At 49.6% G+C, this 127,938-nt stretch overlaps 1 protein-coding gene across 1 annotated transcript; it reads left to right on the top strand.

The window, feature by feature from the left end:
• The first annotated feature begins 10,545 nt into the window (after window positions 1-10,545).
• NOL10 (nucleolar protein 10) lies at window positions 10,546-92,272 on the top strand. Its single transcript, XM_004609411.3, has 21 exons — window positions 10,546-10,686; window positions 13,207-13,252; window positions 14,894-14,992; window positions 17,061-17,138; window positions 18,429-18,466; window positions 20,981-21,117; window positions 21,843-21,908; window positions 23,353-23,413; window positions 24,174-24,259; window positions 26,101-26,179; window positions 27,978-28,127; window positions 32,796-32,862; window positions 42,110-42,162; window positions 65,971-66,097; window positions 68,664-68,743; window positions 68,935-69,033; window positions 70,631-70,720; window positions 77,991-78,164; window positions 78,400-78,647; window positions 87,523-87,625; window positions 91,620-92,272. Exons 1-21 carry the CDS (start codon window positions 10,621-10,623, stop codon window positions 91,737-91,739), a joined length of 2,067 nt encoding a protein of 688 aa, XP_004609468.1. The 5' UTR covers window positions 10,546-10,620; the 3' UTR covers window positions 91,740-92,272.
• The last annotated feature ends 35,666 nt before the right edge of the window (window positions 92,273-127,938 follow it).

Below are 127,938 nucleotides of genomic sequence, written 5' to 3'. Positions count from 1 at the left end.
GAAAGGGTAGACATAGTCCAGCAGACTCTGTGTGTGTGTGTGTGTGTGTGTGTGTGTGAGAGAGAGAGAGAGAGACAGAGAGACAGAGACAGAGACAGAGACAGACAGAGATAGAGACAGACAGAAACATCGGAGATAGAGACAGAGAGACAGAGAGAGAGGGAGAAGACAGAGAGAGAGAAAAGAGAGGAGAGGGATACTGGCACTTTGGCAGTGGGCAGACACAGCAACATTTTATCCCTAAGACCCATAAACATCCACAGTCTTATAGCCCAAGGTTACCCGATTTAAAAAATAAATATGGTAATAAGTACAAGTGAGGAATTTGCCCCCACACTTCTGAAAGGGGTTATTTATTTACCTTGAGGCCACACACGACAATGCTCAGGAGTCTCCTCCTGACACGGCTCTGGGAATCATGTAGTGGTAGGGATGGAACATGGCTGGTCACACGCAAGGTTGGCACCTTGCCCACTTTGCTCTGTCTCCAGGCTCCCAAAGAAGCTTCTAGGTTCACTTTAGAATTTCTGGCTATGCTTGTGAACACGTATGCTGCTCTATATGACCTTTCCTCCCCGCGGGTTTATTCAGTGGGAGTGATGCACCAAGAGGTGAAATAAGGTGAAATCAATGAACTTGGCATCTTTTCTGTAATACACTATTATTTTTGTATATAAAATAATAAAAGCACTGTAGCACTGTCATCCTGTTGTTCATCGATTTGCTCAAGCAGGCACCAGTAACACCTCCATTGTGAGACTTCTTGTTACTATTTTTGGCATATCAAATATACCACGAGTAGCTAGCCAGGCTCTGCCGTGTAGGTGAGATACTCTTGGTAGCTTGCCGGGCTCTCCGAGAGGGACGGAGGAATCAAACCTGGGTCGGCTGCGTGCAAGACAAACGCCCTACCGCTGTGCTATCGCTCCAGTAAAAATAAATAAATAAATAAATAAATAAATAAATAAATAAATAAATAAATAAATAATAAAAAGATATGAACATGTATCTAGTTGGACAATAAGTTTCTTCTAGAATCTGCTCCCTCATTCTCTCCCCATGAAGCCTCCATAAACATAGATTTGGATTTCTCAAATGCCCCCCAGAAGCACAGAACCCCTTTTGACGTCATTCCAGCCTCGGCCTGCTGCTTCCACCAGCTCAGCTGCCACCCAGCACTTCCTCCTTCCTGTCAACACCCCCCAAAAGCTGACCTGTGGCCTCTCCAGACTTTCCACCTGGCCCAACCACCCCCCACCGCCTGGCTGCTGCAGAGCCTGCTGGTTGCCCCCAGCTCCCACCCCTCTCTGCTAACATCAGGTCACTTGGGCCCTTGAGAAATCTTTGAAAATTGCAGCTCTGAGATGATCGCTTCCTGGTTGGGGATCTGATCCTCCGCATGTGCAGCTAAGGTCCTTGCTGAGCCAACATCACCCACCATGGGCGCTCCTCTGTGCCTCCTGCCGCTTGGCCTTCCGGCTCTTCCTACCTCGGGGCCTTCTCACCAGCCAGCCTGGGCCTGGAATGTACTAGCCTCCCGGGTGTCGTGGTTGGCTGCTGGACACCACCCACATCTCTGCTGAAAGGGGCCCTCAGAGATGCCTCTGTGACAGAAGTGTCCCCCACCCCCTTCCCTCCCAGCTGCCTGGGTCCCCTCCACAGTGACCTCCATTGCAGTTACCGGAAATGCCTTCGCTCTCTGCCACGTAACAATACATGGCAAGTGTATCGTTATTAGTTCTCAATCACACCCTTTAGTGGCCACGGCTGCACTCCTGGCTCAGGACCGGGACAAGGGGTGTTCAGGGCTGGCTCCCAGTGATGCCTGGGGAACCGTGCAGAGCCAGGGATGGGACTCGGGGTTCCCACATGCAGAGCGACCTCCCTGGTCCTACAATTATTAGTTGAAGGAGGAAGGTCAACTAGAACTGATTACAAATGTTATGTTTCCATCTTCCATGATTTTTCCCTCTTAGACCCCTCTAGATCTGAGTTTTTTTTTGAGAACCAAAAATGTGATAGCTAGCCAAGTCCCTTGGCTGCCCAGATATCAAGCCCATCAATCTTCCTATTTTTCAGAATCCTCACTTAAGATTCCCATCATCTGTGGAGGAATATCTTTTTTTTTCCCTGATGTTTTGGGTTTTATTTTTACTTTTTAAAAAGTTGTTCACAATACTTTATTACATTCAATATTCCAATGCCAATCCTGACACCATTACACCATCCTACCACTATTATTTCAAATTTTCTCACCATCACCCAAACCTGCCCCCAAAGCATGTACTGATAAGGTATTTTGTGTTGCTTGTTGTTGTGGAGGAATATCTTTGTTTTTCTCTTTTTTTCTCTTTTTGGGTCACACCTGGCAATGCACAAGAGTTACTCCTGGCTCATGCACTCAGGAATTACTCCTAGCAGTGCTTGGGGGATGATATGGGATGCTGGGAATAGAACCCAGGTTGGCTGTGTGCAAGGCAAACGCCCTACCCGCTGTGCTATCGCTCCAGCCCCTGTGGAGAAATGTCTTAAAAGTACCAATTAGCAGAGGCCAGAGAGTGCACAATGGGCTGAACACAGGATGTGCATGTAGGAGACCTGTGTTCGATCTCCAGCACCAACTGGTCCCTCTAAGCACTTCCAGGAAGAACCAAGCACAGAGCCAGAAGAGTACCTCTCCTCACCTTGCACTGCCAGGTGTGGGACCAAAAACAAAGAGAAAAAAGCCATTAGAAATTGAATTTGTTCTCTGCTCACAATTGCCACTGACGAAGTGGGCTCAGAAGAGCGGTCATACTGTTCATTGGCTTGCAGCTGGTTCTGTGAGAGGTAAGAAACCTGGGGAGTAGAGCTGGAGAAATAGTAGAGTGGGTCGGGCATCAGCTGTCCTGCACACAGCTGACCAGGGTTTGATCACCACATCCCATATGGTTCAGTAACCCCTGAGCATTGCTGGGTGTCGCCCCCAAACTAAACAAAAAGACAAGAATCTTTGAGTTGTACTTTCTTTTTTTTTCTTTTGCTTTTTTTGGGGGGGGGGGTGTCACACTCAGCGATGCACAGGGGTTACTCCTGGCTCTCCACTCAGGAATTACCCCCGGCCGTGCTCAGGGGACCATATGGGATGCTGGGAATTGAACTTGGGTTGGCTGCGTACAAGACAAACGCCCTACCCTCTGTGCTATTGCTCCAGCCCGAGTTGTACTTTCAAAGGGTGGAAACTGGGGTGTTGGCTCTGGTGGGGGCAAACTCTTTCCAGGCTGAGAGCTGCTGTCCCTGTGCTCTGGTTTGCTGGCTGCTGGGGCCACTCACGGCTCTGCAGGTGGTTTTCAGGCCTTCTCCGTGGCCTCTACCATTAGCTGGTGGGCCGGATGTCAGCCTTCTCTCAGGCCAGCCGCTGTAGGAATCTCTGACTCCCTTCTCAGCCTCCAGCAGGGAACTCTGCTCTGAGAGGGCTTCTTGGACTTAGGCCCGTTCTCTCTATCAACTGATTTGCCACCTCAGTCTATCATCCTCCTGCACTGGGCCCCTGGTGTGAATTCTCCTCTCTTAGGAGATAAGGATGAGACCACAGGAGAGACTCATTTCTCCACAGGGCAAAACAATCTGGAGTCGTTTGTACCAAAATGAAGTCAGGGACTCTTGGGGGTCAGGCGGGCACATTCAGGTCTGCTTGCAGGCTCAGGCAAGTTCAGTCGGTTGAACTCAAACTTGACCTATGGCAGGGCCCCGGGATTGAGGTTTGGCCAATCAGTACGTGATGAGCTTTCCTTGCGCTGAGCTTTCCCACCAATCAGAACTTCACAGTTTGATTACGTAATCTGCATTAAATGGGCGCCGACTACTAGCCTGCCTTTAATGGATTGATTGAGCGGGCTGCACCTAGCCACAGGCAGCGCAGGCACGCAACTCCAGTATTTCTTGAGTTTTTGTCTCTTCAGCTGCAGTTTTAAGCCTCCGATAATTGTCTTCCTGCGCTGTCCCTCGGCCAGGACCTGAGTTCTGGATCTACTGGTTTAAGGACCTGCTCTCAAGGGAGCAGCTTATAGCTCAGTGGTGGGGCACATGCCGGCATGAGTGAGTGCCCAGGCTCATCCCTATCCCCTGCTCTTTGAGAAGAAAGAAACAACAAGGCCCATGGCTGTGCATCAAGGAAGGACCAGCTCCCTCCTCCGCAGAAGTGCCCCACCTGGTCACTGCTTTCACACCGTCAGGATTCACAGCTCCTGCTCCCCTGGCCCACAGACTCTTCCACACCTCCGTGGGTCACTCTAGAGTTTCAGCTCCTGTGATTGCTCCAGCAAGAACCTCCTCCGAGTGAATCTTTCCCGTGACCATCTGGCTGTACAGCTGACATACGTCCTGTGAGGTTTCTGTTTTGCTTTTGGGGGCCACACCCAGAAGCAACTTCTGGCTCCATGCAGTGCTGGGACCAATCAACCCTGGGTCTTTCTGCATGTTGTTAATACATCCTTTTAATTTATGTCCCTGAGCCCTCCATACTGTAGCTTTCTGTTTAGGTTCCTTTGTCCCCCAGTTGGGAACCAATCTCAAATCACAGTGACCAAAACTCAGAACATTTCTCTGCGAGGTCCTTTCAAAATCCCCTTCAGCCTTGATGGGACCCGGTTAGGACAGCCCTTTGGTTGTGGACCTGGATGAATCACAATGGCTGTTCCCCAGTGACTGCCTTTTGACTCTCTTGCAGCCTAATGATTTCTCAATGGACACAGATTAGCACTTGGGTGGCCCTTTCTAGCACTGCTGAGCTACGGACAGGTGGGCAGGGCAGCTAGATCATCAGGTGCACTCGGTGAGGGTTTTGCTGAAACAAGGGAGAGAAGATTTGTGGAGAGAGTCATCAGGGGAGAATCTCAGGGCCTGAACAGAAGGGAATTCAGTCAGTGGGAGGAAGAAGAGCCAGATCAGGGGGTGGTGGCAAAGGGAGAGCGCAGAGGGGTGTGTACACGGCAGTGGGAGGTAGGCATGAGCGGGAAGTCTGGCAGGCTGTGGCAAGAGATGGGATATTGGTATTTAAGCTCTTGGAGGTGGAGCAGTTTCAGGTGATGACAGGGAGCTGGGCGTGACCGTGTAAGGAGTGGGCAGGTGAAAGGACAACAAAGGGAAGGTGGGGGTTAGAGGCAGGAGTGGCGCCGGCCCCTGAGGTCCCTGAAGCCACCCCTCTTGGGCTGGAGAGAAACACCACTCCAAGGTCAAAAAGTAACACTTCAATGAGGAAGAGAGAGGAGCCAGAGAAGCCTTCGATCACTCATTTCTTCCTTTATTTGTAGGAGGAAGAAATTTGATACAGCACTTTGGGGAAGAATAATGATCTTGACATGGTTATTAAAACCATCTTGGGGAATAACTTTAATAGCCATGGTTATTGAACACACACACACACACCAAGAGACAGGGGAAGTTCTGAAAATTTCTACTTGGTCTCCCCCAGACCCCACCCCGCCCCCCTGCCCCTGGTTTATAGGAGTCACTCCTACTCATTAAAATTTTGTTTTTCCTCCTGCGATTCTGCCTTCATGGCAGGGACCGTCTCAATCAAAAACTTAGAAGAGTAGAGAAAAAAACATCGTGTTTTTTTGTCCACTGTACCTTGGTTTAGATTCATCCTTCTATTATTAGGAAATACTTAATATCCATTAGCTTAACCTCACAGTGACCCAGGTAGATGTCAGCCTCTCCCTGCTGGAGTTGGTCATTCCTGAGCTCCTCTCATTGGAACACACATTTTCTTTAGAGGGAAGTGGAGGAACATCCAAGGGCAGGGAGGCACCTGGGCTGGCAGCCTGTGCCCTCAGGAGTCCCAGGGCAGGGCTCTGCCAGGAAGCCGATGAAGGCCTTTGCCCCCAAAGGGCTCCTTCGAGCCTGATACTGTAGGACATAGCACACTGGAAGGAGCAGAGAAAACTGAGTTTAAGGGAAAAGCAAATGGGTTCGAGTAATAACTACAACAAAAAAAGGAGGTGTCTGGCTGGAGCGAGAGTGCTGCCAGTGAAGCACTTGCCTTGCAGGTGAACCACCTGGCTTTGATCCCTGGCACCACATGTGGCCCCAAGCCCCTCCCAGGAGTAATCCCTGAGCACAGAGCCAGAAGTAAGCCCTGAGCACTTCCATGGGTGGCCTCCAAACAAACACAAAAAGGGGGTCCTCATGAGCTTCTCCAAATTCATGCACAAGTGACATAACACAGTCTCAGCCAACCCAGAGATAACCACAAGCCCGAAACATGCTACTCCTGCATTATTTTAGTAAAAACAGGAATTTCCCCCTCTGCAAATCCATAGATCCCAACAGTTTCACTCTGCTGATTGGCTCCTCAGGGGAACGACTTGGCAGAGTGAAGACCCAGGCCTGGCATCCTTCCTGACTGTCGTGGCCCCCATCCCTGGAGGAACCTGGTGAGAACTGACTGCTCCATAGCAAAATACACACATGTAGGTATTTGACTTCAGCTCGGGGGCTCTAATGCCCTCACCCCACTTCGGGAGCCCTCACCTAGGGACCTGGGGGCAGGTGCTGAAGAAGGATGGCCAGTCAGGCCCCATGACCACAGCTCTGTCAGACAGGAAGCCTGCCATCCTGGCCTGTTCGGCACCAGAATGCCCGGTGAGGTCTGCAGTCCTGGAGCAGAAGCTGGGAAGCTCCATGAGCATGTGGGCCGGCGGCCTGGGCTGGGCAGGTGGGATCTAGGTTGGCTTCCATGCTTGGAGGCTTTCTGAGAAAAAGAAAGAATGGGGTCATGGGCCCAGGAGGCGGCAGCTGCCGGAGAGAGGGGCGTGGGAGTGGGGCAGGAAGCGTCGGTTCCCTGGGCAGTAGACTGTGGTATCCAGGCCCAGGGGGTTGCAGCTGGACAAGCTCCGGCCTCCTTTCATGCCGCTTATGGGGGACAGGTTTCCGGTCTCTGAGGGAGCTTCCACCAGCCCTCTCATACATTTCTTTTCTTCTAAGTGGCTCTGAGTCTGTGACTGTTTGTCACCAAGAAACCCAACAGAACACACTGTCATTCCTGAACAGGGGAGGGTCCAGGGGGAAGGGTTGGGAGGGGCAGGGCCTGAATCAGGCTCTCTCAAGCAACCTGGGACAAATTTGTTGGTCTTTATAAACATCCAACCCTATAGAACAGCCAGAAAATAGGTACCCACAACAATATGCGTGCCTCGTAGGTAAAGCTGTGTTTCGCCACATTTTTGCCTTATTGCTGTTCCCTCAAACTAGGTTTCTTCTCAGGAAAGATCCCCCTTTCCTTCTGGTTGCTCCCCCTCTTCTCCCCGCAGTCTTGTGCAGTACTAAACCCCCATTTACACAATTTTCACCTGAGGTCCCTTGACAGCCCTGGGATTCATATGCCCCCGCCCGCCAGCTGAGAAACACAAATGTACACAATCATTGCCTTCTCTAGTCAAGTTTCTTTATTTTTTAAAAATTATTTTGGTTTTGGACAACATCTGATGGTACTTCTGGAGGTACCCAGGGGACCATATGGGATTCTGGGGATTGAACTCAGGTCGGCCACATACAAGGTAAGTGCCCTACCTATCTCTCTGGCTCTAAGTTTATATGTTACTTTCAAGTGAAACAAAAACATCAAATCAGGAGGGCCCAGAGATGATTCAGAGGTAGAGGGCATGCCTGCAAGCATGGCCCCAGTAGGACCAACAATTCAAACACCGTCATTGTCCCCCATGCCCAAGTGATGCCAGCAACTCTGTTATTTGGGATCCTGGAGCCACAACAAAAAATGTGAAACCTCTGACACACCACAGCCAAGTGTGAGCACTACAGCTAGTGTGTAAAGCCCTCAGCCAAGTGTGTCAACTGCAGCAAGTGCCACAACTCAAGTGTGAGGGGATCACAACCAACGATCACTTCCCATGGTCATTGCAGAAACAATTTTTTTAAAATGGAAAGGAAAAAAACTTCAAATCAACATGACTCAATCTGATGAATGTTTTGATGAAAACTAGTTGTTGATCTGGTGTGGGTTCTTTTGCGTGCTCTACCCCTCCCTAAGAAAGATATAATTATTCACATTCAGGCCCTGACCTCACCAGGCTTTTCACACGGTGCCAAGTTATTCTTGTCATATCACTTCATACTGATCACCTGTCTACCTAATCCCCGAGCCAAGGCAACCTACAAGTGGCATGTGTCACCACTCCTTGAATGTGAACTTGGTGGTGATACCAAGTCAGAGTATTTTTCAGATGATGGTCAACAAGAGAATCATATACATGCTTTTATCAATTGTTGAAGAGCCTCACTGAGAGGAACAAAACCCCCTAGAGGTTAGTTTGAGAATGCAACTGTAAGCCACCCCAGTCCCTTTAAGAAATATTGCAGTGAAGGATTAGATCCAGTGTTCCATGAGCATCTATTTAAGACCTTATGGAGATGAAGGACCAATGGGGGCTGCCATGGTACTTAGAGGCAGTGCAAATGAGGTGAGAGGGAGGTTCACACTTTTCATAAAAATAATGATTCAGTTGTAAAGTCTACGGAGGGAGTGAGAGGCAGAGATGGGAAGAGCCAGGAATGGGAAGCAGCGTCTTGAGCTTTAACTAGGAAAGACACAGGGACTGGCAAAGGTGTTTGCTTGTGTTGTTTTTGTTGCTGCTATTGTTGTAGAAGCCACTTCCAGCAGCACGTGGCAGGGGGCTGGAGGGGGCAAGTAGGGCCACTGCCAGTGTTGCTCAGCCAGAGGTTGCGGGAGGTGGTGGGGGAGGGCACGAAGGGGGAGCATGCAGTACCAGGATTGTACCCAGAGTCTCACAATGCAAGTCACGTTAGAGTGTATTCTTTGCAACTTTCAGAGAACTAGCATTTTGAGTTGGAGTGCACCATACAAGAATTGTTCCTTAAAGACATGATTGTTTTCTCCTGTGGGCAATATTTGAGTCATGGAAATCAGGGAAAGGATTGCAATGAGTCAGGAAGGTAAAGGTAAGGGGGCTGTTTCCACCCCTGGAGCAGTGGGAGTAAATACTTTCTCTGCATCTAATGATATGATCCAATAACTTCTGCCCTTTTTTATTGTAGTACTGTATCACATGAGTTGATCTGGATGTTGAGCCATCCTCGTAACTGTAGGAAGCATCCACTGGGTTATGATGTAGAATGCCTTTAATGTATGTTGAATTACATTTGCTAGTATTTTGCTATGATGCTCTGTAATTTATTCTCCTTCCCTCCTCTGGCCACATCCCAGCAGTGCTCAGGATTTACTCCTATTTTATGCTCATGGTGGCACATAGAATATTCTAGTCCTGGGCCGGAGCAATAGCACAGTGGGTAGGGCGTTTGCCTTGCATGCGGCCGACCTGGGTTCGATCCCCGGCATCCCATATGGTCCCCCAAGCACCGCCAGGAGTAATTCCTGAGTGCAAAGCCAGGAATAACCCCTGAGCATTGCTGGGTGTGACCCAAAAAGCAAAAAAAAAAAAAAAAAAAAAGAATATTCTAGTCCTCCTAGTGGTGTTCAGGAGGACTAGATATGTTGCCTGGATCGAGCTGGATTGACGGTATGCAAGGCAAGTGCATTAGGGCCCCTACTATCTTTCCAGCCCCCTTTCTATTTCTTGTGTGTCGTTCTTGCCGAGTTCGGTCATCAGAATGTATGCTCTCTAGAACGTGTTTGGGTGTAACTCTCTCTTCTTCACGTTTCGAGTTTGAGACAAGACTCATGTTGTTTATTTGCTCTGGCCCCACACCTAGCAGGGCTCAGAGGCTACTCCCAAGCATCTGGCGGAAGGAGAGCGCTGACACCGGGCTACTGGGAACAGAAACTGGAGGACCCGGCGAGCGCAGAGGGCCTGACTCCGCTGGGCACACACTCAGCCTGGAGCTCAAGACGCCGCCGGGAGGGAATCGAGGGCTGCTCCCATCTTAGGCCACAGTCAACATACCCCTTGCCCTGTCGGCTAAGTCGCAGGGGGGGGGGGGGGGGAATCTAAAACTCTCAGAGTTAGGCAATAAGGCAAGTTGGTTCTATCGGTAACCGGGGCGGATCAAGCTCAGGAACTTTGAAAAAAGTGTGCCCACGACGGGCGGTGTGTATGCCATCTCAAAGGCCTCCCCTCTCCCCTCCCCGGACCATCCTTCCCCATCCGCACCGGATCTTCTGTCTTACTATTTTTTTTCGGACCGTTTGCTCTATTAAGTTGGCTTTGCCTTCCTTCCTAAGTGGATGATGCCAACCGTCCCGGAGACATCCGGACGAAAACCTCCCTTAGCTTTCAGACGGTTAGCGCGCGTTTCTCGAGGGCTGCTGCACGGCAGGAGAGACAATTCCCCAGGCCCCGAGCCGGCCGGCGCAGCGCGGGGCAGGCGCTAGCGTTGCGCAGAGAGGATGGAGAAACGGCTCCGGGGAGGGGCTCGCAGCCGCGGGTGGCGGCTGGTCCGGGTCGCCTCGCTGCACACCTGCCTCGCTGGACACCTACGCCCGCTCCGGGAGCTCCGGGAAGTCCCCTCTTCCGGGAGGGACGCGCACTTCCGGCGCGCGGAAGCGCGTCATCAGCCCGCGCCGGCGCGCACGGGGCCGGGGATTCCTGATGCTCATGTGCACGGCTGGGACCGGGCTCTTCGCCGGCTACAGGAGTCGCCGCTATGCAGGTCTCCAGCCTCAACGAGGTGAAGATCTACAGCCTCAGCTGCGGCAAGTCCCTCCCCGAGGTGAGTGCCGTCCCGGTGGCGCGATGCTGGCCCCTCTGGGAGTGGGGGCTCCTCTCCCCCCTCCGACTGGGTGGGCTGCAGAGGCTGGGGGTGCGGGGGAGGCGGAATCCGGGGCAGCTGCTTGGCCGTCGTAGGCGCTGAGTGATGCGCGCGCCCCGATTGCTAGAGGACAGCTTCGTTTTCATTTTCGTGCCTCTGCGTCCGCAGTCGGAGTTCTTGCTGTGTATGGTCCAGGTTCCAGGAGGACAGCGTGAGCAAGAGGGATGCTAACAGGTCATCTACCGGAGAGTAGTTTTTAAATTTAGTTTAATTTTATTATTTATTTTAAAGCCGCGCAGAACTTACCCTGATGTCCTTGTCTTTGAACATCAGAGTTGGAACGCACTCAGAGTATCAGTGGCTCTCCTGTGCGTTGCTTGTATTAAAAACACAACTGAGACCCGGTGCAGGGAAGGCGCCTTATCCAGATCACTTCTGCAGGCTCTGAGGCTCGCCTATTGTTTCTTAGAAGTGCTCTCCTTACAGACGAGGCTCAAGGGTAGCTGTGTTGGGCCAGTGGGGCGAGAAAAGACTTTGCTTAAGTGCATTCCCTTTTAGGGACTACTCGTTAGAAAGGGTTTTTAAAACATGCCAGTTAGGGGCTGAAGAGACAGGACTGTGGGTAAGACCAGCCGACTGGGGTCAGCCTGCCAAGAATGAACCCGGAGCGCAGAGCCAGGTGTGGTCCCCAACCAACCAAACAGAAGACACATGCCACTTAATTTAGTTTTGGCCTTTGGGCTCCTCCCCCCTCAGTGCGTGAAAGTTGCCTCCTGGCAGTTGTACAGAGGCAGGACTGGAACCTGGGTCTCCCTGACTGCAAGCATGCAGCCTTTTGAACCTTTTGAGTTATATCCCTGGGCCAAAACATGCTACCTCAGTGAATGCTGTTGCCAGTGTGAGTCCTGTCCCTGGAAACTGGTATAATAATTTTAAGGTAATCTCTTCTTTTGTGGGTTTGCCCCTGACAGAGTCAGAGCTAACAACAGCCTTCTTCCTTCCTTCTCAGAGTTCAGGTTAAGGAGCTCCTGCTCTTCCCAGCAGTTTTCCACACAGCATGATTTTGCTCGTTCATTTTGTGCATTTGTTGAGAAGGGACTGTGCAGTGGTGACGATGTGAGATAAGGGCCTTGGTGGAGAGAAGTGTCAGACGCGAGCAGGTTTGGAGTCTTGCAGATCGGGGGAGGAACTTGGGTGAGTGAGTGACTAGAAGGGAGCCCCTGGGGACTGAGTGTTCAGAGGTGTGATTTGGATGCTGGTTCAGAGAGGGCCTTTGCAGAGGCGCAGAATCTTGGCTGACTGGGAGGCGTCAGCAAGGGAAGCTGTGCTGGAGAAGTTCTCAGTGCCCAGAAAGTGGTAAGTGTCCGTGGTGCACGCGGCACGTTGGAGGAACAGACACAGGGAGCTGGGCGTGGCCAGTGAGGCGAGAACCTGGGGGCTGGAGAGACGGCCCTCGTGGGCTAACGTAAGAAATCAGGGTCTGTTCTTGGTGCAGCTCAAAGGAGACGGGAAGCCCAAGTGGGGTTCAGGAGGCATCTGGGGGGAAGGCTCATGACATTTGCTAACGGGCTGGATAGTGGTCAGGAGAAGTCGGAGTGCAGGAAGGGAGGAAAGCCAGAGAGAAGTTGGCAGTTTGGGAGCCGAGTGGCTGAAGGCATGAATGCAGAGTGGAGGGGCACTTTAAGGTGAGGAGGAAGAAGGGAGAGAGCCAAAAGAATCAGAAGGTTATTTTGGTTTGGGGGAATCATACTTGGCTGGGCTCAGGGCTTACTCCTGGCTCTGCGCTCAGGGATCACTCCTGGCAGGGCTCGGGAGACCATATGGGGGTGCCAGGGATCAAACCTGGGTTGGCAGTGTGCAAGGCAAATGCCCTGCCCACTGTACTATTGCTGCAGCCTCCTCCCACCCCCAATTTTGTTGGTAGCTAAGGTTGGGAGCCACTTTTCTGTGCCCTCAACTGAAAATGTATGGGCCAGGGATATGGCTCAGCAGAAGGGGATTCCCCTTCTGCCTTGAATGTGTGAGAGTCTGGGTTGATTTCTGGCACTACATAAGTCACTGTCATCCCATTGCTCATCGATTTGTTTGAGTGGGCACCAGTAATGTCTCTCATTGAGAGACTTACTGTTACTGTGTTTGTCATATCCAATACGCCACGGGTAGCTTGTCAGGCTCTGCCGTGCGGGCGCGATACTCTCGGTAGCTTGCTGGGCTCTCCAAGAGGGACGGAGGAATCGAATACGGGTCGGCCGCATGAAAGGCGAAAGCCCTACCGCTGTGCTGTCGCTCCAGCCCACTACATAAACCAACAAGGAAATGCATCTGTTTTAGAACAAGTCTTCAAGGGCACTCGATTCTGTGGTCACTTGCTTCCTAGCTCGGAGCTTGGAGCTTGTGATTTCTTGATTGGATTCTCTCTCTCTTCCCTCGTAATAAAACAGAATTGTTTTACATCAACATAAGTTTTTTTTTTTCTCCTAGTGGCTTTCTGACAGGAAGAAAAGGGCCCTACAGAAGAAAGATGTTGGTGAGTATTGTTTGCCTCCACGTCGCCTGCACTGTTCGTGGCAGTAACAATGCAGCGTTGTCAGGCTTGTCTGATCATACACAGCAAAGCAGTGGAAATGAACTCTTTACCCTTTTCTTCTGAGACCTTCCCCGTGAGGAGGTTTGATTTTACTTGCTTAGAAGCAAACAGATTAGCATGCTACTGTTTCGTGGATAATCTCAGAAAATGCAGACTCCTAGGTGGTCCCCAGGTGGGCACATTGGCCTGGGCTGCCTCGCCCTCCCCCAGCTGGACTACTCAGTGGGTCCCAGATGATGTCACATGCAGCGAGAGACCTCTCCTGGGGATGCCCACTGCTGCTGGTGTCGGCAGTAAGCCAGCCAGCTCTGTTCTGTTCTCTCCCCTCCCCTCCCCTCCCCTCCTCTTCTCTTCTCTTGCTTTTTGGGTCACAGCCGGCCATGCTCAGGGGTTACTCCTGGCTCTGTACTCAGGAATTACTCCTGGGAGGTGCTGGGCGGACCCTATGGGATGCCGGGGATCGAACCTGGGTCGGTTGCATGCGAGGCAAACGCCCTACCCGCTGCACGGTCACTCCGGCCCTGAGCCTGCTGTGTCCACAGACACAGGCTGCTTCTCCGCCCGGGTTCTTGGCCACATAAGTACCCCTGAGAAATGATTCAGGTGCCAGGGCATGGCACTGCCTTCCTGACACGTCCGGCAAGATGTGGAGGGATTCTAGAGGCCCAAAGGGGATCGTCTCTCCCGCAGGTGTTCTGTTCTCAAATCTAACTTCTTCTCCAGCAAAGTTTTTTTCCAGGAGAATTGATTCTCGTTTGCTCCCTGCCTTCCCTTTGCTAATGTCTTGTGGTGATCAGAGTCCCACACTTGCTTGGTTGTGGGACTTTTGCCTGCTTGCTTGGGGTCTGACAATAAGTCATGTCGAAATAGTATTTTACACAATTACTGTAGCACTGTCGTCCAGGGGGCACCAGTAACGTCTCCATTGTGAGTCTTGTTGTTACTGTTTTTGGCATATCGAATATACCACAGGTAGCTTGCCAGGCTTTGCCGTGTGGGCGGGATACTTTTGGTAGCTTGCCAGGCTCTGCGAGAGGGATGGAGGAATCGAACTCGGGTCGGCCGCGTGCAAGGCAAATGCCCTACCTGCTGTGCTATCGCTCCAGTACTTGTTTCGGCAGCACAGATACTAAAATTTGAATCATACAGAGGAGATTAGCCCAATTACTACTATTATTATTATTATTTTCTTTATCTTCTTGGGTTACACCTGGTGATGCTCAGGGGTTACTCCTGGCTCTGCACTCAGGAATTACTCCTGGCATTGCTCAGGGACCCTATGGGATGTGGGGATAAAACCCCACCTTTGCCGCAAAACGTTGGCATAAAATCTGGGACGGTTTGCAGTGAAGTGCAGTTAACTGGATGTTTGACCATTGCAACCACTTTGTAAAATGTTAAAGTTGTTGAGCAAAATGATGTCAAGCTCCAAGCTCACCTCTGCACTCCCTCCCTCCCCCCGCCCCCCACCAGCCCCAGACTTGGAGACGCTGGGCCAGAGACTGCCCGGCGTGCTCTGTCTTCCCTCCCTGCAGAGTAAGCACAGGGCATTAACCGCTCACTCGTGTCCTCTCTTTGTAGACGTCCGTCGGAGAATTGAACTTATTCAGGATTTTGAAATGCCTACTGTTTGTACCACCATTAAAGTATCAAAAGATGGACAGTATATCTTAGCTACTGGTAAGTATGTTTTTGGTCATGATTTATATCTGCCCATAGCAGTTGTAGACCCTAAGGCATGCCTCTTAATTGTGTTAACATTTTATTTTAACAAAATCTCAGACAGAATTATTGAGAAAATGGTCCCGTATGTGTCCATCTGTCCACCCCTGGCTTCTGTGCTGGTGTTTTAGGATTCGCTTTATCTCTATCTCCGCCCCTCTTTCTGTGTATCAGTTCACAACTATATTTTTGATGCATTTCAGAAGAAGTTGCAGGCATCGGCACGTGCCCCTGAGTGCCTCAGCCTCTGTGCTGTGAGCTGGAGTTCAGGCTTTAAGAGTTTGGGCGAAGGGAGGTTTGCCTCAGTGAAATAGCCAGCTCTCGTGTATTCCGTTGGATAAGTTTTGACAACTGGCATGTACCAGTGTGGCCCAGGCCCCTTGATCAGCTTTGGGGAACTTTCATGCTGCCAAGGACCATTTGGACTTTGTCACATAGTTGCCGGGACGTTGCAAGGAGGTGTGCTGTGGGCAGTGGACAACGACGGCAGTGAAGGTTGCATCTGTCCTGTCAGGGGCAGGACCTGGTCACGGGAATCCATGGACCTTAAGTGTCCTGGGCAGGGCATCCTCCACCCTGCATTGTTTCACCCAGAAACTTTTTTTATTTTCATTTTTTTTTTCTTAAAAAAAATGAGTCACCGTGAAATACACAGTCACAAAGTTGTTCTCAGTGATACAATGTTCCAACACCTGTTCCTTCACCAGTGTGCATTTCCTGCCACCAATGCCCAGGAATTCTAAAATTTTAATATAGCTGAGGTTAATTAATTAATTTTGTTTTAACTGGATGGTGACTCTGTGGTCCACAGGCATCTCTGTGGCATAGTGCTCTCTTCTGAGAGAGGTTTATTTCTGGCTCATGGTCGTTAATGAGCTTACCTGGCGCCAGAGGCAGTTCATGGGGGTGACTGCCAGGCACACGGAGATGGGGGTGGGGGTCCATTCCCAGCTCCATGCAAGCCTGGAGACTTTGGTCCTGCATACCTGGGTTCTTCAGCAGATTCACTCATGGGTGAGGCTTGTCAGAGCCTGTGGAAGTTAGCCGTGAGCATGGTAGTGATTGAGTCCTGTAGGTTTTTGGCTGCTGGGGCTCTTTTGTGGCAGGTTGGGGGCTCACCCTCCCCTCCGGGTTGCCTCGGATTCGACAGCCTGGTGTGGGGTCTAGAGGCATCTCTGCAGCGTGTTGTTCACTCTTCTTTCAAATGTTCTTGAATTTATCTCTTCTCCTTTTTAATTAATTAATTTATATTTGGTGCCACACCTGGTGGTGCTCAGGGCTTACTCCTGGCTCTGTACTCAGGAATCACTACTGGCAGGGCCCTGGGGACCATATGGGGTGCTGGGGGTCAAGCCCAGGCTGACCACGTGCAAGGCCAGTGCCCCACCTGCTGCACTGTCTCTCCGACCCTTGTCTTTGCAGTTTTGATGATTAGCAGCAGCTTGTTTTATTCAGCTTTGTTAGACCTTTTGTCATGTTCATTAGTTACTTATTATTTTCATTTTTTGATTCATATATCATTTTTCATAATTTCAAAACCTCCAGTCTCTCACGTTCATATAATATGAATACCTTGAGCTACCTGTTTTTATTTTAAGAAAAATATATTTGAGGGGGATTATTTTTCATTTATTGTTACTTGCTGTTTATACTCTTTGCTCTTTTCTCTTTGGGCTTTTGGGAGAACTGTGTGTGTGTGTGTGTGTGTGTGTGTGTGTGTGTGTGTGTGTGTGTGTGTGGCTTTTGAGATGTTCTCAATGCCCTACTCCTGGCTCTGTACACAAGGGCGGCTGCCAGTAATGCTGGGGGGAGACCACGATGTGCCAGGGATTGAACCCGAGCCTCCTGCCTGTAACGCTCAGTGTCCTGAATTCCCTCTGGCTCTGCTTTTAATTTGTTCTCATCCAGTGTGGTTATAATTAAACCCTACCTACCTTTGAACAAAAGTGTATTTCACACATCTGCAGGGCACTGATGATGGAAAGTTTGTCCTTCGGTTTTATAGCACATTAATTTTTCATTTTAGGGACATACAAACCTCGAGTTCGATGTTACGACACCTACCAGTTATCCTTGAAGTTTGAAAGGTGTTTAGATTCAGAAGGTGAGTAAAGGTGAGGTTGGAGTCCTGGAGGGGCCCCTGAGACTCAGCTGCTCCTCTGCCTTTTACTTTAGAAGTGGCTCCTGTTTCCTTTCTTTCCGGCTAACACATGACCTCCGGGGGGCTGCTTATACCGTGAGCTCATAGCGCTGGGTGGAGGTTGGCCAGGCTGTGCTGTGGGCGGCACTCAGGGTGCCAGAGGGCACTCGGTTCTAGAGGTGCTGGGCAGAACCCTGCTTCAGAAGGTCTGGGGAGGTGGGCGGGCTGGAGTCTGTCATGGTGGCATCTTGTTGCTTGCAGCCCTCGGCGTCCTTGTGCTCCTCGTCCAGTGCTCTCCCGGTCCTTTGCGCACTGGGAGTCTCTCCTTCCCCTGCAAAAGCTGGACTGCTGGGCGGCGGTGCCCACAGCGCTGGCACGCCCCCTAGTGCCTGTCCCAAAGGGCGGCTCTCTCCTCCAGTCACTTGAGCTGGGGAAGGGCAGGTAGCGGGCTGCTTTCTGACCAGCGCCATCCTCTTCTGAGTCAGTGCCCTCCGCTGCTGACAGTAGCCATTCTCACACTCTGCTCCAGTGCAGGACTGTGGCTGAGCGAAGAGTTACTGTTGCCTTGTTGTTCTTTTGTGGACCTGCAGAGCTGTACTGGGGGCTACTTGCTCCTGGCTGTGCTCAGGGGCCACAGGGAGCTGGGGATGAAACCTGGGCTCCTCCCCCTCCACATGCCAGGCACACACACCGGCCCTTGGAGCCTTCTCCCCAGCTCTGGAGTTTTGTTTTTTGATTTTTTTTCTTTTGGGGTCACACCTGGCGATGCTCAGAGGTTACTCCTGGCTCTGCACTACGCAGGAATCACTCCTGGTGGTGCTCAGGGAACCATGTGGGATGCCAAAGATCGAACTTGGGTCGGCTGTATGCAAGGCAAACGCCCTCCCTGCTGGACTATCGCTACGGTCCTGGCTCTGTTGTTTTTAAAGTAATGCTTTTGGAATATCCATTAATATCCTTTGCTCTGAACATCTCAGAACAGCTGTGGTGGATCGTTCCTGTGAGTTTCCTTAATTTTTAAAAATTTTATCCTTTATACAGAAAATCTAGCCACTCTATTGAGAAATTATGGTCTTAATGTACAGTTTGGTACTTTGAGGATGATAGAACTACGGCAAGAGCTTTGTTCTTTTACGTGGGGGCAGCTGAAATGGAAAGAGACTTGGTGTTGGATTAGAATCTTTGCGTCGTTTGTCTTTCATTTAGAATGTGGATTGATGGTGACAGTTCTCTCTCCCATTTCTTGTTTTTCAGTCGTCACCTTTGAAATGCTGTCTGACGACTATTCCAAGGTATGCCCAGGAGCAGTGGTTTATACCGATGTTCTCAGAAAATGAATGAGTTGGTATTTATGATGTGTTCTTATATTCCATTGTTAAACCGGAAATGACTGGACGGTAAACATCATTTCTGGTAACATATTTGTAGTTGGTCACATATGTGGTAGATTTTATCTTTTAAAAAATAATAGTGATGGAGCTAGTCTTTGATTAGTCTGGTATCAAAATGGGTTTTCCATGCCACGTATGAAACCTTATCTATATTGTAAAGAATTGATAGCTGTCAGTTTTTTAGATTGTGTTATTTTGTATTTGTGATTTAAAAAAAAAAATTGGGGGTCATACCCAGCATTGCTCAGGAACCACTCTGGGGAACGATGTGTGCAGGGCGTCAAACCCTGGGCCTCCTGCTCCCGCCCTCTGCACTTTCTGCCCTGATCACTGCATTTTGACGACAGTGTTACTTGTCAGGCGGCTTTTATTTGCTTACTCACAGGTGAAGAGTAAAATAGCATTGTTGTATGTTTAATTTTTCTTAGCCGTCTAACATTGGTTGCCTTCTACTTTAAATCCCATCAAATATGCCCCCTCATCCGTTTTGGTCCCCCGAGCACCGCCAGGAATAATTCCTGACCATGGAGCCAGGAGTAACCCCAGAGCATCACCAGGAGTGTCCCAAAAGGCAAAAGCCAAAAAAAGAAAAAAGAAGAAGAAGAAATATTCTGCATACAATATTTGTTTTCTTAGTTGGTACAATGGACTAGAGCGATAGCACATGCAGCCAACCCAGGTTCAATTCCTCCATCCCTCCCGGAGAGCCCAGCAAGCTACCGAGAGTATCCCTCCCGCACGGCAGAGCCTGGCAAGCTACCCGTTTCGTATTCGATATGCCAAAAACAGTAACAACAAGTCTCAGAATGGAGACGTTACTGGTGCCCGCTCGAGCAAATCGATGAGCAACGGGGTGACAGTGCTACAGTGCAGTGCTAACCCTGCAAGTCAAGTATTCTGAAATACTATAAAACAAATTTTTTTTTATTGAAGATCTTTTTCAGTTCCACAAGTCCATCTTTCACTTGTCATTTTGAACAGTTAAAAGAGTTAGTGAAGTGGGGCTGGAGCAACAGGATGATGGTAGGGAGCTCACCTGCCAAGCATCTGAGTCAGACTTGATTCCTTGCATCCCATTCCCCTCAGCACTGTCAGAATTGATCCCTGAGCACAGAATCAGGAGTAGGCCCTAGCACCGTTGGGTCTGGCCAAAATTCTTCTTTTTTTTTTTTTTAAATTGCTCTTTTGGTTCATACCCAGCGATGGTGAATGACACTCTGCACTCAGGAATTACTCATGGCAGTGCATGGGGGACCATATGGGATTCCGGGGATTGAACCCAGGTGCACCGTGTGCAAGGGAAACGCCCTCCCTACTGTACTATTGCTCTGGCCCCTGGCCAAAAATCTTAAAACAAACCCCCCCCCAAATAGTAAAGTGCCTTCTTTTACTTAAAATAATTCTATTTATTTATTTATTTATTTATTTACTTACTTTTTAAGTACCATCAGAGGAAGCTATAATTTTTCACTTAGAGGAAAGTTGAATTTTCCGAGCTGCCATGAACTGTGAAGTCGTTTATGCTCTGCGGAGCGGCTGTCGTAGCAAGGAGCCCAGGCCTTTCTGGGGCAGCAGGGGCTCTGCTGCTGACCCGCCCTCCATCCTACTCTGTCCTTTTGCCCCGATAGCTGTTTAGCTTCTGGTTTTGGATATGTAATTTTATAACGGATTTTCACCATATATTGATAAATTTGCTTTTAAGTATCAGCTCGGGGTGGTGGTGATAGCTCAGAGGCATGGGGTGCATTCTTGTGAGAGGGCCCAGGTTTGAGCCCCAGCACCGCCTGGCCCTCGAGACACCAGTGTCAGTCCCGAGGAGCACTGGATCACCAGCTCTGAGCATCGCCAGGCCGGAAGCACTGGGTGGGCCCCCAGGTTCCCGGGGGATCTCTGCGGAGGTCTCTATAAAGTTCATAGTGAACACACTACCTGCGGGGTTTTAAAGATGACTTTTGTCATATAGTAGTGTTAAACCCACGCAGAGAGTTTATCAGACCCTGAGTGTGAGTGTGAAGTAACTGTTCTTAAGGGAAAAAGGAAATTACGCGCCAAGGGTCACTCACCAAGGGCCACTGAGCCAGGTCGTTGAAGGACATTTCTTTGAAATAGTAGTTGCAAGTTAGAAGTTCAGATTTGCCGTAAAACTGTTTAGCATACAGCTGGGTACTGAGAAACCAGTGGGAATGCCTGGCTCCTACTCCCAAGTCTGTTGTACTTACTTCCGTGGTGCTGTGGAATAGACCCCGGGCCACTCGCTCAGCCACGTGGGCTCGATCCTGGCCGCTTTGTCCTGATTCTCCCTCACAGTGGTGTGTGGACAGGAGGAGGCGGAGTATTCTTTGCCAGTTAGTGATGGTCAAATGACCGGCTTATGAGCCTAAGCAACCTAATTTTTTTCTTCTGTTTCATTTTCAGATTGTCTTCTTACATAATGATCGATACATTGAATTCCATTCACAGTCGGGCTTTTATTATAAAACCAGAATACCAAAGTTTGGGAGAGACTTCTCTTACCACTATCCGTCCTGTGACTTGTACTTTGTTGGCGCAAGGTAACTTGGTCCGCCCCCCCGGTGGTCTCCTCCTGTCCGATGCCTGCTGACTGCTGCCCTTGAAATTGAACTTGGGGGTTTAAGGAATAAGACATGATTGTTGGCTTTCATTTGCTCAGAGGGTGTAGTTCTGAAATGGCCGATAGATTTACAAATCGCTTCTTGACCTCACTAGCGTGGTGTCTGCATCGAGAGGGATGGGGTAACCTAGCCAGGTGATACTCACGATGACGTTCATTTCTTTACCCCGTTCTAGAGCATTTGCACACTTACCTAAAATGCTACTCTAGGATGAGGGTAATAATACCCGTTTTAGGATGTTTTGGAAAATATGAAAAAGTGTCTGTAAGAAAGTCATCATATTTAATTATGTAATCCAGAGGAACCCTTACTAGCATTTCATTGTGTTTTTTTCCCTTTAGTCTTGTATTATATACAGATATGTATGTTGGGATCCTTTATTCTCTATGTAATTTGTAAGTCAGCTGCTGCTTAATGACTTCAGCTCATCTCCTGGCACACAGTTTCATTTCCTTTTACACATGACTAGACTCACACAGAAGAAAATATTTTTTTTTAGGGTGGAACATATTTTTGTATCAGTTTATAGGGCATTTATGAGTGGTGTGTATATATATATGGGATATATCCTGAATTTTTTACTTACATAAATAAAAATTTCATTGCACTTAATTAGACATTTAACTTTACTTGTTGCTTTGCAGCTCTGAAGTTTATAGATTAAATTTAGAACAAGGGCGCTACCTGAACCCCCTACAAACGGATGCTGCGTGAGTATTCCCGGAATGTGGCTGCTATACTTATTCTGACCAGGGGGTGGCGCCAGAGGTTCAAGCTGGTATCTAACGTTCCCTTTAAAGCAGAGTTCGGGTTAGAAGAGGGCAGTATCAGGTTGAACTACCACTTTATTTTCATCATCAACATCCAAGAAACAATAAAGCCATATAGACAAAGTTAAAAAACAAAAGTTCCATTAAATATTTCTTTAAAAATCACTGGAGTTTCTCTTAAAAATTTAAATATTTAAAAACATACTCAAATTACTGTCACTGTCATCCCGTTGCTCATTGATTTGCTCGAGCGGGCACCAGTAACATCTTCATTGTGAGACTTGTTACTGTTTTTGTCATATCAAATACACCATGGGTAGCTTGCCAGGCTCTGCCGTGCGGGCGAGATACTCTCGGTAGCTTGTCGGGCTCTCCAAGAGGGGCGGAGGAATCAAACCCGGGTCGGCCGCATGCAAGGAAAACACCCTAACGCTGTGCTATCACTCTAGCCCAAATTACAAAAAAAAAAAAAAAAAAAGCAGTATTTTTTTGCAATGTTCCTTAAATTTTTGCTGATAATTTTGTGTTTTGGATCTTCTGTGGATCTTCAGTTAATTTGGAGTACTATTTAAAGTTACTTGTTCATAGCTTTCTGCTAGCAGACATTTAAGGTTTTCCTACTTAGCATATGGATAGTCTGCACTTTAGTTTTTGGCAGCTCAGTAAAATATTTTACCTGTATTTGTTTCAAAGAGAAATCCTTTATAAATTAGCTTTTCATAATAATGATACCAAGTAATAACTAATAGTGAATGCCTCTGTGTGGCATTATTCAGTATTTTATATATATTATTTTAAATTAAAAAAAATTTTTAAGTTTAAATTTTTGGAGTTTTTTTTAACTTTTGTAGTTTTAAAAAACAGTTTTGGAGTTATTTCAATTTTTGGAGTTTTCTTGTGGATTTGGAGTTTTTAAGTTTTGTTGATTGTTTCGGGGATGCTGCGGGGTATCCCTGGAGCTCTTAGGAGTTCAGGGCTGGCCCTTCGCCCCGAGGACCCAGTTTGGGGGATTGTTTGGGCCACGACCATCTGGTATAAGCTGTTTTTAACCACCACATCTGCAAACTGTTCCACACGAAACTGGGCAAAGCCCCACTTGGAGACGTGGATCTGCCGGGGTCACCAGGGAACTTGGACCCGGTCCAGCAGGCTTTTTCCCGGCTCCAGCACCTCGAAGTTGCCAGCGTGTCAGGCCAGAACGCCATCCTGGGAGTGAGAAACGCCGGTGGCCACGTGCCTCTCGGAGCACCCCCTCTTGCGGATACTGTTGAGCGTGTCTGCGTCTTTTCCCAGAACGGGGGTCCCCTGGCTAGAAAGGGCAGCATGTCCTTCCCCACCTCGGCTGACACTAACCCTGCCTCCTTACACTGCTTTCCCGTTCCAGGGAGAATAACGTGTGTGACATAAATACAGTACATGGCTTGTTTGCCACCGGAACCATCGAGGTAAGTGTTGGTTGGCTCCTGTGGGAGTTCCTTCTTTTCCTTTTTTTGGGTGGGGTGGGGCGTGGGGGTCCATACCCAGTGACTCAGGGGTTCCCCCTGGCTCCACACTCAGGGATCACTCCTGGTGGTTCACCAGGGGACCATGTGGGATGCCGGGTATCGAACTTGAGTCAGCCACGTATAAAGCAAATGTCCCACCTGCCGTATTCTCGCTCCAGCCCCCTCCCCATCTCCTGTCCTTGACCAGAGGCCTGAGCCCTGGTGTCCGGTGCCCAGTGCCACTGCCCCTTAAGCTAGGTTCCCCATTGGTGGGTTTTTTTTGCTTTTTGGGTCACACCTGGTGATGCACAAGGGTTATTCCTGGCTCTGCACTCAGGAATTACCCCTGGCGGTGCTCAGGGGACCATATGGGATGCTGGGAATAGAACCCGGGTCAGCCACGTGCAAAGCAAACACCCTACCTGCTGTGCTATCGCTCCAGCCCCCCGCCATTGGTGGTTTGGCGCTCCTCTTTACCCGGCTGACTTGCTGGAGGTTCAGCTGAGAAGCCTGAGCGAGCCTTTGACACCTAAGTCATAGACACGGGGTGGCAGTGCCAGAGCCAAACCAGCGTGGAAGGTCGGAAAAAGCAAACTTGTATCTCCACGGGATACTAAGTGTTAATGTAGACAGTTTGGGGACAAGAAAGGATGCTCCTCTATGATTTGCCTAGTTGCAGCTATTACTGAAAAATGCTGATCTTTTTGTTGTTGTTGTTTAGGGCCGTGTGGAATGCTGGGACCCACGAACGCGAAGTAGAGTGGGCCTCTTAGATTGTGCCTTAAGTAGCGTCACAGCCGATACAGAGTAAGTGGAAGCTAATTCGCAATTCAAATATCTGTCATTTTTCGATGCAAACTGGTGTATCAGTTCCAGGCTACCACGAATTGCTAGCAGGATGAAACCTGAGGTTGTAATTTGTATGATTGTTTGACAGAAAAATCGTTTCCTAAAAAGATAGCTCTTGGGACTGTAGCAATAGCACAGTGGGTAGGGCGTTTGCCTTGCATGCGGCCGACCCGGGTTCCATTCCCAGCGTCCCATATGGTCCCCCAAGCACCGCCAGGAGTAATTCCTGAGTGCAGAGCCAGGAGTAACCCCTGAGCATCGCTGGGTGTGACCCAAAAAGAAAAAGAAAAGATAGCTCACTAAATGGCAACATAGAATTCCCTTGTGGAGTGCTCCTTAGTACATAGAATTGCCTTATTTATTTATTCGGTTGCCATGGAGTTTTGCCAACAGAAATACACTGTAGGAATTTATGCTTCTGGATCTGGTGACAGACTCAGGGGCCTCTCTGTGAATCGAGATGGCAAAGGTGTGGGGATGCCTGTGTTTTTGGTATGTGTTCTCGTGTTTCAGTTCTACATTTAAAATAAATAGAAAAGTAATCCACACTTGTAGGATGAAAAAGCTTGAATTAAGTAAGAAGCACCCCCCCTCCATTTTTGTTTTTAAAAATTTGAGGGCTGGGGAGTGTTCAGGGGTGAAGGCATTTACTTGCCTCGCGTGCAGCTAAGCCAGGTTTGATGCCCAGCTCCACGTAATGGGCCCAGGAGTGAGCCCTGAGCGCCTCCTGGTGTGGTCCAAAGACCCAAGTAATAATAAATAAGGCCTGAGTGAAAATTAACGTGTCTGCACTGAAGAACAATGCCAGCGTTGCATTTGCAGCAGGCCTTGAAACAGGCTGGTGTTCTGCAGTCACAGATAACGGTATGGACAGAGGTCTCCGGTTCCTGGGGACTGCGTGTAGTTCCACGCCGTGGCTTCAGGGGGCGGGAGAGCCCTGCGGGTCTCAGCTCAGGAGCCGCTCCCTGGGTCTGGGGTCCTGGGCGTAGGCAGTGCCGAGGCCGGTCAGCCTGTCACTGACCGTGCGTTCTCTCGTTCCCCCCTGCCTCAGAGCGCTGTTCTCCTGCGGCCACACTGGCTGCAGAGTGAGAAACTCATAGTGGCCATGATCACTGTCACTTTCTCCTTTCCGAGGCTCTCCGTCCCCATGTGGGAATTAGATCCTGTTCGGTCTGTGTAGCTGGGTGGGGTCAAGACCCGGGTGTGTCACACACGGCTAATGCTCGGCCACTGACCACAGCCCTGTCCCTGGCCTGAGCCGTAGTTTTTATTCTAGTTCAGCATGAGTGCTCAGGGCTCACTCCTGAGCCCATTATGTGGAGCTGGGCATCAAACCTGGCTTAGCTGCACTCGAGGCAAGTAAATGCCTTCACCCCTGAACACTCCCCAGCCCTCAAATGTAGAATGAAAGTAGAAACGAACATCTCCATGCTTGAGCATGTGCCATTGTTTCCTCTGAAGCAGAAAACACGATGTTTCTATAAATGCCTTGTCCTGGCTTACTAGAATGAACGATACTGTCATGTATCCTTTTCAGTTGATTTGAAATTTTCCAGACGCTTTTTCGATTAGCTTTAAAATAGAAACATCTTGGAAATGTTCCTCAGTCTTTCAGTGGTCTGTTTAAAGACATCAGTTGCACGTAGGCATCTGGTTTTGATGAGAGTTCTTACAATTAATGTTTTAGGTGTGAAGGGGCATGTAAGACCTTCCCTATTAAATTCCAGATTCTTGGTGAATTTGTTAGAAGAAGGAGGCCTGGCCCAACCGACGTGAAGCTCAGATACTTTGTCTTTCAGGATTGACAGTTTACCAACAATCTCGGCTCTGAAATTTCACGGTGCCTTGACCATGGCGGTTGGAACATCTACAGGGCAGGTATGTGTCTCGCTTGGCAGTTGTACACTGAAGTCAGTGTCTCAGACGCTCGCTTGTGTCACGGGCGTGTCCTTTTATCTGCTCATTGTGGGAAGGGAAAGCGAGCCGTGGATGTGTGGTCGTAGTAGAGCGAGCACCCCTGATGCCCCATCTCCGGGTACCTGGAGACATTCCCTGATGCCACGTCTGTCTCTCCGACCTGGAGACATTAACTGATGCTGCATTCTCCCGGTACCTGGAGACTTCCTCCATGCTGCATCCTCCCTGCACCCGGAGACATTACCCGATGCCTCATTTTCCCTGGTGCCCGGAGACGTTCCCGGGTGCCCCGTCTCCCGGGCATTCTGGTTCTGCCCTGACCTGCACGGGAGTGGAGTCCGCCTCGGTGTCCCTACTGTGGGTCAGGGTGGTGCTCCTCAGCCTCATTCCCACTCCGGCCCCCTCTGACCTTGTTTCCTCCCCGTGCCCCCAACCCTCCTGTCGCACCAGTTGGTTTCTGATTTATGTGATCTTTTTTTTTTTTTTTTCGCTTGAAATAAATTGGGCACCATCTCGTGCCTGGCTTAGAAATGCTGATTTCGTCTAGTTTCTGCAGAGTGTGTTGTCCAGATTTCTCTGCCAGGAAGGTTTCGAATTCTGCCAGATCCACCATGCCTTTACGTAGATCTGAGGACTGTGGAATCCCTGCAGATAAGAAATGTCCTCATTTGGAGCTGGAGCGATAAGTATAGCGGGTAGGGGGCTTGCCTTGCACGTGTCCGAGCCAGGTTTAATCCCTGGCACCCCGTAGGGTCCCCTGAGCACCACTATGAGTGACCCCTGAACCCAGAGCTAGGAGTAAGCCTTGAGCACTGTTGGATGTGACACAGTAACAAAACCTCAAAATCTAAAATGTGTTCATTTGACCAGGAAGCCTGACTTTCACCTCATCTCATGAGCCACGCGCTGGGCAGCGAGGGTCAGCGGAACATCCCTCTGCACAAGTCAACAGGCTGCGTTCCCAGGTCCCCCTTTTCTCAGAGCCCATCAGTGCGTCAGGTTGTCCTTCCTTTGGGACAGGTCCGGTAGACTGACCAGTCTCTTCCCAGCTTTCCCAGGCGCTACCTCCCGTGCCAGGGCCTGAGCGAGCTCCCCCAGGCCTAAACCCTGCTGCCACCCTTGTCTTGACTTGGCCAGGCCTGTCCTCACTGCCTTTTGGTTCTCCTTTCTGCGCGTCACAGAGGCCCTCAGTGAGCCTGTTGAATTTACGGAGGAAATAATCGCTTAGGGATTGCCCTTTGATTCCTTTCGAAGTTCAGCTCAGTAAGTAGCTCCCACTCTCAGTGTGCCCTGAAATGATTCTTGGTATGACTCGGTAAAGCCATGTAAGACTCCAGAGTGTCTCTTTCTAGGGCCTGGAGCGATAGTCCAGTGGGGAAGGCGCTCGCCTGACATGTGGCCGACCTGGGTTCAATCCCCATCACCTTGAGCCCCTCCAGGAGTGACCCCTGAATATGAGGTCGGGGGTAAACCCGGAGCATAGCTGGGTGTGGCCAACAACAACAACAAAAACACAAAAAAGATTTTCCTACAATATTTTTTATGACTGATTTGAGATTGGGGCAGGGGGCACACAGAATGGCACATTTCTTGGTACATTTCTTGGCGGCCACCCGCTGTGGCCCTCAGGGTACTCCATGGTCCCACAGCATGGACACAATCCTTTGAGCCATATCCGAGCCCCATCTTAACTCTGAAATGTTGCTTCTTGAAAGGAAATAACTTGTTGGGATCTTTTTCTCTCTCTTTTCTCTTAAAGGTTTTATTATATGATCTTCGTTCCGATAAGCCACTGCTAGTTAAGGATCACCAGTATGGACTGCCCATTAAGTCAATTTACTTTCAGGATTCATTAGATTTGATTTTGTCTGCAGACTCGCGAATTATCAAAATGTGGAATAAGAACTCGGTATGTATATTGTCGTTGTTGTTGGAACTGTTTTCTTTCTTTTTTTAAAATTTTATTTATTTATTTATTATTATTTTTTAAAATTCTTTTATTGATTCACCATGTGGAAAGTTACAAAGCTTTCAGGTTAAAGTCTCAGTTATACAGTGCTCAAACACCCATCCCCTCACCAGTGCACATATTCCACCACCAAGAATCACGATACACCTCCCCCCTTCCCCCCACCTCCCCAGCCCCCCACCCCGCATGTGTAACTGGTAAATTTCACTTTACTTTCACTTTACTTTGATTACATTCAATATTTAAACAAAAAAAAATTCACTATTATTGATTTGGAGTTTCTCCCCCCTAAAGTCGATCTGCTGAAAAGAAAGCATTTGGTAATTTGTTTTCCATTGCTGAGAATGAAGAGATATGAGGTCAGGAGGCCGCACTAGCAGCAGCATAGTTTTGGATTTCTGTATTTTAGTATATTAGTAACTAAGTCCAGAGAAATGTCTGCCAGGAATCGCAACATTGTAAGCTTGTACCTCTCAGCTACTTTATATTCCACATATGAGTGCGATCTTTCTATGTCTGTCTCTTTCTTTTTTCTTTTTTTTTTTTTCTTTTTGGGTCACACCCAGCGATGCTCAGGGGTTACTCCTGGCTTTGCACTCAGGAATTACTCCTGGCGGTGCTTGGGGGACCATATGGGATGCCGGGGATCGAACCCGGGTCGGCCGCGTGCAAGGCAAACGCCCTAACCGCTGTGCTATTGCTCCGGCCCCATATGTCTGTCTCTTTCTTTCTGACTCATTTCACTCAGCATGATGCTTTCCATGTTGATCCACTTACATGCAAATTTCATGAGGAACTGTTTTCTTATCTTCACATTTCTCTAATGCTCTCGAACTTTTTTCTTGACCTTTTTTGAGTTATGTGGGTCCTTAAGATAGACATTGAGTACCCACTGGAGTTTTTAGTAAGGAGCCAGTTATTTCAGGACAGTGTTGGTATTTATATAAGACCAGCAGAATGGCTTTCTGGTAAGCAGCTTCCCTGAGGTGGGGGAGGGGAGGACAGTGCTCTCTGCTGAGTGCAGCGGGAGCGTCGGGAGACCTTAGCGTCCCCTCGGCACCCCCAGGCGCGAGCCCTGAGCACCAGTGCCTGTGGCCAGAAAGGGAGAACGTTTCCTGATTGGCCACTGTTGGTGTGGCTGGGGTGGAGACAGGATTCTCTTCAGCACTGTGGGGGAGACTGTTTCTGCACCTGTGGGAAACAGGACCGGGACTGCTTTAAAAATCCTGGGGCTAGAACTTGCGTATAACTCAGCCGTCCCCTTTCTTGGCATTGATTCAGAATGATGCCCGCACCCCTCTGTAGACTCCGTGCAGCAGCGAGGGCATAGCCGGGAAATAACCCCCGTGTCCGAGAACAGGCGAATGGGTGAGCTCCAGCAGGGGCACACGGGAATATTGTGCAGCCGGAAGAGAAGATGAACTCTGGCATTTCACTGCAGCGTGGGTGGAATTTGCGGGTTTCTTGTTAAGTCAGTCAGAGGAAGGACAAATACCAGGTGATCTCACTCATCTGTGGTACCCGGGAAAGCAAAACAAAGGAAGAAACAATGCTGCATGATGACAGGGCCTTGGTCTTGGATTATAAAACAGGGATTACCAAGCAGGAAGAAATGAGGGGTGGGGGGCTGGAGGTGGGTGGGGACAGTGCTAGAATGTAACCCCATGCTTTACTCATGGTGAAGTGCGGTAACTTTCTGTCAACACCTCTGCCCGGACCATTGTCGTAAACATGGTATAACGGTTGCTTTACTCACGGTGAAGTGCAGTAACTTTCCATCAACACCGTGCACAGACCTTTGTCGTAAACATGGTATAACGGTTGCTTTACTCACGGTGAAGTGCAGGAACTTTCCATCAACACCGTGTACGGACCACTGTTGTAAAAGCGTTACCTAAGCTGTTGCAATAAAAATGTAAAAGGGAAAAAGAACTGGACCCATGAACGCCCTTTCCTCAGTCTTGAGGGATTCTCAGAACCCTTTGAAAGCCTTTATGAGCCAATTATCCTTCCGTATCGTTATTATGCATCTCCCTTTTATACCTGCTTCCCACCTCAATCAGAGCAAAACAACCTCCCCTTTCTGCCACTCTTCCCCGTCTTCTTAAACATATCTGGAGAGTCTTCGATACCATCTTTCCTCATTTTCAGGGATCATCCATGGCATAGCAAAGCTTACTGATTTCAATTTGTCCTTTTTTGAGTTTAGCTTTCCTTTCCCCTCTGCACCTGTTGTCTTCAGAGCAGTGTGCTCCCCTCGGGGGCCCCGGGTTCCTGGAACTCGGTTCATGGCAGGGGAAGATGAGGCGCTTCCAGCTCCTGGAGGTTCTTGGAAGGAGAGCCCAAATGACGCCTCCCAGAACCGACGGGGCTGCTGGCCGTGAGCACCAAACTGGACAAGTCTTAGGAAGAGCACCGCCCCCCCTCCAGGCCAAAATCCCTTTACTTTTATTCTGGCTGTCCAAGTTCTGATTTATTTTTAATAGAAGACCATCATTACCATGAGACACTCTAAGTGCTTACTTTCTGATTTTAAGAAATGTATCGAATGCCGGTAGGGTAGAAGCCACCCTTCCCCTGCCTCCTGTTGTCCTAAAGGTGGTGCCTGTTAGCAGTGTGGGGGTAGGCCCCCACCCCGCCCCCTCCGCCTCCCCCTCCAGGTTCAGGGGGTTCTCACTTGGGCTGGTCACCTGCAAGGCAAGTGCCCCGCCCACTGCCCTATCTCCAGAGGCATCTGCCCTTTGTTTTGTTCTGCGCTATGAGTCTGACCCCCCCCTTTTCTTTCCTCCCTGTTTCATTCGGGATCTTGGGAATAAGGGGGAGGGTTGTGTCAATTTTATTTTATTTATGCTTTTGAATTAGGACTTGACTTTTTTTTTTTTAATTAATTTATTTATTTGCTTTTTGGATCACACCTGGCAATGCACAGGGGTTATTCCTGGTTCATGCACTCAGGCATTACTCCTGGCAGTGCTCAGGGGACCATATGGGGTGCTGGGAATCGAACCCGGGTCTGCCGCGTGCAAGACAAACGCCCTAGCCGCTGTGCTATCGCTCCAGCCCCAGGACTTGACTTTTTTTAGGAAGTGTAAAAACAGCCACCTTCCCTATGCTTTAACTGTAACCATGTAACCACCCCCACTCCCCCTACCCTCCTCTTCCCCCTCCCCCCAACTTTTGCCATTGGGGCTTCTGCTAATGAGTTAATAGAGGCAAGATCTGGCAGGGATTTTCAGTATCAGTTTTTGAAAGCATCACGCGTTAGTTTTTACAATAATTGTATTTCAGCATTGTTGTTTCTTATGACTAAAAACTGTCGACCAACACCCAGATTACTTAGTTTTGCTTGACTTGCTTTCTGTGTTCATGCTTCTCATGGTCTTTTTCCATTCCCATCTTCTGTCTTTTTTCTTCTTAAGCTTCTCTTTAGTGTTTATGCACAGATCGCTTGGGAGGGAACCGCACTTGTCCTGCGTGGGCCTGACCCGGGCTTGAGTCCGGGTATCCCCAAACTCCTAAAAAAAAAAGTAAAGACTACAGCCTGCCCCGCTCCCACATGTAAAATTGAAATATGGCTGGAGCGAGAGCACAACGGGTAGGGCATTTGCCTTGCACGAGGATGACCCGGGTTCGATTCCTCTGCCCCTCTTGGAGAGCCCAGCAAACTACCGGGATTATCTCATCCGAATGGCAGAGCCTGGCAAGTTCCCCGTTGCATATTTGATATGCCAAAAACAGTAACAAGTCTCACAATGGAGACGTTACTGGTGCCCGCCCAGGCAAATCAGTGAGCAATGGGATGACAGTGATACAGTGATTGTTAGACTATATAATAATGCATGCTTGATATGTTTATAGGATTTCCTTTCACAAGGTATTTTATTTAGGTTTTGGGACTACAATTGGCTGTGCTTAATGCTTCCTCCTGGGCTCTGTGCTTAGGGGGTTCCCTGGACCCAGGGAACCATACCTCGTGCTTGGGGGGTGTCAAACCCAGCGTGGCCATACGCAAGGCAGTTGCTTGCCCACTGTACTAGGTCTCTGGTCCTGTAAGATATTTTATTGCCATTGTTGTATTTGATCTTCCTCAGGACCTCAGTTTGGCACGCAATCGTCCTCGCTGTACCATGCTGACCCCTGGCCACGTCCCCGGTCCTTTCTTTTAGTTTCTTTGATTCCAGGTTTAACTAGATTATGAGACTTTCCCCCTTGCTGTTCTTGCCCTGCTTTATCTTCTTTAGCTTGGTGTCAGGGCTTGAAGCCTGGGCCTTGTACATTTTTCTACCGAGTAACAACCCCCAGCCTTAATTGTAAAGGGTTAGAAATATTAGACCTTACTATTTTCGTACTGTGTCGACATAACCCTTAACACTTTGTATTTCTTTTCTGGATGAAGGCGTCTTGCCCGTGGTCCTCATTTCTAAAGTGGGAGCACTTGGTGCGCTGATTAAACTCTCCACGATTGTTTTATGAAGGAATTTTGTGGTTTGGTACTTGGCGTTATGTAACTGCATTGCATCGCTTCCCGTGTGTTTTCTTTTGCGTGACATTGCCCGCCAGGTCTTCCTTTAACTATATCAGTCATTTCTTTTTGGTTAACTCTTTTAGGGAAAAATATTCACTTCCTTGGAGCCCGAACACGACATTAATGATGTCTGCCTCTACCCCAACTCAGGTATGTAGCGACATGTTGTTCAAGGATATGCTTTCTTGGGCTTTACTACTTCAGTCAAGATTGGGCTCGCTCAGGGCAATTCTTGGCTGTTGTCCTTATTTGAATCAGGGACAGGAAGTGGTGTGGATGATTCAGAAAGTGGCCGAGGCAGTGACTCAGTCCGAGCAAGTCGCGGTGTTTAGATGGGTAGCAGGTGCGATGCTATTTTCGTGTGCTCTTTAGCTCTTTACGTGATTAGTAAGAGTATGTGGAAATCAGGGTTCGGGATCGGGAGAAGACCAGAATTGCCTCATAATAACAACAGAGCCGGCTGCCGCAGCTGTGGGTCTTGGTAGCTCCCCTGTCGCTGGCTGCTGGGTCAGGGAGCTGAGCGATTTCAAGGTCCAGCCTCGGGGGCCCCTCTGTAGGGAACACTCAGCACCCATCAGTCAAACAGTGGGGCCCAGGGCAGGACAGGAAAGTTCTGGTGGGTCTGGACAGATGATCCTTGAACAGCATGAGGGGCAGAGTGGATGCTGACGGTCAGAGAAGAGTGAAATTCCGTAGCTGGGGTTGAGGGTCCTTCAGCAGGAGAGTGAGAGGGCCGGATAGGAGATTTGGTTACCTCCGACCTTGCTTGGGGCAGGGAGGGGTCTCCTGTGTCGGGGTGGGTGGGTGGGAGGGGGCCCTCTCCCCAGGCCCCGCTGAGTGGTCGGTCCGGCTGGCTTGTAGATGAGACTGTGCAGAGTGTGTCTGGAGGGTGTGTCTAGCCATCAAGGAAAGTGGACAAGGTCCCCCTGGGGGCCTTAGTAGCCTCAGGTACAATTGGGAGGCGCTTTCTGTTTGCTTACAAAAAGGTCCGTTTGCAGGGGGTGCTGAGTGCCTTATTTGTTCGTCCATTTGTTTTCTGAAGAGGGCACAGTAGGCCAGTAATTTTGGAAGCCCCTAATGGATTAGAATTGAAAGGATTGAGATGTAATACCGAGAACGGAGACCAGGGAGAGAGGTCGAACATAGAAGGATGGTTTTTTTGAACATTTCAGTATTAGGAAGCAATGGGATGGCGGTGGGGGGATGGTCGAGGGTCACCAACCTGGTTTCCCAACAGAGTCCCCTGAGGGGAGCTTTTATTTTATTTTATTTTATTTTATTTTATTTTATTTTTTTGGCTACTCTGGGCTCAGTGCTCCGGGCAGTGCTGGGGGGACCGTACAGGCAAGCACCTGGGGTGTCATCTATTTCATAGTCTCATCTGCAGTCCTGACACAGAAATGCATGTGGCTAACGGGCGCCCTGCGTGAGCCCTGGCCCCCTCTTCCCTGCCGCCCCCCGGGTCTGGGGCTTGAGCACGGGGTTCAGGGCACAGTAGAAACTGGAGTCTCTCTCTGGACAAGTGAATCTGCGCAGATGAGTTCTGAGATGTGTGTATCAGAGGGAGGGCTTGAAATTACCAGTAGCCGAGGTGTCGAGTGGCTAGGACAGAAACTGCCATTTGAAGGGGAGCCAAAGCTAAGGCGGACCGTCCAGCAAGCACTGAGGATCGGAGCAGTGGCGGTGGGAAGGAGCGAGCGGAGAGTTCCTGGTGCCCTCGCCAGTCTCGGTGACGGGTGCTGTAGTGGAGTCGATCACTTAACCTTTGTGTGAGACTGGAGTCATTGGCCCACACTTTCGTCTTTCTTACATCTCGAGGAAGGAGAGAACGTGGCTTCCCTTCCTGGGGCTGGTCACCGAGCAGGGTGGGGTAGGACAGGCCTTTCCTGAGCCCGGAGCCCAGACCCGCCTTAGGAGCGCTCTGCCCTTCAGGAGAGGTGGGAAACGCTGGGTCTTGGTCATGAGTTTTCACCTCTGGCAGCTGAGCGGGTTTTTATCATCCTAGCGGGGGCAAGGGTGTCAGCCGGGATTCTGGTGAATCTGGGAACAACCTGCAGGACGCTGGGGTCCTTGTGAGTGTCCAGTGATCTGACCTGGGTGCCAGGCTCTGTAGGACGATGCGTGAAGCCCCTGGGCTGAGGGCGCTGCGTGGGGGGAGTTGGAAGGACGGGGGCAGCATTGAGAGAGGTTCTCACCCCTGCTGTCTAGGGGGCTGGCCCCACGTGGCCACTGAGCACTGCAGCGTTTCAAATGGGAGTGTGCTCCAGGTAGAAAACTCAAACCCTGGGGCTGGAACGATAGCACAGCGGGTAGGGCGTTTGCCTTGCACGCGGCCGACCCGGGTTCGATTCCCAGCATCCCATATGGTCCCTGAGCACCGCCAGATGGGTAATTCCTGAGTGCAGAGCCAGGGGTAACCCCTGTGCATCGCCGGGTGTGACCCAAAAAGCAAAAAAAAGAAAACTCAAACCCATATCATATTATGGAAAAGGGTGTGATGTCAATTGTTAATTTCAAATACTGACCGTGTGTTGAAAATATTGGGGGTCTACTAGGTTAATAAGATCTATTAAAATTAATTTTTTCTTGGGATTTTTATTCCTTGGAGGGGGGATGTTGGGCCATAGGCCGGAGTGCTTAGGGGTCACCCCCAGCAGTGCCCAGGGCCCTGCAGCCTGGTGGACCCCGGCCCTCCTGCCTGCAGAGGCTGCACTCAGCCTGTTGGGGTGTCTCTCAGCCCATACCTATTTATTGTCTTTCTTGATGTGCCTGCTAGATGATTTCAAAAACACACGGCTCGCATAATGTTTCTGTTAACCACTGCTGGCCTCGACTGAGATCGTGTATTTTGCGAGAAGGTGCAGGATAGGTATAGCAGCACCTGTGGGTTAGTCAGTGGCACGGGGGCTGCTGAGGCCAGGAGCTGCTCCTGGCTTTCCCGTCGCAGCCGAGAATGGAAGGCAGAGGCCCCTGGGGCTGCCCGCCGGAGCCTGTGCCGCGCCTGGGCTGCCGGGGAGGCCTGGTCCGCGCCCTTCTGTGGTCAGGCCCTTGGAGGCCGGTTCTTGTGCTTGACCCCCGCTCCCTCTCTGTGTTGCCCGGAAGGGCCGGTTAACCCGCAGCGGTGCGACCACTTAGGGAGGAAGCCCTCTTCGAAAAAGACCCAGCCTCATCTCAGACTGCGCAGAAACCCATTCTTCAGACGCCCGCTGGAGTGGGCCACCGTGTAGTGGATGGGGCTGGGGAGAGAGGCCAGCCAGCCTGGAGGGTGGAGGACAGCCTGCCTTGGTGTGTGTGAGTGGAGCAGAGAACGGATGCAAGTTTGGGGTTTCTTTACCCCCCAGCCGCACGGGGCCCACATCAAGTTCTAGGTGTTTTAGCTTTATCCTCTCATGATAAATGTGTGTGTGTGTGTGTGTGTGTGTGTGTGTGTGTGTGTGTGTGTGTGATGCTGGGGATTGAACCCAGGTCTTATGCATGCCTCTGCTGAGCCCTATTAAAAAGCCAGTGTACGCTTTTTAATGAAAATCAGAAGGGTGTCTCTGGGAAATATTTCTAGAACATTTATGTGATGAAGAAAATAACATTTAATGTTGTTTTAATTGTTCGTAGTATAATTTCAAAATTAAACACAGATGCAGAAAGTTCCTCGTAAAGGAAGAGTTGGCAGTCTGTACGGAAGGCATTGTCGCACTGAGAAGTGCCTGGAAGAAACTGCCCTTAGTAGGAAGCATGCCACAGTGGGGGCTGGAGGGCTCGGCAGGGAAGGGGCCACCGTGACAGTGAGTGACAGTGACAGAGGGCAGTGGCCACTCTGGATGAGGACTGGGAGCTGAGTGGAGGTAGAGTGACATGCGCAACAGTGCTGCAAACCACAGTGCCTAGAAGGAATAAAGGGGAAAAAAGTGCCTGGCATAGAGGCAGGCTGGGGACAGTGGTAAGGGAAGTGGACGCTGGTGAAGGGACAGGTACCAGAACATTGGGTACTTGAAAGTCAATTGTGAATAACTTTGTAACTTTGTAATTCATGGTGGTTCAACAAATAGTAGCTTTTTAAAAGTCTGGGTTCATAGAGAGCTCCGAGGGCTGGCGGGCGGGCTAGGCATGATCCTGGCACCACGTGGCTCCTTAGCACCGCCCAGAGAGACCCCCGAGCACTGCTGTAGATGCGTCTCCCCTCCGCAGCCTCCCCCAGGAACAATTACCAAAATCCTAGACTAAAAAATGTCTGTGTCAGAGATTGGCAAGTTGTGTTTTGTTTTGTTTTTTTCCAGCCTGAGTTAAGAATGATTGTCACACTTTTAAGTGTTTAAAGAAAACAAAAACAAAAGAACCATGTGTGACAGGTGGCACGTACGTGGAATTCAAAGCTGGAATTCAAAGTGAGGGTCTTGGGGCGGAAGGAGTTGTCCGGGAGCACAGCCGCACCCCTGCTTGGCTGGGTGGGGCCCTGCGGCTTGGCACCACGGCCGCTGGCAAAGTCGCCGTAAGACGGACCATCTGGCCGCCAGGCTGAAATGCCACCCAGGCGTCACGGGAACCGCGAGGAGCCCCTGGTCCGCATTATTCCCAGTTCCCAGGAAAGAAAGGTCGCTCCCCTCCAGTGTTGCGCCGTGAAGCGTTTCCAACACGGCCACGTGGGGAATGGGGTCAGGTGTGCCTCTGTTTCCCCGAGAGAGCCGCTGAGCATCCTTGGCCCTGGGGCTGAGGGTGGAGCGTCGAGGCTTCTGGAGTCACGACGCCTGCCCCCCGGCACAGTTCTGCGGCGCGCTGGGGAGCAGAGTGGGGTCTGGGGGAGGCCTGGGCTCCCGGGGGGCGAGTCTGTCCTGAATCCGCTCTCGCAGCCAGACCATCTTCAGCTTGCCCGAGTTGCCCCTAAAATGCCTTTCTTGGCCTTTTTTTGCGTGTGCGGGGGGTGGGGTGGGCATGGGGGTTGCTGAGGTTTCTCAGGCAAACCCGTATTGACTGTGTAGGGTCCTTGAGTTTCTTTGCCCGTGGCATCAGTCCCCAGGGTCAGGCCAGGCGTCTTCCCGGCGGATTCTCTCTGGCTATCTGCGGCTAATCTTCATGGTGTCCTTTAGCCTTCTCTGCCAGCTCCAGGCGCCTTTCCTACGACACCGGTGGAGATGTTGTCCCTAGGGCTACTTGGCAGAGTGTGGGGTCTGCGAGGGTGACCCCAGGCCACGGCTTGCCGGAGCCGTGGCTTGTGGAGAGCCAGGCTTGTTGCTGAGAGCTCGCTTCTTAGAAGTTAACCGAGCCCAGAAATGAGGCAGGTGACGCGCCTCACGAGGTCGCCGGCAGCGGGGGAGGAGGCCTCGCCTGCCTGTCCAGGCCCTGCCGGGAGCGCGGCTGACTCACGGGCCGCGCCGTCTTCCCCCGGCCTTACCACACCTCACCCCTTGCACACCCTCCGTGTTCTGTGCTTAATCCTCGTCCACATTCTGGAAAAGCTGAAAGCTCCTTCCTTTATCTTCCCGCTTACTCATTTCGGCGTAATTAAAGCCGAATCACAATTACTGTTTGGTAACGTGGGTCTAACGCTCAGGCGACTCGGAGCACTGAGACATGGTTTCGCTGTCCCTCCTCTCCTGCTCCTCCCGCTGTCTCGCCCGCGTCCCCCGTGTCCTGGCCGCTGTGTGGGCCAAGGGGGCTGCAGCCCTGGTGGATTCAGCCCACGCCCAGACCACGCCCCCCTGTGGAATCAGGCTCACGGGGTCCCACTGCGCCGGTGGCAGGAAGAGACCGATGAGTTTCCCACTCGGGAAGGTTGATTTCAGGCCGAGTGCTCTGATCAGTTGCCCGGCCCTCCTTTTCTCCCCCACCACCAGGGCTTCTGGGGGCTTCTGGGGAGTCCCTAGGCCCAGGGCCAAGTGGCTCCGTCTGTCACGGTGCAGAGCAAAGAACCGGGGGGAGCGTCCGCGTCCAGGCCTGCCCTTGACCCCCGCGTCCCACCCCGTGTGCTGTGACCTTGTGTTTGTGAGAGCTTTCTCAGAGGCTGGCCCGGGGAGGGAGCGCCCGGGATTCTCCCCTGCGCCCGGTCAGCGCTTGCCTGTTCCGAGCTGTCCTGCTGTCCCGTGTGTCTGACCCGTCTGGGGAAGGACCAGAGCTTTGTGTGTTTCCACCATGCCCGTGAATGGATAGTTTTGTAAAATGCAGCAGGAACGAGTTGCTGGAGGAAGGAGCGTGCACAGTTGCATCTCGGGACGCCGGGAAGGCGCCATGCTGTCGTTGCCCGGGTTCCTGAGTTCTTCTTTCAGTGTCTGCACTCAGCCTGGCGTATTGCTGCCTTACACGCTGCTGGGAGCACACGCTGATGGTACAGGCGTTACGTGCTGTTCCAGGAGCCTTAAGGTACATGTGGGCATGCGTTGCACCTGTTTTGGGGGTCGTATGTGCCGGGCAGGTCAGTGCTGGGGTCCGGGAGGGCTGCCCTTGGTGGTGCTCAGTGGTACTGGGACTGGAACTTGGGTCTACTGTATGCTGTGGACGTGCTCCAGCTCTCTGAGCTGTTCCCCCCACACCCCACACGTGGACCACTGTCCCCTCTGTGGATCTGCTTTCCCCAGCTCTCACCTAGGTTCCCCTCGGGTTCTGGACTGACTCCTGGTCCGGTGTCGTTGTCTGCTTCTCGTTAGGGACTTCCTGTCCGCCCTGGGCTCTGTGGGGCCGTGTGCCTTTGCCATCTGAGATTGGTTTTGGGCGCGGTGGCTGGTTGGCCTGTACCATTGCCCATATATGGACAGGCGCGCTTCCAGCCCGGATGCCTTTGCGGATGGGATTAGCTCGGCTCTGTGGCTGGCCAGGTGGGTGTGGCTCTGCCCCCCTGAGGAATGTTCCCTGCCGGGCGGGCACGCCAGCATCGGGCCAGGCTCAGGGGCCCAGCAGGAGCCACGTTTTTAGCTTTTTTGGTTGGGAAGTCTCTTCCATCCCCGGAACTTCCGCAGCATGTTGAAAGCGTCGGGGAAATGGACCTGGGACACAGCGGGAGTGAGTCTCGCCCCGCTGGCCTGAGTGCTCGCTTCCATTCGCAGCAGGAGCGCCGGAGTGAAAGGCTTCATTGGGGCCACGAGCTAGGAACAGCCCTGTTTTGTTGTCGTTGTTGTTTTTTTCTTTTTCTTTTGGCTTAATTTAGATGAGCATTATGATTTTTGTTTGTTCACGTCACACCTGGTGGTACCAGGGCTTAACCAGTACTGCTGGGGATGGAGGCGGGGGGAGCCGTACGTGGTGCCGGGGATTAAATCAGGTTGGCTGTGTGCAAGGCCTTACCCACTGTGCTATCCAGCCCCTACATACACATTCTTGCTTAGTTGTATAGTAGATGTACATTCCTAGACTTACTTTCCTTTTGTTTTGTTTTTGGGTCACACCCAGCAGAGCTCAGGGGTTACTCCTGGCTCTGTACTCAGGAATTAATCCTGGCACTGGGGGACCATGTGGGATGCTGGGGATTGAACCTGGGTCGGCTGCATGGAAGTCAAATGCCCTCCCCACTGTAATATCACTCCAGCCCCATAGATGTACATTCTTGACTTAGTCCTTTTGAATGTTTTCATCTGTGTGTGTGTGTGTGTGTGTGTGTGTGTGTGTGTGTGTTTGTGTCTGTCTGTGTCTGTGTGTCTGTCTTGGTCCTAGTTCAGGACTTGCTTGCACTTTGGAATTACCTGTGAGATGTGGTCCTGGGGCCACAGAGGTAGTTCACTGTGCTCAGTGCACATGCTTTGCATATGTGGGAGGGCTGGGTTTGAACCCTGGCATTGCTTGGACCCCCCAAGCACTGCTGGAGTGACCCCTGAGCACAGATCCTGGAGTAGCCAAATGTGGTTCTCCCCACAGCACATGCTGTGGGTCGCGGGGTTACGGCACACTGTATGAAACAAGGGGTCACAGCACACTGTGTAGGATGCGGAGTCACAGCTCAGAATGTGGGACACCGGGTCACAGCACAAAGTGTGTAGCCCCCTATAAAAGCAAAATTATTACCACTCTCTTGCATGAATGTCTTAAAATTCCCTTGTACATTCAGTTACCATCGTAAGGGCTGTGACATCCCCAGGGCCTTTAATGTCACAGCTACATTAGAGCACGTCCCTTAAGTCACTTGGTTTTCGTGTCAGACATGAAGTTTTATTTTTTTGTTTTAAAATTTATTTTTATAAAGTTGTTCACAATATTTGGTTACACTTAATACTCCGAACGCCAGCCCCACCACCATTACACCCTCCCACCACCATAATTCAGATAGTTCTATCTCGAACCCCAAACTCAGCCCCCAAGGAAATAATTTATTTTGTATTGCTTGTTATGAATAATCTGCTAAAAATGATCCAAGAAAGGTTTCCTAGAGGAAAGTATGTGAAAATTGTTGTATTTCACCCAGGAGCCATTTAGCCCTTCTTTAAGAGATTAATAACATGTTGTTAAAGGTTGAGCCTTGTGTGCTTTTATCGGTATCTGTATACATGTATTTCCCCCTAAGTTTGGTTGCCTTCTGCTTTAAACCCCATCACCTGTGGTGTGCTGCTCATGCTATATTGGTGGTGTCTGAGCATGGGAGAGCGGCCGTGGGCTTGGCGGCGGTTGAGTTTTGGAGGTTTTCGCCTGCCGGGGCTGGGTCCCTTGGGGAGGGGAGGAGAACTCACCCACTCCCCTCTGGGTAGGCATGACATTTTTTTTGTTATTGTTTTTAATTCTTTTTCTTCTTTTGCTTTTTGGGTCACACCTGGCTCTGCACAGGGGTTACTCCTGGCTCTGCACTGGAGAATTACTCCTGGCGGTGCTTGGAGGGCCATGTGAGATGTCGGGGATTGAACCCGGGTTAGCTGCATGCAGGGCAAACGCCCTCCCCGCTGTACTGCCACTCCAGCCTCAGCATGAAGTTTTAAAACTGAAACTAGGAGCTACTTTGCTGTGAAACTTTGTGGAAATAATTTACTTTGGTGGGAAAGGGGTGGTGGTGCCAGGGCGCAGACCCAGGAACCTCAACACTGGCACGGCAGGCGCCCTGGGCCTGGCTGTCCGATCCCCGGGTGGTGGAAGCAGCGGCCTGTACGCCCTGATGCTGATCGTGGCGACGTGCTGGCGCGGCCTGCTGCTGCCTCGGAGCCGGGCACTTCCGCTCTCCCCTGGGAAAACAGCGCCGTGCTTGTGTCGATCTGAGCCCTCTCTGGTTGGAGCTTCTCTGGAACTCAGAGCCTGAGCAGCCGCAGCCAGGAAGGGCGTTCTTCCCGAGGTCTGATGGTGCCCTGCCCAGATACCAGCCTCGCCACCACCCGCATTCCCCGTGCCCGGCTTCTGCCATCCGTCTAGTTCTGCTCACGTCAGGCCTCTCAGAATGTGTGATGAAAGGGTTCTTTCCTTCCCCCCACGTGCTCACCTTTCTGATTGTGTTTATTTCCAGGAATGCTTCTCACTGCCAACGAAGCCCCCAAGATGGGCATCTACTACATTCCAGTAAGTGGGGCACCCGGGAGCTGTGATTAAGAATAGGCCAGGCCCAGAGCTGGAAGCCTTCCTCACGGCGGGGTGGGGGGGGTTGGGGAGGGAGGAAAGGCAGCTGGAATAGAGAAGGGATCCCTAAGACAGTGATGGCTGGAGGAATCAGTCGGGATGGGAGATGTGTGCTGGAAGTGAAGGACCAAACGTGATAGCCTCTTAGTGTCTGTGTTGCAAACCATAATGCCCCAAAGTAGAGAGAGAGTATGGGGAATGATGTCTGCCATGGAGGCAGGAGGAGGGTGGGGAAGGGGGGGTATACTGGGATCATTGGTGGTGGGGAATGTGCACTGGTGGAGGGATGGGTGTTTGATCATTGTATGATCGAAACTCAACTGTGAACGCTTGTAACTGTATCTCACTGTGATTCAATTAAAAAAAGGGGGGGGGGCAGGCATAGACACTTTAAACCGGACGCACATTTGTATGATCTCAGAATTGCCGGAGACCCAGTTTTCTCTTCTGTTTCTCCGGGTCCCTTTTTCTGTGTGGGATTTTATTTTTTTTCCTTTAGTCCCAAGTCCTGGCAACTTTAGGTTAACACAAGCCAGAGGCATCAGGACCGCCAGTTGCTGAGAACCTGCTTTCTCGGGGAATGTTAGCATCTTCGGCCTCTTTGGTTTCCCCAGAGAGCTGCTGAGAAAAACCCAGAGGGACCACTCCCAGGTCCTGGCATGTGGGGACAGTGAAACATGAGCTATTCTGGCTCAGCTGAGCCTGGTGCTGAAACTTGTACTGAAGTGCTCCTTCCTGATCTGCCTTCATGCCCTGCTCCCTTGAGTTTTTTCTTTTTTTTTCCAAATAATGCCACTTGTCTTTGCTTGGAACTTTCTCTTTGTAATACTTCTTCAAAGTCAGCAGAGAGCCCAGGGGTCTGAAAGCCTGCCCGTTTTCATAAGATTTTATCGAACTTAACCCGGTTGATATTTGGCACAGAGCTTTGTTTGAGGCCTCAGGAACCAGAGAAGCATGTGTGTTTAGTGTGTGATTCATGCCAGACGCAGGAGGTTTGGGCTGTGATTTGTAGCAATATCTTATAAATCAGGCATAAAAGCTCTTTCCTCGCCTTTGGCCCTGTGCTCGAAATGAAGACAGCTTAATGTTCTCTCGCTTGTTAATTTCTGCCTCTTTGTCTGATACCATCTTGGCTGAGTGCTTACAGTCTTGATAGATTTAAGTGCAGTTCCCGATTTCACATCCCCACAACTAAGTCTTTCATGGCCCAGTGGTGTTCTCCAGACATCAGCACCTTCCTTTTCCCATCAGAAACCAACGCCTGTTAGGAGCTTTGCTTGCCTGTTCTTTCCGTGTTAGGATCTTCAGCTGCACCCCTTATGCTGATGCTGGGAATTGGTTTTCAAGGGTGTGTGTGTGTGTTCGTGTCCTGTAATGTAATCTTAGTTTCGTTCTTTTTTTTTTTTTTTTTTTGCTATTTTCTTTTTGCTTTTTGGGTCACACCCGGTGATGCACAGGGTTTTACTCCTGCTCTGCACTTAAGAATTACTCCTGGCGGTGCTTGGAGGACCATATGGGATGCTGGGAATCGAACCCAGGTCAGCCACGTGCAAGGCAAATGCCTTACCCGTTGTGTTATTGCTCCAGCCGCGTCGCGTTCTCTAGCATGAACTTCTATGTAGACTGTAGAGCGAATCCAAGCCTTTTCCGGTGACATGCATCCCAGATCCTGTGTGTGTGTGTGTGTGTGTGTGTGTGTGTGTGTGTGTGTGTGTGTGTGTGTGTTCTCTCGTGTGTTCATGTTCTGTAATGTAATCTTAGTTGCATTCTTTAGAATGAACTTCTATGTAGACTCTAGAGTGAATTCAAGCCTTTCCCAGTGACATGCGTCCCAGATCCTCTGTGTGTATGTGTGTGTCTGTGTCTGTGTGTTTGTGTTCTGTAATGCGTTCTTTAGAATGAACTCCTATGTAGACTCTAGAGCGAATCCAGGCCTTTCCTGGTCACACGCATCCCAGATCCTGGTCACCGTTGCTGAGAGTTTCTGGGTTCCCAGCAGGCGCTGAAGCCTCTCCTCACAGGGAGCAGGATATTCATGCGTGCTTTCTAAGACACAGAGTGGTCTAAGCTCAGGGTATGTTGCTTGTTTGGGAAGTAACTTGTTGGATTTTAAAAGAATAAAAGTCAGTATATGCTTTGAGGGACTCTAAAGATTCTATGCAGTGTCACAGAACTCAACCTTTTCCTTTGGGGGGGGGCATTGCCGAGGGGTCCTCCCAGGGATGCTCGACCAGCCCTGCTGGGGGCTTCCGTGCTGTGGGCCCAGCTGCTTGGGCACTGGTACCGGGGATGCCTCGAGTGGTGCTCAGGGCTGTCCAGGGCGCCGTGCTCGTGGGCCTGTGGTGTGCTGGGTTAAACGTAGTTGCTTCCGTGTGCAAGGCAGCCCTACACTCCCGACCCCCGAGCCCAACTTTTATAGGGGTGTATTTTAAGACATTTTAGAAAATAATTGCCTATCTTGACTCTTATTGCAACGTTTTAGTATTCATAAAGCAACAGAATTTACTAAGTATTTTAACATTTCCGACTCAGTTGAAAACTCTGTACTCAGTTTAGAAAGCAGTTCGGGAGCCTAGTCTCCTGCAGCTGGGGCGAGGTTCGAGAAATAGCTGATACATGACCCATACTAGGATGTCTATCTCTTTTTTATTTTTTTCTTTTTGGGTCACACTTGGCTCTGCACTCAGGAATTACTCCTGGCAGTGCTCAGGGGACCATATGGGATGTTGGGAATCGAACCCGGGTTGGCTGCGTGCAAGGCAAACGCCCTCCCTGCTGTGCTATTGCTCCAGCCCCCAGGACTTCTATCTCTTTTTTATTTTGCTGTTTTCCTTTTTTAATTGAGGTACTGGACTTATAATTGTCTCGTGCACACGTCGTTGCAGCCCCTGCTCGACACCAGAGTGCTCGCTTCCCTCCACCGGTGCCCCAGCCCCCCCCCCATCTCTCAGGAAGCCGTTCTGTAGACCAGCTCTCCCGTTCTATGGCCCGTGGCCACTTTTGCTCCTGTCCCCCCCCCACTTTCCCTCTCCTTCCGCTTTCCCTTCTTTCCCTCCTTCCTGCGCTTCTCTCAGTCCCTCCCCTTCCTCCTCCCTCCCTTCTTGCCTACCTTCCTTCTTTTGGTGATTATAACCATCGTTTGTTTCTTTACTCAGGAAATCCCTTTTGATTTAGTACCTCCTGTTTCTGCTAGGAAATGGCACCTGAGCTTTCCTAGCATAACTCATGAGCTCCACAAACAGAGATGACTAGGTATTAAGAAATATAAAACCTTAATGCATTTTTAACAAAAGTGTGACAGAGGACATATTAACTGTAAACTTGTGTACGTGTCCTCACGGGGGCATGAAAAGGCAGAGGAAATGCAAGTTTTTAATAGCTAAATTTTTATGAAATTTAATAGCTAAATTTTTATGAAATTTATTTCAAAGTGAAGTCTGATGAATGTCTTTTAAGTCTCTTGAGTTGCAACACTCAAAACCCAAAAAAGGTTCATAGAAGGGCCAGAGGATTATATAGGATGTCGGGGATTGAACCCAGGTCGGCCATGTGCACGGCCAATGCCCCACCCACTGTGCTCTCTCTCCAGCCCTGTTCCTGTATTTTATCTTTTTCCTTTTTTTGGAGGGGGGAGGTCACACCTGGCTTTCCACAGGGGTTACTCCTGGCTCTGCACTCAGGAATCACTCCTGGCGGTGCTCAGGGGAACATATGGGATGCTGGAAATCGAACCTGGGTCGGCCATGTGCAAGACAGACGCCCTACCCACTGTGTTTTCGCTCTAGCCCCAGTGTTTCTGTATTTTAAAAGTAAAGAGACCAACAGATGCTTTCATTGACTCCAGGCTCAGAGCTGGGAATGCGATTATGAGTGAAACTGTCTTACCTCTGTTTTGTGAGTTTACAGTCCAGGGAGCAGAAGCAAGGATAGACAGGTGTATACTGTGAAGCGCTGTGAAAGAAAGGAAGTCAGAGACTGCGGTAAATATGTGGATGCTGGCACATGCTACCAGTGGCTCATACCTGAATATGGGTTCATGCAGTCTGCAGCTCCGGTGTAATTGTGTTATGAAGGTTGCCCAGGCATTGGCTCTCCGTTGTCAGTCTCTTGTATATCCTCCTTTTATTAGGATAAATATCAGAGTCTTCCTTCTGCGTTACAGATCCAGAGCAAAATGGTGAATGACAAGTGTGTTCCCCACTGCGTGGGCTCTGTTTTCTCTCACCCTCACAGGAGTATAGATTTCTCTGAACCGTTAATCCATTTGCCGAGCTGAGCAGATGGTCAGAGCATAGAACCAATCTGTGATGGTTGGTGTCACCAAGAAGGGACAACTCGTCAGCTGTCAGTCGGACACAGAGTGGTCAGAGAGAAGTTAAAAGTTAGAAGACAAGAGTCTGCACAGCCCTGGCCCCCCCACTCTGTGAGCCGAGAGGGGTTGCTCCTGCCTGGGGCGGCCCCTGGGCCTGGGGGGGCAGGGGGACTTCTGAAACGGTTCCAGGGTAATTTTCCCCAGAGGGTGAAATTATGACTCCTGTCAAATCAGTCTGTGTTCAAACTATTCTCTAACCATTAAGTGAGGGCATCAAGCACATTTCTCTTGGATCAAGGGTCCAGTGTTAAAACACAAATGTCTGTGGGTAAAATTCTGGGGAGTGGGAAACAGGCACCCACCTCACTCCAGCGGGCCCGGGGCATGGCCACTTTCTGGCCAGTGCCTGGCTATTGGCCAGTCTCTGGATGTTTTTAGTCACCCACTGTTTGTACGGTTTGTAAACTAGGCACTCTGGAATTGGAATCAGATTTTTTTTTTTTTTGGTTTTCTTTTTTGGGTCACACCTGGCGATGCACAGGGGTTACTCCTGGCTCTGCACTCAGGAATTACTCCTGGCGGTGCCCAGGGGACCATATGGGATGCTGGGATTTGAACCCGGGTCGGCCGCGTGCAAGGCAAACGCCTTACCCGCTATACTATCACTCCAGCCCCCGGAATCAGAGATTTTGAGGGTGGGTCCGCACCCAGGTGTCCGGCGCTCCAAACTCCTGGTCAGCTGTCCAGTTGTGTATATGAAGTGCTGTGGGCACACGGTGTTCATCTCCGCAGCTTTCCGACTCTGTGCCAGGGCAGCTAGGTGACAGGGACCGAGTGGTCCCCCAACCCTGAAATCCTTACCTAGCCATTTTGGAAAACATTGTTGACCTCTTTGCCGAAGGAGGCAGAGCTTCCCATTGAAGTGCAAAATCGGTCCTGCACTTACCTACTTACTTCCTTATGAGTCTTTCCCTGTTGTAAGTCATAATGTAAAACACAGAGTGTCACGGCTTTGTCTTTCCCGCTGTTACACCACCTGTACCTACAGCAGTGCCCGTTACACTGTAGATTCTCAGTCAGTGTGTGTTGGAACGTTAATAAAACAAATTTCTGTGGGAGTAATTAAAATTTCTCTCCGGTAAATCTTAGATAACGATTATTTATTTGCACAGTGACTGATTTGCAATGCTGTGATAGCTCTTCTTATGCAGTATTCAAAAATGAGCGTTTGCCTTTTTGCTGCCGCCACTGTGGAAATACAGAGGTGGAGAAGATGGCTCATGTGTGCCAGGATGCTGTGTTTATCCAGGGGGATAAGGATCAGTCCCCGTGCCCTGACAGTTCGTTCTAATCAGCCAGATCAGAGACGCTCAGTGCGACGCAGGCCTGTGTAAGAGTGCCAGCAGATCTCTAAAGTTAAGCCTCCCGACTTGGACTTGCTGACTTGGGAAAATCACTGTTTACAGGGGAAGGCTGAGCCTTGTTGTTCCGAGTGGCATCTGATGGGCACCCTGGAACAAAGCAGGCTCATGGAGAAGAGCGTTGGGATCACTGCTCCCCAACCCCCGCCATGCCAGTCTCTGGGTACCAGCGTGATGCCGGGCCGCTTTCAAGGGAAGGTGGACCTTATAGCGGCAATTGGAAGGAATGGCGCTTGCGTTCCGCAAGGGCAGATGTCATTCCTCAAACTCTGGCTGAACCCCCAAAAGTGTAATTTTATCTCAGATGCTGTGCTAAGTGTGTGCACTTAGAAATTCGGACTCCAAGCCCATTCGTAAAATCGTGGGTGTGGCTGGGTGCTCGGCTCTGATCCCCCACTGCTCCCGCCCCTCTCGTCCTGCTCTGGTGGCCGCTGGAAGGGAGGTGGGCCGGAACGGCTGCGGCTGCGTCCGTTGAGTCATATTGATGCAAATGGGACATCTGTTTAATTTGGTTCTCCAAGAAAAGTATCTTAAAGGTAAAGTCAGTCTTACGCAGAAGAGCTCAGAAGGGAAGGTACCTCAAGGAAGGTGAAGGGGAGAAGGAAATTGACTTTTCTGGGCAGACGGGGGGAGAGTGAGAATCTATGCTGTTCATCACGGTTCCCAGTCACCGAAAGGAGCCGGGTACCAAGCAGATGGAGTTGTTTTCTTTTCTTTTCTTTCTTTTTTTTTTTTTTTTAAAGTGAGTTTCCTCTCTAACCCAGGCTCATGGCAAGTTTTTATCTTGCACCTGAGATTACTTTATAAGGTATGGCGGCGTTCTGCTTGTAATTTTTCAGTTACATATTTATAACTCCGAAGTGGGGAAGTAAGGCGTGAGGGTCAGGTGGCTAATGAAGTGTTCTGCGCCAATACAAACAAGTTGTTTGCGCCTTTACAAAGGGGGAAATGTGGGTTTCCTATTTTAATCTAAACATTTGGAGGCAGGAACGTAGTATCTGTGGCCTTTTTCTCAACAAGGGAAATCCTGTCTGTTTCCCATCTCGATTTATTGGAGCGCAAGAATAGCATGGATGTGTGGCACTTAGGAAGTCATTCTCTCCGCATCCTGTCACATTTTCAGGAGCTTATCTCAGCTCCGGGTAGGTAAGCCTGCACGTGGTTTCCATGTAGGAGTCTTTGAGGCACACATCACAGGCACTGATTCTTATGCTGGTCTGTCAGATGGTGCTTGATTTTGCTTACAGAGTTACCCCTCAGAAATGCCCCAGCTTCCAGGAAATAAACTTCGCTTCAGGCGATTGACTGAATCAAATACTAACCAAAGGTCCTAACTCCTCCCTCTTCTCCATACTCGGCAAGTCAATCTCTTTCCCCTCCTCGTTTGGACAAGAAAGAAGTGGAGATAATTCCGTGTTCTCCTGTTCCCTGCCAGCGAGGAAGTGCTGTGGGCACATTTGCAAGTGGGCGCAGTAGAACAACCCCAGGATTGGTTTGAGTGCCTGACTGTTACAGTTGTGTGGCCGTTTGCCTGATGGGCTCTTTCTCAGCTGAGTCTTTTGGGAGAGGGGGCTGGGGAAGGGGGGATGCGCCTAGGCAGTGCTCAGGAAACCAGGAGCTCGGTCTTGTCCTGACGGTGCGGGCCAGATAGTTCAGTGCTGGGGTCCAGCAGTGCTGGAGGGCGCCGGGGCTACCCGGTGATGCGCAGGGGCCCCGGGCTGTAGTGGGCATTGAACTTGGGGCCTCGTGCACCTCGTGCATTCCAGGCACACGCTCCTGCATTTCGAGCTATCTCCCTGGCTCCCTACTCTGTGTGTGTGCATGCATGCGTGCGCGTGTGTGCGCGCGCGTGTGTGTGTGTGTGTTCTTAATGTTTTTTTTTCTTTTATCTTTAAAAATAGGAAGCAGGGGAAACCCTGCATTGATTGTTAATACTTCAAGTGAAGATTAAAAGTGGAGAGAAATTAGGTGAACTCTCATCTACCTGCCTTTTCTCCTTTGTATTTTCAGCTTAGCCATAAGAGTTTCTTGTCTTGTGAACACTTTGCAATCCTGCAGGGAGATAGCATTGCCAGTAACGCGCTAACCTTGCACTCGATGGCCCAGCTTCAGTCCCAGACTCTTTCTGTGGTCCCCTGAGCCCTGCCAGGAGTAAGCCCTGTGCACCTGCCGGCTGAGTCCCCAAAATTAAAAGCAAACAATCCTTCAGGAGGTAGTTGTTGAACCGTATTAAAATGTATTAAAATGAGGGTCAGTGGGAGGCTTTCACATCAGCAGCATTATTCTTAGAAACAATATGTAAATAATTGTGGGGCATATTGAAAGAAAGAGTCGCTCTACCGGTTTCTAACCTGGCTGCCCATAGTAAGTTGTATCATTTTGTTTTTGTTTTTGTTTTTTTGTTTCTTTTTTTTTTTTTAAAGAGTAACTGGAGGTTCACAGCAAAATTAAGTGGAAAGCACAGGATGTTCCTGTATGCTGTTTCTAGACATGCACTTGTGCACACAAACTGTAGTGACAGTGATGTAGGCGAGGATATGTCCATACGGGCACACAGCCTTTGTCCCACTGCCCGCCTTCCGTGTCAGACTGGCACATTTGTTACCGTCTGTGAAGTTACATGGGCACATCACTCTCAGGAGTCAGTAGGACTCACTCCTGATGGTATATGTTGTGTGGCTTTTGACCAATGTATAATGACATGTATCTGCCATTATGTACCATCCAGAATTGTTGGCTGCCCACCAAGGTTTTCTGTGTGCCACCCATGGACCCCCTCCCTCAAGCCCCTGGCAGCCACTGGACTTAAAAAAAATTACTCACTTATTTATGTAAAGTTGTTCATGATTTATTACATTCAGTATTCCAACACTAATCCCGTCACCAGTGCACCTTCCCACCACCATTTTTTCCAATTTTCCCAACAACCCCTCAGGCCTGCCCCTAACCTTGGGATTTTTATTGTCTCTGAAGATTTGCCTTTTGCAGAATATCATAAAGTTGGAATCAGACCATGTGTAGCCATTTCTTGACGAACGCTTAGCTCCTTTCCCTTGGCGATTCCTCCCTACCAAGCAAGCTTTAGAGCTCATTTCTTTCTACCACCAAGCACAGTTTCATTGTATGGCTGTAGGACTGTAGTTTGTGGGAGTTTGGGCAGTTTACATAAAACTGCCTTAAACATTCTTGGGCATAATTTTGTTTTTGAGGCCTTTGGGTAAATAACAGCGATTCCCCTTTCTGTGGGAAGAGTATGTTTAGTTCTCTAAGGGATACCAAAGTGTCTGTGCATTTTGGATTTCTGTCAGTAATAATCAGAAATCCTCTTGCCCCATGTCCTTCCCAATTTTGGCATTTTGAATTTTAGGTATTCTGGGAGCTGTGTAGTGATATCTCACTGTTTCAGTTTACAAGTATCACTTACCGTATTAGCCATGATGAGAACATCGCCCTGGTGTTTGGTCTTTGGGGCTTAGTGAAATTGAATGTTTGGAGAGAGGGGTCATTGGTGGAACAAACCCTTAGTAGATAATTTTCATGAACCTGTCCTCAACCTCAAACATGAAAGACACTTTAACACCTGGGCCTTCCTAACTCCAAGCTTTTCTGAAAGGAGCGACAGTAAGGCTGCTAAGGGACTTGTATATACAAGATGTTAAAGGTGCCCTAGAAATTACCTTCCCATAGGTGGGAGGGTCAGTGAGAGTCCTGGTGTCCGAATTTTGAAGCCATGAAGGGCCCTTCCATTGAAGATGTGGGGAAAAGGATAGTGAGGTCAGGAGCATACCTCTTCACACCAGAGTCTTGATCCGTTCTGTCTGAGAAGGTGCAGGGCCACAGAGGAGGAGGGAACCCAGAGCAGCATCAGCACCTGACCGAGGATGGGATGGGATTGGGTCATGGCTGGTGGTGCTCATGGCTCTGTGCTCAGGGATCAGTCCTGGCGGGGCTTGGGGTATGATATGGGGTGCTGGGGATCGAGCAGGTTTGCTGTGTGCAGGGCAAGCACCCGACCCCCTGGAATGTCACTTCAGCTCCCGTTTATGAGTCTGTACTTTTGGCTCTAAGTTGAACCCGTGTCTTTGCTTCTTTGGCAGGCTGGAAACTTTTAGTGTGTCTGTTTTGTTTCTTGGGTTGCTGTGTTGTGTTTTGTGTTCTTACCTCTTTTGTAAAGCTATTTTTTCTTTTTGAAAATGCTTAGGCTTTAGGGGCCGGAGCAGATAGGGTGTTTGTCTTGCACATATCCAACCCGTGTTCAGTCCCCAGCATCTTGTATGGTCCCTCGAGCACTGCCAGGAGTAATTCCTGCGTGCAGAGCCAGGAGTAAGCCCTGAGCATTGCCGGGTATGGCCCCCAAACCAAAGATATATTTAAAACAGACACAAAAAGAATACTTAGGATTTCCACGAAGTTTGGACTCTTTCCCAAGATCTCACTAAAACATGGTTTGCTGTTCTGGATACCCTGCTTCCCTCCACAGCCCGACACACACTTGCCACGAATTTTGCAGTAGAAAGTCGGGTGTTGGTGGGAGTGTGAAATCTGCTCATCATCTCCGGGAGGAACACGCGCATACTTAAAACTTTGAGCTGGGGGCTGGAGCGATAGCACAGTGGGTAGGGCGATTGCCTTGCGCGCCGCCGACCTGGGTTCGATTCCCAGCATCCCATATGGTCCCCTGAGCACCACCAGGAGTAATTTCGGAGTGCATGGGCAATAGTATAGCAGGTAGGGCATTTACCTTACACACCGCCAACCCAGTTTTGAGCCCCAGCATCACATATGATCCCCTGAGCACTGCCAGGAGTAATTACTGAGTGCATGAGCCAGGAGTAACCCGTGTGCATTGCCGGGTGTGACCTGAAAAGCAAAAAATAAAATAAAACTTGGAGCTGGGGATTTTAGAAAGTTACGTTGAGTACTTCATGGCTCACCACATTTATTTTGTGAGAAATTACAGTTGGATTCTTTGCCATCTTTTTTTGCTTTGCCTGTGGACTTTCTTTGGGCTCTCTGCTTGAATTTGAAGTGCTCAGGACTTCCTGGCCACGTGTGTAATGCTCTCTAGATAAGCACTGCGAAGTGCTGGTAAGACCTTTTGGATGCTCCTAGAATAGAATCTGTAGCTGTGTGCCCTTGAGGAAGCAGCGGTACTTATCATTTTAAAACACTGAACTCTTCCTTTGTTTCAGCGAGGCTTCCATCCCCAGATATATTTAAACACAAGTGCTACTCCCACTCCCCCGCCCCCTTTTTTTTTTAATGTAGCTTCAGAATGAAGACTTGGAAGGCCTTAGAATATGCTGGAAAGTTATTAATAAATTCCTTTGCCTGCACGGAAATAGGATTGAACCAGGAAACTACTGATGTGGTGGTAACCGGGATAACACACCAGGACCATCTGTGGAATTCTTGGCAGGAGTAAAGTGGCAAAACAAGGTCTTGGAGAGTGCTTATTGCCAGGTGCGTGATCAAAAGGACACATGCATTTTCCTATGACAAAATTGGCCGGGCGCCTCCAGCACCCAGGGGTGTGTGTGGATGTATGTGCGTAGCCGTTGCGGCTGGGCATTTTTAGCACATGTAGGAAACCGGGAGAGGAAGGGCTGGAAGTCAGGTCTGGTCCGTGGCCGGAGTCCCTGGAAGAGCAGAGGCTTATGGGAAATGCAGAGAAGGGCGCGGGGGCCCAAGTGTCGGGCTGTGAGGAGCCCTCAGTGGGGTGTGCGGTGCAGGGCGAGAGAGCGTGAGTGGGAAACAGTCGCAGAATCATCTGCTGTTCCTATTTGAAGATACTCTTCTCTTTAAAAAAAAAAGTGGGGAAGAATTAAAGGAAAATAGAAGCTGAGGGGGTTTTTTTCATGCGATTTAATACATTTGTAATTTTTGTGGAAAGCCAGCAGCAGTCTAAAGCTTTTTTTTTCCACCGCAAGTTGGAATTAGCTAGACTAAATATAGTGCAGCTTTGAGTACTCGAGAATTTGAAGCGATTTATTTTATCAGAAATTTTAATGGCTTTGGATAAAATTTTTGCTTACTTTAACTGCAGTGGTTCCTTGGAGAGTAATTTTATTTCCCCTGTCCCTAAGCTGATTTTCACTCAGCTTACGTGTTCTGGATGTTGCTCAAAGTCAGTGGATCTCTAGTGCATGTACGTGTTTCGTTTCCCATGGACTGCTACACTTTGGTGTCCCGGAAGCTTCCTTGCCGTTCCAGCACCTCAAGTCAATGCTAAAGTGCGTTAGAGGAGGAATGGTGTGGCTTTGTGTGTAGTTCCACTTGGTGGAATAGACAGAATAGTCTCTCTCTAGGCATGGTCTTTGCAGTAAATCTGCCCAGGGGTGATTTCACAACACCCGAGCAGGGTCCCTGGCCCCAATCCTCCCATGTTCCCACCTTACACAAATAAGACAGAGTGAGATTAAGTACGTTTTGCATCTTTCTGGACGCTCCTTCTAAAACTTAACCAGGAATTTATAACCTTATTGATACGTCAGAGACCTCACCCAGCACAGACAGAGAGACAGAGAGTAAAGTGTAGAAACAGAGAAGTTTTTTGGGGTTGCAGTCCCGGGAGGACCCCACTAGCCCCTGGTGAGGCTGGGGTAGAGCCGAGCCCCAGGAGGCTAAGTGGGATTTTGAGCTGTCTTGGGCGGGAAAGGGGAATAGAGATGGGTGGGCCTCCCGTTATCTGTAGGGGTGGATGTGAGGAAGCTCGGAATGTGGCCTGGTGGCTTCCTGTCTCCGGACGGGCCATAAGTCCCTGTCATCCGCACTGGGGGGGGGGGGCACAGTGATCTTACATTCCCGGAATGTCACTCTGTCATCAGCCAGGCGCCATTTGGTCCCGAGCAAACCTTACACTTACCGGCTCTTGGAACATGGTTCCAAGGCAGATCTTCATGGAGCCCCCTTTTCGGGAAGCTCTTGATATAATGGAATGCCTGAACGTGAAACGCGGTAGGCGTACAACCGCACGCAGATGCTTAGTGCTCCTTCTGCACGTCGCCAGTACGTTCTCGCCAGAAATGTGTCAGCATCCGAGACAGTCTGCACGGGAAGCTCGTGGGACCTCTGCAAGTGGCTGGTCTAACCAGAAAATACTGTCAGGTTCTGAAACTGGGAAGAAACTCCTGTAGACTGAAGGAAGCGGACACAATTAGTCTGGTGAAATGCGTGATCCTTAATAGATTTTTTAAAAATGTACAGCAGATAATTAAGCTGGAATTCCTAAGCATAAAGTCAACGCCTTTACTTACAGAGCTCAAGGGGACGCTCGCCCTGGCAAGAGGAGGCCCCATGGTAGTTTTTCCCCCATTCCCACCATTCCCCTCAACCATTGATGAAGCTGCTTTCTAGAGAGTGGGTTACCTATTCTAGGTATTTCACCTAAATGAAAACATAGGGCACGTGGCCTTCTCTGACTCCTTTCACTTTTAAAAAAGGAACAGCACCTATATATATATATATACATATATATATATGTATATATGTATGTATGTATTTTTGTCTTTTTGGATCACACCCAGCGATGCTCAGAGATTACTTCTAGCTCTGCACTCAGGAGTTATTCCTGAGTGGTGCTTGGGGGACCCTATTGGGTGCTGGGGATCGAACCCGGGTTGGCGGGGGGTAAGGCAAACACCCTACCAGCTGTACTATCACTTTAGCCCCCTGAACAGCACTTTTAAAAAATAAAACATGCTTGTCCTGCTTTATTACCTAACCAGCATTGCTGACAGGCATTCCATCGTATGGATACGCGACATTTTGTGACTCCATTCATCATTGAGATGCATTGGGTTTCTTCTGTTTGGGGCCGTTGTAAATAATGTTGCTATCAGGGCTCATCCAGGTGTTCTTGTGGACATGTTTTCAATTCTTTTTTGTATGGGTCTACACCAAAGAGTAGAATTGCTGGATCCTATGATGACTTGATGCTTTACTTTGTTCTTATTTGTTTTGGAGGAGGTAGGGGGTGAGGGGCTGGGGGGCTGTCAAACTCAGGGCATCGTACATGAAGTCTGAAGTCGCGTCCTAGCACTGAGCTGCATTCCCAGGCGCTGACATCTGTTTTTCACAGCTGTCTCCCACTCCACATTCCTACCCACTGTGGGCGAAGATTTCTCCAGATCCCCATCAACGCTTGTTGTTTTCCCTTGTTTTGACAGCCCGGTTGCTCATTGCGGTTTTGATTTGCATTACCCTAACGACCTGTGGCAAGCATCTTTTCATATGCTTATTGGCCAATTTTATAACTATTAGGGGGAAATAATCTATTCAGATTCTCTCTCTCCCTTCTCTCTCTCTCTCTCTCTCTCTCTCTCACTCACTCGGGGGGGGGGGGGCTCCAGTTTTGTGACTATTTGGGGGAAATAATCTGTTCAGATTCTGTGTGCGTGTACGTGTGTGTGTGTACGTGTTTGGGCCACTCCAGTATGTGCCCATGGTTTTCTCCTGGCTCTGCACTCAGTACTTCTGGCAGTACTCAGAGGACTGTGTACAGTGTCGGGGAACCCCGTTCAGCTGCATGCCAGGCTCGCATCTCACTTGCTCTGCTATCTGCTATCTCTCCAGGGGCCTTCTTTGTTTACTTTTAAATTCTTGTCTTTTTTTTTTTTTTGCTAGCCGTACCGTTTATTTCTATATTGTAGGTGATAGATACTAAATGCATATATTTAAATGTGTTGGGTGTCCTCTGGGACACCTTGAGAATTGGTGTTCCTTAATCTTGCTTATTTGGACTTATAGACCCTCCCATAGACTGTCTATAGGTTTGATCTCAGAGTATTTGCTGATGGTACAGGCAGTTTTACTTTTTTTTTTTTTAACTTGGTCTTATTTTAGTGTCCAAACTACTTTTTCAGTGTCCAAGCTACTTTTTCAAAAATGAAAAATGAAATTCTGCAAGATTTTTTTTCTCCCTTTTTTAAGACAAATCTTTTAAAATCTTGAAATTAAATTGCTCCTTTGGTAATCTGATTTTTAGGAACAAGAGAACAAAGCACTACAAGTAGAGTACCTTTAAATGACTCATAATTACTCACTAAATGCATGTAAACTTGGGTGTGCAATTAGGCAGCTCATTATGTTGCAAATGCAATTACATGCTTAAATGCAAGGCCACTCCCTCAGCTCACCCAGCTGTCTCCTCTGTCTGGGGCTTATGATCAGTTATTATTAAGCCCCGGCTGTCAGAATTCAAAAGTACATGCCAGAGCTCGCGGTGCCTCTCAGCCAATAATGGGGGAAATGTTTGAAAGGAAATTTGTCTTTGAGTCTTTGCATTGTAGGACTGTCTTTTTCTTTTTTTTCTTTTTCTTCTTCTTCATCTTCTTCTTTTTTTTTTTCAAACCGAAGCTCATTCTTCCTCTTGAGAAGGTTCTGTCTAACGAGGTACTTAAAATGTAGTTAACCTCTATCCCCTCTGAGGGTCTGCAGTTCTGAAATCACAACACCGGGAAAAGTGTGTGTGTGTGATACACGAGTGGCAAAAGCTCACCAGAGTTGCTTCATGTGGCCTCAGAGCCTGACGTGAGGCTCTTGCTCCTTCTTCCTCGCACCCGAACCCGAATCACCGGTATAGATTAGGTGTCGATTTTGCTGCAGAGACAAATGCTTTCATGCTCGACCACTCCCCAACTCCCCACTACAGGGTTTTTTTTTGTTTGTTTGTTTGGTTTTTTTTTTTTGCTTTTTGGGTCACACCCAGCAACGCACAGGGGTTACTCCTGGTCTGCACTCAGGAATTACCCTTGGCGGTGCTCAGGGAACCATATGGGATGCTGGAAATCGAACCTGGGTCAGCCTGGGTCGGCCGCATGCAAGGCAAATGCCCTACCCGCTGTGCTATTGCTTCAGCCCCCCCGCTACAGGTTTTATGTGAGATACAGTATAATGCTGTGTTACCTTTTTTATTTTATTTTATTTTATTTTATTTTATTTTATTTTTTAATTTTTGTGTTACCTTTTTTAAATGCAAGAAATTCCATTTCAGGCTGGAGTGATAGTTATAGCAGGTGGGGTGCTTGCTTTGCATGCACTTGGCCCACGTTTGTTCCTGGCACTGCATCTGGTCCCCAGAGCCCCTCCAGGAGTGATCCCTGAGCCAGGGGTCAGCTCTGTGCAGAGCCCGGAGTAGCCCCAAAACCAAAACCAACAACCACCAAAACAATTCTGAGTTCGAACCCTTTCTAGTCCCTTAATGTTTCCGAAAAAGGATAATGGTCAGAGGTAATTTCACTAAGAATGAAATATTTCTAGTGTGGGTCAGGGATTAAAAACCCCTGCCTCTGAGAGTTGGGGTTGCTACTGCCGTTATTATTTTGTTATTTTTTAAAATTGTTCTTTCTAGTTGCAGAGCTAATATTTATCTGCTTAAGATCCTCCCCCCCACCAATAGTTCTTTTCTCTCTTTCTCTCTCTCTCTCTCTCTCTCTCTCTCTCTCTCTCTTTTTCTCTCTCTCTTTATTTGGCTTTTGGCCGCACCAGGCTGTGCTCAGAGCTGACTCCTAACTCTTTCTGTACTCCAGAATCACTCCTGGCAGGGCTCAGGGGACTACATGGTGCCGGGAATCAAATCCAAGTTGCCTGCGTGCAAAGCAGGCCCCAGACCCTCTGTACTGTCTTTCCTCACCCCCCCCACCCCTTTTGGTTCAAAATTAGTTCTATAAGAACTAGTTTCTATGATCTAGAAAGTAAAATTATTTTATATTTGTACTGTCTTGTTGCTTGTAGGTATAATGAACTGTTAGCTCATGTTGTTATAACATCAATATGTATTACAAACATTATAAATAATGTTTAAGTTAAGAATTCTAAGATTGTAGTATAAGCTGAATGGTAAAATAATTATTCTAACCATGTATTTTTGGTATAATTAGTGAATAAACAATTAGTTTTACATAGCATTGGCTTCTAACTAGTACAACATTAAGTCTTAATGTAAAATTACAGCCTTGATCAGGGCTGAGGTCAGCCGTTGCCTTCAGCGCTATCTTCATCCCTTGCCTCTCAGATAAAGTCCCCCAGAGCCATCTAAAATTGTTCTGCTATGGCGTTCACTACATTAAATTGTACTTGATTGTCTCTTAACTTTGTTTTACTTGTGTTTGACATCGAACTAACTGTCAGTGCTCAGTTTACCTTTCTAATGGAGTTGAGGCATCTAGTCCACCAACCAAGAGTGCTGTCTGTGAAACAGCTCTCCTCTGCGTGGTTCTTCGGCTGGGACTTCAGTGAGTGAGTGTACCAGGGAGTGCAGTCAGCTTCAGAGGGCTCTGCGAGCAGGAAGCCTGGGTTCAGGCCTCAGTACCCCCCGCCCCCCGGACTCCTTCTAAAAGAGTAGGCGACAATGGAATCAGAATGAGTATGTGACTCAGTAAATATGTGACCAGTGAGAACGGAATCAAAATCTACCACCTAGCATTGAATGGGCCTAGTTTTAATTTGTGAACTTAACTTTTACTTAAATATTTTACTTCTTTTTCCCATTGAGGTTGGACTCTTAGACTGTCGTCATTCTTTCTAGTTATCATTCGGAGATATGTATTGCATCATGCCACAATGCATTCTGAGTAACTTATAGAAGATGGGTTTTCTGGAAAAGCCGACTGGAGTGAGAGCACAGCGGGTAGGGCGTTTGCTTTGCACGCAGCCGACATGGGTTTGATTCCTCTGTCCCTTTCGGAGAGCCCGGCAAGCTACCGAGAGTATTCTGCCCACACAGCAGAGCCTGGCAAGCTACCCGTGGTGTATTCAATATGCCAAAACCAGTAACAAGTCTCACAATGGAGACATTACTGGTGCCCACTCGAGCAAATTGATGAACAATGGGACAACAGTGCTACAGTGATCTGTGTGTGTGTGTATGTGTGTGTGTGTCTCTCTCACCTCCCCCTCATGTCTCTCTAAATTTCTTTAATATTTTTTATAAGAAATATTTTATTGAATCACCGTGAAAAAAAAAATTACAAAGCTTTCAGGTTAAGTCTCAGTCAAATACTGATTAAACCCCCATCCCTTCACCAGTGCACATGTTCCACCACCAAGAACCCCAATACAGCCCCCTCCCACCCCACCCCCCATCTAAGTAGTTAATGATATTCCCATTATTCTCTATATATATTGAGTACATTCCATATTTCCATACAGAACTCACTATTATTGTTTGGAAATTTTCCCCAACAATCAGGCCTGCTGAATAGGCATCATCTAATAATTTCTCTTCATTGCTGAGAGTGAAGACTTTGAGTCCGCGCGGCCGTAATTGCGGCCGCGCGGTTTTGGGTTTCTAATATTTTAGCTCAGTTCACAGTCAAAATGGATGGCTGCAGGAATCCGCTCTGGTGCCAAAATGGGTTAGGAGACCTCAGGATCACAGTCTTTAGGCGAGGAGGGTGTGCTTCTCGTGCCTCGGCTCCGGATCTTCTTTAGTATTTTGCCTTAAAAAAAACAAAAACAAAAAAAGCAATTCTACTGCATGTACAGGTTTTCCTGATCCAAAAGTAGGATTGTCTTATTTCTTTGTTGGGGGTTTTCACCTGCTGGTGTCTGAGGCTCCCTCCTATCATAGCTTTGCTGGGGGGACCAGAATTTGATAGTGGGGCTCCCCATGCGAAGTGTCCTTGAGCCGTTGCTCTGGCCGCTGGAAAGCTTTTCAGTGTTGCAGTGTTTGGTAGCAGGGGAAGCCTGAGCTTAGCGGTGCCATACACCGGGTGTTCTGCTGCAGCCGTAGATCAGTTGAAGTTTCCCATGCATTTGTCCATTTTGGTTTAAAGTTTTACGTCTATTGATACAGATCTAATGAATGAGATTTTCTTCATTACAGATTTTTTTTTTTTGCTAGCTAAAAGTTGAAAGTAACTCGGATTTAGTTCCAGTTTTATGTTCATTTCTCATTCTTCAAATTATAATGACATGAAAATATCAAAATTATCTTTTCTTCAGTCAGGTGCGGGGGGGAGAAGAATCACACCTAGCTGTGCGCTCAGGGCTTCCTCCTGGCTCTGTACTCAGGAATCGCTCTTGGCGGGCTCGGGGACCAGATAGGGTGCCAGGGATCAAACCTGGCTTGGCCACGTGCAAGGCAAGTGCCCTACCCATGGTACTATTGCTCCGGCCCCCGAAATTATGCTTTCCTACTCAGTAGCATCGTAAGATGGAAATACATTGACATTATTCTGGATTAGTACAGTTCGCCTCTTTGTCTCTATTAATGCTAACAAGTCTTTGCTGTTGTTTTAATCATCCTGGATCTGTCCAAACCGTCCTTCTAATAATCTTCAGTCTTTATTTCTGCCTCAGCCAAGCTCTTGGGGTGTGGTGGAGTGACTTCTCAGCGTGGGGGAGGGACTTCCCTCGCCTGTGAGCTCCCGTACAGTGCTGACGCTCTGGCTCTGTCCACCTCTTCACGCTTCCTCCTCTGTGCCCCACTCCAGAATAGATGGGAGTTTGGGTTTGAAAATTAAGCTCATGTAATTACCATCTTAAAGACAGTCGTAACCCTCGAGGCGGGATCGTGGGCACGTGGCGTGTATTTTCATGTACTTCTGCCCACATGGATTAGAGCGAGCACATACTTGACTGCCTGAACGGAGGCCTCCCCACCGCCTGTTGGTAAAGGAGCCCGATTTTGAAAGACAGAGTATTTCTTTTTTGATTCTGTGATGTGCTTGTCATTAAAGTTGCTGCGGGACCTGCCTCGTCCATTCTTAGAGCAGATTGATGAGTCACTTTCCATGTCGCTGCCTGTCCTGGGACTTTAGGAGGCGCTTATACGTTAAGTGAAAGGTCAATAATCGACAGTAGAACTTTATTTATTCCCCTGTCTTTTGTAATTGGATCACCGTGAGATACACAGTCACAAAGTTGTTCATGATTGGATTTCAGTCATACAATGTTCCAACACCCGTCCCTTCACCAATGTACATTTCCCACCACCAGTTTCTCTGTGGCAGACACTTCTTGCTCTCTCTCACTCTCTGTCTCTCTGTCGCTGTCTCTGTCTCTCTCTCTCTCTCTGTCTCTGTTTCTCTCTCTCTCTCTCTCTCTCTCTCTCTCTCTCTCTCCCTCCCTCCCTCCCTCCTTCCCTCCCACTCTCTTTTAGACAGGCAGGAGAACATTAAAATAGGGCCGGAGCAATAGTACAGTAGGGAGGGCATTTGCTTTGCACGCATCTGACCCAAATTCAGTCCCAGCATCCCATGTGTCCCCAAAAACAATAACAACAAAAAGAAAAAGAGCATTCAGATAGAGCAGCCTTCATCAGCACTCTGAAACCAAGCCCTCGAGCTGAGCTGGGAAGCAGGCATCAGCCGCAGGGGCGAACCGAGCCCTGTGACGGTGACCCGGATTCCCTGGGTCCCTGGACATGGGCAGGGCCGATCCGAACCAAGGTTTTCCTCGAGCTCCAGAGCCGGACTGCCTGCTCTTTGTCTGTTTGTTTGTTGTTGTCGGTTTGATTTTTTGGGTGCCAGTCGAGTGGCCTCTGAGCCACATCCCCAGCCCAAGCCTCAAACTTTGGGAACTTGGTTAGTTTGAAGGAGTAGCCGGTGTTTGACTCTGAAGAGAGCAGGGAGTGTGCCGACCTTGGCAGATCAGTATGGCGGGTGCTCAGGAGGGGTGTGTGTGTGTGTGTGTGTGTGTGTGTGTGTGTGTGTGTGTGTGTGTGTGTGTTTGCCTCTTGGGTCAGACCGACCACTTGTTTTTTGCCCCTTACTGGCAGACCTTGGAGCAGGCCTCGAATGTGGATAAATCTTGCCGTTGAAACCCATTAAATCGGTCATTTTAACTATGCAGCTGTTAGAAAAAATGAAGTCATGAACTTTGCATATAAGTGGATCAACATGGAAAGTATCATGCTAAGTGAAATGAGCCAGAAAGAGAGGGACAGACATAGAAAGATTGCACTCATCTGTGGAATATAAAATGGCAGAGTAGGAGACTAATACCCAAGAATAGTAGTTTATAATACCAGGAGGTTGGCTCCATGGCTTGGAAGCTGGCCTCACACGCTGGGGGAAAGTCATCCCAGATAGAGAGGGGAACACCAAGTAAAATGTGATTGGAAATCCCGAACAGGGAGGGAGATGCACGCTGAAAGTAGACTAGAGACTGTACATGATGGGCACTCAATACCCCTATTGCAAAGCACAACACCCAAAAGGAGAGAGAGAGAGAGAACAAATTGGAATGCTCTGCTACAGAGGCGGAGTAGGGTGGGGGGATGGGATAGTGGGGTGGGAGGGATACTGGGTTCATAAGTGGTGGAGAATGGACACTGGTAGAGGGATGGGCTCTCGAACATTGCATGAGGGTAAAAGAAGCACAAAAATGTGTGAATCTGTAATTGTACCTTCACTGTGACTCACTAATTAAAAAATCAATGATTAAAAAAAAATCGGTCATTTTAACTTACAATTATTTTCACTTTCTGTTTTGTTTCTGCCCTCCCCCCAAAAAAATGAAGAAACATATTTAATAAGATCATGACACCAGTCTTAATATGGGGTTTGATGGAAATAGTTTCTCTCACAAAATTCAGTGACTGTAGACTGGAGACGGTACGAGGATAAGGCATGTGGCTGAACGTGTCTAATCTCCAGCACCACGCATGGATACCTGAGCACAGAGGAAGGAGTTTGCCCTGAGCACTGCCAAGTGTGGCCCTCAAACCAAAACAAAAACGTAATGGGCGTGAGTGTGTTGTAAAGATTATTTACCATAACCAGACCTGTCCCTATGAGGCATCTGAATAGTTCCTTTAGGATCCAGCTAACATCCAAAAGAGGATTGCAGAACATTACTGAGTATGACTCTGAGAAAGTGGGTTTCGAACTGAGCTGATATTTTCTTTATTCCTGCCCTTTTTGCTAAAGTCAGATGGGGGTGATGTGACCCAGTGGCAGAGCTTTTGTCTTACTCGTATGTGGCCCTGAGTTTATCTCCAGCACCAGAAAATTATAAGGGAAAAAAAGGAAGTCATAAATGCTATCTAATTTTCATGTTTTTAACTGATTGAAGGTTTAAATGCTTTAAACTACTTCAAGGTTTAAATACTTGAAAAAAAAAATCTTTCTGGGGCCAGAGAGATAGTACAATGGGGTAGAGCGCTTACTTTGCGGGTGACCCACCCGGATTTGATCCCCAGTGTCTCATATGGTCCCCAAGCACCACCAGGTGTAATTCCTGAGTACAGAGCCAGGAGTAAGAACTGAGCATTGCTGGTGTGATCCCAAGACAAAAATGAGCCAATTGATTAAAAAATACCTTTTTATAGGGACTTTGGTAACCAGTGCCCCCAATACCTTGGAGAAAATATAATTTTTTTTTTCTTTTTGGGTCACACCCGGCAATGCACAGGGGTTACTCCTGGTTCTGCACTCAGGAATTACCCCTGGCAGTGCTCAGGGGACCATATGGGATGCTGGGAATCGAACCTGGGTCGGCCGCGTGCAAGGCAAACGCCCTACCCGCTGTGCTATTGCTCCAGCCCCTATAATTTTCTATAGTGTGTGTATGTTTGTGTATGTGCGTGTCTGTGTGTCTGTGTGTTTGCTGGGGTGAGGACGATGCACTAGGGCCACATTGGTAGTGCTGGGGGCTACTCCGGGCTCTGTGCACCAACAAAATGTGTTCTTACATCCAATAGTTCTTTGTGTTGAAGGGTTTGAATGTTTTTAATCTAAATAAGGAAAAGTTAGATTGTCGGGGCTGGAGCAATAACACAGCATGTAGGGCATTTACCTTGCATGTGGCCCACCTGGGTTCGATTCCTTCATCCCTCTCGGAGAGCCTGGCAAGCTGCTGAGAGTATCCTACCCACACGGCAGAGCCTGGCAAGCTACCCGTGGTGTATTTGATTCGCCAAAAACAGTAACAAGTCTCACAATGGAGACGTTACTGGTATTAGAGCTTTTTTTTTTTTTTGCCACAACTTTAATTCTATGTGTCCATCTCTAAAAAGTTTGAACTAGATTTAATCGTTTCCATTCTTGCTTTCTCTTTTTTTCCCTCCCCTATTAAATTGGTTGCTACCAGATAAATAGGCCACTGTCACTGGAAGGTCCATTTGGCCAACGTATAGCATTTTGGCCGCCTCTGTGTAAAGAGGATTGCAGTAGCTCTCTTTCTACAAGGCAGGCATCTCTTGGAGATAAGCTTCGACCTGAGTGAGACATGCTAAAGGCAGAGATTTGTATCAACAGCAGAAGTGAAACTACCATCACAGAACTCTGTGGAAGTCGGTAGACTCCAAAAAATATATTCATATCCTGTTAGTTGGTTATGAACAAGGCTTCCGTCTTTAGGTCCTCAGTTATTCATAGGGACTGACTTGATGGCCTGGTGGCCCCGTTTAGATCAAGTCTGAGAAGTTCTGTGTACCAAATTTTAATGAATTAAAACAAAGCAAGAAGCCCATATAAGATTGAATATAATTCATCAGGTTATTTTTTGATGAAGGTAGCTCTCATTTGGGACCTTGTCATTTGAAAATGTAGAATATCTGTGTGCCTCTGTAGATTCCAGTACTGGTATGGTTTCTGTTTGTATTCGCTTTTTTTTATTTTGGACCACACACAAGAGCTACACCCAGGGCTCGAACCCGCACCCCTGCAGTGCAGAGCGTGCACCGCAGCCCTTTGCGCTGTTCCCAGACTGCTAGTCCTGTTCCTGAATGAAAGAGCTGATAGATAAATGCAGGGGATGTGGTTCTAAGTGCCCGAATTGTTTATTTTGCAAGTTCTAGTGTAAGAATATTCATTCATGCTCATCAGTGGACTTGTATCCTGGATTAAGCGAAACTTCCCCCTTCTGTGCTTATTTGTAAGTTTACAAACCTGCTTTGCTCGTTCTCTTCCATTGTGTACGTGTTGGTTATTTACTTGTAGTTCTTTTCCAGCACTTCTGACAGAGATGAGGCTTTTAGAATTGTATGTGAGGAAATCTGGCCCAGGGCGCCGCCCCTTAGCTGACAGGTGGAGACTGTGCGCTGGCTCTGACCTTCTGGTGCCCCCGCAGGTTCTGGGGCCCGCGCCCAGGTGGTGCTCCTTCTTGGACAACCTGACAGAAGAGCTAGAAGAGAATCCAGAAAGCACCGTCTACGATGATTACAAATTCGTCACCAAGAAAGACCTGGAAAACTTAGGTAAAAGAAAAAGAAAAACCTGACAAAATGGTTATGAGCTCGCTTCCTTTCTATCTGTGTGTTTTTCTGTTTGAGCACTGTGTGGTGGTTTATCTGGTAGCCGTATGGTCATGTATGTAATCTCTGCTTCCGGAAAGGCTCAGCCTATTGAAATGTTTTGTATCTTAATGAGGGATCGTTTTTAAAAGCATCGATTATCATTTTTCAACAGATTGTGTGTGTGTGTGTGTGTGTGTGTGTGTGTGTGTGTGTGTGTGTGTGTGTGTATCTGTGTGTCTGTCTGTCTACACCTGGTGCTACTCAGGCTTATTTTTGGCTCTGCCTCTGGGATCACTCCTGGCCATGCTCAGGTGACCCTAGGCAGTCCATGGAATCGAACCCATGTCCACAATATGCACAGCAAGTGCCTTCCTTGCCATCCTCTCTCTGGCCCCTATATAAAATCTTGTAAATAATTTATTTAAAAGGCAGCTCTGCAGTGAACCCCACTTATTTCCTAAGACCATTAACCCTGAACAGCACTTGCACATTCTGAATGTTCCTCGCAGCCGTCTTCAGCGTAGTGTTTCTCAGACCGTGCCCCATGGACCAGCGTTTCTGCAGGACGGGGAGGGGGGTGACTGATAACGGACACTGGGGCTGGCAGGCTTCCGCCATGGCGCCTGAATGTCACTTCAGGCCTGTATGGTGGGGTCAGTGTGTGACCCTCCTTAGGCTTAGCTTCTCTTCTCCGTACACTGGGAATAATGGTGATGCTTTTACCCGTGGGGCTACTTGGAGAATGAACCAGACGGTGCCTGAAAAGTACGTCGGCCCGGCATCTAACTGTAATCAGTGAATGTTAACTATTATCTTGAGGATTGTGGTAAAATAATAAGTTTGGGAAATGCTAGGTTAAGGAGAGTTCAAGCCGCTCCTCTGCTTGTGGGCGCCTTTGAACCTTTACTATTATCACACACTGTAAATCTCCAGGAGGGGGAAGAAAGTGTGAAACATGTTCCAGGCTTCGTGGATCAAAGAGCCTTCTCTTCCTCAGAAGGTTTCTTGGGACTGATGTTCTGTGGAGTGAATAGTGGGAAACGATGCTTTGGAATGGTCTCAGTTCCAAAGCGTGAAGGGAAAAGCGTTCTTCTGGGTTTTATTTATGCCCGTCTTGGGATGGAAATGATTCTGTGATGCCAAAAGAAATTGTATGTACTTAATAGAAGTGGATTCTAGAAACTCGCAGGTACCTGAGTGCAGATTGTAGTGCATTCGGTACATTTTATTTTATTTTACTTTTTGTTTTGTTTCATTTTGTTTGGGGGTCCACACCCAGCAGTACTCAGTTTTACTCCTGACTCTGTGCTCAGGAGTCATCGTGGGGAAGGTCAGGGGAGCATTTCCCCTGTCCCCATATTCCTTGGCTCCATTCCTGGTATTGGTACATTTTATTAAAATCATTAACCACCCCCCTTTTTGTTGTTTTAAGATTCATTGTGAAAATCCACACTCTGTAGCTCTTATTAGCCTAAAAAATTGTAAGAAAATAATTTTTCCCTATCAAGTCTTTCAAATATTCAAGTCTACCCAAAGTTTAATTTCTTTTTTTAATGTTCTGTAAAGTATGCTTAGTACTACTACATAATTTCTGCCTGGTACCTAATTTTCAGATCTGGAATGAGCTTATTCCTTCCACTTGGAAATTAGGGTTATTTTTCTTTGGAAGGGCAATTAGTTTTATGCTAGTAAAACTGCTTTTTGCGAAGATGTTTCACTTATGCACTTTTATGTTTGTTTTTGTTTGGGCGCCACCCCCGGCTGTGCTCATGGTTTATTCCCAGCTCTGTGCTCAGGGATCACAGAGTGGTGCTGGGGATCAAAGCTGAGCTGACCACTTATCTTGAAGATATTTTAATAAGTTTCCTAGATAAATTTTTGCAATCAGTTAGGTAATTTCTGTGGCATCAGCAGAATAGCATTTGTCAACACCAGATCTAGAAATTTCTATAAATGATAATGCTCAAGGCAGAGTTTCTGATTAATTAGCAGTGAAATTATGAAATGTGTGTACACGTGTACATGTGCATAATACATATAGTAGTGTGCATACATATGCTTGCACACATTAGTATGAATTTTTCAGTTGTTCCTTCTTGGGACCAGTCAGACATCCTTTCCGTTTTGATAGTTGCCTTTTGTGTTTGCAAGCAGTGGGGGGTAACTGCCCGAGCTGATTCCCGAGTGTGGAGCTAGGAGTCACCCCTGAGCATGACGAGGTGTGGTCCCAAACCTCTCCCTCTCCTCAAGATTCGCAGCTTGTCAATCTCGTTATTTAAAAATTAGACTAGATTGTGGAATTGAAAAATTTGATAATTAAATAAGGGACCTTTCTGTACCAGTCTGTCTTGAAGTTACAAAGATTTCTGTTCCTTTTTGTGTTCAGAAATATGTTCTAAATTAGTAAGGATGATATTGCTGGGGTAGATTAACATTTTCTCCATAGTTACTGAAAATTGGTCATGTGAATCCTTCAACATTTAATCAAGATTTCATGAGGTCCTGTCTCCTGATTACCTCTCCCCAGGGCTCACACATCTCATTGGCTCACCGTTCCTGCGGGCATATATGCATGGATTTTTCATGGATATCAGACTCTATCACAAGGTAAATAAATACACAACGACAGTGAGTTTGGGAGACACATGAGCAGTCTGTCACTGGGGCCTTTTCTTGAAGCATCGTAAAATATCCTTATTAATTATAAGATTGTCTATAATAGCTATTCTTTAGCATAATCGTGATTCTTAAAACCTGCCGCCAGCTCTGACTCTGGTGTTGCCTTTCTCTTTGAAAAGGTGAAACTGATGGTGAATCCATTTGCTTACGAAGAGTACAGGAAAGACAAGATCCGGCAGAAGATAGAAGAAGCTCGTGCCCAGAGAGTGCAGTTAAAGGTAAGTATTGCGCACATCCAGATTAGGTGTGTGATTTAGGAGGAGAGGCTGGGGTCCCGACGTCCAGGGGGCCCCGGCGGTGTGAGGAGGGCTGGGGCGGGCGCTGGGCTCCCGGGGGACTGCTTGAGGGTGATCCGCCTCTGTCCTCTCCCGCAGCCTGCTAGACCCACCCGTAGCCATGCTGCCAGGGTAAAGAACTGTGGGTGGGTGACACCAGCCCCAGAGCAGGCAGACAGGGGGAGGCGGCTCTCCGCCCTCCCCTGTGTCCCCTTCTCTCAAGCAACCCTTCTTGGTTAAGGTTAACCCGCAAAGGGCGCAATCATTATCTTACTGAACGGTGGTAAGAAAGTAAACGTGAATGCTTAAATATGAATTTTTTTTTTTTTTTTTTTTTTTTTTGCTTTTTGGGTCACACCCAGCAATGCTCAGGGGTCACTCCTGGCTCTGCACTCAGGAATTACCCCTGGCCGTGCTCAGGGGACCATATGGGATGCTGGGAATCAAACCCGGGTCGGCCGCATGCCCGCTGTGCTATCACTCCAGCCCCTTAAATATGGAATTTTTTTCACTTGAAAGTCTGGTGATTCTTTCTCCACTCCGTCCCCTCCCCCCCAGTCACCAGTTGTAAGAACAAGGACTGTTCTCATGGAGAGACTGGACTGTGAGGGACTAGAGCCCTAGATCTCTGCAATACTTTTCAAGTGATATTTACCTCACAGAGAGAAAGTGGAAAAGATAATAAACGACTTCTCCTGAGAGCTTTCAGACTCACGTCTAGGAGTCCCCCTAGAGATTTGCCATTTTAGAAAGAGGAAATAACACAGCAAGCTTTACTAGTAGCCTTTCAGGGGAGCCCTGTAACTGCATCCAGAGGTTACGGTGACCAGCCTACTTCCTGCCCCACCCCTACCCCTAAGCAGTGTGGTACCCGGACCATCTGAGGTAACCATCTAATGCACCTTCAGCCACCCGCTCCTTCGTGCCTCGGCAGGAAGGCACTGGGTGCTGGGGGGCTCTCGGCGCCCAGCAGTGAGGTACTGGTTTCTTGTACTAGGTGCCCACCTGGCAGCTCTGTGTTCATGTTATTTCCTAGTCTGGGGATAATGAAACTCTCAAAATAAATATTAGGTAGCTCATTAGGCATCTTCTGGGGCCAGAGCGGTGGTACCGTGGATAGGGACTTGCCTTGCATACAGGTGACCCGGGTATGATCTCCAGAATCCCATGTGGTTCCCCGAGCTCTGCCAGCAGTGATTCCTGAGTGCAGAGCCAGGAATAAGCCCTGAACTTCGCTGGATGTGCGTCCCCCTCTCCCCGCCAAAGAAATGTTAGACATCTTCCACTTAGGAAATGATACTCGGGGGAACTGTTAACCGTTTATATTGAATACTCTGTGTTGCAGGTAGGGCACTTGCGTATACATGGCTGAGCCCCGTTTGCTCCCTGCTACCGCACATGATTCCCCAAGCCCCACCAAGAGTAATCCTGAGTGGCCCTCCGGGAATCAGCACTGAGCATTGCCATGGTGGCCCCTAAACCAAATAAATAAGATAAGCACTGTCTTTTAATACAGCTTTATTTTTCATTCCTCAACCAGAAATTGCCAAAAGTTAATAAGGAACTGGCACTTAAATTAATTGAGGAAGAGGAAGAGAAGCAAAAAGCTACATGGAAAAAAAAAGTTAAGGTAAGATTTTGGAAAGTAGAGAAAAATCATTGATGATAGTTTTTTTTTTAAACTGTCTTTTTATTTTCTTTTCTTTTTTACTTAAAACCTACTTGCAGTTGTTTGCTCTTTTGTTTTGCATTGTTTTCCTTGTTGTAAGATAAACATATACTCAACGAAAAAGTTGTAGAACAAAATTAGCCATAGAATTATATTCAGAAAAAGTCATCATTAATATGTTGATGAATTTCCTTTCTGTCTTATTTCTTAAAATCATGAACTAACTGATAGCAAGATAATATATTTATTTGGGGTCTATAACATAGCATAAGTGGTTTCCCATGTAAAACAGTTTCCCATGCAACTGTTTTTGATAGCTCTGTGTTCTGCATTAAAGATGTTTAATTTATTTGAACCTATCATTGCTGAATACTTAGATTATTCATAGTTTCTTTCTGTTAACTAAGTTTATTCGTGATTCCAGAAGAAACCATTTCATTAAACTTGACACTTGGGCTGTGCATGCTTATTTATGACTCCTGCTCTTTCTTCTAATGTAAAATATACAGAGTTCACGAGTGGGATAAACAAGGACAGGAAGTGACCCCTCATCCTCCTGGATGCGCAAAGGCCCTCTTGTCTTGTCCTGTCCCGATCCACCCCCTACCCCTGCCTCACCTGTGTTCTGACTGATTCACGCTCACTGCTCCCTGGTTATTCTCTGCTTTCTGACCCTTTCTGCGCCCTCTTATCTTGCTCTGTGGTGTTCTTTGATCATGTGGTTTAAGTCCAAAGCCTTAGGAATCTTCCTTGCGTATGTGATGGCTTGTCCTTACATGAGCATTCTGTAAGAGTGTCGCAACCGTCCTGTCTATCTACAATGGCTCTGCCCTTCCTGATTTCCGTCAGCCTACGGCAGACCTGCTGACATCCCCGTTTTGTCCAGCGTCATTTCATTCCAGCTTGATTAGGAATAAAGGCCCTCGGTGTCTGGCCAGTGCCCCGGGTGGTGTTTCCACATTGCCCGCATATCTGCATGGACTTTCTCTGGGATCTACAGTCCCTGCCCGCATCCCAGGGCTATGCCCACGAGGCTCACAGGGGTGACACACTTGTCGGAGAGGGAGTGCGCAAAGGCGTTGAGTACACAACAGGGGCTTGCCCTGCCCTCCCCTCCCCCCCCCCCCCCCCCCCCCCCGTTGCCAGCATAGCTTTGGCCACCTGTGAACCTGAACTGGCGTGAGTGTTAGAAAATGAATGAACGGAGGCCGGCACAGTAGCACAGCGGGTAGGGCGCTTGTCTGGCACGTAGCCAAGCGGGGGTCGGTCTCTGGTACCCCAAATGGTTCTTCCCACGCCGGAATCCCAGAATACCCCCCACCTCCAAATGACTGCATGGAAGAATAAAAATGATTGTTTTATAGAAGTATTTGGATCTCTAGAAGATTGGTAATGACTGTGACCAAAAATATGCAGGGTGACCGCAACTCTTGTTTATGTCCATTAGCCTATGGCAGAATCAGTGGCCTCCGCATGCAACTGTGTTTTCCAGGGCCTGCCCTATTTCCATGAGGACAGAGCTGTATTCAAGTCTATGAGTGCTCCCTGCTGCGTGGGCCTTCTCCGAGAACTTGCAGTGACCTTCTGTTGGGCAGGCTTTGGCTCATTAAACAAACTTTCCAGCTTCCTGGTGTCATTTTGGATATGATTTTTGGATTGACCCTGCCTTAGCACCTCAGCAGAAAGAGTGGCTCATGGGCCATAGATGCCTTCATTTTTATGTTTCCTGCTCTGAGCTCTTACAGACATTTGCTGTTAGAGAGGGTAGGACCTGAGAGTTTGCTTCTTTATTTTGGCTTTGGGGCTGTAACTGGTGGTCTCAGTGCTTGAGATAGTCTCAGTGGTGTCCCAGGGGGCCAGGCCTCCTGTAAGGCAGGACCTGTGAGTGATCTGCCAGACCCCAAGTATCATCTTGATCCTGTGTGTAGCGTAGGGTACCAAGCTCAGGAATCTTTGTAAGACCCATGTACAGAGATGTGGACGAATCCTCTCTCCTCACCTGCCTTGCACTGCTCCTTCTGCAGAGACTTTTGATGAGATTGGGCGTCGCCAGAGAAAGATTGGAAAGGGTAGTGCTAAATGGTAAAAATGACCTCACGCCCTGAAAGAAATGCCAAGTGATGTGGTCAGTGCAGAACGTTGTGATGGCTCTGTGCCTTTACACTCTGGGGCCAAAGCTTTAATAGGGTTGGCCTGTGGGGAGCCGAGTGTGCCTTGTTTCTGCCGCAAGGAGAGGTACCGTAGAAATTCTTCCCTTCCTCCATCAGACAGAGGTTTCTTTCAACCTGGAGGTGTCTGTCTTTGTAGCCAGGTCAGCTGAGAAAAATTCTGCAGGAAAGTGGTTATTGGTAGTATTGTTCTAACTTTGATTTTTGGAGATTCGCTGGCTAAAGTCCGGCCCCTATATCAGAACTTAATTTTGTTCTGTCCGGCCCCTATATCAGAACTTAATTTTGTTCTGCAAATACTTAAATATAGTCCTCTAAAAATCGAAGACTGTTATTACACCAAATTTATATGATTTGTTGTTTATAACACTTTTGCCTAATTAAAATGAAGACTTTAAAAATCATTCAGGAGTTTAAGGAAAGAATCCTTCATTATAATTGTAAAGAATACTTGAAAGAATTGTCCAATCCATCAGCAGTTCATTAGTCTTGCCTTTGAACTCGTCTCTTCAAAACCCCCAGAGCTTTAATAGCTCTGATAACTCCTGATTTGAAAGTCCCTATGGGGTAGTTTTGGCTCTGAGTGGAATTTCAGAGGTAGACAGCGAAGAGGGTTCCCAAATACCGCTGCCACTGACAACATAATTAAAGTCTCAGAGCTGTTTGCCCTACAGCCGACGGGGAACGGGCGTGGAAAGTGACCCTCTCTGTGATGTCAGGAAGCATAATTTAGACCGGGTTTCAACTGAAGAAGTTCGTTAACCCTAATTACGAATTCATTTATTCTTCCAACACGTATGTATGGCACACTAGTGGCTGGCAGGCACGACCTGAGGGAGCCCCGGGTTTGCCAGGATCGGGGTGTCGTTATTCCGTTGTAGTTTTCCACAAGCGGGATTTCCTGCCTGATAGTCTTACGCCCACAGCTTTGCCATGCGGCCTGAGGAGCTGGTACAGAGACAGGACCTCGTCTTGGGTGTCGCAGAAGCTCAGCTTGTCACCCGTGATGTCTCGAGGGGCTGCCTGCGGGAATTACTAGAGAGCTTAGGAAAGTCATCTCTCGGGGGAGAAGGTTCTATCACGCGTCCCCAGTCTGCTTTAGGTCAGGCTGGCTTTAATGTTCAAAATGTTATTACTATGTTGTGTGTGTTGGTTCTGAGGGGTCAAGTCCAGGGCTTCGTACATGCTTGTTTGTTTGCTTTTTGAGTTTTTGCTTTAGGTGGGTTTTAGCAGACACTGGGGGGGATGCTGCTGTCTTCAGACCCCCGTATTCATTCCGATAATCTGCATCAACTTAATGTCATGGATTCCTTAGCCCTGAAAGAATTCATTTGTATTCAGTGCTAAGCATTCCGTCTGTATGTGAGCTAGCTATATTGGGGCAGATATTAGCAATGCTCATCTTAATCAGACCGACAAATAAATTTCTTGGTGATGGGCACAACACTTTAAGATGTTCTCTGAATTTGAGTGCACGTGTTGGGCACACTTATCAGTGTATATAGGGCAGATCCCTAGCCAGGCACCTGCGACCCATTGAGAAGTCATTGCTGCATCTCATCCTCCCTCCACCTCCCACTTTCTCTTCAGAATTGAGCAGTATCCGTTGTCTGTTTGCTTCTCCATTCACCCACTAAAGGCCATCTTGGTTTCCTGGAGCATTTCTTGCCCCATGCTGCTTCTCTTTCAGATGGTCTTTATTATTATTATTATTATTATTATTATTATTGCCCCATGCTGCTTCTCTTTCAGATGGTCTTTATTATTATTATTATTATTATTATTATTATTATTATTGCTCCAGGCTGCTTCTCTTTCAGATGATCTTTATTATTATTATTATTATTATTATTATTATTATTATTATTATTGCTCCAGGCTGCTTCTCTTTCAGATGATCTTTATTATTATTATTATCATTATCATCATCATTATTTGGGGCCACACTTGGAGGTGCTCAGGGCTTACTCCTGGTTCTGCACTCAGGGATCACTCCTGGCAGTGCTCAGGGGACCATCTGGGATATCGGTGATTGAACCCAGGTTGGCTGCGTGCCAGGCAAGCACCCTCCCCGCTGTACTAGTGCTCTGGCCCCTTAGATGATTTTTGGTGACTCCTCCCCATTCAGCATGCCAGCAGCCTTCCTGAGCTAAACCTTTAAATTGTTTTTGTTTGGGGCCAGATACCAAATAAAAAACTTTCTGATGTATTGAATTCAACTCTTGAATTTTTGTTGTTTTCTTGAGCCACACCCAGTGGTGCTCAGGGCTTATTCCCGGGTCTGCACCCAGGGATCGCTCCTGCTGCCCTCGGGAACTCACTGGGTGCTGAGGATCAAACTGGGATCAGCTGCGTGCCAGGCCAGCACGCTGTCCTCCAGCTATTGCTCCACCCCCTCAAGTCTTGAATTTACCTGTCTGTCTGTCTGTCTGTCTCTCTCTCTCTCTATCTCATCAAACATTCAGGAGAAATTCTAACCGTATTTTTCACTCTTAATCCTGCCATCTCCTCCATGGCTATGTTGATGCTCAGCCCGAAATGTATCTCACACTCACCCTTCCTGAAGCAACTCCTTCCCGTCCTTGCTGTCCCCCTTGCCCGGGTCAGGCGCTGCCTCTGCCCCCAGCTCCCTCGTGTGCTGCTGTCTTCCTGGCGGTCCCCCCCTCGGCAGCCGAGTCTCCTGCACCATGCTCCCTGCCGAAGCATCTTGACGTGCCAGTTCCCGTTGGCATCTGAGATTCTCCAGGCACACTTCCGTTTCTCATCTATTCCACTCTTCCTTCTCTACTTTGCAGGCCGTTCACTCTCTGCTTCTGAGTAAAAGAAACACCTTGCTACTTCAGAGTCCTTTACAGTCCGGTCTGACTTGAGTGCTTTTTCAGCTTTCCCGTAATTCTCACACCATCCGTCTCTGCATGGGGCTGAAATGCACCCAGCTGGCCAGCTTCCTGCCACATGCCACACCCCCGTGAGCCCTGTGAGCCATCTCCAGTCGGAATTCCCTCTACCTCTGCACTCCCAGCACACTTTCAGTTCTGCTTAGTAGCATTTCTAAGGTGCCCAGAGCACACCAGGGTATTCTCTGCTTGTGTTTTTATTTTTTCCTTTTTCCAGTAGATTGTGAGTTTGCATCTTGGATCAGAAGCTAAAAGTGTTTATTTTTAAAAGCTTTTCCTCTGCTATTTTATTTTTTCATGATGGGGGAGTGTGTTTGGGGCACACTTGGCCGTGCTCAGCGCTTATTCCTGGCTCTGTGTTCAGGAATCACTCCTGGTGAGGCTCGGGGCACCCTATGGCGTGCCAGGAACTGCTGCATGCGAGGCAAGCTCCTTAGCTGCTGTTGTCTCCTGACCCCTCAGGAGCTAGACGTTTTCTCTCTTTGTTTCTTCCTTAAGCCTAAATCTGTCCTGGGAGTGATGTGTAAGTAATTGAAACTTAACGTTATATCTTGCATCTGCCAAGTAGATCCAGGTACGTGAGGGACTGGAGCGATGGTACGTGGTGGGTAGGGTACTTACCTTGCAAACGGTTCCTGGCACCCAGTAGGGCCCCGAGAGCCCTCCAGGAGTAAACGCCAAGACCACTAGGTGTGGCCCCAAAACAAAATAACAGTCAAAAAAAAAAAATCACAAGTTGAGTTCAGCATGTCATAGAATTTTAGTGATACTAGGCAGTTTGTCACTGTCGCTTGTTCTGCCGGGAGTCACGTGCCCCCTCCTCTCCACTCAGTTGCTGCCTCGCTCTGTCGCTCTCAGCCCCAGCAGAGTTCGTCTTTCAACCTGTTCTCAGACTGTTGACAGATGATTTTAATTGATTTCTTTGCTCACATAAGCCGTTGAGTTTATTTATCTGGCCGTCTATAGCAGAGAAGGAATATAATGAAATCCCTCAGGGTGTAAAACTCTCCTCTGTTTAGGTGACGAGATAACTTTCTAGTACAACAAAAATAACTGAAGATGGGACTAATAAAAGGAATTTCGTGTCAGCCTTGAGCTATCTAAATGGGTCTCAGCAAAATTTTATTGTGTCAGAATTTTGAGAATATGTCCTTTGGCAGGGAAATGCTGAATGCCCAGGCCGTCAGACTAGCACAAGGTCATCTTACCGGCACAGGGCCCTCAGACCAGCACAAGGCCATCAGACTAGCACAGGGCCATCAGACCAGCACAGGGCCATCAACCAACACAGGGCCATCAGACCAGCACAAGGTCATTAGACTAGTACAGGGCCGTCAGACCAGCACAAGGTCATCAGACTAGCACAGGTCTGTCAGACCAGCACAGGGCCATCACACCAGTGTAGGGCCATCAGACTAGCACAGGGCCATCAGACCAGCACAAGGTCATCAGACTAACACAGGGCTGTCAGACCAGCATAAGGCCATCAGACTAGCACAGAGCCATCAGATCAGCACAAGGCCGTCAGACTAGCACAGGGCCGTCAGACCAGCACAGGGCCATAAGACCCAGTACAAGGCCATCAGACCAGTACAGGGCCATCAGACTAGCACAGGGCCATCAGACTAGCACAGGGCCATCAGACTAGCACAGGGCCATCAGACTAGCACAGGGCCATCAGACCAGCACAGGGCCATCAGACTAACACAGGGCTTTCAGACCAGCACAGGGCTGGCAGACTAGCTGTGCTTTCTCTCCAGGCCCTGGTATCAGATTTCAGGGCACATACCCAGGGGAGGTCCCCCCATTTTTTTTAAGTTTTATTCCAATACAGTAACAGTGCTTTAAAAGTCATATTTCCAAAACAATAATTTCCTTGAAATGTGTTTTTTAAAAAGTCAGTTGAAGAAAATTTAAGCTATGAAGCATCAAGTTAGCCAGAAAGTTGTGTGACATGCAGATCACTGGCATACTAGATTAATCTAATTTGCCTCTTGGGTGGGAGATGAAGCCCAGAGCCAATTAGAAAGTTAGGAAAATTAGTCACAAAGACCTTTCCTGATGATTCCAGAAAGTCTGCCTTCCTCAGCTTGTTAGTTTATAGTCGAGTGAACTGTCTCAGGCTTTCTCTTCAGTTTATTCAGTGTTTTGTGCTTTTTCCTGCAGAGCCTCCCTAATATTCTCACCGATGATCGATTTAAAGTTATGTTTGAGAATCCTGACTTCCAAGTGGACGAACAAAGTGAAGAATTCAGACTTTTGAATCCACTTGTTTCAAAGATTAGTGAAAAAAGGAAGAAGAAACTCCGACTCCTGGAGCAGCAAGAACTCCGTGATAAAGTAACATGCTTTTCCTTCTCATGCTCTGTAACACAGATTTCCCCAAGCTAGAATAATCTTTGAGTGTGGCCTTCAGCGTAGGAGTGTATTTTATTTAATTATAAGTATGTGTGTGCGTGCGTGCGCGCACGTGTCTCCATGTCCCGTGCAAACAGTGTGAGGTACTCTGGGGTACACTAATGGGTCAGTGTTGGGCCTGGGGGAAGGGAGCTGCTTCTTACTATTTCTGTTTTAGGAAGAGGAGGAAGAACCGGAAGGAAAAGCGAGCGATGCAGAAAGCTCTGAGAGTTCCGATGATGAAAAGGACTGGGTGGAAGAGGTCAGGAAACAGCGCAGACTCCTCCAGCAGGAGGAAAGAGCGAAGCGGCAGGAGCAGCGCAGGGAGGACCAGCAGACAGTCCTCAAGCCGCAGTTCTACGAGATCAAAGAGGGAGAAGAGTTCAGAAGCTTCAAAGATTCTGCCACAAAGCAGAAGCTGATGAAGTGAGTACCCCGCACTCCGGGGCGGCGGGAGGGGCCTGCCCAGCCTCACTCCCTGGAGACTGGCTTCTGGTGGGGAGCTGGTGTGAGGGCCCAGGCGCAGGCTACTGTTGCGGCACAGGGCCTGGACTGGGCTCCTGGTCACCGCGTGGTCAGCTGTCCTCTGCGCACTGTGCAGTACTGGCTGTAGCCCTTGAGCAGTGCCAGATTGACACTGGCACTCTTTCAAGCTGCAGAATTTTGGCTCTTTTGTTCTTGTTTCCTTCCCGTCAGTTTTGTGGTCTTAACTGTCTGCCCTCTGGATCAGGAATTTTTTGCAGGGGATACTGGGGGGTGGGCGTGGAGGTGGGGTGCAGAGGTAATTAGGAAGCAACATTCCTTGCTTCTTAACAAAAAGTTGTTCTTCATGTGGGAGCCGGGGGCCTCCCCAGCTGTGCTCAGGAGGCCCCAGGGGCCCTTCCGGGGATGCTCGGGCTCCCTGGCGGACCAGGATGCTGTGCCGGACACCTCCAGGGCTCGGGACCTGAGCCCCCGTATCTCTCCAGCCCCCAGAGGCTGTTTCTGAGAACCAGGATTTCAGTTCTGTCTGCCTCCTCTCGCTTCCCCTCCTGATTGAAAGGGTCCCCTGGAGAACCGCTCGAAACCTTTAGGCCTTTTGCAGGAAAATTGAGCGAGGAGAAGGAATGATATTCAAGCACAGTCAGATGTGGTCAGACAAGGAAGTAGGTTGTTGGTTGCCGGGGCCAGAAGAGAAGGGAGAGAGTGAACAAGAATGTAGCCCGTCAGTCTGGGAAGACGTGAGAGCCCCAGAGAGCTGGGGAGCGGGGAGTGTCCTTCATGCACGGCACCCTGCACTCAGGGGCTTAAGGTCGGGCTGAGAGCGGGGCTGCGGGCTGGGGGCTGGAGCACACGCTCTGCCTGATGGAGGCCCGGGTTGGATCCCCAGTTCTACACGGTTCCCTGAGTGCAGAGCCAGGAGTACTCTGGCCCCAAAATGCAGGGTTGAATGTATTTTCTTTTTTAAATCATCCCCTCTCCCCACCGCCTCTCTCCTGGATCTTGGTGTTTCCGTTGTTGCTGTGAGCGAGGGTCACACTCAGGCCCAGCGGGGTCTCCTCGAGGCTCACCGAGGCCCACACTCCCTTATTCCTCTCTTTCGACCGGGACCGCACCTGGCTGTGTTTGGGGCTGCTCCTCACTCTGTGCTCGGGGGCGCCCGCGTGGTGCTGGGGACCCGCCCCGGGGCGAGTCTGTGGGTCTTCTCTCTGGCGTGGCGCTGGCACCGTGGTTTGGCTGTGCCGTTCTCTCGGAGGCTCTGCCTCCCCCGCGCCCCTCTCCCGTCCGTCTGCGGGAGCCCCGACTGGCAGATGCCTCAGGAGGGAGCAGCCGAGTCTCAGCTCGTTTCCCACCTCAGTGTAAAGTCTGAGTTGCTTCCAGGGTGGGGGGCGGGGGGACAGACGTGTGTAAACCCACTCCTCACGGATAGCCCAGAACCCCGGCCGGCCACTGAGCCCTTCCGTCCAGAACCCGGGACGCCCTCCAAATTCTGATTCCCACTCACAGCCGATGCCGGTGAGCAGAGAGGCAAATCCTAAATGTCTTTGATGTCTCGATCGCTCTGGGGAATATCTCCTTCAAAAGGAAAAAAGAAACCTTGCTTTCTTTCCCCACCCCACCCCCTCGCCTCCTTTAGATCCCTTGAGATCTAATTTGCATAGCCCATAACTACAAATCGCCTAAGAGTGTATAAGTCATTACCTTTTCGTGTATTCAGAGTGTGGGACCTTGCCACAGTCCCTTCCAGAACATTCTCATCACCCAGAGCCAGGCCTTATATATCCTGTTAGTGTTGGCCTCCAGCCCCCACCTTCACCCACTGCACCCCAGCTCACCGCTTACCCACTCTCTGCCCGTCAGCCTGTTCCAACAACCCTTACCAGTGACAGCAGTACGTGGGCCCTCGTCTGACTTCTTTCATTCACCCTAATGCTGCCAGTCCGGGGCCTGGCATGGCGCGTCTTGGCACCCTGGACCCTTCAGTTGTTGTTCTGTTGCCGGATCCGAGTCTGGTTTTCGGCTGTGCCTCATTGCGTGGAGTGGCTCCTCGGTGAAGAGGTGTTGGAATCACTCCTGCTTTCCGGCTGTGCTGAGTGGCACTGCCTGTGAACCCTGGTCTTGTGGACTGACACCGATACCGCGTGGACATGTATTTTGTTTCCGCTGTCTCTGTCCCCAGGATCAGGGGAGCTGACCCAGTGTTAAACTTTTGAGAAGCCTCCAGACTCTTTCCCAGAGTCTGTGCCCGTTTGTATTCCCGCCAGCTGTGTGTGCAGACACACAGCTGTGTGTGGTTTCACAGGTGACCCCCCCCCCCCCGTGGTACTGGGGGCGTGGGGCCACTCCCCACAATGCTCCATCCAGCGGAGTGGGCCTGAGGGCTCACCTACTGGGGCTCCCCGGACAGTGCTGGGCAGCCCAGGCCCACGTCCAAACGGTTCTCAGGGGGGCTGTGCTGTGCTGTGCCAGGGATCACCCCCAATGCTGGGCTTGTGCTCTGCCTCTCCACCCATCTCCCCGGCGCTCGCTCACGCGTGTTCGACTTCGCTGTTTCACGTGGAGTCTGACCTCCAAGTAGAGAGAAGCTTGGTTGTTATGAATATTCAGGTTCTATAGAGTGAACAGCTTTGTCAGATGATCCACTGTTTCTGTCTTGCTTTACTCACTATTTTTTGGGGGGGCAGGGAGGGGGGACACTTGGCTGTGCCCGGAACTTACTCCTGGCTCTGCACTCAGGGATCACTCCTGGTAGGGCTCCAGGAATCATACGGGGTGCCAGGGGTCAAATCTGTGTCAGCTGCGTGCTGCCCTGACTCTGGCACCATTGCTTTTTTTTTTTTTTCACTTACCCCTTGCTCTTGAGTTTAGTACCTGGAACCAAAACGGCTCCGGATAAACCCTTGTTGAAAGGGTGAATCTGGGGCACCCTCATAGTTACGCCCTAACCAGATCTCTCTCTCTCTCTCTCTCTCTCTCTCTCTCACACACACACACACACACACACACACACACACACACACACGCATGCACAAGTCCCAAGTCCCCTCACACCTTTTCTTTTTCAGAATTCTGTTCATGGAGTGTCCCTAGGAGAGGCTGGGCCCCGGGGCCAGCTAGAGGCCAGCTACCCGACTGTCTGTAGACACACGTAGACACATGTGATGGATGCAGTGAGATCCACGGAGTAGAGGTGGAAAAAAGGCCGTTAGGCAGATTGTCTTCATGAGACTAGTTTCTCAGGCCCTCGGGCCATATGTCTTCTTGCAGTGGATTGATGAGTGGGTGAGAGGTGGGTTTTGTCTTGGTTTTTGATTTAAGTGCCAGGAAATATGAGTATAGATTAGTTACTCTTTAGAGAGTTTTACACACACACACTTCTCAGAGAGCCCAGCAAGCTACCAAGAGTATCCTGTCCACACGGGCAGAGCCTGGCAAGCTACCCGTGGTGTATTCGATATGCCAAAAATGGTAACAACAGGTCTCATTCCCCTGACCCTGAAAGAGCCTCCAGTTGTTGGGAAAGACAAGTAAGGAGAGGCTGCTAAAATCTCAGGGCTGGGACAAATGGAGACGTTACTGGTGCCCGCTCGAGTAAATCGACGAACAACAGGATGACAGTGACTCTTTAACTAATAGTATCACCCGTTCATGTCAGGAAGTAAAGTGAAAACTAGACAGATTTGAGAATGTGCATGCATTTTCTAGACGTGCAGGAAGCTGAGTATAAGTAATTCATGTTCTGAACCCGGGGATCCCCGATTCTTCCAAGAATTAGAGGTGCAGGAGGTCCAAGTCATAACTTGACGGGAAAGATTTTTTTCGCCTCGAGAGACTTTTAGGATTGTTAGGAGCGGGAGAGGAATCAACACTGGGAAAGGGACAGGAAAGGAGCAGGTCTGCTCCGGCGACAGGGCGGGGTTGAGTCAGGCGTCCAGAGGACACGGGGCCAGGAGCACGGGCGGAGGAGATGACACCAAGCCAGGGACACGGGGTGGGTGTCGGGCACTCAGGAGCGGAAATCCCTGTTTCTAGGTGGGAAGATGGAGAGGGTCGTGCTGGCCGGCCCCGGCAGCCTCTCCTGTCTGACGCAGGTGTCGGAGTGTCTGCGGGAGACTAGGGTAGCGGAGGGGCTCTCTTCCCTGCGGTAACAAGCACGACCTGCTGGGTGGCCCCTCCGGTTCATCTATAAAAGCATTCTTTGAAGTGCCTGCCCTGTGGTAGGTCCTAGAAACGCAGAGATTTTCAGAACCTTCCCTGCCTTTAAGGAACGCTGTCTTCTTTGGGGTAGCTTCAAAGCTCCTCACCCCCTCCCCGGCACCTCCCCTCCGGGAGTTAGCCGAGCTGCGGAGGGCCGGGGCGAGGGTGGCCGAGAGCAGCTCTCCTCAGTGATGGAGGGTAAGAGCTGAGAGAATACAGTCTGGTTTCAGTAGAAGTGTTCTTTACATTTTGTCTTGAAAGCAATATAGTTCCAAGCTAACACATCAAGAAGAATCTTTTATTATTCCTAGGAGTACGTACTATTGTATGTTTTCACACCAGTACTTCAGAATTGAGAATAAGAGGTGTAAATGTGGAGCTGGAGAAATAGTACAGCAGGTAGGGTCCTTGCCTTGCCTGCAGCCAACCCAGGTTTGATCCCTGGCACCTCCTGTGGTCCCCTGAGTCTGCCAAAAGTAATTCCTTAGTGCAAAGCCAGGAGAAACTCCTCAGCATCACTGAGTGTGACCCCACCCCCCCAAAAAAAATAGAATTCGGGGGGGAAAAAAAAAGCTTAAGGTGTAAATCTCTTCTGTGCTCTCAGATTCCCTCTCTGGGGTCCTGGTGTGTGTTATTTTAGAATCTAGTCACCCTATATATGTACACACTCACACATGTATGGTGTTTGCTTTTCTTCCTTTGCTCTGAATGGTTGATATTATGGGTGTCATGTTATGTTGTGGGTGATGTTAGTCCTGTTGCCGAGTAACTTGCTCCTTGAATTTCACAGTGACTTTGGAAACGTTTTCTCTCGAGTGTACGTATACAAGGTCTCCCTTTTGGCTGCAGGATTTCGATAGTTCACAGGATGGGTGGACCCGAATGTGATATCCTCGACTTTGGACTAAGTTGTCCTTAGTTTTCTCTAACCTTCTTTGCAGTGTTAAAATATGCCCACATGCGAAAGAACTACAGGCTGTCCTGGGATAGAGGCGGCTGTAAGCGGTCCCACACTCCGTGCTCCATCTCGAGTGCTCACTTTGGCCGGGGCTACTAGCAGTCACGTAGAAGGCTCTTATTTGGGGTTTTGCCTTGGGGGCCATGCCCAGAGGTCCTCAGGAATACTCCAAACTTCATCCTTGGGGGTCACTCCCTTTTGAGCACTCCCTGGTGCGGAAAGCTGACAGATGAGGCAGCTGTCTGTATGTCCTGCGGCCCGAGTTTTAAGGCAGCATCAGTGGTGCCAGGAGTGTGGCCTTTGATAGAACACTTGCCTTGATGTGTGAGCCCCTGGGTTGTGTCCCTGGCACCCTCCCCCCCCAAAAAAAAAAACCCTATATAAATAAGCCAACATAACCACTGAAAACATTGAAATTACTGCAAGATTTCATCTAATAGCGTGTGAATAGTCCGTTACTTACACGCCGCAGCTTCTTTTTCCATTCATCTACCCTTGGGCATCTGGGCTGCTTTCATATCCCGCTTGTCATATTTAGCATTGCTGTGAACATATATCGTTTTGAGTTAATATTTTTTGTGTCATTTGAATTGATTAAAGGCCTTGTTCTTCATCCAAGAAATACTAATATGCATCCATGGGCACAGAAAATGTCATTCAGCTGTCCTGGGCCATCAACTAAATATCAGGATTGATTTTTTTCTTTTTTTAATGTTCTTCTTTTCTTTCAAAGATAACCCAGCGATCATTTATGTTCTTTCCCTTCCAGCCCTCGCCGGCTTGTAAAAGTAATTCCACCCTATCTCAAACCCTCACCTGTCTTTCTAGTGATTTCTCTGCAAGGCAGGTTTTTACATGTTCATCCTTGTGACAAGCTTTCTTTTTTTTTCCTCAAGATTTTTATCTTTCTGTCAACTTGAGAGTGCAGGAAACTGGCAGACCCTGATGAGACTGAGACCATGTGTGTGTGTGTGTGTGTGTGTGTGTGTGTGTGTGTGTGTGTGTGTGTGTGTGTGTGTGTGTGTGTGTGTGTGTGTGTGTGTGTGTGTGTGTGTGTGTGTGTGTGTGTGTGTGTGTGTGTGTGTGTGATCAGGGGAGGGAGAGAGAGAGAGAGAGAGAGAGAGAGAGAGAGAGAGAGAGTGTGTGTGTGTGTGTGTGTGTCTGAGATCAGGGGAGGGAGAGAGTGTGCGTGCGTGTGTCTGTGTGTATATGGGTGCACCCACGTGTGCCTGTGTGAGAGCAGAGGGGCACCACAGAGTCGGCTGCAGTGCGGCGCTCTGCAGTCTGTCCTTCCAGCCGCCGGAGTCCTTAGGTGTCTGTCTCCTTAAATCCTCCCGGGCTGAATCCGAACTCCAAGGCAAGCAGCTTCGGAAGGTCTGGTTAGCAGCCACATTCTGTAAACTGACTTTCAAAGGGAGGGAAGTGGAACTGGCTTTAATGTAGAAATCTCCACACTCAGTCCCTGTGTCTGATCTTCTGCCACGGCTCGTTCTCAAACTCTGGCTTGTCTCTCCAGGCCGCCTAGACAGAACAAGTTTTTACAGGCGCGCATCGAAAGCACCTTGAGCGAAAACCAGAACTTATATCATGGAGGAAATAAGGTCATTCTTGAAAGACTAGTAATTTCCCACAATTTGCTGGAAAAGTCTTTTTCCTTCCCAAAGGAGTGTTCTCCGAGCACCACTGTGCCGCGCCGACTCCCAAGCGACTTAGCCAACTTCCCGACCTCGGGCGGCGATAGCTATAAAAGGAGAGGCCAGGAGCGGACTGGGGGGAGGAATTTGCTTAGGCTCGCAAAATCCATCTGTCCGTTTCCGCTTCACGTCTGACTTCTTGCCTGACAGGGAGCAGCTCGGCCAGGTCGTCATTGCATTCTGTCTGTCGTGTAAAAGCCTGTCGCTGCCGGCCCTTCCTGGACACGTTTTCTGAATAAAAACTTTATAAACCGAGTCTGATGTGAACAGGAGCCTGGAAACCAGAGATTCCGACATGGGATCTTGGTTGTAGACCTGAATCCGTACGTGGCCCGAGGCATGTCATTTAACATCTTGCCTCCCTTTTTGCCATCTATAAAGGATAAATACTTCTGTCTCAGCTATGTTGAAAGGATTAATTAGTTAGTCTGTAAAGAACTTTGAAGATGAAAAGTACTTTAAAAGTGCTTCTTAATAACGTTATTGCTTAGAAAAGAGTGCCACTTTTATGCTAACCACTTTATGTCTCAAATTATATAAAGAAGGTATGTTTAGTAAGTTACTGAGAGTCATAAACTAGAGATAAATGTCTCATGGTGAGAACATCAAACATTGGCTTCAGAATTTCAAAGGAGCCGTCACTTTGTCTTATAGATGATTTAGGGGCTGTATTCCACCCAATAATTAGCTTCGAAGATCTTATTTCAGGAAAATAAGAAGACCCTTTGCACAGGTCACCCAAACCCTCTTTTTTACTTAGTAAAGTTTTTTTGTGTGTGTGGGGGGAGGCTATTTAGTCAACTTTTAACAGGTACATTGAGGTATTCCGGAGACTGGGGCCGTGGCAGTGTGTCTGCCTGTGCTCAGGGCTTATTCCTGGTTCTGTTCTCGGGGACCGTCTGTGGTTCTGGGGATCACACTGGGGTTAACCTCATGCAAAGCAAGTTCTTTAACCCCTGTGCGCCCTTTCCAGCCCAGCGTTCAGTCTAGTTGGCACAGGGTTGAAAGAGAAATGTGTATCTCCTTTGGTTTTTAACGCAGACGGGTGAAAATCTTCTTTCCCCTCTCGGTTTTATTGCAGGAGGTATGAGAAGATTGGGTTAGCCTTTTCTAGAGGGGCTAGAGCTAATGTCAAAACTTAGGGAAAGTGTATCTCTTTAGACTCAATTCCACCTTTTTTCCCTTTTGCCCAAATTCATGAAAAAGACCAAAGTTCTTAGAACAAAACTTCATTGTAACAGCATGCAGTGAAGTTTTAGGTAAGTAGTACAAATTTCCAATTTAGCATCCCGGTTGTAAAGCAGAGACGAAGGGTTGGGGTGTTATTTAGGCAGGTGACAGTGAATTGCAAGGGCAACGGACCGTAACTGGGACACAGTGATAAAGAAATCCTAGAAAAGTGTGGGAAACATCATTTTAAAGCAAGTTAGATCTAAACCACTGGGTAAGTGTGCCAGAAAAGAAAATAATTCGAGTAAGAAATTGAAGGGAAGGCTACTTAGAAATGACAGTGAAGGGGCGGGGTCAGAACTTCCTTCCGGGGTTGCTTTTCTCTCTGTGGAAGCAGACGGAGTCACGCTGCTGGTTGTTCGTGCTGTGTGGTGAGTGGTCCAGAGAGCCGACACCTGCGGGGAAGAGCAATCTTTCTCACAGCCCTGCCCCGTTGCAGAAGTACCTGATCTGTGCATGGCTTAAATATCAAATGCCACGGATGCCTTCGTGCCACTGACGGTTGCCGATTCTTTAAGGTTAAGTGAGCAGACACGGGAATACTTGCTGTTGCTGCCTAGGGTAATAAGCTGGCAGCTGTTTGGGCGTTCTTTGCACTGTGTGTAGACAAGCGAGTGCCGTTGTCTGTCTTCCTCAGATACGTCAGGTGCTTCTTCAGGTGCTCAGTCCTGATCGGAGCTTCCCAGATGGTCAGTCACAACACAGTCCTAATCATTGTATCACTGTCTTCGTTTTCCTACAGCAAAACCCTTGAAGACCGTTTGAAACGGGAAGCCAAAAACGGGCCCTTGAGTGTGGCAGACACCACAGTCGGCAGCAAACAGTTGACGTTTACATTAAAGAAGGTACGTGTTGGTCGCTGTGTTGTATTCCAGTCTGTCCCAGAAGAAAGGTGCTTCTGGCCGTGTTATGTGCGCCTCCGACCCCAGAGCTTTCCCTGCGGGGAAGCTGCACTCCTGTTCCAGCAGTTCCCGGCAGCCAGTGCTGGGCTTCAGCGGAGCCAGGCGTATTTCCAGGCCCAGAGAAGGGGAGTGCTGGCGAGGCCCCAGCCGGGTGGCTCCAGGGCGCAGGGCAGATTGTGGCTCAGGTGTGCAGAGCCAACGTCCCGGCCCTCTCCCTGTCTGTCCACATGCTGCCGTGGGTCTGCAGGGCGGGGGCAGGTGGAATAAGCACTGGTTAGTGGCTGTCATCCAGATAAAATTTCTCCGGAAAGGTTTGCTGAGTTCTCCTCCATCCATCACGGAACTGTGTTACTCTGGAGGGATTCGCTTCTCTTCCCAGCTGTAGCAGTGCCTGGCACGTCTGCTGGCTTCCCTGGCAGCTGTGGTGCTTTCTGCCGGGCTGCAGACTTGGCGCGGTGGCACACTCGTGTTCCCAGCAGCGGCCGGGGACCTGGGCGCCACTTCCCCACGTTATCGTCCATCAGCCCGTTATCGTCCGTCTTTTTCTTAGAGCCAGCCTGGTGGGCGTGGAGAGGTGGCTCGTGGTGGGCGTTTCTCCATGACCAATGTGTTCTGGGTTTTTGCTGCTTATGGTCCCTTGTGGATTTTTCCCTGGAGACTCCGTCTCCTGCCCCTTCGCCTCTGGTCTTCAGGAGACGGGTCAGGGTATCCGGGAGGCTCACCAGAATGCGGGTTTTTTAATTCTCCTTGCGAGTGGCTTTTCAGTGAGACCACCTCTTTTCAGAGCACGTTTGCCCTTTCACTCGTTCCGTTTAATGAGCTAAGCCTCTGCATGCCCGTGTCTCCGTGGGGCCTGTTCCTAATTTCTCACCAGTTCTCTGCATCGTCCCAGTGATTGAAACACCTCGGAATAGGCCGGTGGGAGCTATGCAGCCCAGGGGGCTCTTCCGGGGATTGAGACCCTCTCCCCCAGCCCCCCAGCCCCGCACTGGGGCCCGTGCCTGCCCCACTGTTTCAGTCAGAGAAACTAATGATCTTTTTTTTTTTTTTTTTTAAATGTGTGGGGTGGGGTAAGGAGATGGAGGGCCTGGGGGTCCCCTGCTGCAGATGACCGAATGGCCCTCTTGGCTGCGCCAGGTGAAGGCAGGGCAGCTGGCTTTGGGAATGCCTGATCAATGCTTGACTTGTGCCTGTTGCATCCTTCGGCTAACAGAGCTCTGAACTGCAACTCTGTTTTCTTCACGACCATCTGCTTGCGTGTTCCTTTCCGTGACCCCTGTGCGGCCTGCTCTGTTGTGTTCAAGTTGAGTTTTCTGACTTTTCCGCACGTTCTGAAGTGTGATGAGCTGGAAGGGCTGTTGTGCTCAGTTATTCCGTGAAATTGTCTCTTGACAAAGCTGGGTTGATCCCGAAGCCAGAATGACATTTTCTTTTTTCTGGCCCAGAATCTAGCACCGTGGAGTGCTGTCTGGTTTGACCCCCAGAACCCCAGGTATCCCCTCCCCCGACCCACGAAGTATCACCAGGCATGATCCCTGAGCTCAGGGCCAGGAGTAAACCCTGAGCACCACCAGGAATGACTCAAAAAGGAAAAAAATAACTAAATGTTATTTCCTACAACGCCTCGCCTGATGGTTAAGCCTGTGGGCAGGACTCGGGCCTGTTTCCCCGACCCCCACCCTGTCTCCGTGGAGGGGCAGCAGGCGAGGAGCTGGGTGGGACTGGGGCAAGAGGAGAAGGAAGAGCAAACTCAAAGGATGCCCATGGCCCGGGGCTGGACCAGGCCACTGTAGAGTGGTGACGTCCAGAGAGAGGCTGGGGAGATGGGGAGAGTCAGTCAGTCAGTCTGTCTGTGTGTCTGTCTGTGTGTCTGTCTGTCTCTCTCTCTCTCTCTCTCTCTCTCTCTCTCTCTCTCTCTCTCTCTCTCTCTCTCTCTATGCTTTTCTGTCCCTCTGTCCCCCTCTCTCCTGCATTCCTTCCTTCCACCTCCAAATAATATGTTCCTGGGAGGTTGCTTTGCCCACAAAAGAACGTTTTCATATTGGAGATGCTTGAAAGCTCCCACACCGTTACTGTTTTGCTTTATTATCAAGGCGCACATCTTTTCCCGAGATTATTTGAATAAGACATACTATGGTGGGGGGCAGTTTGGTTTTTGGTTCACACCTGGAAGTGCTCAAGGATCACTCCTTGCTTTTTCGGGGGACTGTAGGGAAAGATCCCATCAGCAGACAACTGACAGGGATCGAACCCAGGTCAGCTCCATGCAAGGCAGGGACCCTCCCTTGGTTTTCGGGATACTTTTTGCAGAGACAGCTGTGAGGACCCAGTGCCGGTTGACCTCACCAGGGCCCTCATGAATCCGTTGCTTGGTTTGCTGGCAGGCACAGCCTTCCCTCGGCTCAGAGCTCCTGATGTGCATGGCTGGGTGTCAGGGGCACACGGACAGGCCAGCCGCGGTCCATGGTGTTGGCAGATGGGGCTGGGGCAGCCCATCACCTCACCTGGGAGCTCATTGCCGGGAAAGGGCCGGCAGGGGTCAGGACAGGTGGCCAGGCTGAGGTGTCCTTGAGGAGTTAGGAACGTTCGTGTGGAACCCCCATGGCCTGCCAGAGAGACAGAGCCTTGGAAACCTGCAATTGGACCCTGATTCCACAGCACAGTCAGAAGTTGTTGCACAGTTCCGGTTAGCAGAAAACTGACATCTCACTTTAAAAAATAACAGTACAGTGGCTAGGAGCCGGGGTGCAGCTGGGGCGCAGACCTAGGGTGGGCCCGGCCCGGGTTAAATCCCCAGCATCTCTGGGGATAGCCCTGCAGGCCCCGCACCCGGGCACCCCCCGCAAGGTGGGGTGTTGACGGAGACTCCCCTGGGGGGGCCCCCGGGCGCACTGAGCACCGTTTGGGAGCTCTCCCTGGGCCGGGTGCTCACGGTGTCTCAGGCTGCAGCAGAGACGGAGCCCCAAGTCAGGGCCCCACTTGGCGAGCTCCCCAGAGCGCCCCGGGGGGAGGCGGACACGGAGACTCTCTCAGAGAGTGACTGTGGTCGGGGTGGGGCTGCTGGGAGAGCGCTGGGCCCGGCACAGAGAGTGGGGTGAAGGGAGCAGCCGTGGCTGCGCCAGGCACAGAGCACGCCGGGTGCTGGCTTTGAGCACCCCAGACTTGGCTTCTTCGGGCCCCGGGGGAGCGTGCGGGATTAGGGCACTGGCCTCGCAGGCCGCTGACCCTCTTCAGTCCCTGCTACCATGCGTGGTCCTCTGAGCACAAGGCCAGGAGTAAGAGACCCCTGAGCACCACTGGGTATGGCCCAAAGACCAAAACAGCGATATATTTAGTTCTTTATTGCTGCCTCAGTTTACCTTCTTTGTAATAGTTGCTGCAGCCAAGAATTTTTTTTTCTCATTCTGACTCACACACACACCCATCCATGTGCTTTTTCAGTGCCACACCTCCTTCCTGTGCAGCTGCGTGTCCTGGGGCTGCTGGGGGTGGGCAGGAGGGTGTGCAGGGGCCCCTGCGGGCCGGTGCCCATGGCCGCTGCCCTGTCATCTGTGTTTCCCAGGCTCGGGCTCTCTGGCTGGCATCTGAAGGGAATGCGAATTTGGGGGGAGCAGCCCCAGATCTTCGGAGCCAGTTCTGGGGGGCGGCCGCCTCGTGCGGCCAGGCTGGGAGCGCCCGGGGCCGACTGCGGGAGCAGACTGCTGACCGTCTGACTGGCACAGTGTCAGCACGGGAGCGCCTGCCCCGCAAGACCCTCCCCGGGGTGCCGGCCTCGGGGCCAGAGCCGCGCGTCTCTCGGAGCTGGCCTGGTCCTGCTCTCCCGGCAGAGCCCTGTCCCTGGGCCGTGGCCTGGCCAGGGGTGGTGCCGGCAGCCACCGCGGGAGGCGGGTGCGGGACTCTCCTCTCCTCGCCCGCTCACGTCTCCGCCTCTCTCCAGTCTGAGCAGCAGAAGCAGCAGCAGGAGGCCGAGAAACGGCACCGCCAGGAGCGGAAGACGCTCCGCCGCTCGGCCAGTCACCTGAAGTCCAGGTCCCGGCGGGGGCGGCCGCTTCGCTGACCCAGCAGGAGCCGCGCCCCGGACAGCCAGCGCACCCCACGCTGACCCTGGAGAACATCTGCAAAGGGCAGGCAGAGGCGGAACACGGGGCCCCTGTCAGCGCCTCCGTCCCCCCACCGGCCCCGGCCCTGTGTCCCGGGCTGTGAACCGCGTTTCCTCTCGTGAAGCCTGTGGCCCGGAACAGAACGTTCATTCAGGCTCAGGTGCAGGCGACCGTGTCCCGTCCAGCCAGGGGGTCCCCGCCCGGAGACCAGAGACCGAGACCCCTCCCTGCCCGCCACGCATGGCGACTCCGCGCAGCGCGTTCGTGTGTACACGTGTCCCCCTGAGATTTTTGTAATCAATATTTTTCTACCTGGAGAATATAATTTAAGAGTAATAACCACCTAACGCAGGAACTGGAAGCTGCTGACTGTTGGAACTTGGCACAGGATTAAATGCCGTTCCCTCCCCCACCCCCTCTGTTTCTGATGCAGTTACAGGCAAAGTTGCTGCAGAAAACATGTATTAAAAAATAAAACCTTGCTTTTGAACTACGTCTTTGCGTGAGTTCCGTGAGTGAATTTGGAAGTGGGTTTTGGTTTCGTTAGGTTTTCCGGTACGGGATGATTTGGGAGGCACCTGACGGCTTTTCCGTGTTTCTTTTGCGTGCGGCCGGATTGGTGGCTCGGGGCTGTGGCTCTGGGAGCTGCTAGCATGGTGCACGGAGGGAGTGTAGAGCCAAAGAGTCAGGGTGGGCCTGGTATGGGCCCCGGCCCCCGACTCCGAGCTTGGCCTCACGCCCCTTCCTCGGCTCCTCCTGCCTCAGCCCTGTTCCCGCCTCTCTTTCTGACCCCGCACCCCACTCCGTCTCTGTCGACTGGCCCACGCCGAGGCCAGGAGGCGTGATTCCTGAGTGTCTGCCTGTGGTTGGCAAAGGTGGGACTTATTTTGGGGAACAGGTAGACCTGGGGAGATGGGGGGTGCTGTGGGGTAGACAGAGCCGCAGAGCCAGGCCCTTGTTCCCTGGGCAGCACACCCACGTGGCCTCGTCCTGGCCCAGCCCACTTCCCTGCCACTTCCCTCTTTCATCCTCCAGTCGAGACCCTCGTTCCGGAGCCTCCCCTACCTAAAGGGGCGGCTGCTCTCCCAGGACTGTCTTGGCCCTTTCCCACGCTTCGTCCTGGGGTCAGTTTTCCAATTTCAAGGACTGCTGAGTAATTCTTCCGACCCCGCTCTAGTGACGGACGCGTCCACTCCGTGCCTGGCTTCCCCGGCCTCTGCTCCTTCTTCGGAATGACATCCCATGGCGGAGGCACCCGGCGATGCCAGCGTCAAACTCCAGAGCCCCAGAGGATGTGGGTTTGGTTCTGGCACTGATGCTGGCCACAGGGTCGGCCTGAGCCAGGCTTGATTACCTGCCTATCGGCTATTTATGTGGCACCTTTGAGTCCTGTTTCCTCCTGAATAAAGAGCTGAGAAACATCTAGAAGATCCCAGGCACCACAGGGAACCGCTCTCAGGGCCTTGGCTCATTCTCCCTCTCTCTCCCTCTCTCCCTCTCTCTGTCTCTCCGTCTCTCTGTCTCTCTCCCTCTCCCTCCCTCTCTTCTCTCTCTCTCCCTCTCCCTCCCTCTCTTCTCTCTCCCTCTCCCTCCCTCTCTTCTCTCTCTCTCCCTCTCCCTCCCTCTCTTCTCTCTCTCTCTCCCTCTCCCTCCCTCTCTTCTCTCTGTCTCTCTCCCTCTCCCCCCCCTCCCACACACACACCCTCTGAATTCCACAGTTTACTTCTGCAGCATTCTCTGGAGCCAAGTGTCCCTCTGCTTTTGTTCTGACGAGGCCAGAGGAGAGGACCCCGGTGCAGGTTCTTGGTGAATTGGGGACAGTCAAGACAAATGTGCTGACCAAACGGTGCCCAGGCGCTGTCCAGACGCCTTACTTCCTGCTTCCTACAGACAGAGACTGGGTGGAGCCCAAGATCCCTGGGCCTCCTGAAGTCTCCCAGTCTAAAGCTTCATCTGCTTGGGATAAAACGCACCTTCCAGGACCCAGCGATAGTCCAGCCAGTAGGGCGCTTGCCTCGAATGCTGCCAACCCGGATTCAGTCCCGGCACCCACAGTCTCCCGAGCTTGCTAGCAGTGATCCCCGAGCACAGAGCCAGGAGAAGGCCCTGAGCACCACCAGGTGTGACCCAGCACCCCATCCCCCCGCAAAAGTGCTTTCAGCAGTTGGGGCAGTGGTGACTGGGCAGACAGAGAGGACAGCTGGGACCTCCTGGGCCCTGTTTCTACATCAGGCAAAGCGCACCCCACTTGTCACCTTCCACAGCACCCCCTTCACAGCAGTGGTTCCCGCCTAGCCCCCCGGATAATTCATCACAGGATCCATATTTTGGTTTTTTTTTTTTTTTTCAAAGAGGCAGTTGCACCAATACTTGTAAGCATCTAAGATTATGCTATTTATGATGTTTCTTCTGCTTCGAGCAGACTGCCTTGGTCACAGATAAGGCAGACGTTTCCCGAGTCTGTACGTAGAGAGAGCTCTCCTTCAATCTTCTGTGTAAACTCAAGAGCATTTTATTATATGACTGATCCGCCGTGTACTAAACTCTTCTATTGAGGTTTATGCCAGAAATGAAAAGCAGAGCACTCTTCACAGATCCTCTGTGGGGGCTCGCCCTTCAAGCCCGTGTTCTCCCTCCAACACGTCGTCTCTCACCTATTTGTCTCTTGTGTTTTGCTTGCCTGTGTCACTCCGGAGAAGCCCGTGTTCTCTCTTGAACACACACTTCTCCCTTTCCGTCCCCTCACAGCCTTTCAAATAAGCTTCAGTAGAAACAATCGTGCTTTGCAGAAGCCAAAACCAATCCTTTCGTAGGGGCTGTGAGATGGGCCAGTGCTCAGAGCACGTGCGTGGCATGCACTGGTCTGAGTCCGAGTCCCAGCACTGCGTGGCCCCCTAACCACTGCTGGTGGTGGCCCTTGAGGCACCCAGCACTGCAGGGTGCCCCAGGTAATCCCCACGCCCAGGGCCCAAGAGGCACTCAATCCTTGGGCCTTTGAACTGAACCATCAGCCTGTTGGCAGCGAATCACTGGGGAATGCCCAGGCCTCCTAAACACTGCTTGGGAAATACCAAAAAAAAAGGTCATTTGTACAAGTGTGAAAATCCTGGACATTTGGGGTGGCTTTTTTGGCCATGCCCCAGCAGTGCTCAAGGGTCAGTCCTGGAGGGGGTTGGGGATCACACATGGTGCTAGAGATGGAACCTGGGACAGCCGTGTGCAAGGCAGGCGCCTTTTCTTTCTTTCTTTCTTTCTTTCTTTCTTTCTTTCTTTCTTTCTTTCTTTCTTTCTTTCTTTCTTTCTTTCTTTCTTTCTTTCTTTCTTTCTTTCTTTCTTTCTTTCTCTTTTTTTTTTTTTTTTTGCTTTTTGGATCACACCCAGCAATGCACAGGGGTTACTCCTGGCTCTGCACTCAGGAATCACCCCTGGCGGTGCTCAGAGGACCACATGGGATGCTGGGAATCAAACCCGGGTCAGCTGTGTGCAAAGCAAACGCCCTACCCGCTGTGCTATCGCTCCAGCCCCTCTTTTTTTTTTTTTTGATGTGAGTACTATAATTCATACTTGCATGGATGACAAGTATTTGGAATATTTTTCTATATTATTCTACTTATGGGCGATGGAAAGGTTTTAAGACTTAGGGCATGAGAATATATTAGTTTTAAACATTAGGTTGGATTTATAGTGCCTCTTGCATAATCCATTGCAAATTTTCAACCAGTATTGAATGCATAAAGATGAAGATGGGGCCCAGGGAACTGGTGCAAAGGGCTGGAACAAATGACTGGCATACGTAGTGGCAGGCGCCTTTTCTCCTGCGCCACCTCTCCACCCCACTGGGCTGTGATCTTTTAAATGAACCCAGTCACTTGATGAAACAAGATTTCACTTCTGTTTCTTACTCTGTGGAATGGGAGGGAATGTCACTACCAGTGAGGCCCCAGGGTGAGTATTTTGAGCCATGTGAATCCACCGTTTGTCCCCAGAACAGAAGCGAAGAGTGTAAGGTCACGGGGCTTGTTTTGGTGACAGTCTTTCAGGAACGGTGCGTGGGGCCAGTGTGCCTGCCACAGAAAGCGTTGGGGTTCCCAGGGGCCTTCCATCACCTGGGAGAGGCCTGCCGAGTCCTCCAGCTGCTGAGAGGAAAGTCCTGTGAGTCAGGTCAGAGCACTGGGGTCTCAGGGGGCCTGGGGGGGGTTGTGGGGAGGGGGCGGTGACAGGGCCAGGCCTGAGATGCTGAAAGGTCTCAGGATCCCAGGCTGGAGTCAGGGAGTCGGAGACGGGTCTGTGTCTTCCTCGGAGGTGTGGGGAGGGAGGGGATGGGTGGCCTTGCACCAGGGCCGGTTTGGAGGTGCCTTCTTGATCTCAGACATTTCAGCTCCTCCAAGTCCCTCCAGTGGCTCACTCAGAGGTGAGGCAGGTGAGACCCCACCCCTGCGCCCCCCACCACCACACACACACACACACACACACACACACCCAAGCTATTTCTGGAACCTGATGTTGCCTCTCCAGCCTCTGCCCATCTCCGTGTCCTTGTTCCCGGCCTCGCCGTGTCGACCCCTACACCCAGGCCGTGACCGCCCCGTTTCACACGGACACACCCCCGCTCCCAGCTCTCCCAGCACCTTTATTGCAAACGGCACCCAACATAATGTGCTTTTAAAAAAACTTTACTACGGAAAATTTCAAGCATCGCCCAAAGTAGAGAACACTTTAATGAGCTCCCAGGTACCCGTCACCCACTGGCATAATTAACAACAAACGCTCCTCCCGTTTCATCTCTCCTACCCTTGACCTTGTTATTTTGCAATATTTTGATCCCAGACATCATATTTTGTCCACAGATATTCACAGCACTTTCCTGGTTTATGTTCATTGTCTTTCCCACCCCGCCCCCATCCCCCTGCCCCCATCCCCACCCCCCCCAAACTAGGAAGCCCTTCAGGGAGTGAATTTTGGGGTCTGTTTTCTTCACTGCTGAATATCTGACCTCGGCTACCATGCCAGGCACCTCGTTGTTAATATTTATTAAATGCTCATCTTTGACACAACAGACATGGGGACAGTAGACTGAACTTTGGATTTCATACTAAAGAGTTGATTTTCACTGTGGGAGGAGAACGGAAGAGGAATTGGAGCGAGCCTTCCGGGGCAGTGTCAGGAAGGGGAATTAAAGGTCTGAGCGGGAGAGAGTCGAGTGCAAGTACAAGCTCCCCGGAATAAGCAGACATGGAAGAGATGCCAAGACGAGAGAGGGGACAGTGATTGGGCTGGTGGCCACAGTAGGTTATGTAGTTCCCTAAGCTGTGTAACAAATCATTCCAAAGCATAGTGGTTTAAAATAGCAAATTGGGGGGCTAGAGAAATAGTACGGGGTACTATTAATTAAGATACATGCATTGGCGCCATAGAGATTATACGTTTGCCTTGCAGGCAGCATCCCATAGGGCTCCCCCGGAGTAATTCCTGAGTTCAGAGCCAGGAGTAAACCCTGAGGACCTCCGGGTGTGACTCAAAACACCAAAAAAAAAAAAAAAAAGAACACCCGCCTTGCACATAGCTTACTGGGTTCGATCCCTAGCATCTTATATTGGTCCTCCATGCACCAGCAGGAGTGACTCCTGGGTGTGGCCTGACACCGAGTGACACCCACACATGCCAATAAATAACAACATTCAGGCCAGAGAGAACTCAGGGGGTAGGCACATGCTCTGCAAGCAAGAGTCTTTTGTTCCACACGGCTCCTTAAGCACCTACAGAACCCAACTTCCAGCACCGAGTTGGCAGGAGCCCCCAAGCACCACCTAGTATGGCCCCAAAATTAAAAATAAAAATAATCAAGAGTTTCAGAGGGTCAGGTCAGGAGCAACCTAGCTGGTGGTTCTGACCCAGCTGATCTCCCGATGCCAACCAAGGGTCCCACCATCCAGGATCGGCCGGCCAGAGCATCCCAGACCTGCTCATGCCGCACCTTACCATGCAGCCGCACAGGAGGCCACTAGACAGTCTCTTCTCCAGAGAGTGGAAAATAAGCTGGAGGAGCCATAGTGCTGCCAAAGACTTAATTTCAGGGGGCTGGAGAGATAGTTCACAGGATAAGGCACTCGCCCTGCACACAGCCCACCCATAAGCCCTGAGCTCCACCAGGTGGGGCCCCCAAATTCGGGGGGGCAATAAAAATCAGGTTCCTTTGAGAGGTTGCACTGCAGCCTTTCCCCTTTCTCTAATTTAGTTAGAAGAGGTCGTTACGTATAGCTGCCATCAGTGGGAGAGGAATTAGGTACCAGCTGGTGCCAGTATAAGCAGAGTTGCCAGTTACCTAGAATCCAGAGAAACAAATTGCTTGAGTCTAGGTCTGGCTCTAATATTGCATGTGTTCTTATATGCAAAAAAAAAAAAAAAAAAAAGTCCATGGCTATCTGAAATTCAAATGTATTTTTATTGCTATATTTGGCAATCCGAGGAAATTTGTGGGCGTGATGTAGAACCACACTAGACAAAGGTGGTAGAGATAGAGCGGGCACTGACCTCAGACCCGGGCAGGTCCTAACGAGAGACACGGCAGGTGGACATTCTCTTCTAATTGCTTCCGCTTTCTCTGAGAGTCGGAAACAAGGTCGGGGGCCCAGGTGTGCCTCCGGGCTCCAACCCACCCCATCTGCTTCCCGCTCTCATCCTGAGCTCCTCTTGCCTCACAGCCTTTGTTCTGCTTCAATCTCTTGATCCTCAGCGACTGTTTGTCCCGTAATTTTCCCTCCCTGCTGCCCCGGCCCATCACCTTCAGAAAACACCTTTGCTTCCTTAGAGCAGTAGAGGGCCAAGAACCTGCCTGATCGCCATGTCCTGGGTCCTATCACTATTCTGGGTCTTCAGAATTATTGGTCATTATGACCAGGGATATATGTAGACCAGAGAGTTACAAGAGTGTGCCGTGCCGGCCACCTGCTCCCACACTTCAAAATCACCACCTGGACTCCACTCACGGGGTGAACCTCACCGAGAAATTAGCCTGCTGAAAATTTAGGTATGCAGGTTTTGTAACTGAAATTTGTGGATTTTGAGGCTGTCTCAGAGTCAGGATGGACTGCCTCCCCCTACCTCTATGTTCTTTCACACCCCAAAGCCGCCACTCAGTTAAAAATTTAACTCTTGCTGTTAAATTTTTTAATTTAAAAATTAATTTTAAAGTTAAATTTAACCCCATTAAAAATTCTGAACTTCCTGGAGTGTACTTCATGGTCACTTGACACCTCAAACTCTACAACACTGATAATCCAGTGATAGGACACCAGATTGGTTGGGATGTAATATAGAAGGCAACCAGTCTCAATGAACAGAACATAAATACTGAGGCTTTTCCTGTATCAACATCTTAGTAACTCTCACACCAGGGCTTAATATCTCCATGGTGAGATACAACAATTTACACTAAATTTCTTCTAAGGAAACATTTTTTGATCATTCTTTTAGCAAATTATTGGTAACAAGCAATATAAAATAAATTATTCTGGACCTGATATGTGGGCAGGCTTGAAGGGTGTTTGGGAAAATTGGAGACAATGGTGGAGGAGAGGTGGAATGGTGGTGGAATTTGGTGTTGGAATATTGAATGCCTGTAACAAATCATCATGAACAACTTTTTGGGTTTGTTTTTTTTTTTGCTTTTTGGGTCACATTCCTGGCTGTGCACTCAGGAATTACCCCTGACAGTACTCAGGGTACCATGTGGGATGCTGGGAATCGAACCCAGGTTGGCCGCATGCAAGGCAAACACCCTACCCGCTGTGCTACCGCTCCAGCCCCAGAACAACTTTATAAACCACAGTGTTTACATAAAGTGTAGAGGGGAAATTTATACATGTGTGCCTTACGTATTTCATGTAAACACAATATACTAACAGAATTGATTTAAAAGTTTTGCTGATGACACGTGAGATATGATTATTGCCATGACAAGATCCAAGTGTAAAATAAAACTTTGTGTAATATACTTTAGATTCCAGAGTTGAAAACATACTGTAAATGAGAACAGATACTTCATTATATTGCGTTAAATGATTTTAATTTTCTTATTTACATAGGTCAAAATCATACAGTAATCACAAATTGGCTCTTAATGAACTATTTTCTGATCATTTTATTTACCATTTCTTTTTTTTTTTAATTTTCATTTTATTTATTTATTTGCTTTTTGGGTCACACCTGGCGATGCACAGGGGTTACTCCTGGCTCATGCACTCAGGAATCACCCCTGGCGGTGCTCAGGGGACCATATGGGATGCTGGGATTCGAACCCGGGTCAGCTGCGTGCAAGGCAAACGCCCTACCCTCTGTGCTATTGCTCCAGCCCCTATTTACCATTTCTTAAAGTTTTGCTGGAATAATCAATATAAAGTAAATTTATTATGTACCTAAGGGGGCAGGTTGGGATTGGGAAGGAAAAGTGGGGATATTAGAGGAGAGAGGGTCACACTGGTAGTGTTGGAACACTAAGTGCTTGAAACAGCTGTATAATGAGCAACTTTGTAAATCACGGTGTTTATAATAAAACTTGGGGGAAAAAAATCCCTGTGCCTTGCAGCATTGAAAGGATCCCTGGTGTTTATTCTGAACTCTTTCCTGTCCTCCACAGAACAATAGCTCGGAACCTGTAACCGGCTGTCAGGGGCCCTCCCCTACCTGAGCTGATGGATTGTGGTCTTGTGCCCGGGAGCTTGTTGCAGCACCCCCTGATATGTGTGCCCCCAAATGTAGGATGTTCACTTTTTCCTTAGAATCCTGGTCAGTTGTGTAGTGAGATGCTTTGCTAGAACTTTGTTGAGGTTTTTACTTGTCTTTGCTTTGGGGTCTATGCCTGCCAGTGCTTTAGGGACTGTTCCTGTGTCTGCTCAGACATGACCCCAGGCGCTCAGGATACCATCCGGCAGAGCCACGGATTCAGCCAGGGTCCACTGCACCCTACACATGCAAGGCAGAAGCCTTACCTCCCGGGATAGCTCTCCAGCTCCTCTTGAGAATCACTGTCACTGTCATCCCGTTGCTCATCGATTTGCTCGAGCAGGCACCAGTAATGTCTCCATTTGAGACTTCTTGTTGAATACGCCATGGGTAGCTTGCCAGGCGCTGCTGTGCTGGCGAGATTACTCTTGGTAGCTTGCCGGGTTCTTTGAGAGGGGCGGCGGAATCGAACCCAGGTCAACTGTGTGCAAGGCAAATACCCTACCGCTGTGCTATGGCTCCAGCCCCCTCTTGAGAATACTTTGACTAAATGCAAATGATGGTTATTGTTCTAATCTGGGGGCAGGGCGGTAGGGGTGGGGCCAGACCCAGCAGTGCTCAGAAGCTAATTCTGAGTTCTGACTGCACTCAGGAATCACATCTGACAGGGCTCCGAGCGCTATAGGCCGTGTCTGAGCCCGGATAGTCACGCGAGATTGAAGACCTCTTTCATTGTACTATCTCTCCAGCCCTTCTGTTTTTTTCTTTAAAGCATAATTGATCCTCAGCATAAATTAAATGCAAAATGATTTTTATAGAAGAACAGTTGTAAATTTATAAGAAAGTTGAGGGTTTGCGATTTTTCAGTAAGCTCTCGATGCATTAGGAAATACAGGGGTTTTATTTGCTCGATTTGGTTTTCAAATTCTTTTCAAACTTTGCTTTATATGTGCAGCCATGAGGTTGAAGCAAGATCCTGATTTGGGTTTTACTTGGTTGGTTTTGGGTCCATACCCAGCTTGATACTTGAGGGGTGTCTCCTGGAGATGGATTATTTTTAAGCCTCTATAGGTGATAACAGGTATATAATCTCATTTTATTCTCTGTCCAAGACCTGTTTCATCGTTCCAAGTGCAAAAACCACTCAATTTTCTTCTTCTGTCCATTCTCAAAGCAATCAATTTTAGTTCCAATAAGACCAAATTACCAGGTATGTGGGACCTATGACTGAGATCTCCAAACTTGCTCAGAATGGGACTGGGCCTCCTCCCCGCCCCACCCCCCCAGCTCTCTAGTTTTCCAGTAGCTTGGCAGTTACACCCACAAACTGCCTCCGGCACCATATAATCTCATCAACGGCCAAGATCCAGAGACTATGAAATAAAGCTCCTGGAAGAGAGCAACACAGATTCGCTGCGCAACCTCTTAAAACTCTAGCCCACTGATGTACCAAAAGTAGCACACATTTGTTTGGGTTTAACATGCATGCTTGTAATCTCTTATACAAGGGCTTAAATGGCTCCAGGATGAAATACAACAATCTTCACACACTTTCCTCTTATGGTGGTGGGAAGGTGCACGACAGTGGGGTTGGTGTTTGAATATTATCTATAAAGATCAAATTTATAAAACTTTGTGAACAAGTTTATAAAAATTAAATTAAAAGCTTTTTTAAAAAAATCAAATAAATTCATGTGTTGGTTCTGAGATAAATTGAATTGTGCTCCAGACTTTGAAAGAGGACAGCAAGGCATTACTGTAATTGATTTTTTAAATGTATATGTAAATAAATACTGAGTAGGTACCATGAGTATCTCTTCAATTCCCTTTAAAAATTTGTATAACCAGGCTGGAGAGATAGCACAGCGAGTAGGGCGTTTGCCTTGCACGCAGCCGAGCTGGGTTCGATTCCCAGCATCCCGTATGGTCCCCTGAGCACCGCTGGGAGTAATTCCTGAGTGCATGAGCCAGGAGTAACACCTGTGCATCGCCAGGTGTGACCCAAAAAAAAGCAAAAAAAAATTTGTATACCCAAGTTGGCATATATTATTTTTCTTCTTGAAAAAAAATATGGAGTGGCTATAGACTCTCTGTATTGGAGTATATAGAAAAGCTTCATTTAGGGTACCACACAGACACTGAGCATCAAGGGGGTCAAAGAGGAAAATCAAAAGATTTCTGGAAACAAGAATGAAGATTCAAGCTACCAGAATGTAAGGAATACAGCAAAAGTGGTGTTGACAGGAACATTCATAGCAACGAAAGCATCTCTTAGGAAGCAAGAAGAGGCCCACAGAGGCAAGAGGAATAGTCCAGCAGGTAAGGTGCTTTTCCTGCATGCAGCCAACCCAGGTTAGATCCCCAGACCGCCATATGGTCCCCTTATCACCTCCTGGAGTGATCCCAGTGCTCCAAGCCAGGATTAAGTGCTGAACACTGCCAGCTATGGTACAAAAAATGGTGTGTGTGGCGGGGGGGGGGGGGGGAGGCAGTGGAAGGGGTGTTGGGGGATAAGGGGAGTTGAGGAAGAAGACAAAAGAAAGACCCGTACAAATAACGTAATTGCACGGCTAAATCAGCTAGATAAAAGACCAACCACAAGTAACCCAAAGCAAGCAGAAGGAAGGAAATAAACCTTAGAGCAGAAATGAATGAACTGGAAATTAAAACAACAATTTAAAAGATCAATAAAAGTAAGAACTTATTCTTTTAAAAAATAAATAAGATTGACAAGCCATTAGCAAGGCCCACAAAGAGAAAGCCCTAGCAAACCACGTCAGAATACTATGCATCTTTTTTTTATAAAACAGGTGCAGAAGCAACGAGCCCCTAATTATTTTTATTCCAGAAATTCGTTTTTAATACCCATGTAAATTTACCCAGTCACTTTTGCAACAAACATTCTCAGAGAGATTTCTAAATGAGCTGATGGAGGGTACCGAGGCATCTGCCCCATCCTCAGGCATGAAACCTTCGTCCTGAGTGTGACGGGACCAGTGGAAACTTCCCAGGCAGCGTCCGGCCTGTGCCCTTCAGGACCCAGTTACCAGGGTGGGGTAGCGAGGTCCAAACTCCTGCTGCTTGTGTGCCGTTTCCTATAGGAGGTGGGAAGCCCCCCGGTGTGTACGCCAACTCCTGCTTTCCTGCCTCTGAGCCCAGCACACGCTTCCGGAGAGGCAGAAGCTGTTTGTTGACTGTTTCATAAGGCCACGTGTCGCGTCCCAGTGACGCAAACACTTCTCAGTGGGGTGGGATCGAGGCAGATTCCCCCTAGCCTGAAGTTTTTCCCTGATTTAGGACAGGATCTCGGGTCCTGGATGGTTAGGATTCAGTGAGGGGGGTAGCTGGCTGCCTCCCCCCATCCTGTGTAGCCCAGGGGTATGGAGGCCACCCGGCCATTGCACATGCCTGAGCTGGGTATTTGCATTTGGGTGTTTAACCTGTCCTCCCCCTCCCCCTTCCTCCCTCCTCCCGGGCTGCTGCTTCTGCCCCCACCTCCCTTTCCTCCCCTGCATCGTCTGTCCCTGCAGGTTCCCTCTGTCCCTGCTCTCACCTTCAATGTTGCCTGATCCAAGACAATTGTCCCCTGCCTCCCCCTCTAAGCTGCTCTGTGGCCACGGCAATGTCCGTTTCCCCTTTGGCTCCAGGGTCTCAGCTGTGTCCAGGCCAGAAGGTCCCCCCAGGGCGTCCTCCCCAGCCACCTGGCCTCTTGCACCTCTTTCGGGAGCCCACTGGTGCCTCAAGGTCAACCGGCCCCAAATAAAAATGCCTGACTCCCCAGAAGTGTCCTCCACATCCGTGGCAGTGACCCCAGGCCCAAAACGGGGTTGGCCTGAGAGATAGGAAAGGGGGTAGGGGACTTGCCTTGCACATGGCTGACCGGGTTCGATCCCTGATACCACATAGGGTCTGCTGCACCCGCCCGGAGTGATCCTTGAGCTCAAAGCCATGAGTAAGCCAGGTGTGCCAGCCCCCAACCCACACACACACACCCCAAGAAAAGAAAAGAAATGGGGGTTCCTTCCCCGCACCGTTCCTGGGTAACTAAGTAAGGAAGACATGTTCTCTGGAGCCCCCTCCCCTTGGTGAGGACACAGCGTCCACCACACTGACCCACGGTGGCGAGGAGGAGGATGAGGAAGGGCTGGCGGAGTCAGAGTTGGGAGTGGAGCCCCAGAGGGGTCTTGTTGGCAAGTTGACTGTGATCTCTGGGGTAGGAACTTTCTAGAAGCCTCCAAGGTCATGTGACTACGATGTTTCTGAGCTGGCCCTGATGCTGCTGCCTTTCCCGGGCCCCACTTTGGAGCACCGAGAGCATCAGCCCCTGCAGAGCCGGGCCCGGAGCAGCCTGCACAGGAGACCCTGGGAGCGACTCCATCCTCGCAGCACTGCCTCTAGCCCCTCAGCCTTTCCTGGACCCGGAAGGCAGCATATCCCTCTGTTCTGGGCCACGCTGTGGGAAACTCTCGCCTTTGAGGACCAAAGGGCCGGCAGAGCCCAGGACAGTGGGCAGAAACAACAGCAGAGTCAAGGAACCCGGGCCTGGCCTGGACTTGCTGCTGCTAAGCTGGCAGCCAACGGCCAAGTCACTTACCGAGCCGTTCGTGCCTCAGTGTCTGCGTCTGTGAAATGGGTTTATAGTATCTGTCCCCCCCCCTAAAGACTTCAGAGGGTGTTTGTGGAGCTTAATGAGTGAGGTCCATTAAATGCCTCAGAAGAAAGGTTTAACTGAATGTAAAGTACTATTGTAATTAGCTTCAGGTTCTTTAAACCAGGTCGAATCTTGTTTTAAGAGGGTATCCATGACGACAAGTTTGTTTGAAAAACACATGTAAAAAAGGTGTGGCCATATATCCCACAATAAGAAGTAAAATTTATTTTCGCCGGTTTGTGCTGTGAGGAAGAAGAACGTAGGTTCTGGCCGTTGGACTTGCGCGGACAGCATGTCTGTGCGGCCACTGCTGTCCTCTGCGGCTGGGCGCCATGGAGACGGGCTGCCTCAGTGTTCCCGAGCATCCAGCACACACACACACACACACACACACACACACACACACACACACACACACACATACTAGGCAAGTGATCTTTGTTAATCATCGGTTCACCCGTGCTGTCTGGCACCCCATCATCTACGGAGAGTGGAGAGAGTAATAGTGTTGATAACACAGACTGGACCAGGCTTCTCCAGAAAGCAGAACCAGGAGACTAGAGAGAGACATATCTAGATGAGACGATGGAGAGGTGGGGACAGGATGATTGGCAGAGTGAGGGCTAGCTGGATGGCTGCATGGTGCACAGATCGCTAGAACGATGTAAGGAGAGATGATGGCTATGACGGGATGACGTGGAGAAGGATCGTGGGAATGGAACGATGCAATACAGGGGATAGATACTAGACTGCTTTGCCACGGGGACTGATGTGATCACGGAGACTGACCCCTCCCAAGACCAGTGGTCTCTGAGCTCCACCCTCCAAAGGCCAATGGGATACGCTCTGATCAGAAAGTTGACGATCCCAGGGCGTCCGAGAGCTAGGACAGAGGGTCAGGAGCCTGTCTTGGATGAGGCTGATCCTGGTTCCCTCCCTAGCCCCACATCCAGTCCCCTGAGCACTGCAGGGGTCACTCCTGAGCACAGACCCCAAGGAGCCTCTGAGCGCCACCAGTGGGGGCCCACCCCACCAAGGAGAAGTTGGAAATCCTAGAGCCAGGAAGAGCCGATGCTTCCACCCAAAGCTAGCGAAGAGAATGCCCTGGTGTCAGCTCAGCAGTGGGGCAGGTGGAGCCACCTCTCACCCAGCCTCTCTGTTCTATCCCCTTCTCCAACTGAACGTCCGTGGCTCACCCACACAGGGAGGAAATCTGCTTAACTCAGTCTACAGATATTTGGCTGGGGGGGGGGAGGAGGGGGCAGGGAACAGCTTGGAGCCTCCCCAGCCGTGCTCAAACTTACTCCTGCCTCTGTGCTCAGGAGCGACCCCTGGCTGTGCTGAGATCAAACCAGGGTTACTGGAATCTAAGACAAAAGCCTAAACTCTCTGCACACCCCACGTATTTTGCACTAGACTTCTCCAGGGGAGTGAGACCGTACCTAAGTGTACTCAGGGGTCACTCCAGGCAGTCTCAGGACACAAGCGCCCCAAGTTCACAGGACACAGGCAGAAGTGACAGGGCTGGAAGCCACTTTCTATTTGCTACTTCTGGAAACTCAAAAATGTTACCAGAACTGCCTGGGTTTCCTCATCAGTCAAGGCGCATCATTATTTCTACTCCAGAGGCTGGGGTGCATTCCTCAGCCACGTGTGTGAGAGGGTGTTGGAGAGCCAGGTGCTGGGGCTGTGAAGGAACCCCCTTGCTCCAGCCCTTCCAGCCTCTTCTGTGCTTGCCTCAGGCTTTTGCTCCCCTTCATTCTAGGGTCCCTGGCAGTTCCTCCTGCCCCGTGACAGGCCCAGCTCTAGGAAGCAGGGTGTTTGGGCTTCCCCTCCTGTCTGCTGCCCTATTGGCACCCCCAGCATTTTGATTGGTGTAGAATGTCCTGCAGGGAAAGAGCCCCTGCTGCTTGCCCTCATGGCTCTGAGTGGGCCAGTAAGAGACGTCCCAGGGGCTTCTGCAGCCTTCCCATCCTCTCCCTTCTCCTTGGACTGCAGAATTTCAGTCTTTCAGGTGGCCGACATCTAAGTCTCCCCCAAAGCACATCTGTGGTCTAACAGTGTAAACAAACAGCATCATCAAACCACTAGCAAGAGTCACAAATAAAGAGAACCCTAATACGCCGAGTCAGAAATGGAGATGGGAAGTCACAACAGATACCACAGAAATTCAAAGGGTCATCAGAGATTATGTTGAGAATTTTTATGCCATGAAATGAGACAACATAGAAAAATGGATAAACTTGTGGACTCTTAAAACTTCTCAAGGCTGAATCAAGATGATTTGGAATACATGAACAGACTTATCACTAGCAAAGAAATTGAGATAGTAATTAAAAGTCTTCTAAAAAACAAAGGCCCAGGCCCAGATGGTTTCACTAGTGAATCCTTTCAAATCTTTAAGAAGGACCTGCTGCAAATTATTTTCTGGACATCACCCTAATACCAAAAGCAGACAGAGATATCACTAAAAAGGAGAGTTACAGGCTGATATTCTTGATGAACACAGATGTAAAGATCATCAACAAAACACTAACAAATAGAATCCAATAATTTATCAAAAAGGTCATATACCATGACCAAGTAGGATTCATCCTGGGGATGCAGAGACAGTTTAACATACACAAGTCAATCAACGTAATACAACATGCCAGTCAAAGAAAAGATAAAAACTATATGATTGTATCAATAGATGCAGAGAAAGCATTTGACAATATCCTACAGTCATTCATACTCAACAAAATGGGAATTGAAGGAACTTTCCTCAACATAGTCAAAGCCATCTACCACAAACCCACAGCAATTATACTCATTTCAAAAACTGAAAGTCTTCCCTCTAAGATCAGACAGGCACAAGACAAGGTTGCTCACTCTCACCATTTCTATTAAATGTAGTACTGGAAGTACTTGCCACAGCAATTAGGCAAGAAAAAGATATTAAGGGCATCAAGATAGGAAAGGAAAAAGTCAAGCTTTCACCGTTTGTGATGACATGATACTATACTTAAAAAATCCTAAAGATTCTGGGCTGGAGCAGTAGCACAGCGGGTAGGGTGTTTGCCTTGCACGAGGCTGACCCAAATTCGATTCCCAGCTTCCCATATGGTCCCCTGAGCACCACCAGGAGTAATTGAGTAATTCCTGAGTGCAGAGCCAGGAATAACCCCTGAGCATTGCCGGGTGTGACCCAAAAAGAAAAAAAAAGAAGAAAGAAAATTCTAAAGATTCTACAAAAAACAATAAATTTGTTGTGTTTTGTTTTATTTTTGGGTCACACCCAGAGATACTTAGGGGTTACTCCTGGTGGCTCTATGCTCAGGAATCACTCCTGGTAAACTTGGGGGACTATATGGGATGCCAGTGATCAAACCTGGGTTAACTGCAGCCAGGTAAATGCCCTCCTCACTGTATTATGGCTCCAATCCTGAAAACATAGATTTGTATAGTAAAGTGGCAGCCTACAAAAGTAATACACAAAAGTCCATGGATTTCCCATGTACAAATAATGTAATAGAAGAAAGAGATATTTTTAAAAAAATCATGTTTGCAATTGTGCCTCAGAAAATTAAGTACCTCAGAATCCACTTAATTAAAGAAGTGACACACTTACAAAATACTACTTCAAGAAATAAAAGAGAAAACAAGGAAGTGGAAACACAGCCTCTGCTCATGGATTGGGAGCGTTAATATCAAAATGGCACATCTCTCCAAAACATTGTATAAATTCAATGCAGTCCCTATAAGGGTACACATTTTCAAAGAAATAGACCAAACACTCCTGAAATCCATATGGAACAATAAACCTCCCTGAATAGCTAAAGCAATCCTTGGGAAAAAGAGGGTGGGAGGCATCACTTTCCCCAACTTCAAAGTGTACTACACAGCAGTAGTAATTTAAACGCATGATATTGGAATAAAGACAAACTCTCAGATCAGTGGAACAGAGTTGAATATCCTGGGACAGGCCCTCAGATATATGATCAGTTAATCTTCAATAAAGAAGCAAAAAAACATGAAATGAAGAAAGGAAAGCCTCTTCAACAAGTGGTGGTGGAAAAACTGATCAGCTTCATGCAAAAAATAAACTCAGACTTCTTTCTAATGCCATGCACAAAAGTCAAATAAAAAGTGAAATACTTTAAAAGTCAAAGTAAAGACTTTGATATCAGACCTGAATTCATAGGGTACATAGAGGAAAACATAGGCAGAACTCTCCATAACATTGAAGCATCTTCAAGGGTGAAATACCACTGACTAAGCAAGTGGAAGCAAAGATAAACAAATGGGACTACATTAAACTAAGAGGCTTCTGCATCTCAAAGGAAACAATAAACCAGATACAAAACCCATGGAATGGAAAAAATTATTTTCCAACACCTATCTGGTAAGGGGTTAACATCAAAGATGCATAAAGCACTAGTAGAACTTCACAAGAAAAAAAGTCCAACCCTATCAAAAAATGAGAAGAAATGAACAGAAACTTCCTCAAGGAAGAGATAACAAATGGCCAAAAGGCACATGAAAAAATGCTCTATACCACTAATCATCAGGGAGATGTAAATTAACATAGCAATGATATACATCTCACATCACAGAAACAGGTATACATCAAGAAGAACAAGAACAACTAGTATTGGCATGAAGCATGGAGAAAGGGATTCTCATTCAGTGCTGGTGGGAAGGCCAACTGGTCCAGCCTTTTTGAATAACAATATGGCCATTCCTCAAAAAACTAAAAATTGAGCTTCTGTATGACTCAGCAATAGTGCTCTTGGAAATATACTTGGAAATATACTTTTTTATATATAAAAAAACATAATGCAGAAAAATCATCTGCACTCCTATGTTCATTGCAGCACTATTCACACTAACAAAAATCTGGAAACTGCCCAAGAATAGAAGAGTGGATAAAGAAACTATGGTGCTGGGGATTGAACCCAGGACTCTGGCATGCAAAGATTCGCTCAGCCCATTGAACTAGCTCAATCCTTGTTTGGATTGTCTTAAGCCATCTTGTGGATGGCAGCTCTAGGGAATTCACACATTAGCCATCACCCTTTCACGGTAAGTTCATAACGCTCTCTGTTATCGGAAGTGATGGTTTATGTCTAACTTCCTCCACTAGAAAAATAACTGCACATGTGCCAGGATCTTGTTGGTCTGACTCATTTCTGCACTCCCCGTGGCTGGAAGAGCTTGGTCTGTGACCAAGTGAGAGCAGCACTGCGACGGGAAGGAAGGACCCCAACGTGGCTCCCTGGGCTGGCTGTCACAAAGGAACACGTGCTGGGCCGTGTGCAACAGAAACGGATCAGCCTGGTCTGGTTTTTTGTTTGTTTGGTTGGTTGGTTGGTTGGGGGCCACATCTGGCTGTGCTCAGGGATTAACTCCTGGGTCTGCTCTCAGGAATCACTTCTGGAGGGTAGGGGTCGGGAGTGCCTATATATGTGGAACCGGGGTCGGCCACATGGAAGGCAAGCACACAGTTCTCTGTACGATTATTGCTCCAGCCCCAGAAATCTCAGTCTGGAGTGCAGAAGCCTGACACCAGAGTCTCTAGAGGAATTTCCCTCCTTGTCTCCTCCTGCTTCTGCCGGTGCTTAGGACCCTTGTTCAGAAGCTCAAGCAGCCTCACGCCCTGGCTTCCCTCCTACCCCATGCGTCGGTGGCTCAGCCCACATTTCCCTCTTCCTAGGAAGCCACCGGTCATACTGAATTTAACTGCCTGTTGGATTTTGCCTGTTCTTTTCTGGGGGTTCTGCTGTTCTGCTGTTCTTTGGGGGCAAAGTTGGAGGACTCTCTCAAGCTGTTTCAGAAGCCTGGGGGTTGTTTCCTGTGATACTCAACCAACTGGACCAGAAAGTTAAGGCCAAGGATGCGGTGCTGCTCAGGCCTTGTGGTCCCGGAGACCCCCAGGCCCAAGCCCCTAAGACTATAGCCGGGGGTGTTCACAGGGTCATGTGGGACTGAGGATCAAACAGGGTCTCTCACAGGCAAGGCATGCGTGTGTGACCCTTGTGGCTCCCCCAGCCTTGTTCGGTTTTTAATGAAGGAGGATGGTCATTCCCTGCGGTGCTTGGGGGACCAGTGGGTACCAGAGGTTGAACCCAAGGCCCCTGCATGCAAAGCCTATGCTTCAGCCCTCCAGGCTGGTTTTTGGCCTATACTGCCTGCTGTTTTCAGGTGTTGTTGCTTTTGTGGGGTTGGGATACATGCTCTGCTCGGCTGCAGCGCTGGGGAGGACACGGCAGTGCAGGCCTGGGAGCAGCCAGCGACTGGACTCTTGCATCCATGCAGGCCTCCATCACTGAGCCACATCCCCAGAGCTCACACATCATTTGCTGAGCGCAGCCACGCTTGTTTAGATCCTCTCTGCGACCACAGTGGACACCCGCGGAACCCAGTCTCCCAAAGCCTGCTCTCTGTCCCACAGTTTGCTCTCTGTCCTTACCCACCTGCCAGCACCCCTCACACCCCAAGATAAAGTGATTCTGCACCTCTCAGCTGTGTGACCTGACCATCACCCCTTTTCCTGGGCTTTCATTTCCTGTCGAAAGCTCAAGTCTGATCTCAATCGGTTTGATTCGAAGGCCACATCCAGTGGTGACCAGGGCTTACTCCTGGCTCTGTGCTCAGGGGCCACTCCTGGTGGAAGTTGGGAACCATTTGTGGTGCTGAGGACTGAACATGGGTGGTTAGATGTGTGCAAGGCAAGTAAATTTTGGTTGTTTATATATATATATATATATATATATATATATACATATATATATACATATATATATACATATATATATATATTTTGGGGGGGAAAGGGAGAGGGAGTTGGTTTGGGGGCCATGCCCAGAAGTGCTCAGAGATTACTCCTGGTGCTGTGCTCAGGGATATCACTCCTGGCTCTGCACTCAGGAATTACTCCTGGAGGTGTTTGGAGGACCCTATGGGATGCTAGGGACTGAACCCAGGTCAGCAAGGCAAGCACCTTTCCCACAATCCTATTGTTGCAGCCCCATGTATTTTTTGTTTTATTTTTTAATTTATTATTATTATTTTTTAAATTTATTCTTTTATTGAATCACCATGTGGAAAGTTACAAAGCTTTCAGGTTTAAGTCCCAGTTATACAATGCTCAAAGACCCATCCCTTCACCAGTGCACATATTCCACCACCAAGAATCACAGTATACCTCCCCCCCAACTCCCACCTCCCCAGCCCCCTACCCCACCTATGTAACTGGTAAATTTCACTTTACTTTCTATTTACTTTGATTACATTCAATGTTTCAAAAAAACCTCACTATTATTGTTTGGAGTTTCTCCCCTCTAAAGTCGGACCTGCTGAAAAGGAAGCATTTGATAATTTGTTTTCCATTGCTGAGAATGAAGAGATATGAGGTCAAGCAGTCGCACTAGCAGCCACATGGTTTTGGATTTCTGTATTTTAGAATTTTAGTAACTAAGTCCAGAGAAATATCTGCCAGAAATTGTATCATTGCAAGCTTGTACCTCTCAGCTACTTTATATTCCGCATATGAGTGCAATCTTTCTATGTCTGTCTCTTTCTTTCTGACTCATTTCACTCAACATGACACTCTCCATGTTGATCCACTTATATGCAAATTTCATGACTTCATGTTTTCTGACAGATACATAGCATTCCATTGTGTAGATGTACCAAAGTTTCTTTAACCAGTCATCTGTTTTTGGGCACTCTGGTTTTTCCCAGATTGTGGCTATTGTAAACAGTGCTGCAATGAATATAGAAATGCAGATGTCATTTCTACTATGCCTTTTTGCCTCTCCGGGATATATTCCCAGGAGTGGTATTGCTGGGTCAAATGGAAGCTCAATTTCTAATTTTTTGAGAATCATCCATATTGTTTTCCAAAAGGCAGCCCCATGTATTTTAACCTCCGTATTATCTCTCTGACCTCCCCCTATTTTCTTTCTTTTAATTTGAAGAGAAACGCATGCTTATGACTTATGCAGACTCAGCATCACAGAGTTATATCCCAGAATGTGGAATCCACCCCCAGACAGTTCTCTCTAAAGACCCGGAACATTTTCTCTCTGCTCTTCATGGCTTGAAACAATACGGTTCACTGGGGAAAGTTTTGTTGTTTGCTGAGAAAAGGCAAGTGAACAAACAAGTGCTTCCTCTTACTTCCTTCGAGCTCTGCTGACATCTCGCACATTCCAGGCATGGGGAACGGGGCTACATGTGCTCTTGAACCCGGCAGGAGCCTCCTGGGTAATGATGGAGACAGATGGACAGAAATCCAGGGACCACCCTCAGGGCCACGGGAAGCCTAAGGCATGAGGTGTGTCCTGAGTGGGTATCTGGGCCAGAAAAAGGACTTTATTTTATTTATTTTAAAAATTGAATCACCGGGGCTGGAGAGATAGCACAGCGGGTAGGGCGTTTGCCTTGCATGCGGCCGACCCGGGTTCAAATCCCAGCATCCCATATGGTCCCCTGAGCACGACCAGGGGTAATTCCTGAGTGCAGAGCCAGGAGTGACCCCTGTGCATCGCCAGGTGTGATCCAAAAAGCAAAAAAAAAGAAAAAAAGAAAAAAGAAAAAAATTGAATCACCATAAGATAAACAGTTACAAGGTTGTTCATGAATGGGATTTAGTCATACAGTGTTCCAATACCCACTCCTTCACCAGTGTACATTTCCCATCACTAATGTCCTCAGTTTCCCTCCTGAAATCCTCCCCTCTTTCCCCTACCCCACCTTTCCATACCAGCCTGCCTCTATGGCAGATCCTTTTCTTCTTTCTTTCTTTCTGGGCATTACGGTTTACAAATAGGTACTGAGAGGCTACTGTGTATGTCCCTTGACTCACTTTCAGCACTCAGTTCTTGTCCAGAGTGATCATTTCCAATTATCATTGTCTCACTGATTCCTTCTCTATCCTAAATGCCCTCTTCATGTCCTTCCACTTGTGGCAAACTTCCATTTGTGGACCAGTCCTCCTGGCCCTTGTTTTTACTGTCCATAGGTAAAAGCCTCATAATACAGTTTTTTTTTATACCCCACAGATGAGTGCAATCATTCTGTGTCTGCATAGAGAGAAAAGGGACGTTAGGTGGAAACCTCAGTGAATGCTGAGTTGCAGATTGACAGGTGTGGCTTCTGTGGCTTCGTTTGAAGGCCAAAGAGGACCAGGCTTGCAGGAGACAATGAGTGAGGAAGCAGGATGTTGGGGTGTGGGACCCCCCCATTCTGCTGTCTCCGTTATGCCTGTCAATCTAACACTGCAAAAATAACTTGATTCAAAGCTTGATATCCTGGGACCAAGTAACACAGTGACAGGTTGAAACTGTCCCTGTGTTCTCTGGGCCCTCAGACTTTCCACTCAGAGGCTCGTGGAGCACCTCCGGGGTCCTCCAGCCTGTGGGGGAAGAAGGAAATTTCCAGTAATCCTCCTTTTCCTGTTGGATGTTTGTCCTCGGACTTCCTTGGAAATGCCAGGAGATAAAAGGGCATTTCCTAGTTCCTGTCCACTGCTGGCCACGCAGACATTCAGTGAGCTCCCGGGTGTGGAAGGAGCCAAGGCATCTGCTCTCAGTTTCCACAGATGAGCTGCAGGAAAGGCCAGGAAGGCGGTTCTGTGGCCAAGCATGTGTGAGGCCCTGGAATCCATCCTCAACAACCTCTCACCTCCCACAAAAAAGAGGAAGGAGAAGGCCAGAACGGGTCCACGTAAGACTCACCAACTTCTTTTGCGTGGATGTGAGAAGGTCTCTTTTTTTTTTTTAATTGAATTGTCGTGAGATAGAGTTACAAAACTTTCATGTTTGAGATTCAGGCATATAATGATCAAACACCCATCCCTCCACCAGTGCACATTTTCCACCAGCAATGTTCCCAGTATCCTATGCCCCCCACAGTCCTCACCCTGTCCTCACAGTCCTCACCCTGTCCCCCCCTCCCCGAGTCCTCGCCCTGCCTCTATGGCAGACAATTTCCCCAAAACTTGTGAGAAGCTTGCTCTGAGGGATGGAGGAATCGAACCTGGGTTGGCCAGTATGCAAGGCAAATGCCCTACCTGCTGTGCTAGCTGGAGTAATAGCACAGTGGGTAGGGCGTTTGCCTTGTATGTGGCCGACCTGGGTTCGGTTCCTCTGCCCCTCTCAGAGAGCCCGGCAAGCTACCCAGAGTATCTTGCCTGCACGGAAGAGCCTGGCAAGCTACCCGTGGCATATTCTATATACCAAAAACAGTAACAAGTCTCACAATGGAGACGTTACTGGTGCCCACTCAAGCAAATCGATGAGCAACGGGATGATAGTGATACAGTGATACTTGTGAGAAGGTCTTGAGCCAAGGTCTACATACCCTCTGCAATGACCCACTATTTGGGCCTTTGTTGGGTTGTTCTGTTTGTTTTTTGTTTTTTAGTTTAGGTACTGTGATTTACAACACTGTTTTTGTTTTTGTCTGTTTTGTTTTGTCATCCCATTGATCTTTGATTTGCTTGAGCGGGTGCCAGTAACATCTCCATTCATTCCTGTCACATGCCAGTGTAGCCCAATGATATCTGCTCACTCCAGGAACACGAAGAGCCTCAAATCATTTATTCAGGGTTTTGATGAAGAAGTCTGACCATCTTATTGGTGGGCGGCCATGTAGTCTTTTGATGTCCCGTGGAATCCAGCCGGTAACAGCTCTAGTCCAGTGGTCGTCTCTGAATCACATTACATGTCTGGCCCATCTGACTTTTGACTCCTTAGCAAATGGGACAGCGTCCCTGATTCTTGAGTTTGAACACCCTGCTTGGCTAGGACTTTGATGACCGATTCAGTCTCAACAGAATCAAAGGCCTTCTTTAAACTAATGAACATTAGACATTAGACATTAGAACGTTTTTTGTTTTAGGGCCATAACTAGCTCTGCTCCAGGCTCACTCCTGGCAGTGCTTTGGGGGGTCATATGCAGTGTCGGGGACTGAATCAGGGTATGCCACATGCAAGGCAGGTGCCTTTCCCCCTCTACCGTCTCTCCAGCCCACATTTTTTTGAACATAACACTGTGTTGGTTTAGTTTTGAGGCCAGATGTGCTCAGGGCTCCCTCCAGGCTCTGTCCGCAGGGGTCACACCCGGCGGGGCTCAAGGGATCAAATGTGGTGCTGGAGATCAAACCCAGGTTGGCTGTGTGCAAGACAAGAGCCACCGCCACTGTACTACCTCTCTGGCCTCTATTTATATCAGTGTTCATGATAGGGTTTCATGCTATCCCACCAGGCTGTCAACCCCTTCGACTTTTTAAACAGGGGTTAACCTCAGTGTCCTGGGGAGCCCAGGCCACCCCCACAAGTACTGACCTAACATTCTATGCTTGGCCCAGAGCCTCGCAGACAGCATTGCTGGGGCCCATACCCGGCTAGAGAGAGCTCTTAAGCTCAGGTCCACATCCTTATGGGTAGGGCTTATGCTCCACCGACAGCCTTGGCCCTTGAACTCCCTGGGGCAGGGTTCTGGCAGTCAGGTCTAGAAGGCCAGCCACTGAGATCCCCAGCCCTTCCTGTTGGTGTGGTCCTCGGCCACTGTCCTCCTGTTAAAACACTTGAGGGCTTTGGGAGCCCATGGGACTGAGGCCCGGGCCCGGAGAAGCCCATTTCCTTCTGGTCCCTTCCCCTGGACGTGTGTTTGTGAAGGTCCCTACAAATACAACTGTTTGGAAAAGTCTTGAAATAGGAAACACAGCCCCGGCTGAGTGTCCAGGTTACAGGAGAGCCTCAGCCAATGAAAATCATTTCCTCGGCGGCTGCCAAGTTCAGAGGGCCCGCTAGCATCTGTACATCCTGCAGCTGGCTCGTCCCCAGTCTCCCCCACCCCCGCCCCCGCCCCCCCTCACTCTCACACGGATGCAGCACCTGAAAGGCAGCCTCGTGCTCCCCCACAGCCCTGGCCGCCCCCCTCCCCTCCCCATCCAGGTTCAGGCTCCAAACTGAGCACCTGTGACTCTACCCACCAGGGACCAAAAGGTCTCACGAGTGATGCCCTTGCCGACAGCATGGAGAGCTCAGACAAGGCGCTGAAGGAGCAGCCTGGGTCCACCTGCTCCTACAAAAAACGCCAAAGGAGAGAAATGATTTCTGCCTGGAATGGAGGAAGCAGGATTCAAGCTTTGGAGGCTCCTTGGTTTCTCCCTGCAGTTGGGCACCCCTAGTTAGGAGAGAACACCAAGGAAGCAGCCGGCTGGTGGACTAAGACAAAGAGAGAACATTCCAGGAGCTTCTGGAATGTTCCCTCGGGTCAGATGGAAGGGCATTTCTCCAAAGGACAGCCTTTGCTGTGTTTTCATGTCTGAGCTTTTACTGGTGGAGGCTGAGGGGGGGCTGGTGCTAATCAACACGTTCAGATCCACCTCCAGGGAGCAGCGCCGGCTCACGTGTTACCAGAGTCCCAAAGGCAGGAAGTCGGTGTCTGACTCCATTGGAACAAGAGGCTTCTAGGATTGATCTCGTCAAAGGGCACCTCGGAGATCCAAGCCTCAGCTATCTAACTCTTTTTTTTTTATGGTGAAAAAAATGATGTTTAGGATTAGCCAGCTATGTAGATGATCCAATTTTGTTGGCAACACCCAATGCATCTTAGTCAGGAGGCAGCCGAACAGATGCCTTTTTCTCTCCGTCGGGCCTAATCAGGGTGTTGACCTTGGCCACGTCAATGCCGTAGAACTTCTTCACATCCTGTTTAATCTGGTGCTTGTTGCCCTTGACGTCCACGATGAACACGAGTGTGCTGTTATCTTCTCTCTTCTTCGTGGCTGACTCGGCAGGCAGAGGGAGCTCAGTGATGGCATGGTGGGCAAGCTTGCTGCTCCCTGGAGCTAATTCTTCAGGCACCTCCTGTCAGGTCAGGGGAGCCCCTTCTCCACAGCATGAGGCCACCAGTGTCTTCTTTTTTATGTATCTTTATTCCCCCGCCCCCATTTATTTAGACACCATAGTTCATAAAGTTGTTTGTGATGCATTTGTTACAGGTATTTCAGACTCCAGCACAGCTCCCACCGCCACTGTGACCTTCCTTCCACCATTGCCCCCCTTTTCCCAACCCTTTTAGCAGGCACAACATAATTTATTTCACTTTGCTTGTCACGACTAAGTAGCTACTGCAATTATCAAAAAAATGCTTTAGTAAGAGAAAATTTGTGAAAATTGTTATATCTCATCATGGAAACATGAAATCCTTGTCTGAGGGTTTACTAGCTGTTGTTGCTAGTTGAGTCTTCTGTGTTAATGGGTTTTTTTTATTTTTAATTGAATCACCATAAGATATACAGTTTAAAAAGTTGCTCATGATTTTCAGTCAGAGAATGTTTCCACACCGGTTCCTTTATCAATGCACATTTCTGTTTCCCTCCATCCTGCCTCCCCTCATGCCACCCCTGCAGCAGCAACACTCCTCTCTGTCTCTCTCTGTCTCTGTCTCTGTCTCTCTGTCTCTCTCTCTCTCTCTTGCGCGCTCTCACATTTTCCTTTTAGGCTACTTTCATGTGCTTTGCTGGCTTCTGTTACTTCCCCATCTAGCTTGGTGTGCTCCCACTTAGATATCAGTATTGTAGAGTTTGGAAGTGTCACAGGGTGGCAAATGCAGCCCGCATTCCAGAAACTCCAGATCATTGAACTGGGTGGTGATTTTACCCGGTGGTAGTTGCCACCACTGTCTTCTAAGGAGTTCGGGGTGAGCCCAAAATCTGAGGCGCAGCTTCCCTGGCCTCAGTGGGGACAGCCCCAGAACACTGACTTTCCTGGACAAGCAGGGACAATCAGCAGGACACGAGGTGCTTCCCACAGGAGACCCTGTGGGTGGATTCAGGTGAGTCTGAAGGGGGAGGAGATTCCCTTGCTGATGGCCTGAGCTATGAGCACCCACATGTCCATACACAGTCCGGAGACACTGGGCTGGTTCACCCAGATGCCCCTGAGAGCTCTGACCACAACCTCAGTGGCCACATGCCACCCCTCCAGAGAACTGAGGCCACACAGGGAGGCACTCAAGGACCCGGGGCCGGGATGTGTCATAGGAATTCTCTGCCTCATCTGCATCCTTATCTCTTCCTTGGATTTGTGTGTATGCAGAAATTGCAGGGTGTGTACCACAGGGCAGTCTTAGAGGGCCACCCCCAGGTCAGGTCACCTGGGGGCTCAGCAGTCCACTCTCCCCAGCTTTGGCAAGAAGTGAAGACCTTTGCCTGTGACCCACAGCCTGAGGAGGGCCGGAGCAGCACTTAGCTCGGTCTGCCTTTGCCCCAGAAGCTGAGTCGGAGGAGGGCTGGACATTCCTATCTCGTTTACTTATTGGTGAAGAGGAGGCAGCTCTCTGGATAAACAGGATGGGGCCTTGAGGTCGTCAAGGTTATTCGCCTTCTGAATGATGATGTGTTTTCCATGTACCTCTTCTGTGAAGGCTCTGGAGCTCTGTTCGCTTCCCAGAAGCCAGGCAGGAACCAAAGGCTGCCTGTGTGTCTCTGCTTGTCCTTTCTTTAAAAATTCCAAATATTCTTTATAGCATATTTACTGCCTCAGCAAAGCTGTTCTTGCTAACGGGGTAGGACTTACTCGTAGGATAACAATCCCTGGCCACAGGGAGCTTGGGTTCGTTGGATTGCACCCATCATAGTGCTCCCGAGGCACTCCCATTTCTCTGTTTATCTTTAAACCCTATGGGATGCCGGGGATCGAACCCGGGTCGGCCGCGTGCAAGGCAAATGCCCTACCCGCTGTGCTATTGCTCCGGCCCCTCAAATTCATTTTCTGATTACACAGTTACTGTCCTTCATCTGACCCGATTCACCAGCCTCAATCAGGCAGCCTTCGGGGTCAGAGTTTCAGTGCCAGCTACTCCAGTGAAGTGTTCCTGCCTCACTCCCCGGCGTGCTCGGGTGTCAGCCTGCCCCTCTACGGTCTCCTGGGGAACCCTCCCAATTGCCACCTGCAGACTCTCCTCCCTTGCTTCCTCCCGGGAGGAACTCAAAGGGCCCCACCCTCCCGGCTGGTCTCAGGCGGCTCCTCGGCCACCCGTCACTTCCTGGGACAGGACCTCCATCTGCAGGGCTCGGGGATCTCTGTGGCTTCAGGGAGAGCGGGTACCCCAAAATGGCAGCTGGAAAAGAGACCCCAGTGTGGTGCATGTGATGGAAAAGGTAGACTTGGCATCCAAGCCACATCCTCGTCTCTTTGTCAGCGTCTTCGGATGTGCAAGCATCCCAATTTCCAGTCTCATGGGTGCCTGCCCCCACACTCAGGGGCTCGGGGGGTCCCAGCCACGGCTGGGAAGCGAGCCCGCCTTAGATTCCTTACACTCTGGGGAGGTGGCGAGCGGCCTGTCAGAGGGAAGAGGCCAGCGAGGGTGCTGGGCCAGGCAGCAGGCGGCGAAAGGGGCTTTGGTGGCCTCCAGCAGCGAGAGCCAGCTCCATCGCTTTGCTGAGCCCGGCGGGGTCAGCATCTCAGTGCTGAGCTGACTCTGAGCCACCGGCCATGGGCGCCCCAACCCTGTCCTCCCCAAGCGTCTGCCAGGTCCTGCGGATGGGCGGGCGAGGCACCGAGCAAGATGCTCATCAGAGTGAGACCCGCATGCGCTCCCTGTGCCACCACGGTGCCACGCGGCAGCTCCCGTAAGTGTGGGCAGGCGCTAACCACATCTGGACTCTGACTCACTGACCTACCCTTGGCCCTGGCGGGCAGGTCCCCACGCTGGAGAATCGAGACTTTGATGTGGAATCGTGGTCCCCGAGACACTGCGCCGTCCTTCAGTTCAGAGGTCACGGGGCAGCTCCTGGAAGTTTAGGGAGGAGCCTTGGCTTGTCTCTCTCCTACCTGAGCCTGGGGGCTGCCATGGGGGTGCCAGAGGGATGGCACAGGTGCCCTCAGTAAGAGGAGAAGATTGTGCCAAGGTGCTTGGGATGTGCCGTCGAAGTCCGACTGGAGGAGAGGGGTCCCAAGGTGAGGGAGAGCCTAAACTTTCCCCAGGTGGGGGGATCAGGCCAGGCTCTGCCTGCAATCAAAGGGCAGCTGTCCTGGGGCGGGGGAGGGGAGAGGGGCAATATCTGCAGATCCTATTTTGGATCTGGGGTCTGCGGAAGGATGTGTGCGAGCAGGCAGCTCTCTCTGGGGCCGCAGAAAGGAGCAGTGGTGGAATGGCGGTGCGGATTATTGCTTCCTGTGGGGAGGCGGGCTTCCTTCCCGCACGGCAGCCCTCCCTGGAAAAGCGCTCAGACACGTGCATCCTGCACAGCTGGGCTGGGAGTCTTTCCTCTTAATTGTTTGAAGAGACGCTTGGTGGTAAATATGGAAAAAGGCGGTAGGGTGAGGGCAGGGCCCCTGACCCTACGCGGGGAGAGGGGGGGTGCCCCGGCTGTGTGGAATGTGATCTGCCCCGCCACTGGCCCCGTCTGGCCTCCAGCCCCAGAACGACAGGGGAGCCCTCCTCTCATGAACTGGGGGTGCGCCACCCCTATCGGGCTTTGTCCTCAGGATGGTGTGTTAACCGGTTGGGTCTGACCAGGGAATGTCATTTCAGGGTTGCTAGAGCCGCCCCCCGCACTGTTCCAGTAACATGGGCCCCAGGGATGACCTGGGGTGCCCTGGACAATGGTACCAGGCTGGGGAACAGGGTCACCTGCCCCTTCATGCTTCGCTCCAGAGCCATCATGGTGGACTTTCATGCAGGCTGCTCAGGGGGCTCCAGAAAAGACCTTGGTGGTGGTGTAGATAGCCGGGGCTCTGGGAGGAGAATCTCAATTCCTGTATTCCCTGGGCACCCCCTTCCCACTCTTCATCCTGCTCGCTCCTGTCTCGGGACCCCGTGCTGGGCACCCACAGGGCACACTTCCCTGCCCTCCAGCACAATGTGCACGAGCAGGGAAGCCCACTAAAGTGACCCCGAATGCTCCTCACGCGGCACGGACGCGATTGCTGTTTTTTCTGGGCAGGCATCGTGAGCAGACCTGAGGCTGGGGAGTGACTCCATGCACTGCCGTCAGCTTTGCCCGCGGGAGGCCTGGGTTCCGTCCCCAGAACCGGTGAACCAGTAGCACCATCAGGAAATCCGCACACATGGAGCCCAGGGCACTCCCTGAGTACCACTGGGCATGGACCAGAACCAAAACAGAAAAAGAAGGACGGCTGCACTTGCTCCAGGCATAAAAACTGTCCTGGAAGGAGGTCACCAACCTCGGTGCCTCTGGGCCAAGAGGGACCCACTTGACCAATGGTTGCGTATCGTTGAAGCTGCCCCTGGCTTCCGTGTCCCGGAGGACTCTGCCTGTGTTCCTCAGGGTGGTGTATGGGCGCAGGTCTCATGTCAAGCTCTTTACTCCATTTTGATGTGACTTTTGTGCATGGTGCTAGAAAGGGACCCACGTTGCCCAAAACAAACAATGATAAAATAGTTTTGGAGGCAAAGTGGGACAGGCACTGGCCTCTGGCCCAAGGGTGGCCAGCTAGGAAGGAGTATCCTCAGGGCCCAAGATTCTGACTCTCTTCACCAGCACAGCTCACAGCCCATCTGTCGGCACTTGACCTGGTGTCCTGGGACCCGTCATGGCCAACTTGGACGTCAACTGCCCTCCCAAACACGGCCGTTTCTCTCTTCTGACGGTCTGGCCACACACGCTGCTTCAAGGCACAGATAATGGCCACTCCCTGTTCCATCTTCTCTCCATAGAAAGCCCTGAGCTTGCCAGGAGCGATTCCTAAGCGTAGAACCAGGAGTAATCCCTGAGCATCACTAGGTGTGACCCAAAAACCCAAAAACAAAAAACAAATGAACAAAAAAGCCCCAGTGTGGGCACATGAGGCCCCCTCCCATAAAGGCCCTGGCATGACTTAGCATGTCCATGTCTGGTCAAGGGGGTGGCATCGAGGGTGTCGGTACCTCTTTGTGGAGTCAGCATTCCTTAGGAAGGAAGCATTCCTTTCAGTCTCCCGCTCCTCCCATACGGCTGGCATTTCAGCACAATGGCCCAATGCCAGCAGCAGCCCTTTTGTGCCATGAGGACTAGGTTGCACCCCAGGGGAAAGTGCTGAAGAAGATGCCAGTTGCATGACTCAGTGGCCCAAAGTGCAATAGTAGCCAACTTTCAATTTTATTCAGGGAAGGGACCATGCTTTTACCTCCTCCTCCTCCGCCGCCTCCTCCTCATCTTCCTCTTCCTGTTCCTCTTCTTCATCCTCTTCCTCTTAGTCTTCTTCATCTTCGTCTTCATCTTCATCTTCTTTCTTCTTCTCCTCCTTCTCCTCCTCCTCCTCCTCCTCCTCCTCCTCCTCCTCCTCCTTCTTCTTCTTCTTCTTCTTCTTCTTCTTCTTCTTCTTCTTCTTCTTCTTCTTCTTCTTCTTCTTCTTCTTCTTCTTCTTCTTCTTCTCCTCCTCCTCCTCCTCCTCCTCCTCCTTCTTCTTCTTCTTCTTCTTCTTCTTCTTCTTCTTCTTCTTCTTCTTCTTCTTCTTCTTCTTCTTCTTCTTCTTCTTCTTCTCCTCCTCCTCCTCCTCCTCCTCCTCCTCCTTCTTCTTCTTCTTCTTCTTCTTCTTCTTCTTCTTCTTCTTCTTCTTCTTCTTCTTCTTCTTCTTCTTCTTCTTCTTCTTCTTCTTCTTCTTCTTCTTCTTCTCCTCCTCCTTCTTCCCCTTCTCCTCCTCCTCTTCCTCCTCCTCCCTCCTCTTTCTCCTCCTCTTCCTCTTCCTCTTTCTTATTCCTACAAGATTTGGTGCTTTGGGGGACCACATCTGGCAGTGCCCAGGAGCTACCCCCACCTCAGTGCTCCAAGGTCATTCCTGGTGCTGAGGTGGAACCTGGGCCCCTGGCATGCACTGCAGTTGCCAGGGCTCTCTCTCTCTCTCTCTCTCTCTCTCTCTCTCTCTAGCCCCTCACTATATTCTTTTCAGCACCTGGCTCCAGTTTGCATTTTGTTTGATCCAGCTTTTTAAAATCCCATCACCAGTGTAGAAGGGTCCCTTTTCTCCCCACATCCTCTCCAACAGCGGGTTGCTTTTGTTCTTTTGGATGTGTGCTAGTCTCTGTGGTGTGAGGTGATATCTCATGGTTGTTTTGATATGCATCTCCCTGGTGATTAGTGATGTAGAGCACTTTTTCATGTGCCTTTTGGCCATTCGTATATCTTCCTTGGGAAAGTTTCTGTTCATTTCTTTGCCCCATTTTCTGATTGGGTTGGATGTTTTCTTCTTGTAGAGTTCAACCAGTGCCTTATATACCCTTGATATCAACCCCTTATCTGATGGGTATTGGGTGAATACCCTTTCCCATTCTGTAGATTGTCTTTGTATTCTGGTCACTGTATCTTTTGCGGTGCAGAAGCTTCTTAGTTTAATGTAGTCCCATTTGTTGATCTCTGTTTCCACTTGGTTGCTCAGTTGTGTGTCATCTTTGAAGATACCTTTAGCTTCAATATCATGGACGGTTTTGCCGAACTTTTCTTCAATGTACATTATGGTTTGTGGTAATAAGTACCAGGAGGTTGGCTCCATGGCTTGGAAGCTGGCCTCACATGCTGGGGGAAAAGGCAGCTCAGATAGAGAAGGGAACACCAAGTAAAATGTGGTTGGAGACCACACATGGGAAGGGAGATGCGTGCTGAAAGTAGACTAGAGACTGAACACAATAGCCACTCAATACCCCTACTGCAAACCACAACATCCAATTGGAGAGAGAGAACAAAAGGGAATACCCTGCCGCAGAGGCAGGATGGGGTGGGGGGAGATGGGATTGGGGGGTGGGAGGGATACTGGGTTTATTGGTGGTGGAGAATGGGCACTGGTGGAGGGATGGGTTCTCGAACATTGTATGAGGGAAGGAAACATGAGCACGAAAATGTGTAAATCTGTAACTGTACCCTCACAGTGATCCACTAATTAAAAAATAAATTAATTAAAATAAAATAAAATAAAACCCCATCACCCAAGTAGAGGAGATCATGCCCAGTGAATCCAGTGAGAAGAAAAGGAATAGACATGGAATAATCTCTTATCTGTGGGACTCAAGGATACACGGCAGGGTAAGCAACACAAGGCCAAATGCAACATCATGGAAGAACTGACCCACACGATTGAGTTGGGGTGGATGGGTGAAGGGGTATTGAAAAGGGCATTGAGGTCTTTGGGGGAGAGAGGAGGGTACAGTGGTGACGGGTGTGGTGTTGGAACTGTGGGAGGAGGAGGAGGAGGAGGAGGAGGAAGAGGAGGAGGAAGAGGAGGAGGAAGAGGAGGAGGAGGAAGAAGCCATCATCAGACACAGAAGCTCAATTTTAAAATGAGAAAAATAAAATTAAGTCCCTTTACCCAGGAGGAACCACATTTACCAAGTTTTCACATCCTGAAAACCTCCTCTTTGAGGTCCCAAACAGGTCCTCGGGGAAGGACAGGGAAGGACAGCGACTTTGCTTTTGACCCGTTTCATGACGACGTCACTCTCAGGCCCCAAGTTTCCAGATGGGAAGTTCCCCCAGTGGCGGCTGCACGAAGCACCTGACCAAGGCCATGAGCAGGTCAGTGACGCCCAGGGCAGGAAAGGCTTCCGGGAAGGAAGGGCTGGGGCCTGCGATCAGCACCCCCTCCCCCGCAACCCCCCGCCACTCCTGGGGGCTGGAGCAGGATGGTGTGTGTGCCGGAGACAGCAGCCCTGCGAAGCTGCCAGGAATCCTGGGCGTGCAAGCCAGTCCAGTCCCCGTGGGGCTGCTCTGGGTCCGCGTGCGTGACAGTGCCTGAGGACCAGGCGGGCTGTCCCGTGGTACTGCAAGGGGCCAGCTCCTGTTTCTCCACCATCAGCACCAAATATCCTCCTAGCGCAGGGGGTGGGAGTGGCGGGCCACAGCGACTCATTTCCTTTCTACTTGTCAGACTGCTCCTATGTTTTTGAAACTTTTGTTGTTTATCAGGAAATATTTCGAATGCGTTCTTTCCCCTCTCCCCCCAGTTGGCAGCTGAAAATCAAGCCCCCACCTCTGGGCACAGCCTTCTGTGAGAGGGATTCTTGTTGCCAACACTGGGGATGGGGGTGGCCAGACACGGGGCTCTGGGGAGAAAAGCTTTGGGGATTCCATGGGGGTTGGGGGTGCGGGGAGCTGGTGCCCAGGAGCCCAGGGAAGGAGCTGGGATGGACGCATGCTGCCCCGGGCCTGACTGAAAGAGCCTGCATGCTCCAGCCCCGACCCGGCCCCCAAGTTGGCACCCTGTAATCAGAACCCCAGCCCCTACCTGGACTCCTCTGTCTCCGAAGAGATGAGGGGTAGGGTATAAGATATGAGGCAGGGGTGAGGCCAGGGGGTCCGGCAGGATAGGGTCCATGGACCTCTTTCTGATAGAGAAAGGGCCCGGGAATCTGCCTCTGTCCAGGTTGTGTTTCTTCCTGCTAAGGCACGTTTTGTCTCTGCTAAGTTGGGCTCCCAAAAGGAAAGGCTGATGGCCACTGAGTCTGGGGGTCCTCCGGGGCCGGAGCTCCAGCCTGGGCTAGTGGTGGGGAGGCGTGTGTCCCCAGGGGATGGTGTCTGGGTCCCTCACCCATGGAGGAAAGCTGGCGCTGTTGGGGTCAGCACGAGTATCGAGTATCAGGGAGCTGGTGTTGGGGTCAGCACGAGCATCCAATGTTGAGGAGCTGTGTTATTGGGGGTCAGCGCAGGGGTCTGAAGTTGGGAAGCTGGCGTGGGTGTTCACTGAACGCTGACGTTGTTGGGATGAATGACGGTCAGGTGCCTGAGTGACCCGTCCATTCATTCAGCTCACAAGTGTGTTGGCAGCTGACTGGGGTCTAGGTGCCAGGAAGGGGTGGGGGAATGAACCTTGGATTTGAAGGACGCGGACCTCGCAGTGAGAAGCGCACGGGTCATCACCAGTGCCAAGGGTAAGCCACCGGCCCTCCTCTCTTCAAGATTGTCCCCCGGTGCTAGGAAAGGGCTGTTTGGTGAGGGGTTGGGGGAGGCACCAGTTTGATAGTAGTGTGTGTTGCGGGGGGTGAGGGCTGAACAACAGTGGGGACACCGGAATCAGTCATGCATCAGGAGGCAAGGGCCAGAGAGAAGCTTGTAGAAGTAGGGCAGGAAGGCAGTGTGTGTGAGTGTGTGAGTTTGTGTGTGAGTATGTGTATATGTGAGTGTGTGTATGTGTGTGAGTGTGTGTATGTGAGTGTGTGTATGTATGTGTGTGTATGTGTTTGAGTGTATGTGTGTGTGTGTATGTGTGTATGTGTGTGAGTGTGTGTATGTGTGTGAGTGTGTGAGTGTATATATGTGTGAATGTGTGTGAGTGTGAGTGTGTGTATATGTGTGGGTGTGTGTGAGTGTGAGTGTATATGTGTGAGTGTGTGTGAGTGTATATGTGTGAGTGTGTGCTAGTGTGTGAGTGCGTGTGACTGTGTATGTGTGTGAGGGTGTGTTTGTATGTATGTGTGAGTGTGTGTGTGTGAGTGTGTGTGAATGTATGTGTGTGTCCACTTGTGAGAATGCTGGGAAACCCAGTGGGCTTGTGAGTGAACAAGCGTCAGCGTCTCTTCGTATCCTCATTTTCTCCCCTGTGGGTCTCGCTCTGTCCCTCAAGCCTGAGAAATGGTTCTCCTGTGCCTGGATGTGGAGCCGGGTTGATTACAGACTTTGGGGGGGGGGGGGCGGCCCTCTGAGAGCACCTCGGGCTCTGAACTGAAGCCCCTTCCTTCCCGGGAGAGGAGTGTTGGCGGGGGCGGCTGTGGCTCCGGGTCTGTGGCTTGGGGCCTGCACAGCGCAGTCTGTCCCGGGGACTGCCCCAGCCCCTGAGTGTGCCAGGGATGCATGC

Source organism: Sorex araneus, chromosome X (assembly GCF_027595985.1).
Source record: "Sorex araneus isolate mSorAra2 chromosome X, mSorAra2.pri, whole genome shotgun sequence".
Lineage (NCBI taxonomy): Eukaryota > Metazoa > Chordata > Mammalia > Eulipotyphla > Soricidae > Sorex > Sorex araneus.
This window is presented reverse-complemented; position numbering and strand designations above follow the sequence as displayed.

Coding starts and splice junctions, on each gene's coding strand:
- NOL10 (XM_004609411.3), top strand. CDS start 10,621: ATGCAGGTCTCCAGCCTCAACGAGGTGAAGATCTACAGCCTCAGCTGC. Junction 21,118..21,842: donor TTGTACTTTGTTGGCGCAAG/GTAACTTGGTCC, acceptor GTTGCTTTGCAG/CTCTGAAGTTTATAGATTAA. Junction 66,098..68,663: donor GAAAGACCTGGAAAACTTAG/GTAAAAGAAAAA, acceptor ACCTCTCCCCAG/GGCTCACACATCTCATTGGC.